General features: G+C 51.7%; 2 protein-coding genes across 3 annotated transcripts; both read left to right on the top strand.

Annotated features, from left to right (window-relative positions):
- Positions 1 to 22,982: 22,982 nt before the first annotated feature.
- Positions 22,983 to 94,649, top strand: LOC119108553 (potassium voltage-gated channel subfamily KQT member 1). Its single transcript, XM_037232142.1, has 12 exons — positions 22,983 to 23,274; positions 44,517 to 44,607; positions 44,927 to 45,053; positions 65,251 to 65,426; positions 67,249 to 67,392; positions 72,115 to 72,225; positions 72,650 to 72,856; positions 79,513 to 79,642; positions 81,670 to 81,793; positions 89,130 to 89,286; positions 92,068 to 92,190; positions 93,505 to 94,649. The coding sequence occupies exons 1-12, from the start codon at positions 23,054 to 23,056 to the stop codon at positions 93,604 to 93,606; spliced, it is 1,713 nt and encodes a 570-aa protein (XP_037088037.1). The 5' UTR covers positions 22,983 to 23,053; the 3' UTR covers positions 93,607 to 94,649.
- A 6,899-nt stretch (positions 94,650 to 101,548) lies between these two features.
- LOC119108671 (uncharacterized) lies at positions 101,549 to 120,498 on the top strand. 2 transcript variants are annotated; one of them, XM_037232296.1, is made up of 5 exons: positions 101,549 to 101,725; positions 112,906 to 113,043; positions 116,333 to 116,468; positions 119,276 to 119,362; positions 120,187 to 120,498. In XM_037232296.1, exons 1-5 carry the CDS (start codon positions 101,570 to 101,572, stop codon positions 120,345 to 120,347), a joined length of 678 nt encoding a protein of 225 aa, XP_037088191.1. In that variant the 5' UTR covers positions 101,549 to 101,569; the 3' UTR covers positions 120,348 to 120,498. The 2 variants fall into 2 exon arrangements, with proteins under 2 accessions (XP_037088191.1, XP_037088192.1); XM_037232297.1 differs by having other exon boundaries at positions 112,906 to 112,998.
- The last annotated feature ends 11,490 nt before the right edge of the window (positions 120,499 to 131,988 follow it).

The following is a 131,988-nucleotide window of genomic DNA, read 5'->3' on the forward strand; positions in this document are numbered from 1 at the left end:
GGTCTTGCGGTGGTGGAAGCGGTTGACATGTCTGGCGATGGATATGGTGGAGCTGGAAATCGAATGTTTTAATGGGTTCGGGTCACTTATAAGGGGTGGAAGTGCAAAAAATTAATGCGAGGCGAAAGCGAGTGATGCACATCAAGATTAGCACAGTTCATCGGAAGCGGTCAATTGAAATGCTTATTTAAATTGGTAGTCATCACAAACTGGTGGGGAGGAATCGAAACATAGCGTCCTATTTAAAGGAATGTTCCACATTTCTACGGGGTTTTGAGCTGCAATGGCCATCTTGAAGATTATTCAGTGCAGTTCACAACCCTGCCATTAACACCTAAACACGGCCGCGTAAATGTGCAGACTATTTCGGGGGGACTATTTCAAGGCCACCCAGGCATCCATCCAGCCACACTCACGCCATTTGAATTCTATCATTTCATAAGCCATGCAACGATCAAGGCCAAGACAAATATAACTGTCGGGCCATTCATATCTGACGTCCGTGAGCACAATTTCCAGCCTTAACGGTCGCCCATTGGCTCTCAGTCAAGGATGTGCGAGGTACGATAACGTAACGACACAATGACGTATTGTAAAGCATGTTTACCAAATAGGGAAACCATGTGGTCTAGAGCTGTCTTTTCCACTTAAAAGTATATCAATAGTTATAAGTAAACATATTTCATGTTATCTGACCTTGCTTTAATGTCTTAAACTCAGATCATTCCCTTTTAAGGGTCTTTTATGCATTTGCCAGCTACTCAAACCAGTTGTTTAATTAGGTCGGGGCCGACTTCCTCCGACTGGTAACGAATGTCGAGGTGATCTTGCGCCACGCCGCGTTGGCATCTTAAATTCGACAGTGGGTGATTTTTTACGCGCATGGGATCTTGATGTTACACGATATTATCAAGTTAATGTAACATGAATGGCAGCCTTACCTTATTAAGGATCCAAAAATGAGTATCGTATCACGTAAGCTTAACAGCGTCATAGCAAACCATCGTATCACGTAACCTTAACAGTGCCATAGCAAACCATCGCATCACATAACCTTAACAGTGCCATAGCAAACCATCGCATCACGTAACCTTAACAGTGTCATAACATACTATCGCATCACGTAACCTTAACAGTGTCATAGCAAACCATCACAAGTCGTAACCTTAACAGCGCCATGGCAAACCATCACACGGCGGCCAATTTCAAACGCCGCCATGCTAAGATGCGCCATATGAGCACATAACACTAAGCATGAGAGGAAGCAGCGATCTGATTTATTCAACTCAAATGACCTTTGATTCAAAGTTTATAGCAAACTTGACCTCAAAGTCGTGGCCAGTTTGGAAGTAAACTGCATAAACTCTCTCGTTCTGTGGATTCAAGGGTTTTCTTAAATGTCAAATGGTACAACAAATATGTATCAGCTATATACTCTAGCATTTGTTGGCATGTGACATAACTAGCAAAGCCACAGTCAGCATCATGTATTCGATCATCACTACAAATGCCAGCATGTGGTTAAGAAGATAGAAGTGGATCAAAAATATTGGATCCGCTCTTCCTCTCCGCTAGAGATTTTCGTGATGGGGAGCGGGATAGGGTCCCAATGTAACCAATGCACCGCTGCGGCCTATGGATTGCCATTTCCTGAAACGCAGCACCCTTGAGCGTTCTTCAATTCATGATAGCGAAGGCAATATTGTTCAGCTTGCGCTGAGTGGACTCATTTTTCATAAATCTGCATGTTATGCTGACATTGCTAGTCAGGTGGGTACGCCACAGAGAGTGCCGCGACCACTTCACGGCAATTTGACGTCGTAGCTTTCTATGGCGGTTACATAAGATGGGCACCGCTTATGTAAATCTCATCTGAAACGGCTTAACCCCATCTTTAGTGGCAATGTTTTCCGGAATTACGTGAGGACTTTCCTTGAAGGGATGTTGATCCATAAGGGGCCGAATAAAACTGGCCCAACAGAGCGGGCTATCGAAAAGCTGAACATTCCTGCATTTCATGTCATACAGGGGCAGAAGTTTCCATATGGAATACAACCCGCACGCAAATATCCGTGGTAAACATTTTGTGTAAGCTGAATGGCATGTACCAACATGCATACGGTAGATGCACAGCCAAGCGCACATGTAACTACTGAGCGCTGATGACGCTCATTATTGGGGCACGGTCCTAAGTCTGCGGGTGCTCGTCCGAGAGACCGTTGTCGGACCAGCACGGTCTTCAGCCGGCCTGTGTCGGTGCCCGTCTGACAGACCGTTGTCGGACCAGCACGGTCTTCAGCCGGCCTGTGTCGGTGCCCGTCTGACAGACCGTTGTCGGACCAGCACGGTCTTCAGCCGGCCTGTGTCGGTACCCGTCTGACAGACCGCTGTCGGACCAGCACGGTCTTCAGCCGGTCTCTGTCGGTGCCCGTCTGACAGACCGCTGTCAGACCAGCCCTGTTCTCAGCCGGCCTCTGTCGGTGCCCATCCGACAGCCTGCTGTCGGACGAGCGCCATTGCCGCAGAAACGCCAATCGAGCCGCCGAATGGCCGATATTCGAACGCCTCTAATGGGGGGATCGGCTTCTCCAGCGTCCATCCGGGCCCGGCTTCCGGGAGCCATCACATGCCGATCGCGGCCGCAGCTGAGTAGGCTCCGGCCGGCCGCCGTAAAACGCGCCGAAGCACCCAGGTGCCCGAAGTCATCCCGGAGATGGACGGCGTATGGCGGATCCGAACCGCCTCGTGCCGGCACCGCGCCGCACTGGCGGTGATCCCGCTGCGCCGAAGCGTGCCAGCGGATGACCCGATCTCGGACGAGACTCAGCACTGTCCCATGCTCGGCGCCTCAGGGGACGCGCTCGAACCCATCCGCCCGCGGCGGTGCGTACCAGGCAGGATACAGCTAGAGCGAGGCCACGCCGCCCGCGACCGCACCCAGTTCAGCGACGCGATTAGCCGGGGGGAGCCGCCGTGACCGGTGACCGGTGACCGGCCGCGCCCCTCCGGCATCACTATCGGGCGGAGCCGCGTCCGTGATCCGATCGACCGGCCCGGCCAGGTTGGAGCGCGGCTGCCCCGAGGCCCGCCGCCGCGCTGGGGCTTATTGGGCCAGTGCTGGTGCTTATTGGGGCTGGCCAGATTGAATGGCTCGATTCAACCCTGCGACCCTTTCAGGCCCTAGACGTCCGCGGCACCGTAGAGACCGCCTCAAAGGAGGTCAGGTGGGGTGTGGGGGGGGGGATGTTTTAGTGGCTGACTTTGCTAAGACCTGGTGCGACGTGGGGCATGAGCTCAGTCCAGCTGGGATAATTCCGTAGTCACCTTCAGCGGTCTCGGCGGCCGGCCTGCGCACGAGGTGACCTTTCAGGGACCATCAATGCGACCCATAAAGGAGCAGCGGGGTCACATTACCCCCGCGGTCGAGCGGGTGTGATACAGCATAGAGCACCGTGGCGATTGCCCGTCGGCCTCTGCACCCCGTATGAGGCTAGGGCTAACAATGACACACGGTCATGACCACAGTCATGCCACAGTGAACACACACACAGTCACGACCAGCGAGTAATCGCAAAGGTAGCAAATGTCTGTCGGACTGCGCACTGTTAGTAGGTGTGAACTTTTTGAAGGATGCGTGCTGGCGGCCGTTGGTGGCCGGTAGTCCGCAGGCGCTGATTACCTTCGTGGTTATTGTCACTGGCGTCAAATTGCTTAACTTTGTGCTGAACAATGCAAACATAATGCATAAAGGTCTATAAAGAAAAAAGAACGCAAGAATAAGCAGTTTGAATGAATTTCCTACCCGACGGCCGGGAAAGTGAGCAACATTTTATTGAGTCCGAGTGCAAAATCGACCCCATTCATTTTTAGACCGGGAGTGAGTGTGAAGAGGAGTGGGTGTGAACTCGACTCTAACTTGTAAAGGTAAGCTAGAGTCAGTCATCACTAAATCTGCGTGCAGTGAGTAGTCTGTGTCGGAGTTGTCCATATTCAGCTGGAGTCGGGCGCAAGTCTACTTCAACAGCACCGCGTCATTGGTGAGTGAACGTCGTACCAGGTGAGCGGTGGCGCCCGGTCCCGTGGTACCTACGGCACAGTATGTCGTGTTCGTAATGCAAGTACACCACCCTCTTCGCTGGTACAGGAAGTGCTTGCTACGGACATGTAGCAAATGATTGACAAGGCATGTACCGGATGATCACAATATGTTCTCTCTATAGAGGTAATTCTGTCGCGTGACGCTACATTTTTATTATGTTCTAGAGAGCACACTTATTCCGACAAAGTGTGCCGTCTATCCACCCCACCCACGTTGGCTCGGGCTGCAGGAACCGCCGTATTATATCGCGAATCGTGTGCTCAGATGCTAAGCCGCAAAACATCACCACTGTTGAGTTTAACTGGCTTTCTCTGATAGGAGGTTTACATGACAGCACTCCTTTAAACACACGAAATATGCGTGATCGTTTCCTGACGCGCTGTGTTTACATCTCGTTCGTGGGACTTGACAAGTACCGGCCACGTTTGTCGGGACCCAGCTTGCGGCACCGTGCTCATCGATTCAAAACGCTGTCTGGCACCCAGCTGAAAAGCTTGGTTATGTACTCTTTAGTTGCCATGTGCATGGCGCTGAATGCGGCCAGCGGCCGGCAGGTTAGCGGGCCTGGCGTCCTGAAGCGTGCCGCGCTCTGTACTCGGTGCGCTGTCCGTCATACCTCGTGGCCTCGCGGTCACGCTTGTCCTATGCACCGCACTTTCCTGCCACACTGGCCGTATTACTTGGTGCGCTGTCCGTCATACCTCGGGCCTCGCGGTCACGCTTGTCCTATGCACCGCACTTTCCTGCCACACTGGCCATATTACTTGGTGCGCTGTCCGTCAGACCTCGGGCCTCGCGGTCACGCTTGTCCTATGCACCGCACTTTCCTGCCACACTGGCCATATTACTTGGTGCGCTGTCCGTCATACCTCGTGGCCTCGCGGTCACGCTTGTCCTATGCACCGCACTTTCCTGCCACACTGGCCATATTACTTGGTGCGCTGTCCGTCAGACCTCGGGCCTCGCGGTCACGCTTGTCCTATGCACCGCACTTTCCTGCCACACTGGCCATATTACTTGGTGCGCTGTCCGTCAGACCTCGGGCCTCGCGGTCACGCTTGTCCTATGCACCGCACTTTCCTGCCACACCGGCCATATTACGCCACGTGTTTGTTCGTCATTCGGGGGCGGAGGTGCGTCACTGCTGACTTCACGCCTGTGCAGGAAAGAGGACTCATGTTTACGTCGTTCGGAAATGTTTGCCATCCAGTATTTGTTGCACTGGCGGCCCGACGTCGCAAACGCCTGAATGCTCCTTTGTGCTCCCAGATCCTTCAGCCTTCGGCGGCACTTTGGCTTCTCTCTGAAGGTCCTGTTTTGACGTATGCCACATGGCACGACATCGTTGTGTAACGATCCGGCTGCGCTTTGCTCCATCAGTGGCACTATCTCTGGGGCTAAAGAATTGATAGAGAGGGGGAAAAATCAATTGAAGTTTGTCTTTGCCATGCAAAACTATATGGTTAGAGCCAAAGGTATTCATTAAAATTTGAGACAAATGCCAGGTTTTATCAGAGTTGGTGGGGGTGCCTTTCCCCTCCTCCCGGTTTGCACGGATTCACGAAACGGGTGTTGCAGATGCCGCTCATTAGGGAGCCTCTCTTCGACACCTGAGTGTTACAAAAATAGGGATTCCGCAACTAACCCCACTGCTGTCTGACAGCAAGGCAGTACATCTTGACACAGGCAGAGAGGCGCTGAAGCATCCGTTGTAGATCAGGGCGGTTGACAGCTGTGGACTTCGGAAGACTGTAGCCAGCAAAGCGTAAAATGTCGTTTAATGAAGCTGTTCAGAGCTGCAAAAAGTGAATAATCTTGTGCTCAAAGTGCAGCGTTACTTCCAGTGCGGACGGCACATATTCGTTAGCTTTGGTGCCTCGACGGCATCAACCTTTACTAAAACCAAAGGATTCAACAGTCATATATCAAAATGACGAAAAGCCATCAATGATTGCTCCAAAGTGACACAGTATTAATAAGTTCTTTACCTCTTTGAAGCTGTCATCAATGAAAAACCGAGTCCAAAAGATGCATTATTTTCTTTCTTGTCTAAAATTGCTTAAATAAGCATCAGGCGAATTTTACGTTCTATTCGACTGACTTTTACCAGGCTCAAAATGTATTTCAAACCATGCATCCTAGAGTAACCGAAGTGTGAGGTGAAGTCTGTTTTAGTTAAGTTGTTTTTAAAAGTACGTAATTTCAAATTGGAACCCAGTTTTATTTTATGCTGAAGTGGCCTGCACACCTCAGTTTGCATCCATGAAAGCTTCAAGTGTATGTATACGTATACTGATAAAGACTTAAGATTAAGGGAAGTGTTCAATGTATGGGCAATTGTGCATGATTTTGCACAAAGTACTTTGGTGTCAGACCAATTTGTCCTGTCTATTTTTAAAGCAGATTTTGAATGCTTGATATGCCTGTACCTTGTGTTGTTGGCCAGCTGGCAGCGTAACGATGCTTTGGCAATTACCACTTAATTAACACTAGACGACAGGTATGTCAGCAGGCCGTAGTCTACGTGGTCCAATGCGGGTTTCCCACGCAAGTTTTCGGTTTCCTTCTCGGCCTTGACTACTCTGCCTCATTAATCCTCACCACGTATCTTAATATTGAATGCCGCGTCCGTCAGTAGCATTTGGAAGAAACCCCACACCATCCCCAACACTACATTTACGTCACCATCAGAGAGTGCGTCACTGGTGTTTCCTTGCACCTCACCACATGTTCAGCGGCGTGGTCAGACTTGGACACAAATGTCAACGAAGACAGACTTCCCCCCCTATTTGTTCGACTTCCGCAATATATCGTTACTTCCAGGCGGCATTGTTCACCGGCGACACCCGCGTGGTCTTCTGCGCCGTCTTCGTTCCGTGACGCTCTGCGCCACCATCACTCACGCCAGACGAGCAGAGGAGCGACGTAGCTGTCTGACCGACTGTCTGCTGTGTCTGCTGTTCCAGACAAGACGTCTGCGACCCGCCTGAGCGAGTCGCACCTGTACAATTGTGTCAAAGACAGGAAGCACGTCAAGACGACCTGCCAGGGCCGCGTCTACAATTTCCTGGAGCGGCCTACCGGCTGGAAATGTTTCATATACCACTTCTCCGTGTGAGTAGCCACTTCGTAGCGAAAGCTACACCAGCTGCCGATAATGCAGGGAAAAGTGCATGAGCATACGTCCGGTAAACTTGTGATTTCGACTGCTACTTTGTCAGCAGATACTTAGTGCCAGCAGATACAAAGGGCTGCAAGAAGAATGCCCCTCCCCTTGTCTTCTTCTCTTCTCGCCCCTTTTCCCCTCCCTCCCTCCCTCCCCCCCCCCTCCCTCTCTCTCTCTCTCTCTCTCTCTCTCTCTCTCTCTCTCTCTCTCTCTCTCTCTCTCTCTCTCTCTCTCTCTCTCTCTCTCTCTCCCTTGTTCCCTCTCTCTTGCTCTCTTCCCTCCCTCTTTCTCTCTCTCTCACCAATATTTCATCCTGAATTTTTCAAATACGGCCACCGTCATCCGCAATGGATCCTTGTGATGAACTGTAGCATTCATGTCGATATGAATAACCGTTACCGACGAAGACAAGTAATCGATATATGTATGTTAATATACAAACAACAGCAATCTAGCGTTATCTGGACTTTTCATTAGGAAGGTAGCTGGGCAACATTCGTCGACTGATAATCTGGTAATGGTAGCAGCCGTTCTCTGACGTCGCTTCATTCGTGTTGATGCGTCCGGTTTGTATTCCCTGGATTCTGACCATCCATAGTGCAACTTTCATCATTTCACATTTCATCATTTTACATTTCATCGTTTCACATTTCATCACTTCACATTTCAGCATTTCACATTTCATCATTTCATCACCTCATTGCCCGGCTCTAAAGGTTCACAAAGAGCGATTGCGGTAGCTGACGCCCACCGCGGAAGACAACGTTAAACGAATTGATTGCAAGTGTTGTACGCCAGAACTCAAAGTCTTTTGAAAAAGTCTTTCAATTCGCAACGTTTGAGAATCTTATCGCCACGCGTCACTAATGAGAAGAGCTCTAATGCTTGGAGCTGCAGTTGTGCGGTGCACAACATGCCTGTTGTTAGAAATATGTTTACAAAAAGCGTGTAAGTTAAGGAGCCTACAGCACGCAACCAATGGTGATGGTATTTATGACTAGCATGTTGTACTGTATTATTTTCCCTATCCTGTCTCGCATTCTTACATAGTTGTCTTACACACTTATACACCCACACCACACCTTATACTCCATACCTTACCTCCGAAAGCCATACTCGCAGATTCATGACGATGGTGATAACATTAACATGTTAACACAAGCTTCAAAAGTTATGGTGCAAGGCAAGGCAAGACAATATTAATAACCGAATATGAATAATGCTATAAAAATGCATTCAGTACCCATTACTGTACTTACTCAATGTTTACCTGTACGATAGTGTTACATGCTAACCTGCTTAGACCCCCGTTCATTTCCCCACCGTATGAAGAACGGTGTATCCACTATTCGAGTTGAACCACGATGTTATGAGTGAGCATCGCCCAGTTCTGTTCATGAATCAGGACAAGCTTGTAGAATGGGAGAGGTAGTTCCACGAAATGGCTGACCAGTGCGTACCACCGAACCGGATCCGACTCGAGTCTTCTTCCCGGGACATCCGTGTCTTTGCCCTTCGAGGACACATCTTTTACGCGAAGCGCTGGTGACGACCTTACGACCCGCTTGAGCTTCTCGGTTCGTCCGATCTGAGGCGCCTGGAGCCGCCGCTGCCCGCCGACCTAAGGCGCCTGGAACCGCCGCTTCCGCGCGGCCCGCCGGCAGAATCCAGTCTGTTGCCGGGCCGACGCGGCGGCGTGGGCGTATCGGCGGCGGGCAGCACGCGGCCCACCGATGGGCTCCGTCGGCTTATCCCCGACTGAGAGCTGACCATGCCGGCGCCGGCGGCGCTGGCCGCTCAGCGACGCTCTCAGCACCGCCAACAGGCCAGGTGAAGCCGCCAACGTCGCAGATGAGGCCCGTGCGACCGATGTGGCCGGTGTGGCCGCTGTGGCCGGTGTGACGGTGTGTCCGGGGTGGCCAATGTGACCGATGTGGCCGATGTGACAGGTGTGGCCAGTGTTGCCGATATGTAGCCGATGTTGCCGGTGTGGCCGCTGTGGCCGGTGTGACGGGTGTGCCCGGGGTGGCCAATGTGATCGGTGGGGCCGATGTGGCCGATGTGGCCGGTGTGGCTGATATGACCGGTGTCGCCGGTGTGACGGGTGTTTCCAAGATGGCCGATGTGATCAATGTGGCCAATGTGACAGGTGTGGCCAGTGTTGCTGATGTGGCCGATGTGGCCGGTGGGGGCCGAGGTGACCGGTGTGGCCGGTGTGTCTGATGTGGCTGATGTGGCTGAGGTGGCCGATGTGGCCGGTGGGGGCCGATGTGGCCGATGTAGCCGGTGGGGGCCGATGTGGCCGGTGTGGCCGGTGGGGGCCGATGTGGCCGGTGTGGCTGATATGGCCGGTGTGGCCGGTGTGACGGGTGTTTCCGAGATGGCCAATGTGATCGATGTGGCCGATGTAACATGTGTGGCCAGTGTTGCCGATGTGGCCGATGTGGCCGGTGGGGGCCGAGGTAGCCGGTGTGACCGGTGTGGCTGATGTGGCTGAGGTGGTCGGCGTGACCAATCTGACCGGGTTGGCCCATGGTCCGGCGGTCTTGCAGACGATATCTGCCGTGGCACTGGTGTAGCTCGCACGCCTCGCTAGACGCGCTGGAGCCGTCGGCCTAACCTAACCTAGCCTAACGGCCGTGCTACTTGCAAGCCATCCTTGACCATTAGCCGGACGTAGCGCGTGATCCGCAAGTGTATTCTACACCCCGGCGGGATACTGAGTCCTCATTCACCTCTTATTCTCACGCTGCCGGTTTGCGTGGAACCTGCACGAGCAATGGTTACCTAGGAGGTGAATATTATAAGTGGCTGGAAACAAAAATAACTGCCCAGCAGACCAGAGGACATCACATGGTAGACATTCTGCATGGGTCTTTATTAATGGGTCCGGGGTATAGGTGCCGGGTAGAATGTGCTAGCCTAGAGCTGAGACTTAAATCAACTGGTTGGTAACAGGCTACAGGAAATGTATTGTTTGCTACACCGCACTTGCTAGGCTCAAGATATAAACTTACTTCTAGGCTTTTTGTACCTATTTCCGCACCACGATATATATGCATATATATATATATATATATATATATATATATATATATATATATATATATACACACAAATGAGTAATGTGGCTCACGGAGCCAGTAAGGCAAGGAGCCAGAACTGAATCGGATGTTTGATTTTTTAAGCGGCATGAGTCATGAGCGGGATGATTTAACGCAAGCAATGAGACTGAGCCAACTGACATAAAAAAAAAATGGAACGGCTGTGAGTCGTGATCTGAATCTGATCCGAAAAGTTGCGAGCCGGTCCTGAACCAGCTAAAAAAAGTTGCATCAAACACAAGTTTGCCGCCGAGAGTGATAAGATACACGGGACACCTCGGTGTACATTATTGAACACGGCATTGGTGGTACCCGTAAATAACTTTGCATGAGCGTTTCTACTCTCTTTACTCTGTCCTTTCCCATATACTACAGCACTGAGCTGCTAATGTGCACTTGGTTTGCACACGTCGGAAAATCACTCACTTGAGCTGGTATACATGCATAGCCCAATTCATTATTCTTTGCAAAGGGTGATTGGCTGCGGTACTCATAAATGATTAAGATCACGTCAGGTACGTCCAACGTGGCCATATGCTTGTTGGTGTGACGGCTGTCAGTAAATGGCGGACCTGAGATAGAATCTTGACGAGGGGATGAGGGAAAGTTACGATCCGCCGAATCACATGGAAACAAGCATGCAAAGAGGAAAGCATCGTTAACCTCTAGAGGGGATGACACATCATCGTTCCCGCGTGAACCTGGGAGCGCGTCCGTTTTTGGTTTGCTTTCGTACTGTGCACCTATCGGGGAAGGTCAAACATATAGCAACCGTTTGGAATTCACTAATTTGTGTCATCACAAGTTTTTCATGCATCATTCCGAGAGCTAAATTTGTTTTGTATCACCCTTGGCATTCTGAACGTTGTCTCAAGCCATGCGCCGCCCACTCACCCTGATATTCGCGATAAGTGAACCTGATAACACACTTCGAATGTCGGACACATCTTGGATTTGAACGTAACCCGGCTATTTTCGTAACGCGGGCCCGCAAAGTCGTTTTGCACGCTGAACTACAAGCCGTCCTTAAAAAAAAAAAACATTCAGAGACGCAATTTACCCCATGAATTGCTGGCGTGGGCCAGACCACGGCTATCAGACAGATGGCATGCACCTGTCTAGTAATGCAGGCAGCAGCTTATTGTACATGCCCACATCGACATGGCTGAAAAGAGCTCGTTTATTCCCCCACCGTCTTTGCCACTGACGGCGTCCACTTCCGTTGCATCAAATAGATACCTGCAAACACGGAGCGTCATGCGGCTGTCGGTCACGCGCCGGCCGAAGATGGGCGTAATAGCTTCTGTGAAAGCTGCTAAGACCTCCACTCATTGATTGGGACGGCATGTCTGCCTTTATAAGGAGTCTGCAAAACGACGATGCCACATGCAACGGTCCAGTACTGACGTGCGTTTATTGATAGTATGCTTGTAAGATAGTGTGGGACGGATGCCAGGCACTACGTAATCAATTTAATCAGTAGATCACATTAGAGACGCAGCTTTGTCCAAAATTTCAGCCGTAACCCGGCCCGTTCCGGCCATCCAGGAATTCAGGCCGCCAAAGCCAATGTGCTTCAATGTGGAGCTGGCATTAAACCTCAGGGACCAAATTAATTGCAATTCGTAGTTTGTTATTTCCCCTTATTCCTAGACCTTCCAAAGTGTGCATAAAATGCCGTGTCAGCGTCATCGAATGCACAACATTGTTTGGCTAACACCACTGATGTTGGTTAGGCAACAGTGATCAAAGTACCTGGACTAAGGAATTCCTATTGTACCAAAGTCCATCTGGAACATTGTGATACAACTGCTTCTAATATACTTTCTGACAACAAATGGGAAGGAAGGATGTCGAATTCAAAATGCCTTATCGCCAAAATGTACCAGGTATTTCACCTTTGTACCTCATTCAGTAAACTACCGCTTGGGTCTTCTACAATTGCGCGCACCCACTGCTGGCTTTGCGCTTACAGAGTGCAGAAATGCTAAATATTTCAAATCATGGGAAGTGTCCTCATCACGCTGCACACGGGCACAAACACCATTCGAACGTGCCACAATAGCCTCAATGTTATAATTATATTCAAGAACCGGACGCAGAGTGTCCTAAAGCACATACATCATGCACAGCACCGAATAAGGGCCACATGACAGCTTTGAAGTTATACACATTTCCCTCTCACCACTATCTATATTTCATTGCATGACGGCTGTCACCGCGCCGTTAGTGATGCTGTGTACAAGTAAGGACAACAATAGCGTCTTGTCTGCGAATCTTTGCTGTTCATGTGACATCATTCACAAGTAACAGTGTCACAAAAGTTGTAAAAATTATTCAACTTTGAAACGAGTTTCAAGGAAGGAAAAATACATCATCCACACCCCATTATCACCCCATGCGTAACTAAGCATACAAACAGAAACCTTTATCGCATGATCAAGTCACACATCTTGGTAATGAGATCATCAAGGCGAGCGTGCAAATGAGATAAAATAAAAACGATAGAGTCGTCGCTACTGGCACTGTGCTGCCCCTTACATCTACAAGGTATAAGAGAGGTGCCCCGATTGACGCTAGGTGCATGAACATACTCCTAAGGCTAAAATGTATGCACTTATCACCAGCTTTTGTCGCCACAGTTTTAATGTTGGATGAAAGTTATCTTGCATTTTATTCCCAGGATCCAGCTCAAAGCAATGAAAAATTGCATTGCATTTTTACCCAGCATTACCCGTCTGTCTCCGTTCACACAAAACTTAAATCCCATCCCATCTTATTCTATCCTGAGACGCAGAAGGTCCTCATAACATTCTATATTAATCCGTCCTATAACAGCCCAGTTTCAACTAAAATGCTATATAAAGCGTAAATGGCCAATAAGCCTTACTGTCTAAAACGACACGGACGCTGTGACTGAAATAGCAAATAAAGCATGCATGAGGACCACGCGTTCCTAAATTGGCATTTCTTGATAGTCTTCCGTCTGCTCCAATTCGCTTTGGCCGGTCAGCTTTTAACCGCTTCCTAGCGCTTCTTGATTTTTACTTCCATGGGGTCCTGACTTATGAACGGCGAGTGCCCTGATTAGTGCATTCGTGCGTGTGCGCTGGCGTCTATAGTGGCCGGCCATCGCGCCCATTTCAGGCTGTCGTGTCCGGTCCGTTAGCAAAGGTGCCATTGTCTCTAAATTGTTCCCTTCGAAGCAGAAATGTCCGATAATCGATGACCTTTACTCTGTCGGCACATGCCATCATTTTGAGACGACTCTCTACTAAGGTTCAAGGAGCACTTGTGCTTGGGTTTGGGGCTTCCGTCTACCTCTAGGTCTACCTCTTATTCCTCTTGGGGCATCCCCCTGGCGGGGATATTGGGGCGCTCCACTACCGAGGCTTGGGACGCCACTTGTATTGGAGCCCGGCCCCACCTGTGCTGGGGGTTTCTCCGCATAACCCAGGGATTCTGCAAATCAAAAGTATATATATATATATATATATATATATATATATATATATAATGCACACACACACACACACACACACACACACACACACACACACACACACACACATATATATATATATATATATATATATATATATATATATATATATATATATATATATGTATGGCAGGTGTCACCAGAAGCGGACCGAAGCTTTGGTCAAAGGAGCGGCCACGCTTTAATGTGGTGCCCCGCAACTTTTTCGGCCACTTTATTTTAGATCCTTATTTTCTGATTGAAAAAACTATCGTCCTCTGCAAATTTGGAGGGCCAGACATAGGCAGATGTGTATGCACATGGCGCACATTCATCTTTTTCCAGAGATTAATGGGTCCTTCCATAAGAAATTCGGAGAAGACATGGGAAAACAAGTTAAAGTCGGTTGCTTAACACTATCACAGTCGGACACAGCACAACTCGACTGACTACCCAGCGATGACTTCGGTACAACGAAACCAGCAGAAAGATGCATCTTGAAACTGGCTAACCTTACAGTGAATAGTTGTCTGTCATTGGGGTTTTACAACGCCGCTGGGGCTATGTGGTGAAGCTTGTCGCTCCCCAGGCAGAAAGGTGGGTACCGCGAGGAATCAAACCCCAGAGCAAACGGCTAAACGCCGAAGTAATAGGTCCACACGATGTTTGCAGCATAATACTAATCGAGAGAGTGGCGTTTCATGTTGCGAATATTGGTATGTAGCTGGCGGTAGCCCTGGGCGGAGACTATTGAAAGCCGTAGACTTTGGAGACAGCATACTTTCTTGCAGTAGACCGTACGGTCAATCCCCTGGAAGTCAAAAAATGTTATGCGTCGTTAGAACGAAAATTATCGAATCTTGTGCAGACGCTCTGAATATTTTGAAGGAGTACAAAAATGGTTTAAATCCTAAGTGAGGGATGTGGCTCGAGCGAGCGAAAAATATGCGTTCCACGAACTCTAACACCGGGATGTATTGGATATACCGCGCTGTTGAATTCATCGGAAGACGCGGCTTCTGTTATCTTCAATGGAACTGCCAAAAAAGGAAATGCGACGCACATAAGCGCGCACCTTTTTATGAGACATCTGGGACTGTAGAAGCCATATCAGCGCTCACGGGTCATTGCGCGGTCGACGTTCGAACACGAACTTCCCACGTGGAAGCCAAAGGCTCTCACGGTCACCTCGGCCATCACGCCCTCAGCACGAGAAGATCGTGATCTCGCATTTGCATTCGTATTTGTTTGGTCACGCCACTATCAAGCCATTTTTGTAAAGGGGCACGTGCCCTTTTTAGTTTTGTTGTGGTGAAGATGCATGTCTCATGCATAATGTTTCGCGCATTTACAAAGTAGCCGAATCGGACTGTTAACAACGAGTTGCATAACTGGGCGACTTGTTCATATTTCAATCCTTTGATCATTTAATTGTAAAACAGAATGATCGGTTCGACGAATAGCAGATTTTCTCGTAGCGTCACAGCGCAGCGACGTAATTGGTTGTCAGGCTCTTGTATGCATATCTTCGGCGGCATATGTCCGTATTGCTGGGACACACTGTCAGTTCTGCCTAGATCGTTTGTTGTTGTTTTTACAACCACATTGAACTGCTGGTGTTGTTGCTGTACATATACATAGGTTCTCGACAGTGATGGACCTTACCGTAGCGTCATCCAATGACGAGTGCGTATTGGTCTTCACCCCGAAAATAAGCTTTCGTATTTAGCAGATAACTTTTCTTGTATGCTATGCGGAATACTTTTCGCTGAAAGAGAAATGTCGAAGATACCAGTACAAACAATTTTCCATTCATTTAGAAGTAAATGAAATGAAATCAGCTAGGAATTAAACGAGTGCAATCTGTACCGAATAAACCGCTGATCCAGCCCCTTTGCTGAAAGATTAATGTCCAGGAGAGTGTTCTTGAACTTGTATGCGCCGCAAGCATGTTCTCTCTTTAGTACATATGCTCCTCCATGCGTCATTCTTTGATCTCGTCACCGTACCTTGCACAACGTTGATTAAGAGCCAATTGACGGCCGTCAATATCTGGAATAGAGTGCTCACTTGCTCAGATGTTCAAACGCCACGTTGTGCCGACGAACGCCAGGCATGAACGACTCGACAGTTATGCTGTGAACTGCACCGCATGCTCTTTAACATGTATATTTCGGTTCAAAACCCTACACAAATGTAAAACAATCCCTTTAAGTGCGCTGGCTTGTTTCCTTGCGTTTGTTTTTCTGCGCGTGTTTTTGATGGCTGCATATCAAAGTTTACGTCGATTCCCTTCGTGCGGATGCCGTTTTGCCTTCTAAGTTTTGATGGATCACTGTTCAATTGTGATCACCAAATGCCGTGCTACGCATGGAAACGTGATATTGTTTGCACCGCACACCCGAACAAATCAATGAAACCTGTTTGAGCCAAAATTAGCTTCGCTGGCACGCTACATCGTCCGCGACGGACAAACAACCCCTGGCGGATGCGCCTCGCTACGATATCACCCTATTTCACCACAAGGTGGCACTGTAAACAGTACCCTATGGGAGCTTCACCAGCTTACTTCGTTGACTACCGAGCATAACGTTTTTTTTCATTTATGTTTTCAGAACGCTATTCATTCGGTTTCAAGCTTCTGTGGGAAGGAGTTGTGACCGACATGGTATCTACGAAACAGTCTGAATGACGATCGATGAACTTTCCTCCAATTTTACGGGCGTTCGCGAGTGCTGGACATCCGCCTTGCCATCTGCTCATCACCTGTTATCAAATATCCCATATAATCTTGCATCTGCGCTTAGTTTGCTGCCACATGGGGACTTAACTGCGCTCATTCCCGGGGATGGGCCCGGCGGCTGGTGCGGTTACCAGATCTGCTTGAGTACCGGCACACACTCGTCTCCTACAACGTGCGGTGGGCAAAGCTTTTGAGCTTCGGTTAACGTAGGGTGCAAATACTTTTTTGACACACTTTTCCCGTTCCGTGGGCCCTAAATGCTGCATGCATGGGGAAGGGGAACCGAACCGAACCAAAAAAGTAAGGCAGTTGCTCATTTGGAGTCTCTGCCTCGGCAGGCATGGACTGAGATGATAACATCGGGGGGGGGGGGGGGGGAGGATGGAGCCAACGGGTCATGCCTCCGCCCGCCCCAAGCTGGCCCGCATTGAGGTAACATGACACATCTCTGGACATCTTGGAAAATCTAAGCACCTTTGACTTAGAGATCTTTGTTTTAGAACACTCCTTGAGGTAAACCGAGGAGAACTTCGATCAGTTTGTTTTTAAGCAGAACAACTTTTAACTTTTTATCCCAAACCGGGTCCCCTCCCCTCCATCAAGGCAGCGTTCTAGATCTGACGTTGCCGTCACTTACATACATGTTCAAACAGCCTGAACAAAGCGCGGAAAGGGTGCGGTCAGACCGGCTCCAAGCACCGCTCGGCCGTTCTAGTCGGCCGACCGCCAGCGTAGCTCACTGTGTTCTAGCACTGAAAGTCATCGTAAGACCACGCAATCGCCTGAGTGCCCCGTGCAATTCAGAGAGGCCGCAGTGCTGTCACGCGGACTTGGTCGCCGAAGATGGATGACTGTTGTTCAGGCCGGCCCATCTCGCACCGGAAGCATGTGCCGAACACTCCACTATGCGCGCGGCGGGAGTGGCCCCAATGGCGCGGTTGGTCGAATGCATTCCGCTTTTTGCTGCACATCTGTCGGTTTTATGTCGCCATTTCGAGGTTAATGTTTCGGGATAATGACTCGCGCCTGAGAATGCTCTGCTGCAGCCTGGCAGCGCGCTGGTGTTGACCCAGTTGGTGTACTCGTAAGCCCTCCGGCCCTTACTCCATCATCCGTCGGCTCCCTGTCGACGGGAGGAGATTGGGAGGAAACCAACAACTCCCGCTTGTCATGGTGCGGCCAGAAAACGGGACATCCGTTTTGCATGCTTTACATTGCGATTTTGCTGGGGTAAAGAATTATAACACGTGGCCTCCAGCGCGAGATCTGTGGCACGTTTAGTTCTTCATAGTTTTACGATTATTAATAGTGAGGATGTTATGGTTTCAAAGAGAAAGGGAAGCACTTAGTACTTATTAGTTGGCATGAATACATGAAAAAGTCTGTAAGGGAAGACGGTACGGTAAAGAGCTGTGATACCAAAGGTTTTGTCCTAGCTTCCAAATCTGTCATGACGGTACCGAGTTTCACAGCACATATTTCGGCTCTGAGAGACGCCGAAATAAACTGCCTTTAAGGCGGCTTTCATGCCCCACCGGTGCGAACAAAACGAGCCGATGCGAAACCTCGGTCATAAGGTCAGCAGCGCATTAGTGTTAATGACGTCCCCCTAGTGGAATAAGGTCATCTTCTATCCGATGAGTCAGTGCCGGTCTATTTCAGGATCACATCCAGTCACGCTCCAGAAAAGCTGCTTTCATCACCATAAATAAAGAGTTCACATTTGTTGCGTGATGACGCTTTTTCGACGGCGGTGGCGTGGGACTGCGGAAACGCCAGGCCAACACGAAAACGGCATTTGCTTTTCCCATTCCGATTTCAAAAGTGCTCTTCATTCACAGAATGATAAAAGGGCGTGTCGTTTCTAGAGAGCCGAGCCTAACTGAATTATAGGCATATCAGTAGCATGGTAATTCCGCCGGTGGCATCTTCATTGTGGGATGTTAATTCAACGACCGTCACACTCAATGCGCCACATTCGTCGCCTGGCGTCTAGTCCGGCATCAATACCCTGCGTCCTGCCGCTACTCATTATTCCGCACTATCTGGCCACTGTTGGCGCGTTGTTGCGATCCCAATGACCACCGGCACGCCGCGGCGATCCTGCCGGCCGCCAGTGCGCCATATTGACGTGACTGTCGCCGGCACCTGGGGGCGATGCCGGTGACGTCAGCTGTGTAAGCTGTCGTGCGCCTGCCGACGCGGCCGAGTGATGGTGACAAGCGCTGGTGCGTCGGGCCGATGTCAGTCTTGCCAGGTGAGGGGCACGGCGAATTGATCGCGCCGCGTTCGGCGCGCGCGCGAACAAACACCGAACACATCGCCATTAGCGCCGTTGTTAATATTGATAATCCATGGCCGGCGCCGATGGTCGCGTCACGGCTGACGCCCGGCCGCCGCCCGGCCGCCGTTCATTCGACGAAATCGATAGTTCGGGAGACGGGGGCGCGAGTGAAGCACGGATAATGTCGGCTTACAGCGCTCGTAAAGCACCAATCAGGGGCGGTCCTTGTTACGGCGACGGGCAGCGCGCGCGCGCCCGGTCGCGCCCCGTTCGGGCCGGTCGGGCCGGCCGAGGCGGACGCCACGTTCCGCGGAGACGGTAGTGGGGGCGCGTACGGGAAGTCGGCTGCCCCGATCTCGCGGCTGATACAGATGGACGGGCGTGGCGCGCCTGCCCCTGTTCAGTCTCGATGCTGCGTGACGCGGCCGTTGCTACGCAGCGGAGAGGAAATAACCCCGACGTCATGAATGACGGGCCCGAGGCAGGTCAATGTGCGGAAGTGTGTGGCATTGAGCCGATCTACAGGTAACCACAATACCACAGAATAACTTGCTCGAAACTAATTACCTTGATCAATTAATTGATTGTTGCGAGCGCCAAAATGAGCGTGAGCAACAGTAAATTGTTAGCGCCAATTGACCGAATGCCAATGACGTAACTGGCGTGACTTCAATGCAAATAATATCGCTTTGTTGAGTGTTGTTTGCCTGTATGCCGTATTTAGTAGAAGGCAGCTGTTATGAGAGCTCAGGGTGACAAGCAGACGTTCCGGAAAATCCTCTTTAATGCTGCGATGACTGGTGCCAATCACTGGTGTCTTGAAGTGATGTTCAAGAATGTCGGAAACCATTAAGCAGTGGGCGCCCAAGAACTCAATCAAATAGTATCACGTCATATCAGTTCAGTCAGCGAAATTCAGTTTATCATAATCGAGAACGCTCAAATTTCCTTTCGCACCAACCGCCGGTCCAGCTTTCATTTCGTCGTCCAGATTCATAGCAATATTGAATTCAATAGAAAGAAATTGATTCGGAAACCAAATGACACCCTTTCAGAACTACTCAATTTGATTGCTGCGCATACCAAATGGAGAAGTTTTGCTTCAACATTTCCTCATAATCTGGGATAAAAATGAAGTTGAGAAATAGGACAGAGTAGAGTAAAAGACGAGTCTGCTGTTATGTGGTTATGAAGTCTATGCCGCGGAAGGTGCTTATAAATTCAGTGAAATAAAAACGGGGCATTTTGTTCCAAAATGCCAAACAAATTCGCAACAAGCCGTTTTAAGATCTTTGATTTACGAGGCGTTCGCAATGTGCAAGCTTTAGACTGCTAAATTTTTCGCTGGCATGTTGCTAAAACTGCTTCCGATTCAACGGCATGCATTATTCATGTATTACGAGTAAATAATCCAACCTTATGTCCAGGGACGTAGTTTCTTATTTAGCTAGGGTGGGGTGGGGGGGGGGGTAGATTTCACCCCCCCCCCCCTAGACTTAGTCCCCAGCCCTCCAAACTTTAAGAAGAGAGTGGGCCAAATCCCGACTGAAACACGTTTGTTGGCGTATTTTAGGGGTAAGTTAGTTATTTTTCATTGCTCCCCCCGCCCCCTCTACTCATTGTTCGTCTATGCTGTGTTTGCCCATCGAGCTGCATATTTTTGTCAATAACGGCCTGAAATTTCAGTCGCAACAAGGACGCTGCCTAAAACAATCAGTAAAAGGACTGCGCCATTGATAAACCATCAAGCTCTCCAAAACCAACCAATGGCCCGATGAGCTTTCGCAAATGAGGCATTGCGACATTTGTTGGGTGTTGCATAGATACTGGTGGTCGGTCTGACTATGGAATGCCACGGTATGGTAAGTATATGTTGTCACAAGGTCTGCGGCTAGGCAAGCTAACCCGATCTTGTGGGTATGTTTGAACGATGAAATACGAGCTTGTGAGGAATATATCTCAGACTCCGCAACGTTTGATGTTTTGCACCTTTTTTTTGCCATTTCGTGCCTGAGGTTGACATCGCTTAAGTGAAAACCTGCAGAAGCGCGGTCAAAACCGTTTTGTTTGTTCTAGTGCTCATCACGAAAGCTATCCACGGTCTACCGAGGACCGGGCTCTTCAAAACATGCATAATTCAACGGCCTCGTCCGTAATCTTTTGCGCCGTGGCGTGCATTAACCGACCTACCGTAATCACCAGGACTTGTTCGGTTATGAAAATCCAATCAGCGCTGCAGAAGCACCTTGCGTGCGAACCGTTCTGATGAAGTGCCCAGAACAACGCGATCTAGCGTTCCAGCGGGCCGCCGCCGCCGCTTGGGCCTGATGGTATCGATGCACGCCTGTGCGGTTTCGAAGCTTAAGCCAGGCCGCGGACGCGCACCCAACATCGACCGCTGCCCTGGCCGGCCAGGGGTCAGGGTCCCTGGACGTGACGGCCCGTGACGGCCCACGCGGCGCTGGAGAACGCCAACAGGTGGCGACCCGACCGTGGCCGGCCAGGGGTCAGGGCGGTCGTGACGACCCACGCGGCGCTGGGGAACGCCAACAGGTGGCGCCCCGACCGTGGCCGGCCGGTGCAGGGAGGCCATAGGTAAACAGTGGGAGCACCTGGCAGTGCCGCCTGCCAGAGAAGGGCCGCCACGCTATCGGGTATTATGTACTGAGGCTTTTCGCAAAACGTCGGTCTGCTTCGCCAGGCACTAGATGTCAGTGGCTGTGAGGTTATCCGAAGCGAAGGAGAGATATGCGTTGTAATGCTTTCAGATGCTGCAATTTTCCATTTGCTCGAAATTGCCCTTTGCTTGTTGTCATACCCTTCTTACTCCTATACAGATTGAAAGAGATTAAGAATGAAAGAGCGAAGGAGGATTAAGGATGAAAGAGCAAAACATGAAAGAGATGACAGTGATTTCAATTTCTTTGCGTCTCATGGACCTGTTTTACTTTTAGATGCAGAGTTGTTGCCTTGTTCTATACAACTAAAACCTTCTTAACGGGCAGAGTCCCCTCAATGTACATTTTACACTGCAAATGAAATGCAGTCGCCGTTAGAGAGTTCAACTGCGTTAGAGAGTTCAAGGAGGCGCTCGGCGAGGAGGTGACCGGCGGCGAGGAGCCAAGGAGGCGCCCCCGCCGGGGCGCCCGGCGAGGCCACCTCAGCTCTGTGGAGCAGTCGCAGTGCATGGACGCCGGCAGCCGAGGAGGCCAGCGTCTCAGCCCCCACCCGTCCGAATGCACAACATCATTATCTATGACTGACCAGCTTAACTGCGACCAGAGGGCCAATTTGGAATAAAGCCTTTGGACAGCCCGAAGTGTGCGCTCCAGTTTAAATTTCGGGACAGACCTTCGCTATGCTGTCACTGGAGGGCAGCGTCTGCTTAGGTGTACAATAACATGCTTTCTGCATCGGAATGAGATGGGCACACACGATTCTGTCGGCTAGGCAGGCACATTTTCCCAGTGAACGTTTCACTAGTGTATTCTAGAAGGTATTTCAATGCATCATTCATGATGTCTTATTTGCTCCGATGCAGCCAAACAACTAGTTTCCAGCTGCTTCCCGTATGACACCTGAGCAAACAGCAAATTAGATTTAGGTCACGTCTTCGAAGTTGAAGCGATGTCTAATTAAAAGTTCCATCCATAAGTGTGGTTACATATACTTCCGCATAACACGCGTCAGCCGGGACGCGACAAAGCAATACTGTTCGCGCGAAACAAAACTCCCGCCGAGGCAGTGCACACCTGCAGACTCGGGCATCGGCAGTGAAGCCTTTGGTGTCAAACAGCTAACGGTAGCGTCCCGGGTGTGCGCCGCCGACCGCCTCGCGTGGAGCAGGCTCAGCGCGGCCCGTCCTGCGACGTCACGCGCCGGCGGTGTTTGTGATGACGTCACCCGGCGAAGGTGTGGCCTGCCGTCGGCGCCGGCGGCGTCGGCGGCGGCGGCCGGCAGTCACGGTGACCCTGCGGCCGTAGAGGCCTGATGAGCGGCGGCCATGGGTGTCCCGACGCAGTGGAGGCCGCCGTTGCCGTCGACGTCGGCACCGGCGTCGACGAAGTGCTGCTGACGCCGCCGCCGCAGCTGCCGTCGGCCGGTGCCGGTCCGCGATCGCCCAGTCCGCTGCGGGGCTCGCAGCCGCCCGACCAGCTCCTCTTCCTGGAAGGCGTCATGAACGAGGACGACGATCTGGTGGTGACGCAGATCGACCATGGGAGCGGTCCGAATGGGCTCAGCAACTACTTGTACCCCATCTACCTGCCCATGGACCAGGAGTTCAAGACCAAGTATGTGTTCTCCACCAAGCGCAAGCCCAAGAGCCTGCAGGAGAACGTGTACTTGTTCCTTGAGCACCCCGGCGGCTGGATGTGCTTCATCTACCACTTCAGCGTGTGAGTACGGTGCGAGGTGGCTGCTGCGTCCGCCTGACCATCGGCTGCCGTACGATAAGCGCCCAGCCGCGGACCGGGCACGCTGCGGCTGATCTGGTGAAAATGAATCATGTTTAACAAGGTAACGTTGATACGCGGCGTGCAGTGAAAGTGGTATGCTCTGTGTCCTGCATGTTTCTACAGCCCTACCCTCAGAAGGGGTATGTATGGCCAGTGGTACACATGGCCAGTGGCATACGTGACTAATGGCATACATCGCTAGTGGTACACGTGGCAAGTGGTATATATGGCTACTGGCGTATATGGTTAGTGCCATTCTTTGAAAAGTTCTATTTTTCAGCCATGTTGTTCATGTCCTAGCGTCCTTTGAAAAACGCAGTCCAAAGCGGTATACGGTATTTGCTAGACGGATAACAAGCGCAAACTTATTCATGCGCGGCTTCCAGGCCTGTGGAATCAAATCGATAATGATAAGATATTCAACAACTTGAAGCATGCAAGCAGAGGTAGGGCCAGGGGCCGCAGGAGCACGCGCTATGCTTTTTGTCCTGAGGTCCCCTTCGGGCCCTCGGGCCCGGCGATAAAGAGCCCGTTTGAAGGGCCGAATATCGCATTGAGGGACCCCGGCCCTGCGGACCGGGGGTTCGAGTGCCAGAAGGCCCACTGTGCCGGTCAGTAGCCCCTGAGACAATGAAGGCCCTTGTGTCTGCCAGGGACCCCGATTACCAAGCAGTCCGCACCGTTCCGGCCTGAGGATCTATGTCCCAAGCAGAGACGAGGTAAATGTCAGTCAGAGGATCTACTCCTGCCTTGGTCGCCCCTCCCCTCCCCCCCCCACCCCAAGACACCCTCGCAATTGATGTGCCCCACCCATGGTCAGGGGGTCCGCAGTGTCTGACAGAGGATCCTGCGTCGGCAGGGGCCCGAGCCGGCCAATGACCAATTTGCTGAACATGGACAGAAACGGGATCCTGATTGTCAGAAGGCTTCTTGCATAAGCGGGGCCCTCTGACAATGACGGGAGATGTGATAAAAGACAATAACAGTGCACAGTGAGACATCACACTGGAGAGGCCTGTGTCACCCAGGGGTCCCAGTAAGTAGGAATAGGGTCCTCCGCCCCGCTTCAGCCAGGGACCCGATAAGCCGAACTGAGGTCCATGTGCCAATTATTGAACGCCCTGTGCGGACAAGGAATCCTACTGTGTCAGTTACGACTCTTGCGTTGATTCGAGACCGACTGCTCGGGTCAGAGGGTGTCCTGCGTCAGGGAGGGAGCCAATACATGATGTACCCATTTGAAAGCCTCCGGATCGACAAAGGACCGCTGTGTCCCCAGAATGGTAGCCAGTATGCCTCCTGGGCTGACACGGGGTGGCCCTTCAGCCCATGACCAGGACAGCATATAGGCTCCAAGTGTTCTACTCACGTTTGCCCCTTGTCCAGGAACGGTGCGGGGGGTCGCCTTATTGTTCAATTCACGCACGCCTCGCTGAGCGAACGAGTCGATATAACTGGATAACCACAAAATGGGGCTAATCAGTTGAGTCAAATTCAGAGAAACCTGAACTGCCTTCACCAAGGAAGCACTGGAAGGGCTAGGGGGATATCGCCCCCCTGAGCCTAGAGGTTCACATTAAATACTGGGCGATTTCGCAGAAATTAGCCAAGGCGAACATTTGACATTCCCTGATAAAACTTCGGCTACGTGCCAGGCATTCATCAAGTTGTCTGCCTTCTCCTCTCCTTGCCAAAACTCTAGCTGGATGCCTGCGTAAAAACCACAAAATTTACAACCATGAACGAAAGTTTATTTCTGATATTCATGCAAGCACCTGTCGCTGTAAACCTGTGGCATGGAAGTATAGCTTGTCGGACGAATTTGCATGCACCATTGCTATAACACATCGCTAGATATGGCATACGTCATTCTTTTATGAAACGAAATGCGGTCCAGATTACCGGGCTCGAATTGCTTCGAAGTGAAGACAGTAGCTGCGGCCGCACCTCTGGTCCGCCGTCGGGGATGGGCGGCCGGCGGTGCTGGGGCCGCGCCGGGATCGCTTAACGATCGGCCCATTCTAATCTTGACGCCCTCCCTGAGGCACGGCCTACAGCGAAACGGCGCTCGGCAATTTGATCGTTTCAATGCATCGCAGCACTAAATACGGCATTGCTAAGTGGGCCATCCAGTCACGTGGGACCACTGCCATTTCAGCGAACCAGCTCCTAGCCGAACGGCCGTCATCAAACGGAGGGCGTGGGGTGACCGTGATCGGTCGCTGTCTGTCGGGCCAGGTCAGAGACAGGCCGCGGACTAAAGACATCGCGCTGGAATCGCAGTCAGTTGCGAAGGAATCGCTCTCAATCGTGCAGGAGTCACAATTAGTCGCACTCTCCGCCCTCAACTTGTCAAGATTGGGGTGCACCCACTGTACTTTTATTCAAATCAACTTTTTTGTCATTCACAGCATATGACTGATTTGATAAGGGGCGAACGTGGGTAGAACACTTGGAGCCTGTTTGCTTTGACGTCCATGGGCTGAAGGGCCACCCCGTCCCAGCCCAGGATGCACACTGGCTACCATTCTGGGCACACAGCGGTTCTTGGTCGATCCGGAGACCTTCAGATGGGTACATCATGAATTGCCCCCTTCCCTGACGCAGGGGACCCTCTGACCCGAGCAGTCGGTGATGTTCGTACGTGCTTTCTAAAGCTCAGGCACTGCGCAGCTCCGTCGACGAGCGTTCGCCCACGGCCATGCTCCAAAGCCGTGGGCTTGCACCCGATGAACTTAGCGGTGAACGCCGTCCCCGGCCAAATCGACGTTAGGGAATATGATCAAAGAATATTCACGCGTCATTAAATGATCCCAAACTGCCATCTACAAGTCGGATCACTCCGGTGGGTGTTCATCACAGTCGCACGCGTTATGCAGCGTACGTGCATTGACAATGCACGTGATTAATACATCCGCAGGTGTATACACCTATGAGCGAGTGTATTGAGTGTATATACCACCAACAATCTGCAGGCATTCGAGCGGACGCGTCGCTTTTCGTCGCCGTTCCCTGTCACGTCTCTCCGTCGCCGCTCTCGGTCGCACCGTCCCGACGCGGCGCTCCCAGTCTCAGTCGCGGCCCTCCCAGTCGCCACTCTCCTTCGCGGCGCTCCCAGTCTCAGTCGCAGCGCTCCCAGCCACCCCTCTCCTTCCAGGCGCTCCCAGTCGCCACGCTCCTTTGCGGCGCTACCAGTCTCCGTCGCGACGCTCCCAGTCGCCACTCTCCGTCGCGGCGCTCCCAGTCTCAGTCGCAGCGCTCCCAGCCACCCCTCTCCTTCTAGGCGCTTCCAGTCGCCACGCTCCTTTGCGGCGCTACCAGTCTCCGTCGCCGCGCTCCCAGTCGCCACTCTCCTTTGCGGCGCTACCAGTCTCCGTCGCGGCGCTCTCAGTCTCAGTCGCGGCTCTCCCAGTCGCCACTCTCCTTCGCGGCGCTCTCAGTCTCCGTCGCGGTGCTCCCAGTCGCCACTCTCCTTCGCGGCTCTCCCAGTCTCAGTCGCGGCTCTCCCAGTCGCCACTCTCCGTCGCGGCGCTCCCAGTCTCAGTCGCGGTGCTCCCAGCGACCACTCTCCATCGCGGCTCTCCCAGTCTCAGTCGCCGCGCTCCCATTCGCCACTCTCCGTCGCGGCGCTCCCAGCCGCCACTCTCCGCCGCCGCGCTCCCAGTCGCCACTCTCCTTTGCGGCGCTACCAGTCTCCGTCGCGGCTCTCCCAGTCACCACTCTCCGTCGCGGCGCTCCCAGTCGGGCACTGCTCCCGCGCCACGCCCAATCGCGTCACTTCACACCGCTGTCAGCGGACGACACCGGCGCCGAAGTGGCGGCGTTTTTGCCGTAACACGGCGGCGTGAAGCTAGCGCGTCAGGTGACGTGGGCGTCAGCGCGCCGGGCAGCCGTCACCGGGCCGGACAGTCGCCGCGACCGACATCGACCGGCCGCCGCCCGTGTTTTCGGAGCGTCGCGCTCGACCGCGGCTGTGACACGTGGGGGGGGGGGGGGGCGGGTCAGGCCGCCGCGCGGCTGTCGTGCGTGGGGTCGCTGCTGCAGGCCGGCGCAGCAATCTTGTTGTCGGAGCTGCAGTCCAGTGTTCACGGAAAAGTCGGTTTAGCTGTCGATCTATCCAACACAAAAAACTCGTCTGGTGGGAGGTTCTTTGGAGACTATCGCAAAAACCTCCTGTAGGGAATACGTGGACTGATTCTTACTGTGTATGACGGTAGAGTCTGACTGGACTATCTAAATCTCAAAATAAGTTAAAAAAGGTAACATTTAAGGTTGCCTGCTCTTAAGATGCCTTTAAACTGCTACTCTTGAAGATTAATTTGCCACTCCTAAGTGGCCTTTAAGGATGCCTTGCCCCCTCCTCACCTAATGTTGAGTTGGACCACCAATCACACCAGACATGCTATCTGTCGGCATCCTTTGGTAACAATAACTACTAACTTGCTGTGATGAAGGTCTACTTAATAAATGGCACAAATTTGATAGCTGAAAATTTCCTTTCGACAAAATAAACCGGGTTATGCCGACATGCACATTACATTACTTTGCGGCAAACGTATTTCATGGGAGTTAGATTGTTGGGCGTGTGACTTGCCCCTCCCCCCCCCCCCCCCCCACCACCACCATCAATAATCTACGCAAATCTGCGTTCGTGCCGTCCATTTCGCCAACATGATTCTTAGATATTCACTTTAACTCCTCACTCTGACGCAAGTTAATGTAGAAAACGAAGCTTAAGAATTGCACTCAGTTTCACATGGTTATTGTATTCCATAAGCACAGTTCATCTAAATTTCAGAAACAAGCTCCTGGCGTCGGCCTTCGACTAACCGCTGGGACTTAGATGGATTTATAATGTATGATTTATGGGGATTTATGCATGCCTGTGGTACATAGGTACGTACCTTGTCTTGTAATTGAATATCTGTCTTACTTTGGTCTACCCTGGCTGGACCACAAATTGCTGAACAGGCCTTGTAATGGCCTGCTTTGGGTGTTGCCTAAGCCAGAGCAGCACATGCAGCACAACAACATTACAATGGTTAGTGTAAAACCAAGGAGTTGTTTTCCATATCGATGATCATGCGAGGGGGATCACATCGTAAACCAAGAGTGCTTATGGATTGAGACCATTACACGTCTGTTTGTGGGCTACCTTCGCTGTTCTAAATATAAATATATGCGACTTAAACCATGATAGAGCAGCATAACACATTTCTTCACAACCAAAAGCTAAATGCAAAAGTTTTACTGCGTGCTCAAAATAAGGATATATTTCGGTAAGGGCGACTGGTAGCTGCTCGAAACAAGAACATGAGCAGTTCGGGCAGTCATTTTTTACATCAGATTTTTGTGACATTTTATGTTGTTTTATTAAGGTGTCGTGATATCTTTCTGAGCATATGTTCATGCTTGCTGCATATCAGTGTCAGCTTGCGAGTCATCCAACTCATCCAATGTTAAATCAGACTATCAAATTTTGGCATTCTTCCGATTATTCGTCTTTGTGCCATGTTCATTTCCAAGCTACTTTTGAGCTAAATGCGCAATGACTTTACTACTGTCACGTCATTCATACCACTTTGTACAAGTGTTAATGTATTCACACTATACGCTTTAACGCTAAATCGTTTTATGACTTTATGCACTGACTTTTCAGCGTTGTTAGATTCCGATTCGCTCTTTCAATAACCCGGTGAAATCAATGTGCTCGATCATTCAAATGCATCAGAGCCTACACTGACAAATGAGGGATGTGTAGCTTATACAACACAGAAGTAATAGCCTCATTCTTCGGAGAAAGACCAGGAGAATGCAGATATGGATGCGATGATATTTCGGCAACATGCCCTTATCGAAACAATAGCAGAAGCGAATTCAAAATTGCCTGCCGGTGACCCTGCTCAATTTTTCATTTTTTTTAGACAACGTGCTACATATTTTACGGGACACCAACATTCAGGGGATTAAGCAAGGAGCAATGACCAGCCTCTTCTACGATACAGCACATATCTAGCTAAGATTTGTTATGTACGAAAATACGTTAGCATGCAAATAAATTCAAGTCAACAGCCATCACGCATCACGCCTCACTCAAACATGTAAAAGAGTTGAAGTAAACAGGCATCGCACATCACGCATCAATTATAAATGCAAGCGATTTCAATCAAACAGGCATTGCGCGTCACGCGTCAGGCATCACTTACACATACCAACGATTTTAAGCTAGCACACATCACACGTAGAGGCACATATCACGTTCGCATAACTGGCCATGGTTGAACCCTGTACGTTGGGATTCGGTCACCGACTTTTTAGAAGACCGGATTTACTTATTTCCCCGTCTGGGTAATCCTAGGCAATGTAGATGACTGAGCTCTAAAAGGGGCGTGGGGCCCTTACCTCCCTGGATTCAGCCTGAGCGTGTTTTGCCAAAAGAAAGTCGCCGAAAGGGGTATTTACTGTTTTGGTTGTAGCGTCTTGCAGGTGTTCATTATATCTCAAAATCATAGGACGCAAGGAGTCCTCGACATAGACTATGCCCCTCCCGTGTTAAAAAACGTAGCTCTTTATCAAGCCCACCTATTCTGGTATAATTCTGCATTGCAAATCTGCGCATCCAACTTCCACTAAGCGCAACATAATTCGTAACATGTTCCAATGGGCTCTAACTACTCATTAAATAGTGAAAAGGAAGACAGAGCATGAGCAAAATATAGAATTAGCTGTTGGGCGATAGATTTTCCCCGCGACTTTTAGGTAGAATTTTGGAAGAATAAAAAGTGTAGAGCGTAATGGGATGGGTTGTAGGAAGCGGAGACACGTCCTATCCGACCACGGGTTCGTAACGTTACCTTACACAGATAATCAGTTGCTTTGGAAAATCAGACACATCGTTAGAAAATTTAGAAAACCAAAACTGTGCGTACGTATAGTTTGGAGAGTGACAATACGGTAAAAAGTCTTTGTGTGGCGAAATCTTCTATCTCAAAGCCTAAGTGCCTGAGAAGCAATATATGTCATTTATGCAAGTTCGAGTTTCAAGGGGTTTGCACGCAAAAAACGGGTTTAAGAAAATAAGTGCAAGCTGTGTGAAAAACATGGGAGGGATATAGTCAATGTCGGGGAGTCCACGCCCCCATTCGTTTTAGTGGACACCTGCGAGACGCTAAAACCAAAACAGGAAGTAGGCGACCGCTTTTGGCAGAACACGCTCAGGCTGAAATCCAGGGCAGTGTGGACCCTATGGCCCTTTTGGAGCTCAAAGACATCTACAGAGCACAGGATCACCCGTACCGGAAATTAATGAATCTATTCTTATAAAAAGTCGGCTACCAAACCTCAACGAACAGGGCTCATCATGGCCGATTCTCGTGGCCGATTATGCGAACGTGATGTGTGTCTTGATGTGTGATGTGCTAGCTTAAAAGCGTTTGCATGTGTAAGTGATATCTGATGCGTGATGCACGATGCCTGTTTGATTGAAATCGCTTGCATGTCTATACAATTTATATCTATAATTGACGCGTAATGTGTGATGCCTGTTTACCTCAACTCGCTTGTATGTTTGAATGAAGCGTCATTCGTGATGCCCGTTGACTTGAATTCGTTTGCATGTACACATATTTTCGCGTGTTCTAATTCTTAGCAATGCACTGTATCGTAGAAGTGGCTGGCTATTGCTCCTTGTTTAATCCTCTGAGTGTTGGTGTTCTGTAAAAACTGTGGCACGGTGCTTAAAAAAGAAACCTGAAAAATTGGATAGGATTATCGGTAGACTATTTCTATACTCACTTCTGCCATCGTTTCGATGGGGACATGTTGCCGGAATATTAATGTATCTATATCTCCATTTTCCTGGTTTTACCCAAGGAATTAGGCTGTCAATACTGTCTTATGTGTTTTAATAATGTTCCTCGCGAATGCATTTAACAGCTCACGTAGATTTCTATCTTATTTCATCACATGTTCTCACAACGATCAAATACGCATGTTAGCCTATTCGGTCTTCGGCAGTGTAGGAGCAGTTTAGACATAAATGTGACATCCTATCGTTAGAATGCAGGCGATGTGCAGCCATTCGGCCCTAAATTCCTTAATAACCATGCAATCCATTGTACGTAAATGACTAAGACTGAAAGGAAAGAAACACAGTTGCTGATTTTTTAACTTTTTAGTTGAGTTGCTATGTTTTACCTCTGTGAGGCAACACATAGGGAGCGTTTGAATCAGAGTCCCAGAGGCGCCAGTGCTAACAAAATGCCTGGATGAATGGTTTTTCTCTGCTCGCTACAGATTGGCGTTAAGATAAGGCATGAATGAGTCTAAATAGTCCCATACTGAACCCGTAAACTTTGCATATCTTGCTGTTTTACATTTTGAGGTTTCATCCCTGGGGTCAAAATTACCCTCCCCACCCCCAGCTGAACGTCAGCATTCAAGCCTGCCACACGGGTGCTTCTCATTTTGTCCTTAAGTCCTCATTTTGACTATTGCAATTCAGCCCCATTCAGAGTTTCCTGTTTAATCCACGCCCGGTCGGGAGTCTGAAGCAACCGCGCTCAGCCGGAGGGGGGAGGGGGGCTGACTCCCACTCCTGGGAGCTGCAAATTTTGGACGCCGTAGGAGAAAAACAAAGACACCGTTATGGAGGTTTCGTCACATCGTGAAGATGCACCCCCAAATTGTTGACCTTAGGTCAAGTGTGGGGTCAATGAAGGTCCCGAAATTTTAAAAACGGCCTTTCCGATTGATTCAGTTAACGCCCTTGTTAACACTGCATGGCGAATATTGAGAGCACGGAATAAGCGGTAAGACTGCGCGGAGTCCATTCCAATCATTTCCGTTGCACCACATCGGTCAGCTTAGACAAGGTCGCCGTTCAAAATTGGCCTTCTAGGAGACTACAAGAACGATACTTTTCTTCACAGTGTGCTTCTGACTTAGTTTATTTTATTAGGTGCAGCTTTGAGACAAAGGTATTCCAGACACAAACAAAACATTTTAGAGTGATCTAGAAGTCATCCGAGACAGCTTAAGTCAAATTTATAAACCATTCAAACGACAAAAGTTGAGGTGTTTACCGGGTCAGTGTAACCAGAACGATCATTTTATGTGATCAAAAATAGCGTACTGGACATTTGCAGGTACTTGAGCTTGCATACCTGTTGTCTGCATTATGGATAGTCGCTTTGACGCTTGGCAATGTATTTACAACAAACTAAGAACAGGTACGTTGGTACATGAAATGAGATGTCATCAGCTTCGCAAATACGAAAAGGTGATGGTTTCATGCGCTGCACACGTTCACCTAGCCTCTCCGCTACTGGCAACATAGGTCATTGACCTTACATGATATCATATGACCCAGCGTGTCCTTTCATGACCTACGTTGACCTCATTATTCATTATGATTATATCGCAACATGCTTTCAGTGGAGCATTTGAATCCTGCGCCCGAAATTACCGAAAAAAACTGCCTATTTTGAGCTTAGCATGTGTTTTGAAGAAGATGCCCACAGAGATAGGCCATGACCTGGGCCAAGGTCATTTGTTCTGGGTTCATATGATGGTTGTACATGTAAGTTAGTAATCTTTTCCTCATAGAGAACACCAAAGCTACACACAAATGCATACAAACTTGCATTAATTGCCAAAAATAGCAAAAATTGACCGGTCAGTGGCCTTGCAGTGGCCTCGCAAAACTGAGTGTACAAATTGTAGGTGGTATCATGTTTTAACACTCTATGAAGTATGAACAATGGCAAATGACCCATGAAAAGGCATGTGTAGTCGAAGTTTTTTGTTAAAAATTGACGTCTTTGACCTGACCTAGGTCCCTGATCGTAGAAGATCAAAACTGTCAATTTATACGAAGGGCGCCAAATTGATAGATGAGCAGGTTCTGCAAAATTTTGTGTCGCTACAAGCGTTCGTTTTTAACCTGTGCTCGAATAGCCGTATGGGATAAGTCAGCTTCCACCTCCCCCCCTCCCCTCCCCTCCGCCGGCCGGGTGCGGGTTAAGGTAGAGTCATCTGTCTAATCGCCCCGCACCGCTGTGTTAGTAGGGATGCCTGTCACAAAAGCTCACCATGCATGAGGGCCTCACACAACACGGATATTGGTATAGCAACGCGCATGACACCGTGCACTGCTGCCAAACAGGACGACCGATTGCAAAGATTGGGCACAACTGGGTTTACTGCACAGAAGTTAGCATGAAAGAATGGCGATGGGATGCTTTACAAAGTGGCATTAAGTAGCGGTGGCAGACTTTATTATATTAAACTAAATGAAACGTCGCATAAGGTAGCACAACATTCAACAACTATTAAACACGTCGTATCCCAGCCACGTAAAACCGTGTGCTGCATCTCGACCAGGCGAAACAAATAAGAATTGACTTGTCAAGTATTCAATGTTCCAAGGGATTCGAACCGAGGAACCGTTGTTTCCGTTTCGCTATTTTCCGGCCGCCCCATAATCCAATCTGTCGCCATCGTGCCGGAGTGGTGGCAGCGTCTGCCGGCGCCGCGTCGCGAAGAGCCCGGAATGGCGTCAGCACTTGGGAAGCCGTATGTCTAATCTGTGTCGCCGGGAAAGTCCGACGCCCTGGAGGCTCAGGGTCTCGGCAAGAAACTTCTCTGATCATTTACATGCAAAGATCGCACCGCACCAAGCAGCGCAGCTCTCCAGGCGGCCGTGTGTGCCGCTGATAGATCGACAGTCACTGGCTCTTACGCAGGCCGGGCAGGATTTATGTCGTAAGGCCAACGATGGGACGCCGGCTACGGCACATAGCTGGATTGCTGGAAGCGAGAGGTCATTGTATCAAAGTGTAAGCCTTTGAGGTGCTGTATGAAAGCGCATGTATGCCCTTCCTTGTTTGATTTCATGTGGAGCCGAATCACTACAACACAGTGCAATGCATTAAAACAAATGACGGGGATAAAACAGCTTTGCAACGCACGAGCTTTTCGAAACCGTTATTAGTTTTACAAGTGCCTTCGTCACTCCGGGTCTCTTTCTTCATTACCTGACAGGAAGGTGCTGTATTAAATTGCTCCGCATGGGATACAACGTCGTTTATAACTTCGGTAAACCATATCCAAGTAACTTGGGTGGCTTAAAACTTCTTAATGGGCCTGCTCCGGTGAACAAATTTTGCTCCAGCGTGGCCAGAAATGAAACTTCTTATTAACTGCTTCGCCCCAGCCTTGGAAACACGCGACTCTTGACATGTCACACTTGTACTCTACTAGGCCTATCTTGCTGTTAGATTGGACCATGAGTTTCTTATTCACCATGCGAAGCTCCGTCAAAGCTCTTTGGACGCTGAGCCACATTTGTACATCACGTATCGGTGACCTTTTTAAGCCCAACCCCTGATCAGTTGCCGCGACAGGACCATGGACATTGCACAGACCATACCTCGGTCACTTCTGTATATACCTGCGGCCCTCAAGAAAGTGAGAATGCACCGCCTGTGAGTTTCTGAAATAACTTGCGAACAGTTCTTCTGAACTTGCAAGGGGACCGCCCACTTTGCATTAATGTCAAGTGATCAATTTGACTTAATTTGGGGGACGACGACCCGTGTCAGGTCAGTTCACGTGGCTCGGCGTCATTAGCGGAAGAGTTGGTGACTATTTGACTCCTGCGGGTAGTAACTCACACTTTCGGTGGAGTTTTAGATTGTTTTGATGCAACTCAGTGGCTGTTTTGGCTGCACGCCGCCTCGAGTCAGTCATATCTTACCAGCTCTCACCAAATCGCCAACGGACGCGATATAAAGGCGAGTTATGACGTCGAGCCGACAGGAAGTTGATCTTTATTGACGCGCTCCGGCCCGGGCCATTCACAATGCGCCAACCACGTTAAACTGCATGCACTGGCCTGCCAGCAGAAATTTGGCGGGACTTTCGGTATCTATTTCTGTGCAGAAATTCATAAGACGGTTTTAGATTCGGTGCAAAGATAGGCAGGGATATAATCTATGTTGATGGTGATGTATATCAATGCATCGTCGGTAATTGCACCATTCATACCCATTAATTAAATCATTAATGTTATGTTAGCCACATACATCCAACCGCAACAATGCAGTGTCTCCATTTTCTCACTTTTGCCACTGTTCTTCCATGCTCCTCTGCTTTATATTTTTTCGCTTAACGCTAAATGCCCGATATATCTCCATTTCCATATTATTTGGGTGTTGTGGTAAACGTCCGGGTTGCAGAAGACCTTTGCGGTATTGGACTTAAAACAGAGTGCGTCCGTTCGCAAACCAGCCATGTAAACCTACGCATGCATTAACACCCGCCGTGATGACCGACGGGGTGCGACCGCGGCCGTACTGTTCTGCACCACAAGGGTTCTGCAGCTCATGAATCAAGCCTTTCAGCAAATCACCATTGTGAAAGGCTTTTTCAGAATAAATTGGTTGATGGAGAAGTGCGTTGAGTTGTACACTTACCCTTGAGAACGAACTAAGTCTGCGTGACGAAGCTAAGAAGACTGGTGAGATGTAACAGATGATGTCCTCGTAAATGACCTACAGTCAATATTTATTCAGCCCACCCACTCACTCAACTTTTCCAGCAGAAACTGAACCACCAACAATGTTTTCCGGACAATCAACGCTGGCAACTCTTCAGCGGATACCGGTCTATCCCTACCTTTATGTAAAATACGAATGAAAGCGTCGGTGCATAGTCATTTGAAGACTTTCTGACAGCAATACCATGGAACAAATGTTCGGTAGGACACTGATCTGACACGCACCACCCACGTCTGAAACTGTTTTAGACAATCCTACGGGTGTTATCTTACATTAGCGTCATTGTCATGCCGAAAGACGTAACGGATGTACTAATGATCAGTTTACCTAAGCAACGGCGCAGTAGCCATTTATTATCCGACATGGTGGCTGCATTGGTTTGACCTAATGGTTGAACACCCTAAAAAATCCGCCTGGACGCTCCGCACGACCTGCCCGAAGCGTGTCGCCGCGAATATGGAAATTGGTGCCAGTAGTGTGCCCCACCGGACAACGCGCAGTTATGCGTGCCGGACTCGTATGTGGATTAAACGGAAATGTCACATAAGTGACCGATGTTTGTGACATTGACTGACTGCGGACACGTCCACGCAGAGGGATCATCGGGGATGGATGACTGGAGTCAGTCAGCTGCCACTGTATACGAAGTGGCACACGGTAGTAAGACATCAGGTTAAATGAACGAACAGCAGTGGCTGAGATACAAAAAATCCTTGCCTCTCTTAAATCGTCGGATGTAAAACGATGGTCGACCTATTTACTCTTTGTTGCTTGTCCAAACCGAACCCAGAACACCGATTTGGCTGGAGCAGGTATTTCGAACCGAGGGAATTCCCGAACAGAAAATGGGAGGACCTCAGGAGGGAGGGGGAGGGGAGGCATTGTAACCAGACCAGACTTTATTCAAGCCGAATGCAGACGCTGACTGGCAGGTGATGTTCCCACGTGCATTTTTACGAACAACAAGCACCAAGCCAAAAATGTTGCTATATTAGCCATGGCCGAGGGCAGTGCCTTCACTGAAATGGGAGTGTTCAGGCACCAGCGAGATACGGGGAGTTCAGTCCTTTGCATTTCCTGAATACATCCGCCGTGCAGGGCTCTCTTTGTTAGAGCCTTGACCCGATTGTTCGGTTCAGTTCACAGTGAGAAATAAAAAATGTGTGGCTTACGTAAATCAGGTTTTGCTGTTTGGTTCGGAGAGAACCAAAATGCAATCCATCATCAGAGAAAAAGGGATCTTGTAAAAGCGGGGAAACACCGGGCTAGAGAGTGTATGTCAATTGGTTGTAAAGCGGCGCCGTGTCTGGTTGGACGGTTGGCGCCGTGTCTGATCGGCCAGTGAGTGCCGTATCTGGTCGGCAAGTGAGTGCCGTATCTGGTCTGCCGGTGAGCGCCGTGTCTGGTCGGCCGGTGAGCGCCGTGTCTGGTCGGCCGGTGAGCGCCGTATCTGATTTGCCGGTTGGCGCCGTGTCTGGTCGGCCGATGAGCCCCGTGTCTGGTCGGCCGGTGAGTGCTGTTCGGCCGGTGAGTGCCGTGTCTGGTCGGCAAGTGAGTGCCGTATTTGGTCTGCCGGTGAGTGCCGTGTCTGGTCGGCCGCTGAGCGCCGTGTCTGGTTTGCCAGTTGGCGCCGTGTCTGTTCGGCCGGTGAGCGCCGTGTCTGGTCGGCCGCTGAGCGCCGTGTCTGGTTTGCCGGTTGGCGCCGTGTCTGTTCGGCCGGTGAGTGCTGTGTCTGGTCGGCAAGTGAGTGCCATATCTGGTCGGCCAGTGAGCGCCGTGTCCAGTCGGCCGGTGAGTGTCGCAGTGCGGCTCCATCATTGCAGCGCCCAGCGGCCGAACACCAGCCGTCGTGCGCGAATACTCCATGCATCTGATGCTGGGCGCCGGCACGCACAGACCCGCCGGCCCAGCGCCACGAGTAAATATAGACAGGACAATGTGCCGGCTGGGATGGGGTATAAAATGTTGGCCAATAGCTTCCAGCCGGCCGCTTTAATCTGGCGGACCTTTAAACCTGCGGCGTGGATGAGGTCGCAAAGTGGAACGCTCCGAGCAGGACGGCCGGCAGCGATAATCAGCTCGAGGAGCTGGGGTGCGCTGGAGGGGGGAGGGGCGGGTGCTTGCGATCACACCGGACCGGAACCAATCAGAGCCGAGCTGATCAGTGCGTGGCGAACGAGGTGACTCAGTGCCCTGAGCGAGCCGTTTACGGCTGATGAGGTGACGTCTCCACTCCGGAGCAGGCGCCGTGACTGCTGCCGACTCGCGGACCCCCATTTCCCGTGTCAGGAGCCGCATGACTCAAGGTGCGCGGGAACAGGAGACCTCCGCGGGCTCCAGGGCCCGACGGAAAGCGATCGGGCTTATGACATCAGGAGTCACATACGTAGAGTAAGCCAACAAGGGCTTGCCGCACACGGCTGGCGGTGCACACCGTCGAGCAATGGAGCAGGGGCCTCAGGTAGAGCAGGGGCATCTGGTGGAGCAGGTGTCTCTGGTAGATCAGGGGTCTCTAGTGGAGCAGGGCTCTGGTGGAACAGGGGCCTCTGGTGGAGCAAGGGCCTTTGGTGAAGCAAGGGTCTCTGGTGGAGCAGGGGCATCTGGTGGAGCAGGTGTCTGGTGGAGCAGAGGCCTCCGGTGGAACAGGGGCCTCTGGTGGAGCAGGGGTCTTTGGTGGAGCAAAGGTCTCTGGTGGAGCAGGGGCATCTGGTAGAGCAGGGCCTCTGATAGTGCAGGGGCTCTGATTGAATAGGTGTTTCTGATACGTACCGGGGTGATCAGGAGGCGCAGGAAGTGCAACGAACAGATGTCATTCCAAGCTTGGAGGGTGGTTGAAGGCATGATTATAAGATCAGCTATATGAGCCTGCCACGTTTGATTGTTGTTTTCGCAACATTGGCCAAGACAAAGGCAAAAGAGACAATGCCTGTCGTTTGACCATGCCATTCCTTGTCTTTTGTGGTTAATTTTGTTACCAAATATAACCATGTGGAAAGTCGGTGGTTAATGTTCTATTTGAGCAGGTTCCGCAGAACGTTGAGATGGGTGAAATGACGAAATGTGGACAACGTGGTTGATGCGGGAGAAAAAAAAAACATCGAAGATCGAAGTAATCCATCTAATAGAAGGTGTGCTGTGCAATTTCTGCATGTCGTTACCCAGGCCGGGCCAGTGAGTGATTGGGGACATTATGTTCACCACATTCGTCAGTGCCCGTGCATAAGACATGGCATTGCCTATCACATGCGGCCATGAGCCAAGCCGAAGTCGCGTGCCGAACAGTGACGTTTAGGGCCCGTCGTAACCCATGACGTGCAGCTTCGGCACAATGGAGTGGTCATCGGGGTCTGTACGTAAATGACCAAGACACAAAGGTAAGAGCGGGATCCTCGCCATCGATGAGATCGATACAAACGGTGAGGCCGCGCACCTGAGCGAGTCCGGCGCTGACCACGTGGAGTCGCGCCGCCGCGGACGCCGTGCATCTCGCGGAACTTGCAGCAGCGGAGGTCAAGCGACACTGTTCAGGTGGTTTCCGATCAGCTGCCGCGGTGCAGCGGAACGTCGCTTGTCGGATCCGGCCGCGAGTCTTTGAGTTTCCTGAGCCCTCTGCATTCACTCCCTTTGTCTGCTCCGCAATCCCCGTGTTTTTTTTTGTGTTGTGACACGCGCGTTTCCCGTGTTGTGCTCTCTTTCATGTGTTGTGTTTCACGCGTTCCCTACATTGTATTCCACGCGTCCCATGTTTTCTGTGTTCACTGTGATCTATTGCTGTGGGACGAATTGTGGTCATGCTACCTAGAGCGCCAGCGCGGACCCAGCTGTGTGCACTGGGTGACAGTCCGCATCTCAGACGGGAACAGCTGGTGGCAGCTTGCATTTCCGAGGTGGCAAAACGAGCTGGTGGCAGCCGCTGGGGAGCTGATCGCTTTGGCTAATCACCTCTACCAATCAGTGGTCTCATATACATAATTGTGATCTCGGGAGCCCTTTGTTTTCGGATGGTGTTATTCAACTTGAATTCGGGAGCAGAAAATTTGTTGTGGTGACTGAGCCAGCGGGCGGGGGTGAATGATTGCAGGATTGAATGGACAAATCATTTTACCCAACCCATTTCTGTTAGCCTGGAGTCCTCACATCTTGGAACATTCTCAAACATCAGGATCAGGTGTAACAGATAACAAAAAAGTCCCATGTATTTTCTAGAGCTCCTAAAAAGTTGGATATCAATAAGATGCCCCGTAGCAGCGATAAAGATTAATTGTAATTGACCCCTGCCATTTGAGAACTTAAATTAAGCGCATCGATATTTCTCGCGTATCAAAAAACAAATGCTCTAGGGACGCATGAAGACGTCTTTAAGGATCAAGGAGAACGCTGGTCTGAAAAACACATTTAAGTTACTGGGAACGCTCTCGGGAAAAGAGGAAAACCTCAGCAGCGTTTCTGACAAACAGCCGAGACGCTGCGAAGCTCATATGACGACTGGTCCAAAAAGAGAATCTTCCAAAACGGAACTTTGTAGGTGCGGTGTTTCGGGTGATTTGATTCATAACGTATTTGGGTAGGCCCGGATTGCATTAAGGGGTGCATGTCGGACTTTTACAAGTATCATTGGCACCATTTCCCTTTGAAATCTTTAGCAAATATCCTCGTCCGCCATTGGTCCTCAGAGTGAGGTAAAGACCAGGATAAGGAGCTTTGCACCCGGCTCGAAGGCATTCGGGGTTCCCTGAATGGAACAGCGTTCGTATCCAAGTATTCCGTAGTCGGAAATGCGATGCTTCAAATTTTACAGGTGATAATCTTGGTTTTGAAAAAAAAAATCATACTTTAGAAACTAGTTGGTACTTAACAGAAGCATACTGATTCAACCACTTCACTGGTCAGATCAGGTCACGCAGGAGGCCTCCGACAGTCCGTGCCGATCATGATGTGGTCGCATAGCAGCGTGATGGCTTCTCACTAATGGTGGTGATCGGTCCAAGCAATGCGTGTGCCATGCCGTGACCGCCGGTCCAAGCCAACATTGGCGACGTGTTATTTCAGTGTCATTAAGAGCTACTTGAAGCTAGGATAATGTAGATATTCAGAAGGAGTTTATGAATAATTGGAGTCGTCGTCTCGTGCTGGTCGCCATGTCAGTTCTTGTTAATGCCTTGTGGACAGCATAACCTGCTCCTGTGCACATAGCGACAATGGTATCCTGGGTGAGCATTCATGAAGCGTTTCCTCCCGTGTGAATCCTGCATAGATGACGATTACTGAATGGTTATCAACTGAAGAAGAGCGGTCAATAGGCATGGGCTGCACATGTTCTGTTCTTTTCGGTTCATGACGCCCGAGACCGGTTTCTTTTACATCAGCCCTACTAACACGCTGTGGGCGGCCTTGTCCCCCCTCCGTCTCTAGTTTCACTTGTGCACTCCAAGCCATTTTAAGCAATCGTTCTGAAACTTCGTGACTTGTTCTAAAAACGTAATTGGCAGAAGTACTCAAAATTTTAGGTTTCTACGTCACCCATTGGCGACTGCAGAAAGGTTTCTGGGAGACATGCCAGGACGACTCTCACAATTTTCAAAGCTTACGTGCCATCCACGGCTCTTCGATGTCGTCGGCCCGATGGATGACAGAGGTGAGTTTTAACACGCTGTCTTGCATCTAAGCTGACCACATTCAGGTGATGAGTGATGCATGTGAGATGTCAGTGACGAATCCGGGAAAGGAATGGACGAGGTTTGGGTGCTCAACCGCCCAGGTGAGCCATGCTCAACGGCTTGTGAAAATATTGCAATCCTGCTGGAAGAAACTGTGAAAAGCGTTCAGTAACAAATCGCACTTCGACAGCACATATCACATGCCCAACTGTCACGATAACATGCAATATAGGCGACCCTAGATAGCGGCATTTTTTGGAGGTACGAGTGACATTTATGTTGAGAATAGATGTCGACAAATATGGTTAAAGTCTTCCTCTCTGACGCGCAAGTTATCACGTTTTCTAAGATGGTCTGTCCATTGTCTTGCTACGATGGTCTGTCCATTGTCTTGCTACGATGGTCTGTCCATTATCCTGCTTCTTCGGCTCTGTGCTTCTGACGAAACCTTTTAATGGCGGAGTCAGGCAACCTAAAAAGGAGTGGGCTGTTTCTGTACTGAATGGCTTTTGCACGCCAGCGTATAATTTTTTATTAGCGGCCTCCTCCGACAGTCAAATACCTGCTACCTTTTTCCGCTACATAACGGTTTCAATTATCCGTCACAGTAGCTCAGTTGGCTAGAGTGTCTGCTTCCTAACAAAGTCGTGGCGGGGCCCCTGTGGTTCTGCTCGCTGTGATGCTCACTATTTCCCGTTGGCTGGGATGACTTCTGGCCAATGGCAGTGATCGCTCGAGGTCAGATGAGGCTAGAGGGAAGTGTCAAGCATTATGGTGCGTTAACCTTCCGCCCCGAATTCTGCCGTTTAACTGAGTTTTATGGTTGCATGGTGGGGTCACGGCTCAGTCAACGACCTCTGCCCCACGTGGGTTCATCCCAGAAATGCGCGTCATCAAAATGCTGGACCATCTTTTTTAGCACTGTTACACCGCCACTGGAAAAATAGCTTTCTGATGTGTTCTCACCAGCTTTCCTGCGTTCTAAACCATATTAGGCATCGTAGCGTTGTTAGCGCTGAAATACTGCAACTTAAATACATGTGCTTATGCTCCCCCTCTTTGCAGATATCCGAGTCCGTATACTAACATTTTGAAGCCGTTTGTTTTTGTTATCTCTTTATTTCTGTTACGATAAGCATTTGTAGACATCTCTACGCAAGCGACAACGTAAGCATAGACATTTGAGAAGCATCAATCATAAATGAAATCTGCGCCTGCCCCAACTGCATGTTCTTGCACACGCTCCAGAGACAATAACGGCTAAGGTGTATCGTGTATTGCTCGAGATAGATAAAGTTAAGATAAGTCGCAGCTGTGCCCAAAGAGCCTGCAAACCACCTTGAACATAAATGATTCAAGAGTGAAAAGATAGTCTGCAAAAGGGTTGCAAAAGTCATAAAGCCAGAGACAAACCATGTCGTCACTTGAGTAGCAAAAGATCGAGTGACACAGCGACAAGAACAAAGTACAGGCCAAATCGAGCAAGCGCTGTATCGTCGAGACTAAGCGGGGCCGAAAAGCTCAGCAGTTATATGCAAAATTAGCATGACAAACGCTCCATTGATGTGTTATTCGTGTAGCAACTAAAATAGATGTCTGGAATGTGAATGATTTAAAACTGTCCGCTTTTCCTAGAGCGCCCTGCATAATTCGAAACAGAAACCCAGACAGCCAGGTAGTCGCCGATGTCCAGAGCAGAATATTTATTGTTTGGGCGCAAACTGAATGGAATTAAAGTAAACACATATGGAATGTTTTTCATATATGAATACCAACAACGAACGGTTTTTCGTGATTTTATGGCACAAGACAAATTTAACCTATTCGACCAAAATCGCGTTACGTTCACACTTGAACTGCAGTATGTTAGAAAGGTGTCCTGAGTTGGGTTCAAGCTGAATCGAATATCGAGCCAAGTGCCAAACGTTTCAATGTGAGTCGTGAGCTGTGTCGATTCAGCTGTAAAAATTCGTTTCTGACATGAACTGAATCGATATTTTTGCGACAAGAATACAAGCGATGTCACCATAGCAACGCTAAGCCATAGCAAGTCGACCATAGCAGATCGACCATAGCAACGCTAAGCCGGTAATAAATCACATGCCTCGTTAAAAATGGCAAATGTTCGTCTGTCGACAGCGTAACCGATGTTCCGTTCCGTATGCAACTAAAATTCCGGTGCTCATTAATTATAACGTCATCTCTTAGACACCCTGCCTCGTGCCTAGTCAAGGACCAATGCAACAGACAGACATCATTTGCGGCCTATACACCCTAAAGCTCCTCGTGAATACACATCCCGCCACACATTATAGAACAATAGCACTGTTTTATATAAACTGCGTTGAGCATTGGATACGATTTGTCCTTCCTCTCACCTCGCTCTCAAAACTGCGTTGAGCATGGGATACGATTTGCCCTTCTCTCTCGTCTCCTCTCTTCTCTCCTCTCTCTCTGCTCCTCCTCGCTCTCTCGCTCTCCTCTCTCACATCTCGTCTCTCTCTCTCTCCTCTCTCTCTCTCTCATCTCCCTTCTCTCACTCTCTCTCTCTCTCTCTCTCTCTCGTCTCTCTCTCTCTCTCTCTCTCTATCTCTCTCTCTCCTCTCCTCTCTCTCTCTCTCTCTCTCTCTCTCTCTCACTCGCTGTCCCACTTCTTATTCATTTGTTGCCATCGCACGAAGAACCGAGTCTGTCATGAAGTGTTTTTTTCCCGTGCTGTTACAAGTGTAGTGCACAGTCAAGATATTTTGCGAGGCTGCTATTTGATGTGGTGGAAGTCCATTCCATTAATCTTTAGATCGAGCAAAACCATTTTACTTTGACCCAGACAGCAGTTGTTTCGGAGCACGAACCATATCAGGCAGCAAAACATAGTAAACATAACGGCAGAGAACTACGCATTCGCATGTGCTTTCCAGAAAACTCACCATAGTCGCGTGCCCTTACCGTCTGTGTCTTTTTCCAGCTTTATGGCCGTCGTCATCTGCCTCATCTTTAGTGTGTTGTCCACCATCGATCAGTATCAAGCGTTCGCCATTGAAACCCTCTTTTGGATGGTGAGTAGAACCGGGGACGATGTTGCAGAGAAAGTATGGCATAATCGTTGAAAAAATCAATCCGCTGCTCCGCTGAACCTATTTTTGGTGCGTTCCTAACTCTTGATGCCTAGTCCACAAGCTACATAAAAGCTTGTGGACCATTTTCACTTTGTCTTGAATAGCTCCATTATTGGCCCTCGCGTTCGCACTGTCAGCGGAAGCAGTCGGTACAATATGGCTACGAGCTTGTGAATTCCGGTTCTACGCAAATGTGCTTACGTGCATCCACGTCCCAGGCCGAATGAGAGTCCTCTAATTTCACTTTATTTCATTGCAGGAGCTAGTGTTGGTCACGTTTTTTGGTGTGGAGTACTTTGTCCGACTCTGGTCTGCTGGGTGTCGCAGCAAGTATCGCGGCATCTTCGGCAGAATTCGGTTCGCAAGAAAACCGATATCCATCATCGGTAAGTGCTTGCTCAGTGTGATGCTACGAGCCGCTGCTAACGAAAACTGACACACTCCAACTGAGTGAACACGATTTGGGATTGTTTTATTGGATTCCGGATTAGAAACATTTGCGCTTTGAGAGCCAGTACCAGCTCTTCTCAGAGCGAGAATAGTCCCATAGCGCCAGAGGCGTCTGGGAGCGTACTGGAATTACGACAGCCGACGCTGGGTGTTCTGCACTGGGCGCCCCAAAGTCCGGGTGGAGTGAAATACGACCGAGGCCTTTTTCGCCGTTCGGCCGAAACCTCTCCAATTTAAACTGGACGCAACATAAAAGGGAAGAGGAACTGCAGTCATTTGAACCAGAAATGCGCAGTTCGTGATCTTCACGTTTCTCGTAAAACGTGTTGTGGTGTAGCTAGGTTGATGAAACCACGAGATGTAGCAGGAGGTTGCGCCGGCTCGAGTGTTCTGTACGTTGTTTCAGAAAGAAAGGCGGGGAAAGGTGCAGGGTCAGAGAGGTGAGATCTGGGGAAGAATAAAATGGAGTAATTGAAGGATAGATGGACAGATGGACAAATATAAGAGACAAAGGCAGAGGGAGGGAGAGAGAGGGAGAGAGAGAGAGAAAGAGAAAGAGAGAGAGGGGGAGGGAGAGAGAGCGAGAGAGAGAGAGAGAGAGAGGGGAGAGACTGATGAGAAGAGACAGAAAAGAAGAGAGGGAGTTTTCAGCTGTTTATTTGGAGCACATTCAACCTGGATGTCAGCACTTCAGCCACATTTCGTTGCTTTTGAGAGGCGGAGAGTTTTTCCAGATATTGGAACAGGGACACAGTGTGAGCACTATGTATGTAGATGAAGCCATTCGCATAATCCCTGGGGTAAAATGGCTTTGCCTAATGCTGGTCGAGCGCCGGCTCTTAATCCTTCATTTAAGTTTTGTCCGAGAACGCATCATATTAAAAATATCTCTCCAGTAGTATCCACTAAGCATTAAAGCACGTATTGTGCCGCTGAATTACTGTGTCCGTTTTTCAGAAATATGCGACCAAATACCCCCATAAACCTTGCATAGTTTGAAAGCATGCTAAAGTTACCTTTATCGTCACTCCATTCGTCAACAACAAGGAGCAACAATTACCTGCAGCGGTGAAAAGGCTTTGGACCGCCAGCACCCTTTGCCAGCACCACGTATGCGAAACCTCAATCCAAAAACCATACATGCCCGCCTCATCCTTCTCATTGGAACTGGTACTAATCGACGGCAAATCAACCCTTTACTTTAAACTACGCTTAGTGGGGATTACAACCGAAAATAACGTTAGCAAATCATCCGATCAGACTTATAAAACAAAGGCACCTGTACGTCCGCACAGTGTGTAACATGTTGGTGCACCGCGCCTGCCAGACTTACCGTCGGGTATGCGGGCATGGAGCGACAGCGAACATAGCCACTCGCCTGTGCCGGGGTCCATGGCCGTGTGCTCTGATTGAGCGGACGGTGCGGGGACTCCTGTGCGGAAGTGTCGTTTGACGCCTGTAGTTGGTCCGGTTATTAAACCCGTGTCGAAAGCTGAGCCCGATCAATGACACTGTTCGATCAGTCGCCAGCGATCGGCCAGGACGCGTCACGTCACGCCGTAACGCGCGGATGCGGCGCGTCACGTGTCACGGCCGGCGGCGAGCGTGTTGTGTCACCAATCAGTGCCCCGGAACTCTGGGTCACGAAAGGGCTGTGTCATGCCGCGACGAGAGGTGACGTCGCCACACGCAGGATGTGGCAGCGGCGAGCCACATCCAGACAGTGGCCTGGTGCATTCGGCGCTAGTTCCGTACACCAGGAACACTGGCATGGCTCGACATGATGCGACGGCGGAACGACGGAGCAGGGGTCGTTTCGCACGTGTTCACGCGGTGTGCGCGCTCTCCGCTTCCGATCTCCGCCCTCACCACGACCAGTGGTAGTCCACGTCGATGAGCGGCGGGCTTCCTCTACACGTGCGGCCTTAAAGTGATGTCTCGGCGTCACAAAAGCTATTGGAGCTCGACGCTCGATAGAGACGCCACCGAACGAGCCGGTTTAGCTATAGATTTTCGCACTACGAGCTCATCCGTCTGGGGAGCCATTCTCACGAAGACTTACTGTCCAAAATTGCTAACCGTTTTAGAATGGTGCCGGGCATCCCATATGCATGTTCACGATCCTGAGTCAGGTATGGAGTCCAGATTTCCGACACGTAGCAGTCGCCCGCGAGGAGCAAGAGAGCCCTTCGGCGCCGGCACAGACGACTGTTCAGAGGTGAGGCACCAGAGACAGACTTTCCAGCGGATGATCCGGCAGCTAGAAGGATGGCGGCGCTCCGCTGTGAAGTGCTGTTTGTCGGGCGGAAATGGTTTGCGCTATCGGTGATGTCGCTGCCATAAGTCCGACAGCCCAGCAAATCGGGCTGCTCCTCCGATTGCCAATTGCAGTAGGTCTGAGTGGGCCCAATGGCAAAGGCCACGCGACCATCCCCGAGACGGAGCGCTCCACTGCCGAAACACGGCAGCTTCATCCGCCGTCGGCGCCGGAGGCCGACGTCAGGGCGGGCCGGGATGGGAGCGACCGGCGGTGAGTTCAGACGGACGGCGTACCGACCCAGAGGGAGCCGGTAATCCACGGACACGGGAAAGCTCCCGGACGAGACTGAGCTGAGGCAGCGCGGACACTGCGGTAGCGGCGCTGCTCTCGCTAGAGCAGCGGCGAGCACACCAAGCGAGCCCAAGCAGGCCAAAGAAAAACAGCCATAAAAGGGACAGAGGCAAACAATCTTTTGGGTTGGAAATCCAGCCTAAACTGACCCGTGAGGTTCATCAGTTTACATCACCCAGTTTGCGCTTTGAAATCTTCTTCAACACGCGCCCGGGGAAGGGGGGTCAAATTGTCCCCCTCCCCGAGAGTTTTTCCGCAGTGATGTCCGAATGGCGTCGCGCAGCGGCGCCAAATTTTGATAGCGGTAGACAGCTGAATAGTGAATCGTGCGGTATTAGGAAGTTGGCCGTACCTTGTAAGGTCAATGACCAACGGCAGGTCAAAGTCAGGTCATGGATTCAGCGAAGTCAATTTCAAAGGAATCGTTCAATCTGATGGAGCAGCAGAGTGTTGGACGAAGCCTTACATCTCTGAGATACTTTCTTAAGCCACATAACAATTGAATGACAGAATTCCATTGACCTAGGGTCAGATGTGAAGGCCAAACTAAGGTCATAACCAACTTATTTTATCACTCTGGGGCTTCCTGTTTGGGGTAGTTTCTGGTGCTCATTTTGAATTTATTGATTACAAGAACCACATTAGATATCTTTCATGGAATTCTTACAGGACAGAATAGGCCACTGACCTAAAATGACCCAGGTCAACATGTCACTTTTAGAAACATACTGCCTAGCTTAATCTTTGTCGCGTACTCAAATGCAAACTCTGAGCAGCATTCCATGATTTTGGTTACCACAAGGTTGTAAGGGTCAAACAAGGTCACTGACCTTGAATGAGCATGGGCCCTTTTCCTTAGAACGGGTATCTGGGTTCTGGGGACACTTTGGAGGCCAAATTGTAGTTTGACCTTGTTTGACCTTATTTTGCCCAAATGTCATGCCCTAAGACGCTTAAACTTCGACGTAAGTGAGTTCACGTGCAGATCAAGACACTCCGTGAATTTGGTGTCTCTATCCCTCTTAATGTCTGAGATCTCAGGGGGTCAAAGAGACCCTCCCCACCCGAGCGAACGATATCCAACCGGCCACCCGTGCGCGTGTTAAGAGCGATTGAGGAAAAGTTTGTTCCTTTGGTATTCGAAACGTGGGCTGAAATGAATTGGATTGAAACAAACGGCTGATCTCTTAAAATCCGGACCAGTTTTAAGGTTTCGTGTTATCAATATGTTCTGTGATGGAATAATAGCTATGCAACCAATCTGTAGCAAAATTAGCAAACATGTCGTGAATAGAAACTATTGCATGCGAAGCAAAACAGAAGGAGGCGCCATAAATGTTACGGAGATCAGGGCTCAAGATGGCGCAGATGATCAGACAGCAAGCTCTGGAGCTGAACGTTGGGCGTATGGAAAACGTAACGATAAATCAACTAGGTTTGCAAGTAATCTCATTTTGGCAATTTAGGTTTTTAAAGCACTGTTCATGTGTTCAGTCCTCGAGCTCGATATGTTCAGTCCTCGGGCTCGATATGTTCAGTCCTCAGGCTCGATGATGAGGACTAAGCCATGAAACACAGTGGAATGGCAAAATGTCGCGTGCAATGACGGAGTGAATGAAGAAAAGGGTAGCGAGAGCCGAAAACGTCAGTGACTTTTCCAGAGTAGTCGCACGAGAAGAGTTTGGCGATGCCACTCATTCATCGACGAAACCTCCTGGAGGCTGTACCAGAGATAAGACACAGAAGCCTCAGCTAACTAACGAGCAAGAAAAGTCTCGGAAAACTCAGACTGCCCGTCTCTACAGAAATGCGTTATCTGTCATCGGTATGACAGACGTTACCCCAAGGATGACAAGGCACGCTTATCATATTGCGGAAGTGATATGCCCTGCACTAATGGTTTTATGGCTAGCCTTAGGGGGATACCCCGAACTATGTTTAGTTCAAACACGCCTGAAAATTATCGAGAAAGATAATATCCTGGATAGTTCTCGGCGGGGGTCTAAATTCCTTTTCAGGTGGGGCTACTTCAGACCCCACCCGCGGTAACTTGAAAGTTTGGCTGAGTCATTTTCAGTGTTAAGCCTCCCCCAACTCATTTCGCAAAACCACGCTCCTGATCATCAGCACTAGTGATATCGCGAATCCAACTTTCTGCAGGAGTATGGTGACCAAGCTCAATGGAGTGTTCTGCCAAGAAAAGTGCACCAAGGGAAAAGAATACCGTTTTTATGCGGACCATCCTGAAAACTATTATGTGGTCCGGTCAGGTTTGGTAACGATACACTATGCGAGTGCGGCACCTGTCCCCCTCAATGAGCTGGTCATACTGCACACCAAAAAGCAGCACCTGTCACTCCTCAAGGAGCTGGCCATACTGAACACCAAGAGCAGCACCTGCCACTCCTCAAGAGGCTGGTCATACCGCACACCAAGAGCAGCACCTACCTTCCTCAAGAGGCTGGCCATAATTTACATCAAGAGCAGCATCTGCCACTCTTCAAGGAGCTGGCCATACTGCACGCTAAGAAGTTTGAGAATTGCCCTGCTCCGCCACAAATGCGTTAGACAGGAAGTACTTGGGGCCCGTCGGAAATCCTGAAGCGTCAAGCCAGAGATGAACAGAAGAGGTACCAAACGGATCACAAGCTGATCACCCGCCTCCGACAGCTTATCATGCTCATGGACCAGGAAGTGCCGCGCAAACGGATCCAGCACCTCGCTGTGCGGTTGCGCCATGCTCATTGGCATGCAATTCTGTCTGCCACTCCCTGAACACAAGATAATCGATGATTCCGGCTTTTAAACTGTGTTCATAATATGTCTTTCCTCAACCAATTTTAATTCTGTCCAGATTTAAAGTATCAACCGTTATGTGTGTGAGATGATCCGCAATGGTTCATCGCGTATCCGGCAAATATTCAGGTTATTTTCTCAACAGCTGTGATAAAGACTACTAGAAACTCAAGAACTGCACGCAGTCACTAGGCAGGCACGAGTCACTAGGCACGTAGAGAACACTTGGCAGGTCAGAATTGACCCACACTGCCTGAATTGCAGGTCAAAATTAGCCCACGCAGTCTTGGAGAATAACTACCGAGCGGTTTTAAGTACAGCACTGAAATTTTGGTAGCTGAGTTTGCACGAATTTCATTCATCTTATACGAATTTTAAGTTTCTGAAGTTGCCGGTTGTCATGACCTATTACCTCTTTTTTGAAGTCTTGTCTGCGATATTTTGCTCAAATGCGACCAATTGAATAGTTATGAACGGTGAACTAAATTTAAATCTTTGAATGGTTGAACACCGAATGTTATCATTATGTTTGAGTTTAATAATCTTTAATCTGTAAATAAGACAGAATTAGTGGCCTTACTCCTCGCAGAAAAACCAGGAGAATGAATTAACACATGCGTTGATATTTCGACAACATGCCTGTATCGAAACGAAGAGCAGTAGTAAATTCATAATTCTGGGGTGTTACACGCGGAATAAAGTCATTACGACTGTCTTATGTGCATAATGTTCCTCGCAAATACAGTAACCAACCTACGTAATTTTACAAGTTTGAACCTTTGTGATTAGATTTGGACATTTAAGCGTGACGTAATTTAAACATTAATGGCCCATATTTCACAGCTTCGGAGTGCCTATGTAACAGTTTTTCCACTTGGATGTATTGAGCTCTTGCTATAGTCGGACTGGCCAATGCAGGAATTGCCTTCACCTATTGGACCTGACTTGACGCATCACAGTTCACATGTGTTGATGTCCACTAGATCTATGTGATAAAGTATCTTAAGAGGTACTCAACGCCGTTTTCCGTATAATCTTGGCATGCTTTCTTTTTGAAATAACATGAGGGGTATGTAAAATACTAATGCACCCATTTCACCTGGCTCGACATACCATTTAGGCCACTCTCACTGTTGATCAAAGACACATGTCTGATGCCGTTTGACGAAAGGTTTTCAATACCGTTTTCCACGTATATCTAGCCTGCTTACTTTTTCAGATCTTAGGGGAGGGGGGCTCTGAGACCCTCTTCGTAGGGCAAAGGTTAAAGCTTGAATGGGCGTATTGTATAACAAACGTATCACAGTCCATAACATGTCACGGTAAAGTAGTTCCGGGAAAGGCTTAGTGTTTTAGGGTGCCTATTTCCCCACTGTCCACATATGGCTTTTGGGAGAGAACTTCGCTGCGACGTCAGTCCAGGCACCGGCAAACATTTTCCGGGTGAATTCGAAGGAATGCGTTATGGTCTACGAATCAAATATTTATTTTTTGTTCGGTTTTGAGAGGACTATATGAAATCGGGCAGTTTCCCCCGTCGTGATCTTTTGAATTTAATGCGTTTAATCATCAAGCTATAACCATTTCAAAAACAGACGGTAGGAGAGACAGTTTCACACCGATACTAAGCCTGTCTGTTTTGTCTATCTCATTGTTTTGATCAGCTTGTTGGCCGGGACCATAAAAAGCTGTCTGTAACACGAGGGCTGAGCGGCAGCCAACGACTGTCATCAGATTGCGCCCTGCCGGTCAATACACGGGTAACTGTGTAACCATCACGCGAAAACGACCGCAGCACGACTGCGACCATACGTTGGGGTCGCCCAACGATGCTTCCACCCCTATGTTTAGCACAGGTGATGCCTGTGCTAAGAGGAAGATCCGCCGCAAGCCGCGAGAAATCCACGCGCCGGTCATGCAGTCGTCCTTTTGTTTCTCTTCCGAAACCAAACTAGAATATTGTGACGGTACCGGAGCATTCACCTAGCGTAGACCACCGTGTACTCGGAATTATTACAGCCAGCTGGTGGCTCTGCTGATTATGCCGAGCGAAAACTAGCTCACCGCTCCAGCACGCTTTTAAAACAGCCAGTCCGCGTGCGGCTTAGTTATTATATCGGTACAAAATCCGGCCTGGAAAACGCCAACTTGTTTTTCCAAAAAGCCGCAAAACGCGATGGTAGAGTCTTTATGGCATGCTATAGAAACCATCGGGGTAGTCGCACGTTTTATGCAGAGCTGAGGTACCAGCGGAGTCAGGTGGAACACAAAGGATTTTTATACTATTCGGCTGTTCGTATGCGGCGAGCGCATACAAGCAGCACAACACGTGCTGTGTCAACACGGTGGCGAACGACTCACATTAATTCCAGGAGAATTCAGCAGCGAAAACGTGATCGCATTGCTGCACCATTAATAGTACCTCGGCTGTATCGTTAGCACCATACATTAATCACTTCGGCACGCGTCGGATTTTCCAGACCCATTTAGCAAGATTGTCACCACGTCGGGAAGCTATTTTGAAAACGAATGGAAGGTCGCAGTTAACGAGCTGCTGGCTATCGACAAGGCTCGCAGGGCGTGCAGAGCGGCCGCCGGCGCGCCGGTGAGTCCGGGAGTGAGCAAGCGACCCCGTTCGATTGCGAGGACACCGACTGCACGCGCCGGCTGCAGTCCGTCACACCCCGTCTCGTCCGTCCCCATCGCGTCGGTCAGGTGCGGAAGACACGGAAACCACGGCCCACCCGAGCGTGGGGCAATCAGGCTGTAATAATCACTGACGCTCCGCTCAAAGCTCCAGGCTTCGAAAACAAGACAGTAAACTAATTCAGTGCTCATGGTACGTACGATTGCGTATGGTAAATGATCCGTGCGCCAGGATGCCCCGCGGGTGTTTGCCCTGGTTCGCGGGGACCGTGAGACCACGCCCACATCACTGCCAGGTGTGGCGATGGTTCGGCCCTTTGGACGCTACCCCATTGTCCACCAGGCGCGCTAGGGTTAGACAGCTAGCAGCCCGAATAGCGATCACAGCATGGGCTCGTGATTAGCAGCCATCGTCCACGGCCATTCGTAATACGTACGCAGTTTGTGGATGGCACTTGCGATAGACGTGAGTTTGCTAGCCTATGTCGAGGGATGATGATGCCAGGCTGCTGCAGCGTGGCAGGTAGCGGATGGCATGCTCGTGTTACGGCCAGAGATGTCCGCTAGAAAAGGGTCCCATCTTCACAAATTATAATTCTTCACGTGCTTCAATGTAGTTACGTTGAGTTATTTCCATAACGCTGACACCAAACGGCAACTAGCGGCAGTAACAATTCAGAGAGATAGGTAGCCGGAAGCCTACGTGGAGGTGTCTCGAAATAGTAGTTAAGTCATGTTCTGTGGCTAAAATGAGCACCTCTCGGGTAATTAGTTCGCTCACCTATAAATCGTGCCTCTGATCTAAATCGTGTCAGAATCTCGTCTCAGGCTTCACCTCTGAATCTCGATGACGACGCGATGGGACGCTGGGAACACCCGAGATAAAACAGGGGGAGGCAACAAGAGCAGTCTAGTAATAAATGGACGACTTTTTACGGGCCCTCTTGCGTCCGTCACAGCGCGTTTCATTTGAAGTGATGCCAGCGTGATGATTCATCCAGAATTGAGCCACCGCACACCAGTATCACAAGATCGTGAGTGGCAGTGCGTCGCAGTACGGCGCACCACGGTTCGGCGTCATTTGAAGATTTCCTCAGCCCAAGTTGCCTGCCACCGCGCCAGATCATTCCGCGATATCGCTGCTCCTCCAGTTGACTGTCTGTACCTAGGCTGTAGGCTGTGCCGCGCGACAGGGACGTGCGGCGGCACAGCGCCGTCCCACCGCGCGCGGAGATTGCGCCGGGCTGCTCCTGCGCATTGCCGGGGCGACGGTCTAATTTCCTGAGGTTCTGCCGCTCGCTCGACAGGGATGTTTCACATTTGCAGATATTGAAACGGGCGTCAGATATGATGAAGTGAACTCACTTGGAATTTTTTGTACACGCTAAGGTGAAACAGACTGCTCTTGACAACATAATTTTTCTGTTTAGTAAATGTGCTCATTAACGTATCATTGTTTGATTACATCATCGTGTCCTGCACAACATTAATTGTGTCAAGTGTTGTCATTGAGCCGATTGATGGCCGTTTTATCTGGAAATCGGGCTCAAGAACGCCAGATGTGAACGACTGGACAATTACATTTTTCTTGCTCCTGATCGCTGCATGGCTAATGTTATGATGCCATGGATGCCAAAACTTGCAAAAGTTGAATGGAGGTCCTCTGCAGTTGAGCCCCGCTTCCCCACAGTGGCGGACCCCACGCACATCTCCGGCGTCATATGGGCGGGTCCCGCCGGACAGGAAGCGCGAGCGGCAGGACGAGGCGGCCTTATTACTACCAGAGGCCGCTCGCCGCGTCACGTGTCGGCACACGAAGACTCATTAACGTAATAAGCGGGCCCGCTTCGGAAGTGCCACAGGATGACGCTGAGCGAGGTATGCGTCAGAAACGGGCGGGCGGAAGGAGGTGCGAAACGGAGGGGAGACGCGCTGCCGCAGACGGGTGGAACGGACGCGGAAATATGCCGGAATGTGGATTTAAATTACGTTTGGCTTTGATGGATAGGCTGTCACACGACCTTATGAATGATTTGCGATTGGTGCGCGATTCCCAAGGCCTACGTCCTTTGATTTGGTCCTGTCTTGCCACCTTGGGCACAGTCTCTAATCTGAAACAAGAATGATTGTGTCTCACCAGATCTTAGGGACCTTCTAAATTTTGCATTTTTAAATATTCTTATCGTGAAGTAGTTTTTTTAGCAAAATCTGCTAATAATTGCAATTCTGCTTGGAAAATTATGTGTTGCGCAATTCAAAGCTAGCGATCGGTAAGCTCAATATTGCTACAACTATGAGATAGAGATATCTTCCGACATTATGTGAGGATACAACGGCCCGTGGTTTGTGAGATAAAACAAAGCTCAAGAAGCGTTCGTCTTATCCTGATTCCGTTTTAAACCATTATTAAATGAACCCGGCATTGACCGGGCTGCTCAGCGGCACACCACTGGCCGAAGGGGCAGGTCTGAACCCCTGCTTACCTCAGGAACGGAAGCGGCCGAATTCAGAAATTCGAATCGCAATCGACATTGGCGTGGCGTGCACCACGCAGCAAGCCTAGGTTTAAACGTGCGTGAAGGCCACAGGTCAAGGTCCCCTTTCTGGGTCCCAATGCCTAAGCAGTGATGAGACGGGCCCGCGATTGACATTGGTCGGGCTCCCACGTCAATGAAGAGCCCCTTGCGTTGCCGGCCGGAGGCAAACAGTGCCTAGCAGGGGTCCTGTGTTGGCAAGGGACCCCGAGTTGGCCAGGGCCAATGTCTCAGGGGGCCCAAAATGGGGCTCAAGTGGCTCCGAGATCGACAAACAAGGGCCCGATTGGAAGGGTAAAGGGCCCGAATGAACCGGCTGTAAATCACATAAAAACTCCAGGCAGTAGGGCAGTGACCTTAAATGTCAGTCAGAGGGTCTCTTGCACCTAGTAAAAACCTTTACGCTGATAAGGGCCTCTATTTCGGCCAGAGGCCAGCGACACTTAACAGTTGGCTCCTTTCGGTGTTAGCCTTTGAGCCCATTTCCAAAGTAGGAAAAGGGACGGGGTCTGCGATTTGCATTGGCCGGGGTCCCTGAATCAATCATGTGCCGTTATGTTGGTCAGGGGCCCATAGTGCCTAACAGGGTACACTTTATTGGCAAGTGGTCCCAAGTTGGCTAGAGTCTTGTTCGAAGGGACCAAAAGGGCGTCAAAGGGCTTCTGAAGGGCGCCTCGGGATTAAGGATCAAGGGCATAAAGGACTGGCCGTAGGTCACATAAGTATCTCCACCAGTAGCGGCCCATGTGTCGGTCAGGGTCTCACAGTGCCTAACAGGGGGCCCTGTATCGGCCACTGTCCCTGGGTCGGCTATTGGCCGTGTTTAAGAGGGTACGAAAGGCCCTCGAACACGGTTAAATGCTGGCGGAGTCTTAATTAGTGCCGATGTCCGGCGGCGGGTCGTGGGTTCAGGTGTGTCGCTGACCCGTCCAGGACCGGGTCAGATGTCAGTGACCGGCGGGGGTCGCGGTCAGCGCCGATGTCCGGCGGCGGGTCGTGGGGTCAGGCACGTCACTGACCCGTCCAGGACTGGGTCAGATGTCCAGTGACCGGCGGAGGTCGCGGCCAGTTCCGCTGTCCTGCGGTGGGCCGCCGTGTCCAGCCCAGGTGTCCGTTATTGATCGGGGCGGACGCCGTGCGGGCCGCGGGCCGCGGCGCGGGGTTGAGAGTGACCGTGAGGTGGCACGCCAGGTCTCCAGACGGGCCTCTCTCCTGGAGGTCAGGCTGGGACTCCACTCGGGGTGGCTGTCGGCCTTTGATGCTGATGACTGTCGACGCAGCTGAAAGTATCCGCCTTCAAAGGCAATAAGACCGCATTCACGGGCGTCGCATAAGTGAGGATGAAGGTTTTGTGATCATCTTAGTCCAAAAACTATAAATAGGTACTAAATGTCGCTTAATTAGTTTGTAAATCCGATTTGTCGAACTCAGCCTGGAGTGAGCACATAAACACCGCAACTTGGGGGTTGAGTGAAGGCTTATTTGATCGTAGTAACTCTGTCTCGTTCAGTTACTACGGGAGGATAACCTTATATCAAAGAATCTACATGCAAAAACCTTTCCTTTGACACAGTGATAGAGTAAATATAAAGCCACCTCATCAAGAAGGTGTGCACGAAAATGGCACAGAAGATAACAAACGAAATGTCATTGCAATAAGCTACTCCCACCTGGTCTTTCATTTTACTTTAGAATGAACTGCCTTGTGTAATTTTCATTCAAACCATCGTTCACTACATAGATAAGACGGTTGTAATAGCTCCATTCCTCGGAGAAGAGGCAGGAAAATGGAGGCATAGATGCGTTGATATTTCGGCAACATGTCTTTATTGAGGCAACAGCAATGACTTCTGTTATTGTTACGATAATGGCATATTGCCGAAATATCAATGCATCTATATCTCCATTCTCCTAGTTTTCTGCAAGGAATGGGGCTATTACTACTGTCTTAACTATGTGAATAATGTACCTCGCAAATGCACTTAGCTTACGTTCACTATTCACTACGTTTGAGAACTTAAAGGCTGTGGAAATCGTGGAAGACCTTTCGTTGTCCAAAAATGATGGAATCAATACAGAAATATTACCACCGTAAGCATGCTCAGTAGATATTTATGCTCGATCCAATGAATATGTCGCAACGTTCGCTGTTCACAGTAACATATTAACATAATGATCATGGTTGTCATAGTTCTAATTGTATTCTTTAAAAGTAGCATTTTACAAAACTGGTTACTATAAATAGCCAATCGATAACCCTTTTCGCTTGAGAACTCGTCGTTCTAGGATTAACTCATCCTTCAGCACTTCTGCTTATATCTACCCCTGATACAAATCAGCGATATCATTCAGCGTCTGCAAATGACGCCGCGAACCCCATTCGAGAGGCTGTGAGTCGTCTGGTCTCCGAATGACGCGAGCACGACGGGGTCCGGTGTTGGTGAAGACCTCCACCCGCCTTTGTTCGCCTCGGCCCCCGGTGCTCGACGCCGCGAGCGTCAGACCCTGCATCAATAGACCTGGCACACGCCGCGTCCCAGAGCGCTCCCGAGTCCCCAAGTCGGAAAATATTGACCCCGCTACGGGGCGGCGGGCGCTCTCACGCGTCACTCTCGCCCCCGTCTGCTGGCGGCGCGGGCGCCCCACCGCACCGCGCCGCGTGGGACATGCCGTCCTGGGAGAGAGCGGGCGCGCGATTTTGCACGAAGCTGAGATGGCGCATCACTGGAGCCACCAGCGCTCGGACCTGTAACGCTGCCCGGGGCAGTGTGTCCGATGGGGGCATTGTGAGGTCATTTTACAACGCGTGTTACATGTATACACCAAGGTTACAACCTCACTCGGCTCTCGCTGCCGGGCTGGCGAGGCGCCAAGTAGGCAGCCAGGTTCGAGCCGACCTTAAATCGCACGGACATTGGCATGCGTTTGAACCCTCTGGGCAACGGCACCACTGCAACGCATCTGGCCATCCAGGCGGCGTTGCTAGGGCGCTGTTGCCGGGCATAATTGGTACACTGAGAATGATCTCAAAGATCTTCTCTGAGCAATATCTTCAGGGTGTGAAGTGCTGAGCCCGGCTGGCGAGGGAGCAGCGAGTCTGAACCTCGCGCCCAGCAGTCTGCAGAGGCCGGCAGTTTCCCGCCGGTCGGAGGTCACCGCCGCCGGCGGCTCCCCGCCGGTCGTCGGGCCCCGCAGCCAGCCGGGCCGGCGGCGCGCCCCGCCACCAGGCCTGCCCGTTCCGTGCCAGACTGATTTGACGTCGCCTGCCGCGGCGCTCGGCATGCGTCAGCGGAAGCCGCCACTGAATCAGGCGGTCCGACCCGACCTGCGGCCGAGCGCCGCCGGGGTCAGGTACCCAACCCGGGCCATTTGCAGTATTTGATTTCCTCGGACGCGCCGTGGTCGGACGGGTGTCCGGTGTGCGAGGGCGTTGTTCAGGCAGGCCAGGGAGCGACTAGGGAGATAGCGGTGGAGCAATAGGGGAGCGACTACGGAGGTGGTGGTGGAGCGATAGGACAGCGACTAGAGAGGCGTTGGTGGAGCGACAGGAGAGCGACTGGGGAGGTGGTGGTGGAGCGACAGGATAGCGACCAGCCGGGTAGGTGACATCATACCGGTGAAATATAGCTGACAGCTGTGGTGATGCATAGGCGCGTCATCCGGATGCTGTGCAAGTACCTGTCGGTTCCGGGAAAAGTTACGCTGTTTTTACAGATTTGGTCCGAGTCTTTTGATTGGACGGCTTTCCGTGATCAGCTACCCCGCCAATCAGCGTGGTTGCGTGAACCCTGACACCGCCATCCGATCATAAACTTCCAGGCCAACGGCAGGCTGTCGTAGTGAAACGTGTCATAATGCTCGACACGGACCGTCCTGCCCTTTGATGCCATTTGACATGAAGCGCGGTTGCTGCCACCGGCTACAGGCCAAACAAAGCAGAGGGAAATAGATAGCACCCAAAGCGATTCGAACCCACCCCGCCACAGGTTGGTGAACCGAAAGGCCGGCGTCGTCGGGCCATAGTTGGTGTGATCAAAGGTTCGTTGGAGAGAAGCTCGTCTAGAGTAGAAGTTCGCATTGCAGAAATTCGCCGCATAAAACTCGTCCAGGGTGAAAGTTTGCCAAGGGAAAAATTTCGCATGGCAGAAGTTGTTCTAGGGTGAAAATTCGCATGCAATAGAAGTTCAATCATGGTAGAACTTCGCATGAATTAAATTCCCATTTAAACAATGGTCCGCCCGGGGAAAAAGTTTGTATCGGAGAAGATCGTAACTGAAAAGGTTCGTATCGCAGAAGTTCGTCTCGGACGCCGACTTTTGCTTGATTTCAATCTGGCGGCATCACATATGGTTCCAACACAAAACACTACGCAATTTACTCTTACCGGGGATCTAGCCCGATTCTCATTCCAGACATCCCGCCTAAACCGTAACAAGTCTTTTTAACCATTTCAGACTTCTTAAAATAGACTGCTAATGAATTCAACGAATCATCATTTCTGCAGTCAGAATCAGATCTGTTCAAGTCATCATTGGGCGTATTGTCATTGCAGTGTGACAGCCTTTGTGTTACAACCTTTATGAGAGATCAATGGTATGGATGTTGCTCAAAGCTTGCCAATACTGGTGCATGCAAAAGGAGACGATGTACATATGACAAACGACTGGTGGTAAGCTGCCTTAAGGGGCATGTGCACTCCAGCTGTTTGCAATGTGTTTTGATTAGTCTCCGCACCGATAGACCAGCCTAGGTTATTAATGCAGGCATGCTTGAGACAATTTTAACAAATGCCAGATTTCCCAACTATTTTGCTACTGCTTGGTTACGTACATCAGCATGTTATCTGTGGAGTGATGTACCAAGTAGGCGGTACCTACCAAATCATACACATTTTATGTCGTTATGTCAAAACATTGGCCGTGCTGGTTAAGGTAACAGTATGCACAGCTCTGCGCAGCACTGCGCAATCTCGGAAGGGTTTATTACGGGGAGTGGTGTCCATGATCGGGTTTTTTAAAGGAAGCATGTCACCTTTTTAGTACTTTTCACTTCTTGTGAGATCAGATGGGTAATGGGTAATTGATGGGTAATACCAATTTTCTAGAAATCTCTCTGAAAAGCTGAGAATTTGAAGTTCAAGTGGCCGCTCTGACTGGAGAACTTCATTTGGACTACCTGCTCATCACTATGGTAGCAATACTTTTCATATGCTTTACTTCTTCCAACGTCAGCATTCTTCAATGTTCGCAATGCGCGCATTGGTCAAAATGCTTGTGCAGTACAAAACGAAAGCTCGGGACACTTTATTTTAACATCTTCCACGATACATATTATATATATATATATATATATATATATATATATATAACTTGGGACACTTTAGTTCGTAAAATATGTGCAAATATAGGGTCGTTATCACGCGAATTCAACGCCATGCCATACTATGGCTTTAATGTCTTCCCTGTTGCGTTTTTCACAGCGGCCTTGTCGAAGCACACTTTGGCTTTGGGAAACAGACACGTTGCATCGTTTCTCTGTAAAACTCTTCCGCCGCCTGCTGCGCCAATCACAAACGGACTTTTGTACTGACGTCATTCATAAAAGTAGAGGTGCCACTTTAAGGCCCGCATGTCCGCGGAGTGCAGATCAACACATCTCAAAAGTGGTACCTCCAGTCCGTAATAGCTGACGATAGCTTTCAGCCGATTCTGCCGCCGTCAGCTGTCGTGGTCAAGTGCTATATTTGTGCTACCTGTGCTACTGTCAAGTGCTACCAAAATTTTACGAGCCTTCTTTGGGCCAAAATATGTAACATGGCTGGCGTGTATCTAGCACCTGGGATGCCTGGTACGTTCCACAAAAAATCCCATTTCCTGGAAGAAGAAAAACTCTTATCGCCTACCTGAGAATACGTTAGTCCAAAACCGAGGCCTTAGAAATCAAGGAGAAGGCCTTTTTACCTAAATCCCCCGATGCTTTAAGTCATGAAGGATCATATTTTATGAACTGGCTTTAAAGGAAATGCACCACCTTTGGAGCATGTTCCAAAAGGATATTCTAGCGAAACCCTGGAACTAGTTACTCTAAGGATAGCACCGGGTAGTGCTACTGCAGCACCAACAGAATACAATGAGGAAATAAATGTTAATTGTTTTCGAGTCCAAACTGTCCCATCAACCGTTTGTTGCAATACTACGCTTTTTTGTAACGCCAGGCGCGCGTTCTTGTTTTGATTTAAGCGTCTGCCGCGTTTTGAAGAGTGCCCAGGCATGTCTCTGTAAGTTTCAACCCAATCATGTCACGTGCAACCTACGCGAAACATTTGTCCCCGACGAAATTTTGTCCCTAAAGAACTTTTGTGATCGACTCATGTTTGCCATATACGAACGCAGCACGGCAAGCTTTTTTCCTCCGCAAAACTTTGGCATTGTCGAGTTTTTGTCCCATAAAAAATTAGCATTATCTCTGTATCTGTGGACAAAATGTTACCCTATGTTAAACCTCCATTTCCACACGAACTTTTGCCGTATACAAACTTTTCCCCAATTTGATCCTTGCAACTTGAAAACTTGAGGAAATTCTATTTTCTACGAACATCTACATGATGCATTTGCGCGACGATTTTTCCGAGGAACGTAAGTCCTACGAACTTTTATCCTATGACAGCGTCGCAGCCAAGGGTTGCCTGGCTACAACATGCGTTATCGAAATGACACCATTACGCCAAACAAGCTTCTCCACACAGGGCGGAGCGCAACAGCCCTAGCCAAACCCACGGAGACCACAGCTCTGGTCGCCGGCAGTGCCACTTCCCACCGCCGCTTGGTCGGACGACCATCTACCACGCCGCCTCCGAGCAGCGGCCCACCTCCAGCGCTACCGACCGGCAAGTGGCGACGGCGGCGGCGCGGCAGGCGGCCACTACATATTTCAGTACCCAATCTGTCACGGTGCGCCGCGGTGACAGCCAACTGGCGCCGCCCGCGCTGCAGGTGACGCCCGGCGTACCGCTCCCAGGCCGCCGCCGTCGCCGCTGCCGCCGCCGCCGCCGCTGCCGGAAGCGCCGTATTTCCGGTGGCGTCCGACCGTCGGTCTCGTCGTTATCTGAACGGGGCTTGGCGTCTGGCAGGTTGGCCGAAGTGTTTTGTGGTTTTGTTTGCGACAGAAAAGATTGGAGTCGAGGTCGAATCCCCGTCAGACCGTTTTTGTGACTGTGATTTGACGGGCGCGGTCTGACGCCGCCGGAGTTTTCACTGGTTGTTGCGTTTGCTAGGCCGTGTTTTGCTGCGGTTTAACAAGGCGCGCTCGACTTCCGTCCGCTCTGTCGAACCGGTGGACGAACATTACGCTTTTACCATAAAGTATGGCGTGAATGTCCCAGGTCTTCGTGGGAATACAAGACGGGCTCGAAGCTGAATGATATTTCAGTGCCGCTGGCCGCGTGGGCAGTTGCACGCATAGCGTGGATAATTTAAACACTCGTACCCAAACGGATGACACGGTCTGGGCTAGTTTCATTATAGATTCTTTACAGTTCGCGCTAGAACGAACCTGACTGTTGATGAAATTTGAATAAGACAAACAGTTCGAAACATGTTCTATTACGCATAGACGGGAATATTAATACTGAGTGCAACCGGCGAAAGGCGTCATATACGCCAAAGTCATAGGACGTTCCAAATTTCAGCGCCTTAGTTGGAACGGTTGGTGATGGAATTAGAAAAACGAGAGGTGGGCGGTCGGCTCTGCATGAAAGCAGACTCAAACTGCATGAATGCAGAATTTCGCTGAAAGTTATGGAAGCTCCTGGATGTTCTGATATCTGCATAATTACAGGATGCGTTAACACTAATTGTGAGTGTGTGTATACGCGTTAGCATATCTATCCAGGCACACTGCACGACTGTGGCTCTACAACGCGCCGACTCAAGCCTAATAGCTACATGATACATATAAAACGCACGGGTCATTTCGGACATCCTGCTGGTAGAATGTCATTAGCCATGGCAGGCGTAGATACAAGGGACTTGGGGTCATAACGCCGCACTTTTGGGGAATATTCAACTTTTTGGGAATACTCGACTTCATCCCAATTGCCATAAATGGAAAGTAACGTCTCCAAAACTGGCTCCGCCTCCCATCCCCTAGACAGACTTCCTGAGACGCTCCACGCGCTACGGCTTTGGCGGCTAGGAGCGGTCGATATGATTGTGATGTTAAGTCATCCTGGACACCAGCGCACCTCCATCCCAGGGTCGGCATGACAGACAGTCGCGCGCAGCCGCCACCCCCTAATCCGTACGCCGACCGATGGTGTCGTGACGCCGACGCCTGAGGGTGATGGCCGTCAGCCCTCTCGCGGGATGCGCATTGATGGGAACTATACGACCGGGGGCACCCAGGGTGACGGAGCACTGGCATCAGTGCGATGTACCAGCGCAATTAAAAATGAAAACGGTGGAAACGCATCACCGCTGCTTGCAGAGGCGCAGGCAAAAGAGCCATCCCCCTCCCCCCCCCCCCCCCATCACCTCTCTGTTAGGCCCGTTGCATTCACCATAGATGGCTTCCAACAGAAATTTAGAAACTGATGTGATTCGTACTCACCGAGTTTCGGTCTTCCCTCTCTGCCACCCGTTAAGAAAATTCAGGCTGCGTCCCTGGCTTCCAGCGATGACTGTGTTGGTGCTAGCCATTTATTGGGCCTGCTGTGGCGAGTGTCATGCAGTTTAAGGCGTCTTTCAAAATGCAGCAAGAGCTTTCGCCATGTAAGCTGCATCAGCATTTTATTCTACTGTGCCAGATTGGAGTAGGAAAGCATGTGCAGCTAGAAATAGTCGCAGAGAACTTTCTTCAAGCATACAGATGCTTGCACAATTTCATGACACATTCCCAAATGTTCTAGAAGGCGTTAAACCCCCGGAAAAGCGTTCTTTACACTCAGATTCTGTTGAGTGCTGCTGGTGATGGCGGCATATGGCGTTTAACACCGATTTCCGTCCTTTCACGGACGTTCCGAAGATCACTGACCAGGCGACTGACGATCGCGAATTGCTCCATTTCCCTCGTCCTCTAACGTCTCCCACAAGGGACGACCAGAGGGTCTTATGTGCTGCGCCAACTCCGGCAGAGGAGACACCAGTCGGGCTTATGCAGCCCAAGACCGTAGGCGGTGACTTCGACGGTGATGGCTTCACTCGTCCTTTTCTCAACATGTCACGTTGACAGGCGTGATTGCGGTCGTCTGTGAGCGTCCGGGGAACTGGACTGCGGCGGTGACCTGAATCGTGGTGCTCTCGGGCGGCTGCGACCCTGTTATCTCTGCCCTGGTTAGGACACTGACCCCGTGCGTCCTGGCTCAGTCAGGACACTGACCCCGTGCGTCCTGGCTCAGTCAGGACACTGCCCCCGTGCGTCCTGGCTCAGCCAGGACACTCCGACTCTGCGTGCCCCGCCTCAGGAGGCCCCGACCCTGCGTGTCCTGACTCAGGAGGCCCGACCCTGCGTTCCCCACCTGAGGAGGCCCCGACCCCGTGTGCCCGGCAGATCTGATTGTGGTGGTCGCCTCCATTGTGGTGCTGTCGGCGGGCTCCAATGGCCAGGTGTTCGCCACGTCGGCCATCCGCGGCATCCGCTTCCTGCAGATCCTACGCATGCTGCACGTGGACCGGCAGGGCGGCACCTGGCGACTGCTCGGCTCCGTCGTGTTCATCCACCGGCAGGTCAGTCTACTGGGGACGGAGACAGCGGAAGGGAAGGCGGGAGGACGGAACGACGGAGGGGGGAGAAGGAGGGAAGGAGGGTAAGAGGTAAGGAGGGAGGAAGAAAATGGAAGGAGTAGGAGGGGAGGGGAGAGGGGAAAGTGAGGGGGAGATGGAGAGGGAGAACAGGATGAGAAGAGAGGGACGGATATGGGAGAGGGGAGGGAAGGATGGCGGTTGGGTAGACAGAAGGTGTTGAGTAAGGAAGGAGTGATAGCTGATCAATCTTTAGTGTATGCTTTTGCATGTTTTAATACATATTTTCAGCCCTGATGATGGGGTGTTTGTTAAAGAAAGCCTATTACAGTCGTGTTAAGAGCTCACAGGCAGCCTTGAGACTGTCACACATAGATACTGAGATGTGTTGCCATTGTCAGGACCGGTGGTTGACATCAGTTGCGTTACATGAGTATATGCATCCGTAAACTATATTCACGCCCGATCATGCGTTAGAGGACAATGGTGAACACATTGTAGCCGTCTGTTAGTTCATGAATTGGCTGGTTTCAGTCGTGACTGGGACAGGTTTCGCATAACCCCTGAGGCATCGTAATACTCCGCAGTCGAATTCAGCCACGGGCTTGAAAACAAATGGCTGCAATCGATAACACGAGATTGTCGCCGCTATTACTCGACTTGATTAACGCCAGCTACTTGCCAACCAGAAATGACGCCAGAGCTGGATGGAAGCACCAGACGGCACTTTGGGTCGAAATCGCAGGCCGGTATTTGACGAACAACTTGTCTTACAATGCCCCTATTCCAGAGGGCACAGCTACGGCTCCTTGCGTGCTGATGTTGTTTTCAGTGAAGCTGCTGGATTGCTTTTTGAACATATGACAACGGCAAAGCATATGAAAGAAACCTCCTGGCGCTTTGCGTACTCTACCTTTCTGGTGCACTTTGTATGCATTCATTAGCACCTTTATCGGTCGGGAAAAGCCGGAACAATTCTGGCCTTGCTGGGGAGTGCCCCGCCAGGACATGGGTCACATGCAAAGGTCGATTTAAGGTCAGGCTAAAGCGGGCGAACTAATACCTGCCATGTCATTGGAGCTGCCTCGGAAATGAAACTATGCACTCGTGTTCGTGGTAAGGCATTCAGGTTCGCCCAACAACGATGCATGTATAACCATCCACACGAAACGCTCTGAACCCCGAAGCCTCTTTGCAGCACGCTCCCCCATTGGGTGTGGATGACGGAATTAGCATGCGGCACTTTCTTCGCGTTAACGGCAGATATAAATGACGCTGAATTTCTGATCTGTTTTGGATGTGTGCGTTTTGTCATGACGAGGATGTTTTGCCAGTGACCGAATACCTGCCGTAAATGTGAGTCTTACGGACCGCCGTCGTTCCCAAGAACTGTGAATGTAGCCGGATGCCGTCGTCCCAGGAACTGTGAATGTCGCCGGATGCTGTCGTCCCCAGGAACTGTGAATGTAGCTGGATGCTGTTGTACCCAGGAACTGTGGTGAATGTAGCCGGATGCCGTCGTCCCCAGGACCTGTGAGTCTAACCGGCTACTGTTGTCCTCAGGAACTGTGAGTCTAACCGGCCACTGCCGTCCTCAGGAACTGTAAGTCTAACCGACCACTGTCGTGCTCAGGAACTGTGAGTCTAACCGGCCACCGTTGTCCTCAGGAACTGTGAGTCTAACCGGCCGCCGTTGTCCTCAGGAGGTGTGAATCTAGCTGGATGCTGTTGTACCCAGGAACTGTGAATCTAACCGGCCACCATTGTCCTCAGGAACTGAGAGTCTAACCGGCCGCCGCATCCTCAGGAGCTGATTACTACACTATACATCGGCTTCCTAGGCCTCATCTTCTCTTCTTACTTCATGTTCCTGGCTGAGAAGGACGCCGTGGACAAGGACGGCAAGCCGTCCGACTTCCACAGCTACGCCGACGCGCTGTGGTGGGGTGTGGTAAGTAGGCGCCGAGGACGGCCGGGAGAACATTCTCTGTGGTGGGGTGTGGTGAGAGGGTGCCGAGTACGGCCGTGAGAACGCTCCCTGTGGCGGGGTATGGCGAGTGGCGCCGAGGACGGCCGGGAGAACATTCTCTGTGGTGGGGTGTGGTGAGAGGGTGCCGAGTACGGCCGTGAGAACGCTCCCTGTGGCGGGGTATGGCGAGTGGCGCCGAGGACGGCCGGGAGAACATTCTCTGTGGTGGGGTGTGGTGAGAGGGTGCCGAGTGCGGCCGTGAGAACGCTCCCTGTGGCGGGGTGTAGCGAGTGGCGCCGAGGACGGCCGGGAGAACATTCTCTGTGGTGGGGTGTGGTGAGAGAGTGCCGAGTGCGGCCGTGAGAACGCTCCCTGTGGCGGGGTGTGGCGAGTGGCGCCGAGGACGGCCGGGAGAACATTCTCTGTGGTGGGGTGTGGTGAGAGGGTGCCGAGTGCGGCCGTGAGAACGCTCCCTGTGGCGGGGTGTCGTGAGAAGACGCCGGCGACGGCGCTGAGAACACTCGCTGGCTCCCGTGGCGACCAGTGCTGTACCCTGCTTCACACACACGTGGGAACGGTCCTAAGGACAGCTCCTGAGTCGACCCCCGAAGCTGTTTGGAGGCCCCTTAAGGTTGGAGGATTTTAACAAGGGGATTTGTTAGAGATTAAATACCTTATCGCCTGGGAAAATATCGATTGTCATCACGAATGGCAGCACAGTTCTGACCATCGTCCTCATCTGGTGTACCAGCACGCACACAACGTTTCGGTTGGCTTCCGTCTATGTCTCGACCCCGGCGGTCTTCAGGTTTTATGGAGTCCTGGGAAGGACTAGATGATGTTTGTCTTTCAGCCACGCGCACGAAACAACCCAAATTATCTCCTCGAAACTGCTGGTTTTCGGAACAGGGTTTCTGTTTACGAGTGCGGCGCTCCCGTAACTAAGCAACAGGAAAGAACAGTTAGGAAAAGACAGTGCTAGTTAAGTTGGTAGAGCGCTGGACGCGCAATCAGAAGACCCTGGTTCGGTTCTCAGCAACTACAAGAGGAGAATTCGTGATGTAGCGCGTACGTGGCTCAAGGTCAAACATCGTCCAGTTCTTCTCAGGGCCTCATGACACCCGATGACGGCCAAAAAGTTAACTGGCCGAAACACTGTGTACATACTAACGCACTAGGCGAGGGCGATGGTCCGAGCAGTTCTTTCATCTGTGATTCTTGTACCCCGTCTTAATCGTTACACCAAGCTATCGATAGCCTCATTAATGCACAAGGCTCCAGACGATGCGCACCATGGGTCCCTGGATTGCGGTCTGAAGGGAGAACAGTAAGGCGTTTATAAGAGGAGAGATTCACAATTATACACATGGGAATCACATATCCAGATCTCGCACCAGTTGAAGTAATTTGCTTGGCTCTTGGGTACCCAATTCACCTTATTTTTGATGTAAGGGAGATACATGGTGTGTAGAGATGACGACTAGCAATAATGTTGATTCTATGGTGGTTCCATACTGATTCTTAATAAATAAGACGTGCCAATAGCACACAGTTTTCTTACCAGAAAGTAAGAAGCGATTTCAAGACGTGAGTAGCATATACGTATTTTAGGATTGCGCAGACAAACGAGATAAGGGATAAGGGATAAGGACGAGATAAGGCTGTATTTTAGAAAGTTCGTTGTGATCAACTGATCGCTGCATCAAACATTGAGCTGAAGGTCTTTTTTTCTCCTCTCAACGACACTAGGTTTTGTATAAACCTTCTACGCTACCCGCAATGTTTGGTTGGAGATTTTATAAAAGTTAATCGACTATCTCACGCACCGCTGGACCCATCAGTCACCAAGTTTTCAGGACAAAACGCCAAAACGTAAACAAAAGCCCATTCACATGCAAATAACCCGCGATCTTGGCCTTGGCATGAAAAGTGTTTCACCAAGTCAAGACGTTACTCGATCAAGTCTTCCCGAGTCTCCTTTCAATCCACATCTCAGCGAGCCAAATCGCATGGTTCCGTCCGCCCCCCCCCCCCCCCCTCCCGCCTTGTGACGCATCTTCGCCCATCCGCAGTCCGGTGCGGACCTTCCTTCCACCTCCGCCGTGGGGACCTATCTTATTCGTTGAGGAAGGGAGGAGGGGGAGGGGGGGGGGCTGATCCTCGGTGATGGAGAGGCGGCGCACTGTCCACGGCCCGGATCAGGCCCTGATCCCCTGCGGCGCTACGCAGTCGGCCGCAGTCAGCCGCAGCCGCCGCTTGATGACCGCGCCTTCCGCCGGTCCGGGCGGGCAGCGCGAGTCAGGGCGCCGCTCTGGGGGAAGGGATGCACCAGACGGGGGACGCCAGGCCGGTGGGCGCCAGGTTGGGGGGGGGGGGGCGCCATGCCGGGCGGGTCACAGCAAGGCCTGGGGGCGGAGCCGCCGACGAGAGTGGCGATTGTTTTCGGGAGATAAGGTGCTTAGTGGGGAACTTACCGGCAGTGATACGCCAGCGGCTTCTCGAGAAGCTTCTGCTGGTTCATCCTCTCACGAAAACTTTGGTAATCGGTCACTAAATGACTTTCCAGCAGACAGGGACAGCTTTAGAAAGCAAGCATTTTGACACTGAACCTGTCTTTCTAGACGGATTTTAGACGTGCCATGCTTCACAAAGTGAGATAATGCCTGTGCGTGCAGACCGGGTGGAACTTCATCATCTTGCCACCGAGGCCGCTACCCTGCGGTTTTCTCGAGCTTGCTCTCCCGCGATCCGTCTCAGCAGCTCCGCCAGTCACGCACCGCAATCCATGTCCCCTGGGCGCCGGACGACGGCACGGAATCTCGCGCAGCACAGCACGCCGACGACGTGTGACCTCGCCGCGTGGCGATAGCGCCGCACGAACCCCACGTGTCGTCCCGGAGCGCGGAGGGGTGACGCGCGGCCGCGCCGGGCCACGCCGCTGCCGTCACAGCGGGTCGTATACAGCGGTGAAGGGACGTCCACGACCCGGCGATGGCCCGTATCTCCCGACCTCGGTCTGAGCGAACCCGATAGCCTGGCACGACGCCCCACTTAATTAAGTGCGGCCAACAGGGCACGCCGCAGAGGCAGACTCCCACGACAGGGCACGCCGCAGGGGCAGACTCCCACGACAGGGCACGCCTCCGCGGTAGACTCCCACGACAGGGCACGCCGCAGAGGCAGACTCCCACGACAGGGCACGCCGCAGAGGCAGACTCCCACGACAGGGCACGCCGCAGGGGCAGACTCCCACGACAGGGCACGCCGCAGGGGCAGACTCCCACGACAGGGCACGCCTCCGCGGCAGACTCCCACGACAGGGCACGCCGCAGAGGCAGACTCCCACGACAGGGCACGCCGCAGAGGCAGACTCCCACGACAGGGCACGCCGCAGGGGCAGACTCCCACGACAGGGCACGCCGCAGGGGCAGACTCCCACGACAGGGCACGCCTCCGCGGTAGACTCCCACGACAGGGCACGCCGCAGAGGCAGACTCCCACGACAGGGCACGCCGCAGCGGCAGACTCCCACGACAGGGCACGCCGCAGGGGCAGACTCCCACGACAGGGCACGCCGCAGGGGCAGACTCCCACGACAGGGCACGCCTCCGCGGTAGACTCCCACGACAGGGCACGCCGCAGAGGCAGACTCCCACGACAGGGCACGCCGCCGCGGCAGACTCCCACGACAGGGCGCGCCGCCACGGTAGACTCCCACGACAGGGCGCGCCGCCACGGTAGACTCCCATGACAGGGCGCTCCGCCATGGTAGATTCCCATGACAGGGCGCGCCGCCACGGTAGACTCCCATGACAGGGCGCTCCGCCATGGTAGATTCCCAGGACAGAGCGCGCCGCCACGGTAGATTCCCAGGACAGGGCACGCCGCCGCGGTAGACTCCCCGGACAGGGCACGCCGCCGTGGTAGACTCCCAGGACAGGGCGGCTGTCTGACACACTGGACAGGGTGAGTGTCTGACTCAACAGACAGGGTCGCTGTGTACTCGCCAGAAAAGGTCGCTGTCTAACTCACCAGACAGGGTCACTGTCTGCCCCGCCAGAAAGGGTTGCTGTCTAATTCACCACACAGGGTCGCTGTCTTACTCGCCAGACAGGGGCGCTGTCTGACTCGTCAGACAGGTCACCGTCTTAATCACCAGACAGGGGCACTGTCTGACTCGCCAGATAAGGTCGCTGTCTGACTCGCCGGACGGAGGTCACTTATCCACACACATATCCAGTGATAGCTCTACTCGAGAAGCTCGTCGTCACATTTCATATATAGCTAGAGTTCTGTGCGGAAACGTTGTAAGCCATCGCGCTATTTGTTCCGCGTATGTGAGCATTTATATGGCATCGATGTTGAAATGATCGATGATGTTCAGAGATCGGCCTCCACGTAGCAGTGAGCAGTTCTTACAACACAAATACCATGGGAGATACGATGATGCGTACGATGCCGGGTTAACCCACATGGAAGTTCGGCACAACATTCAAAACAGTTATCCCGGTTCGACATCAATTCTCTACGGTGGCGTACAAGATTACAGCAATCAAGCACAAAACGGTGGGCACAGCTAACGCCGTCGCGCGCACAACGTCACCGTCGCACGCACAGCGTCGCCGTCGCCGTCGCTGTCGCACAGCTATCTGTGGTCCGAGCGTTGGCGGTAAAGGTGTGTCTGTACCACATCCGCCTTTACAGATCACCGTGACGACGATAGGCTACGGCGACACGGTACCCAAGACTTGGCTGGGCAAGATGGTGGCCTCCTGCTTTTCCGTATTCGCAATCAGCTTCTTCGCACTGCCAGCGGTAAGGAAGGTCACTGCAGGAGCAGGGCACTTGACCTCTCTCTGACGCGTAATGATCGAATTCCGGAGACGTCATTACACCTGGATACATCTTTGCTGTACTGAAGACGGTCTTGTGATATCACGGACTGCGATGAGGCTTCCTTGACAGCTCCGACTCAAACAGCTGATGCGCTTAGCAATTCTGACTCCCCGGGCTACAAAAAAAAACAGCTTTCGCCCGCGTGTTCATGCGTGCTTGCATGTGGCGACGTCCCCAATGCTCAAAATATGCTTGTATCGTGCCTAGCCATATCCGTTGTACTAATTTTTGCGCTTGGCCTCACATCGGACGGACGCCTGACCTCCACCACAAAGTCCAGGAAAACATCACGCGAAGTTGACCAAGCCTCCGGATCTCCGTGACCACTCGGCGCTGCCGGCAGGGTATCCTGGGCTCCGGCTTTGCGCTGAAGGTGCAGCAGAAGCAGCGGCAGAAGCACTTCAACCGCCAGATTCCTGCGGCCGCGCAGCTGATCCAGTGCCTGTGGCGCTGCTACGCCGCCGAGCGCGAATTCTTCGCCACCTGGCGGATCCACCTGAAGGAGAACCCGGCCGGCACCGTGTCCGCCCTGGGAAAAGTCAACGCCCTGGTCAGTGCAGGTCAACGCCCCGATCCAAACCTGTCAACGCCGTGGTCAGTACAGATCAACGACCCGATCCGACCCTGTCGACGTCTTGGTCAGCGCAGGTCAACGCCCCGATCCGAACCTGTCAACGTCCTGGCCAGTACAGGTCAACGCCCCGATCCAAACCCGTATATGCTCTTGTCAGTGCAGGTCAATGCCCCGATCCGAACCTGTATATGCCCTGATCAGTACAGGTCAATGCCCCGATCCGAATCTGTATATGCCCTGGTCAGTACAGGCCAATGCCCCGATCCGAACCTGTAAATGCCCTGATCAGTACAGGTCAATGCTCCGATCCGAGATGGCCAATGCTCTGGTCAGTACGGGTCAATGCCCCGATCCAAACCCGTATACGCCGTGGTCAGTACAGGTCAATGCCCCGATCCGAGCTGGTCAGTGCTCTGGTCAGTAGAGGTCAATGCCCCCATCCGAACCTGTATATGCCCTGGTCAGTACCTTGACCGGCGTGGTGCAGTTTGATCAGTATAGCTCAACGCATTAGGTATCACATAACTGTCGACATCAAATGTCTTGCCCGGTTGGCTTTGGGAATAGTCGCCGGGTTATTACTCAATTGCATTTAGTTCATAAGTTCAACACAAGAGAACCCAGCTTGCTTTTTTGTAAAGGTCCCGTCCAAATAGAATAGTAAGGGAAGGCTCTGTCCAAGCGCTGTGATGCGTTTTTACTCGTGACCTGGATGGAAGACACTGCCGGGTCGGGCTCTCTCCCTCCCCACTGCCAAACTCGGTGCGGCTTAGAGTCAGGTCGATCAGATCATCCTTCAGGCTTATGGTCAATAGGAAGGAGCCCTGCTGGGACGGCAGCCTTTGTATCAGCATGGTTCCTATCCCGCCCGGCGAAAAATGCCAATGTGGCCTGCGGAGAAAGTCTGCATTCGGCGGTCGATTTTGCCGGACATTTGTCTAAAACCGCGGCGGGCTTCGTTGCTGGGAACTTCCCAGATTAAATGCAATTGGACCAAAACCTAAGCGAGCGCGTCACAAACAAACGGACGAGGGTAAGTCACCGACCCTGGTCCGTTAGGTCCGGCCTTGACCTGCAGCGCCCGCGATCGCCGCAGGTCAGCAGCCCGGTCAGTGCCCCGTTAGGCATCGTCCATGCCTTGGGAACAGTTCAGCTGCCTTATCGGCCGCTGTGAAGATAAAACGAGAGCTAAAGATAGCTGGCTCGACGAATGGCGTCACTGCACGCCCTAACGGTGCCTCTGGGACGGTTGGCTGCTGTTCCGAGGCATTTGCGGCGCTCCCAACTAGCATTGGGAAATCCAAATACGCAGAGCTGGGACCGTGCTTACTTTCCAGTGGTCTTTCACACCAGAATGGTGTCAACGGACGGGAAACATGATTGGGCTATCTAAGAAGCGAGCACACGATATTGGTACGTTCAACTGTAACTGCTTTATTAATAGCTGCGTGGCGGCCCAAGACAAAGACCAGAAGTGACTTTTGTAGCTTCTCTGGACTTGTTGAGGTTAAAATCTTGTTATCAAGTGTGGTAACTGCATGTTTGTGCTACGGAAAAGCGGAATAACAAACTTTTTACGCGTGTTATCTCTTTAAGCTCAATGTTTCCATTATTCATCATCAAAGACCCACAATCAACGGGCTACAATACAATCCTATCAGGGTTGAGCCCAAAAACCAAGAACATTTAGCGCCTCACTGAGGTTATTACGTTTATGGCGACCGTGACATTGCTTACGAGCAGCGTCACACACACTTGGAGGGCACACACGGCAGCTAGTTAGACATGCTTCTTTGGTATTTGTGCCGTAACAATCGGCAACTCGGTGCAGTAGCAATGGGCAACTCAGCGCGGTAACAACCGATGACTCAGTGCGGTAAGCCAGCTTACGCGTCAGCGGGACGTGAGCGTGAAGCGCAGGCTGCATCGGATGCCTACCGCCTGCCACTCCAGTCGGGCGAGCGGTCGAGTGGCGTGGTCCGTGAGCTTGGCGCCCACGCTTCTGTTTGTATTTCGCGGCACACGCGTGACGCTTAAATCCCCCTTTTAGCTCTGGCGCTGGTCGATAAACAGTGGAGGTGGTGGAGCATTAATGATGTGCGTTCGTGGGCGGCGGCGGGCCTCGCTGCCCTGTCACCCTCACCTGAAGCTGTGCTGAGGACGGCGGCGTGCCTGGCTGCCTCGTCACCCTCACCTGAAGCTGTGCTGAGGGCGGGCCTCGCTGCCTCACCTGAAGCCGTGCTGAGGACGGCGGCGGCTCTCACTGCCTCACCTGAAGCTGTGCTGAGGACAGAGGCGTGCCTGGCTGCCTCACTGCCTCACCTGAAGCTGTGCTGAGGACAGAGGCGTGCCTGGCTGCCTCACTGCCTCACCTGAAGCTGTGCTGAGGGTGGCGGCGTGCCTGGCTGCCTCACTGTCTCACCTGAAGCTGTGCTGAGGGTGGCGGCGTGCCTGGCTGCCTCACTGCCTCACCTGAAGCTGTGCTGAGGACGGCGGCGTGCCTGGCTGCCTCACTGCCTCACCTGAAGCTGTGCTAAGGGTGGCGGCGTGCCTGGCTGCCTCACTGCCTCACCTGAAGCTGCGCTGAGTGCTGCGGCGACTCTCACTGCCCTACCTGAAGCTGTGCTGAGGGCGGCGGCGTGCCTGGCTGCCTCACTGCCTCACCTGAAGCCGTGCTGAGGACGGCGGCGGCTCTCACTGCCTCACCTGAAGCTGTGCTGAAAACGGCGGCGTGCCTGGCTGCCTCACTGCCTCACCTGAAGCTGCGCTGAGTGCTGCGGCGACTCTCGGGCAGCCGTAGCCGCCAGCCGCCAGTCGCCAGCAGCGTGACGTGATAAGTCGCTCTGCCGCCCGGTTGGCGTCCGCTAATGATGCAGGACTAGACTCTGATGGGCTGCTGCCAGCAGGGCACCTGCCCCGCTCGGCTTCACCTGCGGCTCGAAAATCCGTGGTTCATAGAAGAAAAAAGGAATGGATCATGTCACGTTTATATGAGCCGAGCAGACTCGTCATCGCGGTATTATTGGCATGTCATGCACGAATACCTACTACACACCGAGCGGTCAGGACAAAGAATCATCCACATGTTTGGCAGGCTTCTTCCATTTTTCAGGAGCTAATTTATGCAAGTTATCGAGTTACGTTATGGGGGAGCGAAGATGTTTTGAAAGAGGAATGAGGTTTGGACACAGGACAGATGAATGCTCTTTGGGCTTATTCCATTAGTACGCTACGCTTTTGGCGGAAACTGGAAAGCAGTGGATGTGAATAAACACTATGCGTATTTCACGGATTATAAAATCTGATGCTATATTTTAATCAAATAATGATTATTTCTAAACTTGTTTTGAACTATTTTTTCAATTTTACGTGACCTGCTTAGTATTTCTTTCTCGTCGCAGATGATGCGTTGTTATTGACAGTAATAATGATGCTTTCGGTACATATGGTTTACACACCCTTGGGTGTTCCCCGTGGTCCAGAATGGTTCGAATCTCGGGAGTTTCCACACACAGCTAGCTATTCGTTTTCCGCGTCATGGGCAACACCGTAGACATACACGGTGGCCGAAATAGCGTAGCACCTGTCCGAGCTGCTGCATAAATGGGTAATTGACATATGCCATGAGCGCTTTACATGTTGCCTGAAGGCCCGTCGGCCCGCATTATTTGATCGAGAGGGCTGCGCCTTGCCGCAGCGCTGCTTTCCTCCCCACCAGACCACCATGGCGTCCAGTCCTGACCGATTGGCTTGTATGCAGGTCACGATCAATTTTCTCAAATGTCCACTGAAAGACCCCGAATAATTCAGCATGTAAATATCGTGAGCGGCTGGTATTGACGGCGCACTGGGGAGACCGCACGGCCCGGGACACCTGCTTAAAACACGACGTACTCGTCCAAGTAACGGTGCCGTGGCGCTCCTTACCGGTGTAAGTTGCGAAGTAAGGTCATGTGGGGAATACTGATGCGTTTGGAGAGCAGGCCGGATATGACGATGTTTCATATCCGTTATGAAAGCAGCGTGTGCATATCTGCCGCTGGCATCGTTTTTTGCCGGGTGATAATAATCGACTGCCTCTTTGATATGTGCCGCGGCCGAAAACCTGGCCTCACCTGCCTAGGGAGACTTTGCGTACCATGTACCCCACATTTTCATGTCTAGGTTGTACCACGACGTACGTAGGACGTACGACGTGGCGCCTCCGTCGTCGGCAGCACAGCGAACGACTCGCCTCGCTGGCACCTCCGTCGTCGGCAACACAGCATTGCGGTCTGCGGACCAGCACAGCGACCGCGTACGTGCGGTGACCTCAGAGTGCACCGAGAACCCGGGCCACGATAAATCACCACGAACGGAGAGGTTGCGGCGAACAGTGCAAGACGCAGCTGGATGCCAAGACATCGTAGAGCCTCATGAAAATTGCTGTTCTGTGCAACTCCGTCGTAAAAATAGAATGTTTCATGGCTCTAACAATTTTCCTAGCCGATCAGGATTTGCGGCCGACTCGTCCCACGATCGTTGCTCTTTGCAAAAGAAGGGGGCATTTGTCATGCGACGCGTCTATACACCAATTCTGGTAGCCGTGTACAAGAAGGAGGCTGGTGTAACAGCCATGGACCGTCTGGAAATGTTTGAATAACAGCTCGGTCTCCACCAGGGCATAAATCATGCCAATAAGAAGCGCACGTCAGCCCTGCAGGAGACAGCTCGCCATGAGGTGTCAGGCAGCGCTGGCACCTGGGCTCGCTTCTCACCTGCGCTTCGCAGCAACTGTCCGGCCCCCCCCCCCCCCCCCTGCCGACCGGCCTCTGAACCTGTAGAGGTCGGGTAGTGCTGCCCGGTGTCCCGTGCCCACCCGCTATGCCCGCCGAGATGCGGACACGTAGGCTGTACGTTCTGGATAGATCAGAGCATTTGGAAAGGACTCGAGATCCGAATAGATCGCTTCAGGAAATCTACAGAAAGTACTGCTTGGGTATGGGTTGGTTCCAAAATTTAGCCAAAGAAAATTAATTGGGACTAATTGAAAAGCCTTAAGTCGGTGATGCCAGAAGCAAACGTGTTCGTATGTGCTACAATAACGTTACGTCAATCGGAGAATAAATATAACCCACTTCATGGATGTGTGGGCAAATAGCTGAATTAGCTCTGATAGACTGTACCGGATTAGCCCCAACACTTTTGGAACATGTAGATTGGTATTCGGATTAGATTCAAAACTGGTATGTAGCTAGACTGCACTATATCCTGAACATTAAACACATGCACAGCTCTAGCAGAAATGCCGTGCGTTTGCTCGTGGTTTTTGTCCGGAGGTTGGTGTGGGCCCACCGACGCAGTCGCCCCGGTGACAGCTCCGCCGTTCTAAGGGAGCTGCCACCGAGTAAACGTCTGCCGCGCCGGCGACCTCCCGCCCACGCTGTGCCTTTGAGATATTGTCCACAGCGGCAGCTCGCGTCCCGCTGAGTTCTCCAAGCCGCTCTGTGCCCCCGCTCTGCCCTCCGAGCCGCTCTGTGCTTCCACTCAGCCCTCCGAGCCGCTCTGTGCTTCCACCCAGCTCTCCGAGACGCTCTGTGTTCCTGCTCAGTTCTCCGAGCCGTTCCGTGTGACAGCGTCGGGGCGGCCCGTCCTTCCCTTTGCTGCGCGCCTGACGTCTGCTTCGAGTCGGGCACAATGGGGCCCTCAGCTTCGTATTGTCGGCCGGAGTAGACGTCTCCGCGTAAACAGCACTGCTCCGTATATTTGCGTACGGTCTCAATACGGTTGTGGGGGGAGCGTTCGTCCTGGGGCCGTTACGGAACGGCAGCGGCCTACCGGGCAAGCTCGCCCTGGGGCCGTTACGGAGCGGCAGCGGCCTACCGGGCGAGCTCGCCCTGGGGCCGTTACGGAGCGGCAGCGGCCTACCGGGCGAGCTCGCCCTGGGGCCGTTACGGAGCGGCAGCGGCCTATCGGGCGAGCTCGCCCTGGGGCCGTTACGGAGCGGCAGCGGCCTACCGGGCAAGCTCGCCCTGGGGCCGTTACGGAACGGCAGCGGCCTACCGGGCGAGCTCGCCCTGGGGCCGTTACGGAGCGGCAGCGGCCTACCGGGCGAGCTCGCCCTGGGGCCGTTACGGAGCGGCAGCGGCCTACCGGGCGAGCTCGCCCTGGGGCCGTTACGGAACGGCAGCGGCCTACCGGGCGAGCTCGCCCTGGGGCCGTTACGGAGCGGCAGCGGCCTACCCGGGCGGCCGCCCCGGGACGAGCTCTTGAGACGCTCGGCGCAATTCGGTCTTGCATTGAACGCGTCTTGGTAGCATTGTCTGTGCTGCGTTGTGCTCCGGACGGTGCAGATGAGCGCCGCCGCGGGCTGTTCGCGGGACAGCCGGAGTACATTCAGGTCAGAACTGGCATCCCAATGTAATCATCATGTTTGCCGGGTTCTGCTCGCTCAAACAGCCGATGAATGGCCGCCCCGTTTCGGTGGTGAATGCTATTGTTTATCAGACGTCGGACGCAGGTTGGGAGGGTCGGACCGGGCCGAGCGTTCGGCCCGGTCCGGCCGACCCGAGAGAGCGGGTCTCGAGATCGAGAGAGTGGGTCTCGAGATCGAGAGAGCGGCCCGCGAAGCTTACCGGTTCCGCCGCCGGCAGGTGGCTAAGAAAGCCAGCGTGCTGAAGCGGAGGAAGTCGCGCACCAACATCGAGAAGGGCTGCCTGGAGACGGGGCGCCGCGACAGCGACAACGACGTCGTTTTCTACGACGAGGAGGCGCGGCAAGCGGGTGAGGCTCATCGACAGGCATGGATGACCGACCCGCTCCGGCGGTCATGATGGGTGAAGCGTTGAATCAACATCGCACACTTTACACCGCATAACCTGCCTCGCAGCTTTGTGGACCCCAGTGTGGCACTGGTTAGTTCCCTCCCTTTGAGTGATTTTTATGTGGAACAACTCCGTGGGCAAACATTTCTTCTGCGCGTGGCGGACAAAAAAAATGTCTTTTCGAGCCAATTGCATGTGCCGGGCTGGTGAGGAATTCTCCCCATTTGGCTGTGCGGTGATTTTCAGTCGTGGCGCGAGCTGCTTGCGCGGCGCTTTCGCTGTTCTCTAGCTTTGTCTGCGATAACGGCTGTGTAAACACGTCCTCCACGTCCTCTTTTGTCCACGTCCGGATGAAGAGCCAACGATGATCAAACAAAGGCAGCGACGACCAATTTGTTTGTCGTGAACGGCTGGCGGAGCTTCTGTTTGGAGCGGAGGAGCTGAAGGCGCCCGTTGCCGTCAACTTCAGCTGGTGTTGTTCCACCATGCGTTGGTCGGCCGTGTGATGAGCAGTGATTAGGCGCGGTCAGATTTCCCGCGCCGCTGTCCCTGGAAAAATGCCGATGGAATAGTCAGGCATAGATCTGAGCAGTGGCACGCTCGGACTCAAGTCCTGACGTATGACTTTTTGAGACTAAGACTTAGGTGAATCAAATCGTTTTTAAAATGAATGGGAAATTTGTGACTCTGGCTGGATCTCCAAAGACTCGGGCTCATATTCAGGCCCAAGTTTTCTAGAACTCTGGGCTCGGCGCAAGGCATTTGGTGTCGGCATTTGCATTCAGTTCTCAACCGTGATTGAAGAGCACATTTTAGCAGCAAAACGTCTGTGTAAAGGATGGTTTCAACGTGGTATAGACAGCTTGAGTGGGCTTTGCTGTCCCTCTTGGGTTGTTTTGGGTTTGGGCTGGTCAGGCTCGTCTCGGACGATTTCTTGTTTGGTCTCTCGCCGGTGTCTTGGTTGTTGTTAGATTGAACTAGTGCGGGCAAAGTTATGGTATGAATTTTATGGTCCAAGACGGTAATATTGGTCGCTTAAACTGCGTAGAGGCTATCAGTATTGTATTTTTAAGCCAATGCTATCAGTTTCTTATTCAAAAGCTATTACGCTGCTGCGTCGCCATGCAGCCAGGCAAGACAGGTTACATTAGGCAAAACAGGTTAGCTCAGGCCGAGTTAGACGCAGGCTTGCACCATATTGCACCATACTGCACCGCTATTTTATTCTTGGTGATCTGTTTTAGCAATGCGAGAGCAACTCTACTTTGTTCTGTGTAGTTGCTTTGCCGTGGCGTATTTAGACACCTGATGGACTCGTCCTCAATGCTTTGTACTCTGACACGGACTTATTCTCCACGGACTCATACACACACCCCTGCTCATGAGACGATTAAAGCATTTAAACACTGGTGTAATACATCATTGGTGGGCTCGAAACGCGAACTCAGACTTGGACTCAGACTGGGCTCCTTAGACTCAGATCCACCTGGGAGGAGAGATGAAGTGTTAAGTTGGTCTGCGCCGTCTTGCGCGAAGACGAGGCGAAAATGTGACATTCCCGCAGTAGATTAATTTGGGTCTTCGACGTTAAACCCTCAACTAGACCATTGGCTTACAGCACTGGCTGTCTTCGAACCTGAAAGCGGCTTACGAAGGAGGGCATAATGGATAATTAGATCACTACACAACTACGCGTAACGGTCGCTGGGGTCGGAAGCTGGTTCTGGTTCGTAACTGTGTCCCAAAAAGGAGTGGTCATAAGTTGCGACCCTTCGGACAGCCTCTGTCACGCAATTCGGAGCGCAGGCGCGGGCCGTGCAGAGAACGCCACCGCACGCGTCAGCGAAGCTTCGGCCGAAGCAGCTCTCATCCTCATGACGGCCGGGACAGTGCGAGACTCTCCCACTTAGCGTCACTGGCCGTGCTGCCGGCGGCCTGGGCCGGTGCCGGTGAGCGGTGTGGTGACGGCGCGACACCCGTCGGCAGGCACGCCCAGCAAGTGTCGGCGCGAGGGTCGCAGTCCCGTGCTGCAAAGTCAGACCAGCTCCAACACCGAGGTCGCCTCCGACGAGGTCGACATCGACATCGAGGAGCCGCCCGGTCTCACCAGGTCAGTCGCGAGCGCAGCAGCGCAGCTGGGCGTGACGTCATACGGGGGCGTTTGTCCGGGCCGTGACGTCACGGGAGGGCCCAAGGCGTGCCGTTACCTGAGAGTGGTACCGGAGTCAGCAGGCGTCCCGGACGTCGCAGTGCGTGGTGTCAATGGATCAGGAACTGTTCATCATCGACTTGGCACTGGTCACGAATGTGCAGAGTTGGTCGTGGTGTAGATGGCGAGTCCATCATGTGTCAGGTTTACACCCTGGGGAGTGTTCTCAGACTATTCGGGCCATTTTTACGGCACCCCGACCGACCTGAAGAATCTTCGTTCCTCATCAACAGCACAAACACCCAAACAAAACCGCGTCATCTCTGTGAAAGCAGCTGCTGGCAGGCTTCAGAATCAACTTATTTTGCTAGCCTGTGTATGGGATCAAGTACGCTCTTAGATGGCATGTATTGTATCGATCCAACTTATTTGAAAACAATTAATTGCAGCGCATGATGTAAATGATTGGTGCTAGTGTATGTCTGACCCCTCCCCTACTTCGCCCGTCTGGAGCTCCATGCGCTTCGACCTGAGCATCACCAGGTCACAAAGTGCCGATCTAGCGGGCTCGGCCGTCCGCGCCCAGCTGGGATGATCCCTCCGTCCCCTCTCACCCCGACGCGCACATATTTACTGTGGTCTGTTTGCCGGGCCGGACGGCTTTGTTGACCTTCGTCGGAGGGCGGGAGGGGGGCGACGGCCACGAGCGGGCCGGGAGGTGCAGCGGCGTCCTCGGTCGGCCCGCCACGCCGCCTCATCTGGCGCCATGTCAGGCCCGGTGGCTCGAGTGGCACTGTCACTGACAGGTGGTGCCGGAGGTCAGAATGCCCCCCCCCCCCCCCGCCGACTGCCTCGCTGGTGAACCCGGGGCGATCGGTACGGTCGCGGTATTTGGGACGCAGAATGCTGCGTTGGCACTGCAAGAGCGGAGGGAGACCCGGTTATTCTTACGCACAGATGGTGTTGAAATTACGATGGTTCTGGTGCTTGTCAATTCAGCACGACTACACCAAAATTAAAACCATGTGATCTCAGCAGACGGGCGCTCGCCACAGCAATGTAAATTAGTTCGTCTTTGGTTTGACGACCTGAGCCGTCTACTCAGCTGACTGGCTGCCAGAATGAGCTGTCTTCCGCTGGGCTAGTCATCTCTCTAGTGCCCGTCTTCGTGTCTTTTTCAGCCGCATCCCGGTTTGGGTCTGTAGGTCAGAGTTAGCCATCTGCTTGTCTGTGTCATCCGTTTACCAACCTAACTTCCTGACTGGGTCAGGTGTCTCACGGGCTGGGTCGGCTGTCCCCTGTCTGGGTCGGCTGTCCCTGGTTTTGGGTCGGCTGTCCCCCGGTCTGGGTTGGCTGTCCCCTGGTCTGGGTCGCTGTCCCTCTGCGCGGTCAGGTATCCCCTGGTCTGGGTCGGCTGTCCCCCGGTCTGGGTCGCCTGTCCCCCGGCCAGGGTCGCCTGTCCCTGGTCTTGAACAGCTGTCCGCCGGTCTGGGTCGGCTGTCCCCCGGTCTGGGTCGCCTGTCCCCCGGTCTGGGTCGGCTGTCCCCCGGTCTGGGTCACCTGTCCCTGGTCTTGAACAGCTGTCCGCCGGTCTAGGTCGGCTGTCCCCCAGTCAGGGCTGCCTGTCCCTGGTCTTAAACGGCTCTCCGCCGGTCTGGGTCGCCCGCCCCTGGTCTGGATCGACTGCGTGTCACCCTGAGTGACCTGTCTGCCTGCGTGAGTCGGCGCAGCCCTGTCGACCTGGCGGCCACCACAGCGCGCTGCTGGTACCATTATCTGACAGTCGAGCGGAAAATTACATGGGCCGTGGTATGACTATTAATGGGCCAACTTTATTGGCCGATAATTAGAACCATAAATGGGCGCGAGTGAAGAATGACTGACAGACGGCAGGTCCGGGCACGTGCCGATGTGTTCCGCAGGGAAATCTCTGAGCGGCAATTGGTTCAGGCACTCCGTGAATATTGAATAAAAAAGCAGCCACCATGAATATTTGACCTGTCTGCACTGTATCTGAATCTGCAAGGTGCTGAGCTATACTGTGCACATGTGCTGCAGCCTTTCCAGTCATTCGATGGTGGTTTCATAGATATGATGTTCTTGTTTTGCGGGCCACACAACGCAAGCCAATTAACTGATCGGGCCGCCGTCGTCCTTATATATTTCATTCCCTCGGGAGGGTGACGTTGCGCGCAGTGGACGCACTGTCTGCATATATCCCAAACATGAAGTACATATTCAGGAACAGAGGAGGCAAAAAAGACACTCCGTGCACCCAAGAATAACCAAATGAGCCTATGCATCAATACGCCCACGTGTCAATGTAAACGTAGGTAAATACGCGCGTACGCATGTATGTGCGTGTGCACCATGCGTGCATGCGTGCGTATCACATATATTACATAATTGCAACATGCACTTTTCAAAAGACTATTTGTGTGTTCATTTGCGCTGCCGCCACAGGTCTCCGATAAGCCTGTATTCTGTGGTGCTAGGGCTTTGATTCTATCCTAGGAGGCCCACACTCTGGCGACCACGGAACGACCATGGTTGCACGACTGTTGTTGGAATTCGAGTAGAACTGAAATTTGCCCCTATGATTAATCATATTCTATCAGGTTTTATCGAACGGCAAGGCGTTAAAATTTTGTCTAACCCAGGATTGCAAGGTGGTCACTTATGTCAGTCATAATTATTACTGCCTTCACTGTGCATTCCACAGCGGTTTATACAACAGCTAATGTTCTTGGTATGGCAGCCAACATGGCCAGGAAGGCGCGTCGCATTTACACCTCTGTCGATTTCCGATTCCATGGAGATGTTCTTATGCGCATTTCCCAAAACCCTGCAGGTGTTATGGCTTAAAGTGCACTTCTGCTCAGAGTGTTAGTAGAATAGATGAGAGATACGTATTTCCATCGCTGCGATACATGCTACACTATTGACGTCGGCATTACCGCTGCCAATGACACTAACAAAAGCAGATGTAAACTGACCTGTGTTTCGAAAGACCATTGTTCCCATTCAGTACATGCCCAGTAGCAAGGCGAGCTCGTGAGTGTCGCACGTATGCCAAAAGTTAGTGTACCACATTCGCATGGGGTTTTGAACTGAAAAAGCCATTTTCAAAACAATTCGGTGCGTTCTCAGGTCTGCCGTTCTTAACATCAAAAAAAATCCTGTAGTTTCTGGACTTCTCGCCCGCAAAGATGTGCAGACTATTTGGTGCAGGCCATTTCAAGGTTACCCTGGCCTCAATGGCGCCATCATAGCGTCATTCAAATCCTGTCATTATACATGCAGCGATCAAGGTCAATAAGAATACACTTATCGAGTCATTCACATCTGGCGTTCGTTCGCACGATTTCCAGACAGAGCGGCAGTCAACTGGCTCTCAATCAATGTTGTGCAAGGTACGTTGTTGCAATCAAAGAATGACGTATAGACAAACATATTTACTAAAAAGAGAAACTGTGTTTTCTAGAGCAGTCTCGTCCACTTAAAGCTATACCACTAGTTATAAACGACCTTATTTGATGATATCTGATGCTTGTTCCAATCTCTTTCAATATGTATCTTCAAATGTGGAGCATGCCCTTTAAGGCTCCCGCGCTTTCAGGCAACTTTGAGGCTCTGTTTGCTATGGACTACCGTGAGCGCAGCGAGGTGCTCTCGCACACTGTGGCTGCGCCCAGCCTTCTCCTCGATAGCTTTCGACGCTGCCTTGGTGGCGAGCAGCGCCACCATGTCTATCCCTTGCATGGCAATGGGTAGCTTCTGTAGAGGTGTACCAGAGCTGTACCAGCCAACCTCTCCATTTCGTTTCAGAGTTTTATCGTCATTTGTGGTTTATTTACCACCTCACAAATCCAGTCTGTGAGTTCCACGTGGCTGGTATCCTGTGTGTTCATTGTTAGAAGGGAGGAAGGACGAACCTCGCACTGTTGTCACTATGACGGCCTGGTGCTACTGATGTTCGTGATATTCCGCGATGTAATGGGCAGCATTGCTTCGCTTTTGGAAGTCTTTGTATGCCAGCATCGCCAAAAGTGCGACGACGTCAACACCTGTTTCGCTGCATCACCTGCACCACCATCATCGGCAACTCGGGGCGCAAACGCTTCAGCAGTTGAATGCTTCCTCGATATTGACTGAGTCAGACAGACATTTCGATTGTTGTTTGGTGCAGAACCATAGAGGTGCTTAGTGCTTGACAAGGAGTTTAACTGGCTTTATCAGGTCATCTGGCCCTGGTCAGAGGATGCACAGAGGCGCGATGACCCGCACCAGCGTCAGCCATTTGGCACGGTACAGCTGGCTGATCTTCGTGCCACTGATTTGCGGAGACTGTGCCTGTCTGTGGAGATATTTCTGGTCCTTGCTCAGGCCGGTGTAGACCCCAGAGGGAAATCCGGCTAACGTTCCCTAAAACTGTATGAAAGTTGACAGCCGGCAGAAGCTCGACCGATTCGGACACAGACTTCTCGGTTATGCGCGAGAGCCACTTAGGGTCCGTAGCTACGCCGTCCGACTGCACGAATAACTCTCGGAGATTGAGGTCGTTGGCATGCAACTGACTCGGACCAGTGGACCAGTCGCCTCTGTCACAGCTCGAAGAGATGAGATATGGTCTTCGTTACCTCTGTTCACTCTTGCTCCATCGCATCCGAGCACGGAAATATCCGCGCAAAACACACAAGCAGCTGGGTGCAACTCTAGATCCAGATGTAAGTACGGGTTTGTCTTTTCCTGACCGGGGCGTAAAACGAGCAGCGCATGCGCACTTAGTCCCAGAAAGAACGACGATACGCTTCCCACTTGTCTTGGCCCAAGTGCTTTCGTTTTATTGCATCTAGATGAGCGCTTGCGGTCCGTTCCGAACGTCGTCCCGAGCAATCCATGCTCGACATCATCTTCCATCATCTTGGAACTGGAATGACTCATGAGCTTAGTGTAAATTCTAAGAGTAATTATCGCTGCTGCGCGTACCCCGTGGGATAAGCCACACCTATCCACTGGCAGAAGCACGCGAAGCACGTATACGAAGGCCAGATATTCCACGTTAACATCGGACGACGGGGCTTCACTCGTCATCAGCACATCCGCTGAGGTGATGGATGACTCGAAGGAAGACTCCTGAGATCCATACGTATCAGGCCACTCTGAAGACGATTCGGACGTATCAGAAGCTGCAGGCGTCGCTGAATGCGGCACATTTTAGGCAGTTGCGCACAAGCGCCTCACCTCACCTTTCGTACGTCTGTCACTCCCCCCGCCCCCCTCCGTTTGTCGCGATGTACTTGGCCCAGGAACCCCGTGCGATGCCGGCGCCGACCTGACAGAAATTCCACGTCAGTGATTGGAACTCGGCTCCCTTGGGGACAGCGGCGATGCGAGATGTGTAACATGTGCGTCGGACAATGTTAAAAAGCTTTTCAAACCATGCTGTCAGTGTCATGTGATCAAAATCAACTATGATATGCTCGCAGACCTTCAATTGGCAGCTGCAGATCTTTTGCTTCCTATTTTGTTTGCACTGTTCTTGATTTCGGAGTTGTTACGTGCGTTTCTTGATGTGTTTCCTGGGAATTTACCAACCAATACAATTGAGCATGCCGCTCGGACACGGTTGAAATGTGCACCAGCGACCACGAATGAAAAGTTGCAGTTGAAACTGGCTCCACGGCTGGCATAGCTGGCGAAATTTTCAGTTCGTTCCTCCCATTTCGCCGAACATTTTTCAGTGGTGTTCAGAGGGTGATTTCTCTTCGGCTACACTTTGCTCATTCTCGCTGGCTGGATTCACTGGCTGCAGACGGAACTCATCTGGAGGGATTATCCCACCCCAGGTGTCGATGGCGAAGCCATAATGTTTCTGAAATCCCTTGTCCCAGGACCACTGACGTAGGCATACGGCCAGTCAGCGCTCTCCAGCTCACTCAGACACGAGTGTGATTGCCTCGCTCGCTTGGCGTGTTTGTAGAGCCACGCTCGAACAAAAGCTGCGGGCGGCCATGCCCCACCAGGGCGCCGGGGCCTGGTGACGCTGCGGCCTCAGGACGATTACGCCCCACCAGGGCGCCGCGGCCCGGTGACGCTGCGGCCTTAGGACGTCATAGGCTCAGACCCAATGACACTGTCTCGCCGAAAACGAAGACGAATGCCTGTAGTAGCCCTGTACGACGTGAAACTGAGTGCTAGCCTGATTTACGAGAACTGAGGGAGGATGTCGAGGCTAGTCAGATTAAGTCTGCGAGTCCAGTGGAGTAGTGAGCAGACAGTGAAATGATGTGACGAAAGAGACAGTGTAGTGATGTGATAGCAGGGGCATTGTAATGACACGGCGAAAGAGACAATGTAATGGTGCGACGTCCTCGATAAGCTCACCTCAGACTTCTGTTCCGAGATTACGTGACGCATTGTCCCCAATGGCTAAATATACAACGAGAATATTGAGCTGATTTAATGGCTACCTCATGATAATGAAATGCATGCCTTTATATACTATACAACTACGCAAAAGACGGCATGTGTTTTTGCCAGTGACGCGTCTCTTTTTGAGCCTCAACGTTCGGAACAACGGAAACTCTATGGACACAAAAACGTGCCTGGGTCACAGTTTGGATGTAGTCTTGGATAAGTATGACACCTTTGTATGTTGCGTTGCTTATTTACAATATACCTATAAATGTCCATTTGCATCGGTCATTTTGGGGAACACCAGGTTCCGTGATAGATGACATTGTTGGGTGGTCGATGGAAGCAGTCGGAACTGCGACATAACACCAGAGCCCGACGATACTGACATTGATGTTTGCGAACATTCCTTTTGATTGAGTACATTCCTGCATATATCAGGGGCCTCATCCTCACTGGAAACTATAGCTGACCCCGTAGGTGCCGTTGTTTGACACATAGCTGGCCCTTCAAACGGCAGGCGCCTTGCGTTTTCATAGTGTCTTGCTAGTATTTCGAGAATAATCGTATTTTTGGAATCATCCGCGCTGGGATTTTTGTATCAGAAACTAAAACATTTCGTCGACACACCTTAATGGCATGTAAATTGAGCGGCAGACACTGGCCCGCTTATCGAAATGCAGGGTGCGGACCGCTAACCTGAAGTGTCTGCCCTGTTCCTCCTTAACCCTGCAACGTTATAAATTGCCAACATGTGTACATAATCTACTGAGCTTGACACAATACTTCAGCCGGATCTTGCAAGCACCGAGTCAGCCCATGCCTATGGTCGGAGAAGTCAGACCAGCGTCGTCGAGCCTGACTCCAGCGTCCGTTGCAGCCTCACAGACGCGCACAAGAACGCAATCAGGGCCATCAGGAAGATCAAGTACTTCGTGGCGCGCCGCAAGTTTCAGCAGGCGCGAAAGCCGTACGATGTGCGGGACGTCATCGAGCAATACAGTCAGGGCCACCTCAACATGATGGTGCGGATCAAGGTACGGCCTGCGATGTGGCGTGCCTCGCATCGGATGGGTGGGAATGGATCAGGACTAACCAGCAGGTGTAGTAAGAAGGGAGTGTTCTCCATCGATCATCGTTGTGCCTGCTGTGGTATGCGAGGTGTGGTTCATGGAAGCAAGGAAGATCTTCGGTTTCTTGTTTGCAATCGGCACCGTTAGTTCGTATCCTGAAAAATACGGCGCTTCAGTATGCCAGGATGTATTGGTTAAATGAAGATATCAAGCAATCGTTTGTTTGCATTATGTATTTACTTGTCATTTCTAGCTATGCTCATGGTCGCGTTCATCGAGCTATAAATCAGCAGCACCAACTAATATTGAAGGTCAACTTTTTCAGCATAAGAACTCAAAATGCACAAGGTGCATACAACAGTTTTCTAAATGTTCATTGTTGCGAAATTAGCTGCGAATGGCCGGCCCGGCTCTGATCCAGCCGGATAGCCAATTTTGTGAGCGGGCCTGCTTTTGTAAAGCTGAACTCCTCACTTGCGCGCTCTTATATGCGCTGCGTGCACTCATGGGCTAAAAACAGCCCCATCAGACCGGCACATCCTATTTTGGCATGCCGTAGCAGCGAAAAGGTCAGGCAAAGCCGTCTCGTTTCCGGCTTTTATGCCGATGCATCGCAATTCAAAGGTGCTTATGTCTCAAGATTTTCTAAGGTCTGGCAGTGCAGTAGAAAGGAGCTTATTTAGCTGTTGCGGTTCGGCATTACACAAAGCTCTTCCAGAATCCGGCTTTAGCTGCAGTCCGATAACGGGCTTACTGTCAACTGACTGATTCTATATTCTGTAAGATGGGCTGATTGCTTAAGTCTAATTAATATGTGCTAGAATGTACGAATAAACCAGCAAGAAGCTAACACGATCGTTTCAGGCGTCAGATGTGTCTAATTTAGGTGGTGATGTTTGATCCAGAATATGGAAATCTTAGCTTCACTTAATTGCATGTAAAATCTCTAAACGTGGCGACCGGTTAGCAAAGAAAATCTGCACGTTCCAAATCGAAGGTGCGAATCACTGAGCACGCGTTTTAGAGGAGGCCATCGCCGTTGCGTGTCCACTAGCCGGATCGGCTAGCTGTCCTGTACAGCTGCCCGATCGGTTGGCAACCGGCCGGCTAGCCGCAAGCCAGCATTAATTTTTTACGTTGTCGTCACGTCGCGTCGACAAGCAGGTCCATACTTTATGACATGTTGTAAGACATTGCTGTATTGTGCAATTGTTTGTGAAAGCGGCTTGTGCTGACATCGCGTGCTGCTTTTGTTTCGACTTTCCGGTGGACTGCCATCCCAAAACACTGCGGCGTGGGTCCACTGTACTGGGGCCGGGTTGCATTGGAGACCATTGGAGACTTTAGCAATAGCGTGTTAGCATTTTAGCATTGACGTGGTCCGAATGGATGTCGCAAACTGCAAAATGTGGTAACCAAGAAAAACAATGTCCCGTCAAAACCCTCTTGTTCAGTCAAGGCAGTAAAGATGACACAGAAGGAACATGTGTGTAATTCTCCATTTCAAAGACTTACGAGAACCCATTTAAAATTCCTAAACGTCTGTTCCATATAATATGCGTGACAATCCACGTCAAATCAAGTTTCGGGTGAATATTTGGTGCACCAGCTGCGATAATATTTCAGTGTGGACACCCCACTTGGTGCATTCACGGGGAACCTCCAATTTTCCCACTTCCTCTGGCTCTGTGCACCGTCTTCATCGCCGTCTCTGGCTCTGTGCGCCATCTCGACCGCCGTCTCTGGCTCTGTGCGCCATCTCGACCGCCGTCTCTGGCTCTGTGCGCCATCTCGACCGCCGTCTCTAGCTCTGTGCGCCGTCTCCAGCGCCGTATTTGGCCCTGCGCATTGTCTCCACCACCGTTTCTGGCTCTGTGCACCGTCTCCAACACCGTCTCTGGCTCTGTGCACCGTCTCCACCACCGTCTCCGACTCTGTGCACCGTCTCGATCTCCGTCTCTGGCTCTGTGCGCCATCCCTGCCGTCTCCGCTAGCTTCGTGCGTCGCCTCTGCCGCATCGGCTGGCTCTGCGCACCGTCTCGATCGCCACTCGTAGTTCTGGGTACTGTTTTCACCGCCTTCCCTGGCTCTATGCGCCGCCTCCGTCACCTCCGCTGGCTCTGCGCACCGTCTCGATCGCCACTCGTGGTTCTGTATACTATTTCCACCGCCTTCCCTGGCTCTATGCGCCGCCTCCGTCACCTCCGCTCGCTCTGCGCACCGTCTCAACCGCCACTCGTGGTTCTGTGTACTGTTTTCACCGCCTTCCCTGGCTCTATGCGCCGCCTCCGTCACCTCCGCTGGCTCTGCGCACCGTCTCGATCGCCACTCGTGGTTCTGTGTACTGTTTTCACCGCCTTCCCTGACTCTGTGCGTCGCCTCTGCCGCATCGGCTGGCTCTGCGCACCGTCTCGATCGCCACTCGTAGTTCTGTGTACTGTTTCCACCGCCTTCCCTGGCTCTAGGCGCCGCCTCTGTCACCTCCACTGGCTCTGCGTCCTGTCTCCGCTGGCCGCCGTCTCCAGCTCTGTGCACCATGTACGCCGCCTCCGTCACCTCCGCTGGCTCTGCGTCCTGTCTCCGTCGGCCGCCGTCTCCAGCGCTGTGCACCATGTACGCCGCCTCTGTCACCTCCGCTGGCTCTGCGTCCTGTCTCCGTCGGCCGCCGTCTCCAGCTCTGTGCACCATGTACGCCGCCTCCCCGGCGCACCGGCCAGCTTGTGCACAGCTCCGCTCCACTTCCAGGAGCTGCAGCGGCGGCTGGACCAGACCCTGGGCAAGCCCGGCAGCTACATCTCCAGCCTGGACCGCAACGGCGGCCTCAAACCCATGACCATCGGCGCCCGGATATACCGAGTCGAACAGCAGGTGAGCAGGCCTGCTCCTGCCCCGCTCGCCGCTGAGGTCGGGTCACGCGCCCCGCGGCGCCACACCGGCACAGTGCCGTTGTGGTATTGACCAAGTAATGGCAGTCCCTGCGGGGTGCGGTGTTTTGATGTAGGTCAACCCCGCGTGTGTGGCCCGCTGTTTCCCTACAGGACGATGTCACTGTAGATTGTTATGGCCCGAAGGTCTGCCGTTTACTGAAAATGACTCACTTTGGTCACGGGCATCTGCGAAATTCTTGTCATGCGAAACTGGCAAGTAAATGTGGCATCAGCACCTCTGTGTAAATGGCGTGCCATTTTTACTGGATGTGCACAACCACGCGTCGCAACAGTAGGCCTTCGGAGAACGGCAGAAAGCTTAGCTCCCTCAAAAAACAAATCAAAGCACGGATACTGGCCATGTCGCCTTCCGGACCTCACTGTACAGCCTTCTGGCCGGGCCGTTATGCGTTGCAAAGCAGCGGTGGCTGGGTTCTGGCTGTCACTTCGGTGCAAAATCGTGGACTCTCTCACTGACTTGCGCAGTCATTTTGCCTCCGACCTGAGTAACCCAACGCAAATGGCATCTCCGATCCCAACCGCGATATTAACGTGGCTGGCGCTCAACACTCGTTCGGGTTTCATCGGTGGTTTATTTACACTAGCGTTTTAAAATGCAGTGGTACAATGACACGACAAGTGCAACATTACAAACCGGACAGCCCGCACAATATCCGGTCAAAGCCCCGATTTTGACGCATTTGATGCCCACAACTTTATAGTCTATGCCCTCACTGATATGGCCACTGCATATCTACGGCAAACATTGACGCAAACACTGGGGAAAGGACAGTGATTTGAGGACCACACTGATATAGAATGGACACAGCTCTTCAGGTCCATGCGATATTGCAGCAGCCCGAAGGAAACCTTGTCGCTCCGTAACAACTGGCGTTGCGTAGCAAGGTTGTGCATCGGACGCAGCCGTGAAGCTTTCCTTTACTGACCCAGCGGTCGTTTTCATGAGCTTGTGCTGCTTTCCGGCGACCAGTATGTGACGCGTTGCGCAAAAGTTTGCTTGCTTCTTTACGCGGTGTCTTGCATATATTCGTGCGGCACGGGCGCGAGCTCCAATGTTTTTGAATGCTGAAATGGGTCCACAATGTCATAGATGAGTGACTAGAAGTGTTGCGTATAGAAATAACGTAACTGGAACCTGTTGTTCTTTGGCCAATGCTCACAGCGAATCTACCTCTGCTGAATGGGATGACACAAGATCATAAGGGTAAGCTTATACTTGCTCTCCTCGCTGCAGTTGCTGATGATGGACAAGAAGCTGGATCACCTGGTCACGACGCTGACGGTGATCGCTCAAAGGCAGAACGTGCCGCCACGTGCCATCGAGGAGAGCGTCTGATGTCCACGTGGCCCACGCATCGCCACATGGCCTGCTCGTGGGCAGACGCCGGCGCTTGACGCCGCTTCGACCATACTTTCCTTTCCTTTACTGACCGTGCGTTGCTGAAGGACTTCTGGTTCCTCGAGCCACACATGAGATGCAGTCTACTGGGCGGCCTGAGCTATCGCTTGATAGTCTTGACGTCACTTGATAATAATATTGTCTGTGTAGGTCCCGAAGTGGTCATTTGTGGATTTCCAAGGATCACATGCAACTCATTTGCATCAATGCATATTCCTAGGTCAACAATAGGTCAACAAAAAATCGGGACCTTTTAGAGGCGACTGACGAGATGCCGTCTATAGGAGGTCCAGGTAGTATAGCAACGGTGGGTGGCACCATGATCTCACTTTTCGTGTCACTGAGACATCACATTGTCTTTGGGAACTGGGGATCTTTGGGGCCGTGACCTACCGAATGCTAGTTCGGCAGTTACCACGCGTAGCAGCTGTCCTAGGCATCTCACAACGCTGTCTTATGCACAACGTTTTGAACCCGTACATGGGACAACGGTATGGATCAGACATTCATTTGATGCTTCTGGGAATGATTGATGACGTGTGAGGAAGCACGATGTAAAACGCCGTAATATCACGCAGTTCAAAGTAATTTCTTAGATTTGTCAAGTTGCAGACACACCGCGCCATAACGGGAGAGCGCAGCGGTGAGGTTATGGCGTATCACAGATTCAGACTCGTTGTCATGATCAAAACGGGGTTAAAATAGAGATCTCACAGCAATTGAGGCCGTAGTTGTGAAGTGAAACGGGTAAAGATGGCGTGCAAGGAGATGTCACGAGGACTTCAGCGCGTCAATCACAATGACGCTGCTGCCTTGAATACCAACCGCGCTCACTCATCGGAAATTGACAGAGATGTGGGTCATGCCCACGCCCCATCGACCCATCCCCAGACCACTCGGCTCATCAGCGTTCACAATGGACCCCTGTAGTTGGTAACTAGCGTCCAAGAAACCCAGCAGACTGCTGGCAGCGCAGCCCGTGCCAGTGTGTGTGAGGGGGGGGGGGGGGATTCGGGGGCGCGGCTGGAGTGCTGGGATGTTGTGTGTGCGCCTCGGCCCCATCTCGGCGGCGCGCGCTAGGTATGGGGGACGGGGCGTGAGGCGCCCCCGCGGACGACGCTGCTGGCTGATCGCACCGTCGGCCGGCGCTGTCCTAAGCTGAAGTACAAAGCTGGCTGGGCGGGGGCCGGGGTGACGCAGCGTTGACGCGTGATGGACAGGTGCTTGGGTTGTGCGTCTCCGGTAGAGGGCGGCACGCGGACGGCCGACAGGACAGAGGGCGCGGCGAGCGCGGCCCCGCCACCTATCGGCTCTCACTGTATCAATATATTACACCTTGATATTATACCTAGTCTTACGATTGCTGATTGTGATACCTTGTTTATGTGTATTTTGCACCCAGGCCTTACTGCGTGTTTCCGCCGGTTCCCGTGTGCGTGATGGCGATCGGGTAAACACCGGCGCTGCAGCCTTCGAAGCGTTGGGCGACTTCTGCGCTCGGTGGACGCGCCGTGTGGTGGTGGTTGTGTTCAATGCTCGCTGTGCGTACTATTTCACTTTGGTTATCGTGCAAAACGTGTTTATCACTACAAAGATGTTATCTGCAGTCAGTTTTGAGGTTTTTAAGACGGTCTCGCGTCACAGAGCAGAGCATTCGAAGATTGACGATTGGTGTACGGAAATGGAGAATTATCGGACGTCGAAACCGAATTGAAAAAGAGTCCTAACGTAACCTTATTTACCGACGGAAAAAATTTTTGACGCGTTCATCGAAGCACACCATTTCCCCATTCCATGCATGCGTTTTCCCTGCAGTCTGTGCCGTGTTTTGGAACAGGCATATGCCACACACGCCTTACCGTCGTACCATATGATGCATAAAGGTTCAGGATTTTATTGATTGTCTCTGCAACCATTGCCCGTAATGGGTGATGCCAGTCAGGTTTATTTCCATGAGTGTTTGCGCAAGCTATCTCAATAGTTCAGCGAGGCACAGAGGCGTTGTAAGTTGGAGTGTCGAAGCGAAGGTCGGATACCTCACCTGCCCGCCCTCGGAGACCGTTGCTGTGTGAGTTCCGAGGGTTGTGAGCGCCGTTTTGTATGGTCCCACCTCAACCCGAGCCAGCCTTGGGAATGCAGGGAAGTGAGTTCGAGATCTAGCAATATGGTTAGCGGTAGTGTCCTTCACTAGAGCCTTCGCTGTATTTTTGCACCCTTGTTGTCTGTTGAAAGGTGCCCGACCGAGAAGTTCGCGGGCCTCTTCATACCATGTGATGGCGAGCGCGAGGTAGCGCACTGACCGACCGCCTCGGCGGCACTCTCACCCGGGTGATTGGCGTAGTTGTGTCCTGAAGTATTCGTGTTGCATTACCTCTCCAGATCAGCGAGAAGTGGTCGTTCACATACTGCTAGTCATCAGCATCGCTTTGAAAGCATGGCATCCTTCTAAATACATTTTTCCTTCCAAAACTGTGTTTGGCGTTTAGCATCACCAGATGTGTTTGGTGCGGGAAGCATGAATACAGATGACTGCGATTTAAGCATCAAAACCTTCGATGAATCAAGCTTACAGAAAGTCAGAGCCCGTCCAATGATTGGTCAAAGCGGCATTCATTTCCTGCAAATGCTTCGCATTTTCCCGCAAGGTAAGATTGCTCACATTGGCTGCTTTTGGCTTAGATGAATTTGGCCCTCCCAAAATTTCAACTGTTCGCAATTACGCATGGAGGAGGGCAAGGGTGTTGATAGAGCGGCCAAAGCGTAGCGAATTGGACGGCATAATACTACGCCCAGAAAGCATTACAAACCATGCGAATATTCAGAAAAACTTCAAGACATACACTGTTGGCTTCCTCCCGTGGCAACCAGCATGCAATTTTTTGTACGCCCCCCCCCCCCTGATCACGTGGAAGGGGGCCATAGAGTAACAGACTTGTCACCAAGGAAGAAAAATTAGAAAATGGCCAAAAGCGCATACTGTAATTTGTCGGCGGTCCCATACATTTGACACCCGCCCTGTGTCAGGGGTGTGGCCAGTGGGGCCAAGGGGCTGCCCCACCCCCTCCTAAGCCAAGAGGATCATTACCCTGCCTGCCCTGGGTTCTATCTCGTTCGACTCTGTTGCCTGTTGTCTTTTTAATGAAACACTAGTTCTAATCATAGGTGGCGCTTGACACGGTCTGAGTGTTGAGTAGGTGGTGTTGATGCGTGATCGCTGGCGCCACCTGTGAGACGAAGCGAGACCACAGCGTGGCAGAGAGCAGAGAGAACAGCGAGGGGCGGAGGAAGCTTGGAGGTAATGAACGTACTGGTCATGAGCAGAATACAAGGAGAAAGGCGAGCGAGGTGTGTGACAAGCAACTAGTTAGTTGTGCGGCAATAATGCCTGGCCCGCTTACCGATTATTGACACTAGGGTGGCGGTGTGGTAGCTTCGATAGGTGGCGGTGTGGTAGCTTCGATAGACGTTGCCGTTTGCATGCTTGTGGTGTGGAGAATCATTTTTAGGTGCCTTGGCGACAGCCAGACGTCGTACATTGCTTTTAAAAGTCGGTGAAAACTACTTATTCCAAAAATTCCATTGGCCTTCCCAGGACAATTTAGAACCGCATAAGTATTGTCACGGTTATGTCTTCAGCAGCAACACTAGCGACTCGAAAGCTGCGATATGAAACTACCCCAACTTTAACTCACCTTCCATTGGCCCCGTGCTAAGCCCAAAATATGAGCAATTACTAGTGCAAAGGGTAAAACCCCAACCAAAATAAGGAGCATTGATATGGTATGGCACACTTTTGATGCCCTTAACTCAAAAGGGATGATTCGATGCGTCAAATTTCTTTGATCGATGATGGGCAAGACATGTGGTCGGACAGCAGCTGCCTCAGGTGGTCAGTGGTGCATATTTGTATATTATTGTTTAGGCTGCGACGGGCTTGAAGCGCCGAGGACCTGTATAAATTACACGAGCATATGTACACAAGTACCAATGTGTGTGGTACGCATTCATTTCAGATTTTTCCTTGCGGCATGTTTTTATGGGAATACACAAATCGTGGCATTGTTCCGGTGTTACCGGGGCAAAGATGGTAGCTGCAGATCTCACCTCTTCAAGAACACGCCTGCTCTGTCAGGCCCGCTAGGCCACATGCTAAACGGGGTGCTCCACATTTGTATGGGGCTTTTAACTGAAACAGCCATCCTGAAGATCATTCGGTGCAGTTCATAGCCCTGCCCTTCCAAGGCCTAAGCCGCTCTACCTCCTGAGTTACACGCTTGTGAAGATGTGCAGACTATTTCAGGGAGACTATTTTAAGATCACCGTGGTGTCCATGACGTCACAACAACGGCGCCATAACAATGCCATTCCAATCCTGTCACTCCATTAGCCGTGCAGCGATGATCAAAGCCAAAAATACAGTTGTCGAGTGGTTCATAGCTGGTGTTTGTGAGCGCGAATTCCAGACATAAGGGCTGTCAATCCGCTCAATTAATGTTATGTAACGTACGATGACACAATCAAACAATGTTTTATTGAGGGGTATGTTTACTAAAGAGGTAAACTGTATTGTCTAGAGCAGTCTTTCATTTGAAAGCATACCAATAATTATAAGTAAGCGTTTTCATTAAATATAATACTGACTTTAATATCTTCAAATGCGGAATATTCCCTTTAAAGGTCAAGACCCATGCTCACCCCCTCCGACGAACCAGAGATATTCTTCAATACATTCAGAATATTGCTGTTTGAACATCGGCTGGGAAGAGTTTGTGAAAATTACAGTAACGGTACCGTTGGATTAGGGACGCTGAAACTTTGTCAACCATTGCACTGTCTGTCATCTACATTGCAATCGCACACACATTTAGGAATTCTATACCCATTTAAGATAAGATAGGCCAAGCACTCAGCACGGTACGAAGCATAAGATAAGCCCCGGGGCGCGCGTCGCAACCCGGCAATGTCACCGCACCATGGGGCGGATAATCCGCCACAACAAGAGGCCGACAGTCCAGCAAAAACAACATCGGTAGCAATGATGGTGCCCGCTGGTCACCAGCCCACGGCGCGGGCATGCAGAGCCTGTCATTACGGCGCTGAACAGGGCGGTCTCCTAGCAACAGCAAGTTGTATACACGCACGGCGACTATCTGATCGCCCATCGATTGCCGGTGTTGTCGCCACGCTGACGTCGCTAGACCGAACGGAGGCGGGACTACATTGTAACACCCCAGCAGTTGTGTGCGCCCCTCACCTCGCTGCGATAGGGAGGGGGAGGGGCGTGCGGCGCAGCGGAAGGAACGCGGCCGGCGAGACGTTGACCCATTCAGACTCCGGTATAGATAGTTTGTGTAACGACAGTGTGTTATGCCACCATTTTGTCACATCTAAGTCATCAGGTCCTGCGCAAGGATCTTCTGGGCCTCTACGATGCGTGCCGATGCTAGTTGGCTTACATTCTGTCGTTTTTTCCTTTGTACAGGAGTTATGCAGAGGGAGGAAGAGAGAGAGAGAGAGAGAGAGAGAGAGAGAGAGAGAGAGAGAGAGAGAGAGAGAGAGAGAGAGAGAGAGAGGAGAGAGAGAGAGAGAGAGAGAGAGGAGAGAGAGAGAGAGAGAGAGAGAGAGAGAGAGAGAGAGAGAGAGAGAGAGAGAGAGAGAGAGAGAGAGAGAGAGAGAGAGAGAGAGAGAGAGAGAGAGAGAGAGAGAGAGAAAGAGAGAGAAAGAGGGAGAGTGAGAGGATCGAGTATAACCCGACATTAATTGACGAGCGTGAATTGCTTCGCAAGCCCCGAACTTCGCAACTGCCTGACCTTTATGTATTTGGCGAGCTGCGGTTCCAATCTATGCGTGGCCCCCTCGTACTGGCGAGGTTTCGGATCTATTGGGCAGATTATGGCGGGTAAGGTCAAGGTCTAGTCAATGGTTTGAGTTGGAAGGACCTTCCTCATGTGGACGGAAACATCGTAAAACGTTGCTTGTGCACTGATTGATTGCAAACCATGCGACACATTTAACATTTTGCTTCATCGACATCTGTGATTTGCACGTACTTAACGCTCCTACGCATTTCGATTTGGCAACGATGATAAGCCCAAAACTGAAAAACAGTACAAGCTATTTTTGAATTAGTAGGAACGAAGCACCCTGATAATGGGACAAATACGAAATTCAGGCATTCCCCAATGCATTACAAACACAAAATAGCGTTTGTCATCCCGTGGTACATTGAAATTTGTAACCGCGCCTGACAGAATCTTGGAGCGCCGGCAGATACAGGCGTCAATAATCCGGCGGAAAACACATGTCAGATCATAGGCGTAGGAGACTGAAGGGAGGATCAGATGCAGTGTTGCCCTACACTTTGTCCGAAGGTTTAATGTTATTAACATTAAGATGACCAATGGAAAGCCTCAACCAGACAAAAGATCTTCGGGCTGCAAATATAATTACACGAAGTCCCAGCGGTTGTTACAACAAATACATACTTCGATATTTGGTCCCGCCCACAGGCCTGATGTATCCGCCTCTGCATGTGTGCCCTCTGCTGGAGTGCCGTGGCCCTCTCATCACAAAAAAGCTTCAAAATGGCTGGGCTCTCAACCTGAGCCGCCCTGTCCAAAATGGTATTGTCGTTTTCTCGCCAGTCATTAGTCTTATCCACCAACAGCCTTTGTAAATGAAGCTTCCAAGCAGCAACGTAACAGACTAACATCTGTCAATGAAAACCCACGACTTCGCGACCGACGGAAACGTCGACTCATTAAAACATAAACTATTGTAATGCCCTAAAATATCCTCTACACCATCCTAGCTAACCCGATATCTTCCATGCATACGGTAAATGGCTATTTCAAAATTGATTGAAGATAAGACCTATGTGATTCACACGTGGCTCAATAATTTACCTAGCGTGAAGTAGCGTGCTAACGCCCGCTTACTAAACCGACCATTGTCCCAAGATTGGAATCGCTGCTGGAGATGTAGGCTATACCATGAGGTACCGATTAAACGACGCTGTAATGCTAAATAATTGATATATTGAGGAGCGTTAACTCAATATAAGAACTCCGAATGCCGGAAAACCATGAGCTGAACACCTTTTTTTCTTATAGCAAGATGGGGTATCCAACTATTGCCAGGATACTTAACATTGATAAGCAAAGCCACATAATTCCAGAGTTCCCGCTGAGCTGGGTTGGCACTGAGATGGCAAAACGAAACCAGGAGAGCGCCGAACCGACTCAGCCGCCTGAAAAATAGGGCTAAGCGTGACGAGTAACCAAAACTAAATCTTTGCGTGGCCTCCCACGCGTCAGATGTCGCGGGCTCGACAGTCGTTGCTCTGTTCTAGCATGCTGGCATCGCGTGTCACCCGCCTCCACACGCTGTCGTCGCAGATAGCGAACGTCACTCGGATTGGGGCCCGTCGGCTCGGCGCGGCGGACGCCGACGGAATCGATGGGTCACCACGTTACTTGGCCACCGGCGATCGATGGGCGACGGCGCGCGACGGCCAGCCGTCAGTACCGGCCGGAGCCCCGCCGGTCACCGCGCGACCCCGCCGGCGACCGGCGGCCCCGCCGACCACCGCGTGACCCCTGACCCGACGTGACCGCGCCGCTCACCGCGCGACCCTGCCGGCCACCGCGTGACCCTGCTCGGTAATAGCGTCACCCCGTCTGGCACAGTGTTACCCCCTCTGGCACGAGTGGTGTGAGCTGCGGAGCCGGCGCCAGCGCGAGCTCTTGTGCCGGTGCAGGGCGGCCGGCCGTGACCGGCCAGACCACGCGAGCCACCCCCAGCCGTCCTGGCAGAGTCCGACCTCCCAGTCAGTGCCGGTGACCGCGGGCACGCGAAGCGGAGCCGATGACAGCCAGAGTCGTGCATCTGCCGCGCTAGCATGCAGGACATATACGACTCAGCCCTGAAGCGCGAGCAGCGTCGCCGTGACTCGCGGCTCCACACAGGCGTCGACTCACTCTTCGACTTCGACGAGCTGAGGCCCGACTCCGAGGTCACGGCCAACGGCCACAAGCACTCGCCGCTCTTCGACAAGGTGAGCGGCGCGCCTCGGACGTCCCAGGCGCGTGGCTCGGATCGTGCCCACCTCCTGACGTGTACACTGCTTGCCGACGCCGGAGTGGCCGGTCGGCCGTCAGGCTGTGACATATAGTGGCGAGACTCCCTGTCGGTGCCGATACCCTGCCGACACCGAGTTGATGCCAGGACGGAGAACCCAGGCATTCTACGACTAGTTCGCTTGGATGTCAGCGATATTTACTGTTCATCGACTGGAATACTCTGGGCCACGTTTTGCACTGTAGCAGACGTCAACCTTACAAGCCTTATCAACACAAAAATGGCAATGTCTCAACGCTGCCAAAGCCTTTGATATCAAACATGGCGATCGTTCAACGAAGGGTCCGCTGTATGAGCAGTGTTCATAAAACGTGGCCATGCTCGTAAAAGAGTACATCGCAAAGAAATGACTTACGGCTGTTCTACGAGGTACGCAGACATCAGAGCGGGCAGTCTTATCTTAGGAGTATGTATGTTTTACCTATCTGCAGCATAGATACTTGCACCAACCGAGAAGGTTCTCCCGGTCTATTTAAAAAGAAGCCGATTGACATTACCTGACAGCAATGTATCCGCGAAATTCCTTGCGTCTGGTCATTGACGTTATCATGCTATCAAACCTTGATCTATCAAGATGGACAAACGTGTGCACCTCAATTAAAGTAGCTGCGTAAATCCCATTTGTTATTACCTCGATGAAAGAGCTATGTCAGCAAGATGTCTTTTTGCGCCCAGGACGAGCAAGATGGTAACAGAAGTGTTATCAACGTGCAGAGAAGACTACGGCAAAACCCAGGAGAATGGTGCCGGACGTCTTTGAGGAATGCAAATGGGTGTTGTGAAGGCGCTGGACCGCTCTTCCTTCCCGAGGGTTCAACAGGGTGAAAATCACTAACGTGACGTTCGACAGACAGCTGCAAATCACATCGTCTGAACAACCGTCTCGTTTTTTGTCCAATAATTTACCTAGCCTGGAAAGCCTGGAAAGATCAAGCTATTGGCAAAATTCGACCAAATGGATGAATTCGTGATGATCATGCTCTCGCTAACCGTGACCAAATGGTCACGGGAAACGCCTTCTGTTTTGGGTAGGTGCTGGTAACCCAACACTGCAGGAAATATTCCTGAACGTCCATCATGACTCGTCTCTGCTGCTTCAATTTTGGAGACCAGCCACCAAAAACGCGGCATTTGTCGCGCTCCCCTGTCGATTACTGGCGTACCTGACAGACGAGCAGTGCTATGATCCGTTAGTGATTTGTCGACGGTGCGTGCACTGCAGCACCATGCCGTCGCGTTCACGCGCTTAACTGTTTCGGTTACCAATATCTGACTTCAAGATGACAAGAACACGGGTAGTTCAATGGCTGACTCTCGGGCCCGCGTGACCGGCTAACACATCGGCACGCCCTTTTGTCGACACGACTGGCCGCTCTCTGTTCTCCGTTCTCCATGGCGCTACGCCGCTGTGACGTCAGACTGCCGAAATGCGGGCTCGGCTTTGACCCCTGCTGTTGCTTTTGTGCAGTTGGGAATTCTGTGTCTCCACCAGTGACAGAACAAATGAGACAATGTTTGGTTGAGACTGCAATGTTACGGTGCATTTACGGATGATACAAATACATTGTGGACCGCATAGCACACTAAACTTCCTGCTGTTGAGAATATTATGTAAATGCCACGAACGCTTGCAAGCAAATTGATTGTTAGACACCACGACAACAGGGCCAGGCCACTGCATGTGATATTTGTTCACTGTTCCATTAATACTCATTCAGCCTTCGGCCTCCCTCATTGCAACGCAGCTGCGTGGGCCGGAAATGACAACTGTATGCAGTGCTGCCGCTGCGGCTTTCTCTTTACTTTATTTTTTACTTCCGCCCACAGCCATTTTCCGAAAGGTATTGAGCTCCTTATTCTTTCGGCATTGTAAGTTGGGAGTTCTTACTCTGACAACAAAAAACCTTCAACATACCAGGCGGAACTGGTTAAACAACGCTATAAAAAGCATGTGTTACACTTATGACAAACGACGTTTCAGGTTGTGCCCATGGTCACCGATGACGTCAGTCGTGCTTTGATTTGCTAAAATTGATGATGAATCTTGCGAGGTACTAGGTTTTTTGTTGTTGCTGCCATTTTGATGAATATTCTTGAATTGTCAGGTGTATATTGAACATGGTATAAGGTTTTTAATGATGATGTCCTGGAAACCCCACAGAAAAAAATTTTCATCGTGAATTGGTAATTTCTTTTCGTCAGTCGAGATTTGGATTCACGTGGATTTTTATATTATCACTTGTTGCCTCGTCATATTCTTATCGCGTAAGTCAAGCAATTATCTCTAGGATAAAAACCCATGCCTCGTGGAAAGTGCGTGAGTGCAAAGCAAATGCTTATTATCTATTCTCACAGTACTCATAATTTATGACGTTACTTATCATTAAATTCATTTAGAAACCAGCTTAAATGCAAGAAAATGATCAAGTTTTTCAGCCTATTCTTTGAGAACGGTGAGAAGTTAAGACACATATTTGTTTGAATTTGTTGAGGGGCTTTTTATGAAAACGTGGGGCAATGTAAATGTGCGAAGAAATACATGTAGACATTATATGGAGCAAGGATGATGAACACTGGAGTTCATAGGCGCGATCCAACGAACTATACTTTCTGAAATGCACCTATGTGCTGCCCTTCCCAGCTAAAGCTCTGAGCTTATTGCGATATGTTGACGGTTAAACCTAAAAGCTCTGGAAATAGAAACACAACACAAGACAACACACAACAAACAGAAAAGGAGCTCAACTCCCTCTAAATGATATCACGAAGTTATGCCATGCTTTAAGACCAGCTCTGCATGCACACTGCATCCTTCAGAGCCGTAGTTTTGGCGGGAGCCTGAGTTGATCCATTCCTATCGTTAAGTGAACTATATACAAAAGCTTGCATTTGTTCAAATGTAAAAAAGCGCGTGTCGTGAGCAGCTTGGTCGTATTCTACGCCCTAAATCACCCTTTTATTGAGGTGGGAGGAGCCGTCGGACACAATCGGGCCAACGGTTGGCCAAGTCGGTTAATTTAGGCACGACTAGGATGTTGTTGAGCACCTGGCATCATTAAAACCGCTATTCAAAACCACCATTCATCCTATTTTTTGCATTTTTTTTTACAGAGCTTGCCTTTTTGTAGAGATTCAACGTAAATGTGACGGATGCGTCTTAATTGGGAAGTGGCGCAGGTTTGCTGGCACGTTTTGGCTTCAAAAGACGGCTGAAACATGGGGCGAGGCGTTAGGTGCAGCCAGGGATCAGCTGCATGCCTCCGACCAGAGTTTACGGCCGCTCGGTACATGCTCCCCATTTTTGACGACTGACCAGATGCACTCTTACCCTGCGCAGACGCACAAATACACAAACAGCTGACTGATGTGTCCGGAAGGCCAGCCTTCCGACTCCAGTGGCCCCAGGGCCCCGCAACAGGAGGAGACGGAGTCAACGAACGGTCTGAATATGTCCCTGTTCACGACCTTGCATCTAACGTGAAAATACTGGACACATCAAAGCATATATTCAGATGATGTGACCAGCGCAAACCCGCCGCTGCATTCCTTACGCGATTGGAAATCCATGGCTGCTGAGGCTTGTGCAGAATTTCGCTGTGAGAGGGGATTCAACTCAGCCTTTCCATGAAAATGGAGTTAAGAACGCCGCGGGCGCGCATACTTTGTTGCGCATGTTAAAACACCACCACCTATTTCAATCTCCTTAGTTACGGGGCTACCTGGATTTCCAACGGGACAATTGCCATTTGCACAGCAATGCGCTCCAAAAATTGAATAACATAAGGCACGCACCTCAGGTTACATTATGTACGTACGCCTGTGTGACGGTATACTAGCTGATCATAAATTCTTCTCGAAGCGTTTTTGACGAATTCGATTCGATTCGTGAGGAAATGGGTTCCCATTGAAATATCCACTACGGCTTGGAATATCATTCCAATAACACACGGCACTCGTGACCTTGATATGTCCTTGAGCCGACTGGCGGCACGAGCCCCGGCGCTGACCCCGGCATCCGGCTCACAGACCTCGGAGTCACACCGCGTGCCATTGGCGTTCGCTGCCCCCCCCCCCCCCCCCCCCCCGCTAGGTCTGTCATCGGGCATGCACGCGGGCGTCAACCGCGTGCCCTGGCGTCCGCTGCCCCCCCCCTCCCCCCCACCCCCCCCCCCCTCCCCCCCCCCCCCCCCCCCCCCCCCCCCCCCCCCCCCCCCCCCCCCCCCCCCCCCCCCCCACCCCCCCCCCCCCCCCCCCCCCCCCCCCCCCCACCGACCAGGTCTGCCACCGGGCACGCCACGCGGGCGTCACACCGCGCGCCATTAGTCAGCCGGCGGGCCGGGCCGGGCGTCACGGGGCGTGCGGGGCCGGCGGGCGCGCCTTGCGCTGCACTTGAGCTATCGACCGGCGGCTCAAGCGAGGCCGTAGCGTGGCAATCGCTCAACAACGGCGGAGAGGCGGAGCGCCGCCGCACCGCCGCCGCGGCGCGCTCGCCCCGAAACGACGGCTCGGAAGCAGGCGAGTGGTAATGACGGCACGTCCAAGCGTCCACTTCCAGCTGCCGGCTGACGCGCGACGAAAACAGGCGACTGAGGCGACTTGACACGAACTTACAGGTCCTGATGACCCAACTCAGTGCGGTGTCGTCTTACGCAGCTGCTCTCTACCATCCAGTTCAAAGCGAGTCACAGGTTCGCCACCAATCAGAATGTCTGGCAGGAATCGTCCCAGTGTGCCGTAGCGCAATCGTCAGCAAAATAAACACCGACCGCCAGCCGATGCCCCTGGCAACGTTCCACTAGAATTCAGGCGCCCACTCACCACTGCCGCGGGGACAGAGTCAACAAAGTCCGATCGATAACCCTCGCAGCCCCCGCGTGTTGACCTTGTTCGGCTGGTCATCCTCAGTGCCTCGCCCCCGAGACATTGCCATGTTCGTGATTGTCCGTCTAATTTTAGCCAGATGATGAGAAGCTTAGTACAGACCGACGTTCCTGAAAACGTCATAGGCCACTGCATTCGTCTCCGTGACTTTCCTGCGTGGTCGGCCGGTATCAGGGCCATGTTTTTGTGCTGTGGATAATCTGGCCGCATCTGGCCGTATAGGTACTAGGCTCGTATGCGCCGTGTGTGCTCGCAGCGTGTGTGTTTTTTATTATTCGACAGTTATCAATTAGGAGGGCATATCGTTCCTTTCCACAGAATGACACTGCTCAGCTTCTTGTTCTCACAACCCATGTCTGTCAAACGCCTTTTTACCTTCAAGTAAATGGCTTCACACTTATTTTGCCTAGCTTTACGTCACGTATTTCAAAATACAAACACAGTGAACCACGCTTTCCATGACATTTTACGCAGTTTGCGCGGTGTCTGTAAGAAACACGGTTGAGTGCATGTAACGCATATTATCGACAGAGATGTCCCTTTTCTGCTCAGGGATTTATTCATTTTACATGTAGTCAGAAATAGATGTTCTGTATCGTCAATAAAATCAAATAATTATATTTTGCAACGCGTTCTTGCTTTTTTGTCCATTCACCAATTGATATCTTTGAGGTACAATTCATAAACAATATGGAAATTGCAGTCACCTAAACATTTATTTCAGGTTCTTGTGTCATCATCTCTTATCTTGCACCGTCGTCACCTACCCGCAAAATGATACCCATCCTATCTCAACTGGGTGAAAAATGGTAATGACGTTGACACACCCAAACTGTCCTGCTGTCACCTCTTCGACTACTAATTTTCACCGGTATAACCCTTGTTTACGCATCAAAACTGCAGTCTAGGTTATTTTCAAATCTCAAGGTGGAAGTAAACAGAGCGTAAGCTACCCAGCTTCACCAATTTGTCCTAACAACTAAGGGCCTAGAAGTTGAAAGCGAAGCTATGTTGGTGCCATACTCTTACACAGCATCATTTTCAAACTAAACCTGTATTTATTTCCGTAGTTTTACTTTTGCCTTATAAAACTGATTAATATCGCCGGCTTGTAGCCAGGTGAGGCGGCGAAGGATCATCACGGAATGCCAAGCATGCATGCAGCCCGAACACAAATGTTACAACAAAACTAGACCAGTTGGGACCTGGTTAGAGATCAGTGATTCCCTTTAAAGCACGCATTGTGTGGCATCTGTGCGGCACATAGCACTCCGCCGCAGGAGAATACCATGTCATCCGAGCGATATCCGCCACGGGTGTCGACTTTTATTCTTTTCTAAGAGCCCTGCCCGTACGTTGAATTCCCCCCCCCCCTCCTCTAAATGTTGACTTGGCCCTCCTCCCCACAATGTTTTTGGCTGGAATGTTACCAAAGTGTAGGAAAAGTTTGCCATCACATAAAGACCATCTTCTTTGATACTTCGTCGTAGTGGTGTCACCATGGAGAGTGCACACTGGTAACTTGACCCGGCAGCCTAAAAATTATGTCCTCAAGTGAGGAGTAATTCTAGGCACCGACGGTCAGCCATTCTCTATTTGATTTTTTCCGTCAAACGTAAGACCCGAGGTTTTTTCCCGCAGCCTTAACATGATACTGACGCCAGTCATCCACTGGTCTCGAGGAGACTCTCTTATGCCGAACGACTTTTGTGTGCCATGCATAGTGAGCTGCGGTCCGGGCATGGGTTCTCTTGAAGTTGAGAACCAACTCATGAGAAAACAAAATCGGGCACGAGAGTGTTTTTTGAGGGAAGGGGAAGCATTCTTAGTTCAGATTGTAGGTCCAGTTCAGCAACAAAATGAAAAACAGCACAGATAAAAAACAAAACAAAAAATTGTCGGGACGAATGCTCAACCTGATAACGTGTTACACGAAATGTATTGCTGCCTCTCCGAGCTCACCATGCTACTATTGAAATGAATGTCCAAGTGATCCCGTTTGCATCGGGCACTTATGCAAATATAACGGAAGGGCTTTTCAACGTGCCATGCGACGACACTGCTGGCACATGCATGCCATGCGACGACATGCGACGGCACATTTGCCATGTGTCGTCGTGGGCACATTTGTCATGCCATGCGACGGCACTGTTGGCCGTTGACCGCCTCACAACCAAGCTGGCAAACCAAGCCAGCGGCCAAATGGCCCTCTTTGGCGAGCCGTATCCGAGCACTCATTCTGGAAGGCGAAGCCGCCACTACACATTGCGCCACATCACGAATGTGGTCAGCGTAACTTCAGCGCTCCACCAAAGCTGCGCTTCCACCACGTTGATAGGTGTGAGCGCGGCAATGCACATTTTTTTGCGAGCCTTTTACGCATTGCATACACTGCATGCGATGCATCATATTTACGCATTGCATGCAGCCTCATTGCATTGCATACATTGCAGGCTTGTAGGAAGACAATGTCTGCAAACTACCTCTTTACTTACTCTTCATGTCAAAAGATATAATTTGTGACCTTGACAGCGGTCACGCATAACTGAACTCGGAAAAATACATGACACCGTTAAGTGGAGCAGAGGTATTGTTTCAACCTCCCTTTCTTTTCGGGTCAATGCCGCGGGTAAACGTCGGGCTTCATCTGAAATTCTGTGGCTGATGTGTTTTAAAATATTTAGCTCCGTTCTTTTACCATCACAGGGAATTCAACTATTCCACATGAGTTCAAACTTTCAGACTGCAAGGGAGAAGTGCTTCGTCGTGTGGAGCAGAGAATTATATAATCGAATAATTCACAATCTTAAGCATTTAAGTCAAGCTTATTTTTTAGGCTAGCCATGTATCACTTTGCTATGCTGATGAGCAAATAACCCATATGATATTAAAATCACTTACATGATACGACATACATCCATAAAACGAAAATGCACGTGCACCTCTGGCGTACAGCAGTGTAATGGGAACAATGCATATGGCCAGGGGTTTGAGAAAATCGCGACCGGCCGGGGGAGGGGAGTTCACTTCCCACTGGGATACCCAAATTCCAGACGCCGCATGAAAAAAACAATGATACCGCTTGAAAGGTCTGGCAGATCATTCAGACTGCACACAAGTTTTTTACCTTAGGTGAAATCTGAGATCACAAGAGGTCACATGTCGAAACTGGTCCTTCCGATAGATGCAGCTAAATCACATGTCAAGACAGATGTTGAGGGCACGGAATACGCGTTAAGAGGTTGGGGAGCCTATTCCAAATATTTGTATTCCCCCACACGGGTTAGGTTAGACCAGGTGACCGTTCAAAATTAATTTACCAGTAGTATACAAGAACGAAACTTTTCCTCACGCTGTGCTCGTGACGAAGTTTATTCTATTAGGTGCAGTTTTGGAAGAAAGGATGCCAGCCCCAAACAAACCACTTTAGGCTGACCTAAAGGTCATCTGAGGTAACGATAGGACATATTTATACACCATTCAAATGAGAAAAAGCGGTACCCGTGTCTATGTGAGCAGTGCAATGCGTCTATGTCTTTAGGAATGGTGAACTGTACATGTACGGACACTCAAGATCGCATAGTTGTTGTTTACATTATTTGCAGTCCCTTCGACGCATGACAATGTAGTTGTACCAAAATGAAAACAGGTACGTTGGTACGTGAACTTGCGCGCCATCAGCTTCACAAACACGATATAGAGCTGGTTACACACGCCGCACCCCTTCATCTTCATCCAACCGTCTTATTTCCGCTGCTGGCAACATAGGTCATTGACCTTTGATGACTCCAAATGACTTTTCCATGTCCTTACGTGACATGATGTGGCGTAATTATGCATTAGAATGGTATCACAGCCTATTTTCAGTGGAGTACTAGAGTTTTGCGTCCAGATATTACATCATGTAACTGCCCATTGTGAGTTTTTCAACAATAACGTATTTTGCAGAAGGCACATTTATAGATAGGTTACGACCTGAACCAAGGTCATGTGGTCTGTGATTATATCATAGATGGCGTGTGAGTTAGTACTCTTTTCTTCACATGCAAACACCAAAACTATACACAAAGCCGTATAAATTCTCATCGCTAACAAAAAACGGTAAAAATTGACTCGACTTCAGGTCACAGACTTCTTCTTTCCAGAAAAATCTGAAAAATACAGAATATAGGTGCAATCATGTTCTATCAGTATTGCATGTTTGAGCAATAGGAAATGACCCACAAAATTTGTGTGTGGTCAGTTTTGTAAGTTTGACCTCTTTGACCTTACTTAGGCCACTGATCTTGGAGGATCAAAAGCTAAAATTTATACAAAAGATGTCAAATTGGTAGTTGAACAGCCAGTAAAAATTTCGTGTGGCTGCAAGCGTTTGTCTTTTGCTTGTGCTAAAAAACCGGAGGGGAAGTCAGTCCCCCGGTCAGACGTGTGTTGATAGCGCATGTATTTTCTACATGATGGTTACTGCAAACTCAGCTGCAAAGCCGTTTTTACAGCGTGTCTTTATATGTGTAAATGAAGCGTTTTGTTTTTACCCTCAATCGCACAAAAGTGTGATGTGAATTGTTTAATGAAGGAGTGAATGAGCGTGAATATGAATTGCCAAAGTGAATTATTAAACTGATGAGTTGTTGAGCATAATTGAGCTTTGTTGAGAATTTTTTATTATGATCACGCTGTTGATTACCATTGTTCATGCGATGATTTAGCTGGATTTTTTTGAAAATGTGGCACAACTTCAAACTCAGGCCAAAACGCACACGCCGCTCGCGTGTCACGCAAAAATCAGACCTTAAATAAATTGCTTTACACGGGGGCTATAACTTAAATCCCAGAAAAACAAGCTGGAGTTGGTCGCGTAATTTAGCCGAATCGCTTGGCACCCAACCCCTAATTGGATCCGCCTATGCGTATAGAGCAGTGCACCTACCAACATTAGCACATCATCCCCGGTCGTAACGAAATGTCGTGTTTGTCTTCAACGCCAAATAATAATCGTACCAGCTGAGCGGATAAACAAACCAAAAGCTTTATACGCGTTAGAGCCATAAGGCACGCAAAGTTTTGAGAGGTCAAACTGAAATGCTCCGAAGTGCGGCAATGACCTGAATCCTTAATAACTTATCCTGTTCCAGTCCTCCACGACCCAGATTACGTGCCGCCGTCCATGACCGACAAGGAAGGGTGCCTCGACGCCCTAAGACGGGCTCTTCAGGCCGCCTTTACTTTCCGATCAGAACGGGCACGTGCCTCCAGTGCTCTCCCCCCCCCCCCCCCTTCCCTCGATCCGCTCCTGCATGACCACTATGCTGTTTAAATTAGCACTGTTTTTTGAATTATGGAAAAATGTGTAATATGAATTTCCTGTCTTCGAAATAAAGTGGGTTAAATCCATTGCGAAAAAACTGGAGAAAGGTAAGCTGTCGGACCGTCTGCTCGGCCCCGCACTCCTCGGCTCCAATATTGGCACTCTTGTGACGTACGATGTACGACAGGTACTGGTATGGGCCGTGGGAACAGCGAATGCGCTGTCCCGCATTCTTGGCAACACGCCAAAGCGTGAGAAACCCGGGGTGGGCACTGGTCGCCATTTGCTGACTGGAAGGTCGGGCCACGCCGCTCATCTCCACGCTGCCCAATGGACACCCTCTGAAAGACACAAACGGTCGAGGCAAAAACAACGGCAAGCGGCAGAGCGACTCGAACAGAAACAAATGACATCAAGACAGCATGAGGGCGGACACTTGGGAGGAGAACCTGGCAAATCAGGTGTGACAGCGGCCCCCCTCCCCCGTGTTCCATCAAACTTGACATCTTTTAAGAGGACTAAAGCTGTTCGTGCTAGCAGCTTTGTGTCACTGATTTTTCAGCTCCTTCCGCAGTGCTGGGCGCGAGCTCGCTGCCCCTCTCTTCTGCCCCCTGTCCTACGCTGCGGCAATATGCATGGCCGGCTGGTCTAGGAATGGGTTTTGAGACATTTTTCCTTTATACTAATCATGCTCGTCATCAGCAGACGTATGAGCATTTGTACCGAAAACGATCAAGAATACTACCGTTGCGATATAGAAACGAACCGAGCATGTGCCCGGTGTCAACAAATCTGGTCAGGAGCATGGCGTCATGCCACGCGGACCCGAGGTACGCCTGTCATGGCTGGCAGCTGTCATGGCTGGCAGCTGCCATGGCTGGACACTAACAGGAAGCTGTCCCTTGCAGAAGCGGTACGAGCCGAAGGGGTTCATCGCCGAGCTGACGGCGGCCGAGAGCCGGCGCGAGCCCCGCATCTCAGTGCCGCTCTTCGACACCGAGGTCAGCCTGGCGCGCGGCTCCATACCGCCTATCGTGCTATGCCAGGTGAGACCGGACGACCAACGCTCAAGCACGGATCCCATGAGCCGGGTTCGATTCTCGCATCGGGAACTGTTGCCACTGTCAGAAGCACAAATTCATGCAGCAGTGTTCGCATCGATGTGTGGAAAACATGACCCTAATCGTCATCGTTGCGGCGTTGACGCGTTTAGCACATTGCGAGACCTGCGGACTCATTTATAAAAGATCAACGAGTTAGGGCTGCCACGTACGTGACATGTCTTCCACTGATGTAGTTATCGTGGCAGAATCTAAGCAACTGATTCAGTGTTGACACGGACACTCTTCCGCTCATTGCGCCAGGTGCATAAGTACCGAATGTGGTTAAGCAAAACATGTGTAGTTTTCACTTGACTGGCAACCCTCTGCATTTCATTGTCAATCAAAGGTCGATTAAGGATTGGCCTACATAATATACTACCCCGTTTCGTCCGCTGCACACTAAAAAGGCCGGGCGCGTGACACGCAAGACAGGTCTAAGTAAGGAAAGGAATAAAAGAGTACCGCAGTACACCAGCGCGGCAGGCAGCAATCTTATATGAACCCAAGCCTTCATCCTATGACAGCTGCTCTGAAGTCGTTCCAAAGTGGTTGACCCTGTTTTCGTTTGTATTCAACTTCAAAGTCTAAGAATGAAGACTATTTGGAGTGGTTAACAACTTGAAATGGCCTGTGGCATACCCTTCTCGTTGAAAAACGGGGAGGCTTAGAAGAGCCTTCCGTACATTGCATGCAGGATACCCTGGAGCTAAGCTGGGTTCACAACGGTGGACATCCAAATGACAAGTAAGCTTCCTTGAAAATTAAATGCCATTTTAAGCTAAACTTACTGGCTTAAAATATGGTCACGGTGGAAGTCAATTGCCGCTTTCGCCCAAAGGGGCCGTGTTCGTTGGGCCGAACGGGATTAGCGATACGCAAACCCAAAGCTTTTTAAGGATGGGAATCGGAAGGCTTGGCTCTACAGATTTGACAAAGTTTCTCGATATCACTTGCCGATGCTGTAACTCTATGCAAAGCCGGTCACTGCGGTTTCAGAAAACTCATAGGCTTTAACATACCGCCAAACTTTTCGCACAAGATGGACACGTAGTAGAATTACCAGCATGTACGTACTGTGGTGAAGTGATATATATGCACACAACAGCAAACCCGTGCGTGCCTTTTGGCCAGCCATCGCATACCGAGGCATTAGACCAATCTGGATGAGACTCCGTGTGAGCACTGTGGAATCTGGTGATCCGAACTTCCCATGCGCTGTAAGTCTTGTGGTATTGCTAGCTTAGACAGCTATCCACGTACCATGCAAAAAAGGTTTTCTTCATTCACGCCTTTCAAGTGCATACCGAACAATTATTTCCAGCTGAAAGAGCTGAAAGAGCTGATAAAGTGAGCGGGATCTTGATTCGATGGGTTTCCGACCTGGCCCTTGTTCGACATGTGGCCCGAGAAGAAGGAATTTTGATTAACAATCGTGAAAATGAATCTTTTTGTTCATGATGCCGTCTTTAAACGTTTTTATCGTCGCTTAGTACACAAGTGATTCATTTTTGTGATATAGAATTTAGGTAATACCGGTACAGCGCAATGAACCTTGATAGGACCAAGAAAGGCCCTGAGCTGCTGGTGCACTCGGCGTCCTTCATGACCGCCGCCAGATTCCCTTTGTCTGTTGCTAGTATGGCAATGGTGCTGTCGTTCATGAGTGGAGCGCATGCTTGGGTCTCCAACGTAATTCATCTCCTTGCACTCGGCCGCTTTGCACGACCATGGCGCTACGATGTTGAATGACTTTTGATTGGTGGGAAGTTCATTCACTTGTTCAGTACAGTCTGTTCGTGTGATTTAAGCTGTACATCTCTCCAGTGCACCACCGCTTTGATGAAGTTTGGTGTCATTCTGGTGGCTCCATGGTTCCAATGTGTCACCGGTTCCAGAACGCGGTCTTCTTTGCTTTTTTACCTTACGGTGCTTGTGATGAGACTGAGGTCCATGCCGCACTTCTTGTTGGATTCTGTTCTTCAACCTAGGCGTGATGAAGTGTCTTGTTTCGTTGTTGCAAGGCTAGTTTTTGCTTTCATACCAATGCATGGCTTAGCCTTTCCCTTATAAGACTGGCCGTCTTCATTTTGATTGATGTTATTATCGCTTTTCACTCGTCGTCATTTGGAGGCGTGTTGGGTCTGCATCAGCGTCAGGTGGAGGCGTGTTGGGTCCATACCGGCGTCAGTTGGAAGCATGCTGGGCCTGGATCGGTGTCAGTCGCAGACGTTTTGGGTCCGCACCGGTGTCAGGTGGAACCGTGTTGCGTCCGGACCGGCGTCAGTTGGAATAGTGCTGGGTCCTCATTGGCCAGTTATAGTGCTCTGGAATGTTTAAGAGCAGGTTTTGGCACAGATGGGGCTGTGATTTGGACTACCTACGTAAGCAGTCCTCATGCGATCGAAGTGATAATTCCGCACGGAACGCGATATCTGTCCGCATCATCCCAAAGGTGGAAGCAGTCCAAATGGTAAGTTTGCCCTGGAAGCTTTTATTATCAGTGCTATCACAGCGCTAGTGCTCTACTGTCGGTTCAAGTATCATATTTATCACGTTAACCACAAACGCAACCTCATTGTGTAAATAGTGAATCTTTGTGGGTGTTTCCAATCATATCAAACGCAGGCTGTGGCCCTAAAAGCAACTTTGCACCTAATTCTAACCCAGTTGCGTTTAAAATAGTTGGGGTCTGGTCATTATGCTTGAAAAAATGTTGGTTGTATTCCAAATGATAGTGGAAAAAGGTTTCGCATGTTGCGTTTTCAGAACTATTACGTGGTAGAACGGTCTAACGGACGCACGCGGTATCGCCAGTATGCTAAGACCAGAACTTGCCTAAACGCTGTTTGCGTTGGGCCCGAGATCAACAGCACTGCGTTCAATTCCCGTCATGGATAACTTTCACCATGCTGCTAAATGGAACTGGTGACGTTCATGACCGTAGCAGACTACCTGCATCGCTGAGTAGCTGAGACTGCTGAGACCAGCAGCGGCGCGGGTAACATCAGCGTCAGGCTGCTGAGTCAGCCGGGTCGCGGGTAACATCAGCGTCAGACTGCTGAGACCAGCAGCGGCGCGGGTAACATCAGCGTCAGGCTGCTGAGTCAGCCGGGTCGCGGGTAACATCAGCGTCAGGCTGCTGAGTCAGCCGGGTCGCGGGTAACATCAGCGTCAGACTGCTGAGGTCAGCTGCGGCGCGAATAACATCAGCGCGCGGTGCGTCTGTTCGCAGTGTAACGGGCGAAGGGCGTACGCGCTGCTCGACACCTCCAACGTCTACTCCACCATCTCCCGCGGCCTAGTCAGCGCCTTCAACATGTCCAGGGACGTCATTCAGGACCGAACGACGCCGCCATCACCAATATCAGGTCAGGGCTGGCCAAAACGGGACGGCCTGGTCTTCTTGAAAACGAGCCCGCGTTTCTTAATCCGCAACTCCAGAGCAGTCTGTACGGATCCGTAACTTAAGCACAGTCCGTAATGATCCGTAACTCCGTCGCAGCCTGTAATGATTCGTAACCCCACCGCAGTCTGCCATGATCCGTAACCCGTGTGTGGTCGTGACAGCTGTACCAGTTGCATGGCGTGATAGGTGAAAGAGCATGCACTCACATGTAGAGCATGCTAGGTGTCTACATCGCAGTCCGCATCTATACAGCCTGTTCGGTCGATATGCTTTACAGGGATGGTATTAGTGCTCATGACCCTTAGGCCATGTTTACAGAGGTGCTCGGCTGGGACGGAAATGGTCTTATCGTGTTGTGCCTTGGCATGCATGGTGTCTTGGCCACATGCAATGCACCACATCGATTGGCGTAGTGGTGTACAGCCAGAGCCTTGGCAAAGGGTAGGGCGACGGGAGGAGGGAGGGGGAGCAGGGGGTTGATAAAGGGCCTCCTGATAGTCAAAGGGCCTCACATGCCAAAAAACAACTATGGGGTATGGCCAACATGATTTCGAGGGGCCTGCTTTTTTGTCGTTATCTGTATTGTTAGGTTCATTAACTGGAAAACAAGCCAGAAGTTACTGGAAGATACAATTCTGTGTGCATTTTGAGGTCAATAAACTGACGCGAGCGGGCGTTAAATGGATGCTTGAAATAACCTACCAGCGCCTGTCATGTTACAACGGTTCAGTAATCTCATTCTAAATCGATAGATCTCGGAATCTTTACCAAAATTTGCTTTTGGTTCCGCACAGACATTGAAAGTACGTGAACGTAGATTGCAGATCAAAATGGGGGCACAAATTTGTATGAGCATAGCCAACCCTCTGGTAACATTTAAACTCATGTAAGAATCGAGTAATATGTACTGTAGATTTTGAAATGAGCGCTCACAGATCTTAAACCTCCGTGGCCTGACGTTGCAGTCTCCGTACGGCGCGCGGCGGTGATTACTTTCGGACAGTTAGGGCATCAGTTTCTACTTTTAGAAGTCAGTCGTGCCGTATGTTTCACCTGCGCGATTTTTGAATTGATAATGGGAGCGTGTAAGCATTTACAGCACGCGAACTGGTGCCGGAATATGGTGGTGAACTGCAAGGGTGAAGGTATTTCTCGCGTCACTCTGCCTGTTTATCGGTTCAGAGGATAACTTCAAAATTATGACGTTGATAAAGATGCCTCGTTACAGTCATTCTATGGCACGAATTGATTTTGGAAGATTTTCGGAAGCATTATTTCACGACGGGCGTGCTCGCGCGCTCGGCGAGCGCCGCCTGCCGTTATTTGCGGCGGCCGACGCCGTTTGGCCCTAAAGTAACTGCAACCTTGCCCACAGCTGTCATCGCTCGTGAGATTGGGAGCAGGCAGGATCAAAACTTATCATGCATTTTGTCTCACAAGTCCACTCTGCAAAAGATGGACGTTATCAGGCTAACATAGGCTGATTTTTGTCATGTTAGACCTTATTTGCATCCACTCTGTTCAACATTATAAGGTCCCATACCTTTTTCGGGGCAAGGTTCCCGTTCCCGCCCAAGGGCTGAAGGGCCATTTCGCTCCAGCGCGGAATGCCTACTACCTGTCAATCTGGCGACCCGGAAGCGGGGCTCCTGGTCGATCCGAAGGCTCTTGGAGAGATACATCATACATTGGTCTCTTCCCTTGCGCAGAAAGCTCTCTGACCCGGGCAGTTGGGCCCAGATCGATGCTCGACTGACGACTTGGCTGACGCGGGCTGTATGCCAACACCGGACCCCCTGTTAGGCACTGTGGGCTCCTGGGCGACACAAGGACCCTCATTGCTTCAGAGTCCCCGACCAATGCAAATCGCGGGCCCCAGCCTTGTTCTTGCTTGGGAAATGACCCCCCCCCCCCCTCCCCCTCCTTCACCCGCAGGGTTTAGATCAATATGGAGCCAGCTGTTTGGTGTTAGTGGTCTCTGGCCCAAATAGAATCCCGCATTGTCCATGCGGAGGCCATCCGGCGCAAGAGGCTCACTGACCGACATCTGAGGTCGCGACTGAAGGGTATGGGATCCTTAATGTAACCTACAGGCAGCCCCGCAGGATCCTTGCGCCCTTTGGGCCCTTCAGCATTCTAATGGGGGACTTCATCGTCTGTCCAGGGGACTGCGGGTCCCTCGTTGGGCCCACACGAACATTGCTCTCAGCCGATTCAGGGTCTCTTGTCCTCACGAGACCCCCCGTTGGGCACTGTGGGGCTCAGGGGCCGACCAACGTAAATCGTGGACCCCGCTCTTGTCCCGGCTTGGGAAATGGGGCCTCAGGCCCAGACCGAAACGGATCCGACTGTTTAGTACTTGTGGTGTCTGCCCGATATAGTGGTCCTCATCGACTCAGTTGCCCAGACTGGCGCAAAAGGTCGATCTGAATGGGGCTGGCTGGCTGGCACTTGCGACCTCCGGCCGCCCTTCGGGCTGTTCAGGGCCTTCAATCGGGCCTGAACAGACCAGTCCTCAGTCCCAGTCAGTCCCGAGGAGTCCGAGGTTACCTTGGCGAGGCGTAAGAATGGGCACGTGGTTCCCGTGTCCCTTGCGTGCGCCGCTGGACAGGCTTCAGAGTGCTGCGGCGACAGGCCTCCTGGCCCCAGCAGCGGACTCTCAAGCAACTGTGTGTGTTGCATCCACTGTCTCCAATCAGTGATGCTTGCGTAGACACTTGAAGAGCCGGCATAGGCCATTCGCATCATAATCGCATCTTGCCTTTTCAGGACTGGAGAGGCCTATCATTCATGGGAAGCTCAAATACATGGAGGTGTCATTGGGCAAAAGTCAGCTTAACATGCAGCTATTTGTAGGTAAGTTTCTGCTCGAATATGCATGAGAAATTTATGGTTCAAACTTGACAGTTTCGGCTCATCGTTAGGATAAAAACACTTATACTGGTGGGAGCAAGGACATCAAGACAAACAATGGGCCTGGTCGCAAGTAACGCGCCAAGCTTGTCGGCATTAACAAACAGTACCAAGGCAGTCCCTAGACGTTTGAGGCGGGGCGGAGTGGTATTGCTGGCACGAAATGCCTGGACATTCATCAAGAAGCACGTCAACTCAGCGGCACACAATATTGGACGGGCCATCAGTGAAACGTTACCGGCGGGCCTCTGAAGGGCCTCAGGCACAAACTGACGCTCAGTGTCAGCCCACATGTGGCCATAGGAAGTCATCATTCAACACAACAATGGGGGATACTTATAGCGTATTGCACGTGCTGCGCAGTTCCAAAGCTTTGAGCGGCAAAGAGAACTCCGGTTGTGTAGGACGCTGTTCTATCGTAATTCTAACAGTGGGACGTGTATACTGAAAACCGCGCTCCAAAGCCTTTCTGCGTTATATTCTCGATCGGATAATTCTCTCGATTTCTGTTATTTTTTTAAAAATTTTAACTTGCTGATCTCCTCAGTGCGTTGAACGCGTGTGGCCGCCGACTAAACACCCATCACCATCCAAATGTACTAACAATTTCGTGCGCGACAGCATCGCCAGACCTATCCCTGCTCTGGCCTCGCGCACAGCCGCAGCCTCAGAACCGACCCACGTCTGCCTCTCTGCCCCTCCCCTTCCAACTTTCAGTTACGACGCCCGCAGACCACCGTGCGCCGCCGCCTGACGCCCAGCCGCAGTTTCAGACACGACGCCAGAGCTGGTGCTCGGCGTCGACTTTCTGAAGAAAACCCAGACGGTCATCAACTTCTCCGAGTCGTGCGCGCTGGTGGGTGGCGAGAAGGTGCGCTTCGTCAGCGGCCAGGAGTTGGGCGGCCTGACGAAAGGGCGGCCGCTCTAACGCGCCGCCCATGTGATACGCTCATCAAAGTTTTATAATGAACGCGGCCGGCCGTCCGCCGCCGGCCACCGCTGCGGATGGGCGGGGAGCCGGCAACACGCGAGGGACGCAGCGTCGTGAGCCGCGCGATCGCGTGCACGCGGGTGACGTGGTGACGACCGTCCGATGACTTTAACAGAACTGGTGTCGGTTTTCAACAATACAAGTTGCACACACAATGCGTTTAAAGTTGACGAGCACCGGATGCAAGAACTTGCTGAGCTGCAGAACGCCGTGTGAGCTGCACCTGATCTGTACAGAAGACATGCTTCTCCCAGTTGGCGTCTGCCCATGATGAGCCAACAAACAGCTGATGTGTGTGTGTCGAGTGTTTCTCACATCATAATCTTGACAGTATACAAGTACCCTAGTTCTGTGTCCCTTTTTGGTGAGGTGTCATGCATTTATTATGAATCGTTCCATATTCATGGGCTAATGATTGATTCGAGTCAATGGGTTATAAGTAACACAATAAAAAAGCAGATTCAGCAAAGATGAAAACACGTCAAGAGCTTGGGACAGGCCCAGTAAGTTAAACAAAATTCTGTTTTTCATGTTGGTCCAGTTCAGATGTGAGCGCAGTACTGCTCCGGGAGGTCATAACGGCGGGCGGCAGGCGCTTCCAGGACGAGATGGTACGATACGAAAACGCTTTACACGATACAGACAGCCGGAGAGCGGGCAGCTGGAGTGCACCGACCGTCGCCGACTTCGTGGTGCGCTCACTTACAGCGGTCCGAGGGGTGAGGTCCGCCGTCGGGGCGTGGCGATCATTTATGACCCTGAACATGCCCTGGTCGCGGTGCGGAATAAGCTCACACATGCCGTGCCGCCCCAGTGACCTTACGATCCGTGAAATATGACCTCAATCCCGCGTCCCCTAAGAGATTCTGGTCGCGAAGTTCATGACTTTTTGTACCCGGACAAAACAGCAGGCGGCAGCCCCGTCCCAGACTGAGCGGCAGTACAGGATTTGGGGGAAAACACGGGCCTGGATAAGGAGTGTGCGGGCTTCGGGTGTGGGATGATAACGAATTGTATGCAGACAAAACAGGGTAGAGTTGCGCTTTTCGCTAATTTGGGTATGTGCTCCTCCCAGGACAGCGTACGGTCGATGGTCATTCCCAGCATCTTCACGTGCGGCGAGGGGTTGATATCATGTTGGAGATTTGGGATGAAAGAATGAGGTTTGGCAGTGCAGTGGGATTGGAGGATGAAGAGAGTTTCCTCCTGTCGGGATTTTACGATGCGCAAGGGGTTGGTGTGGTCGGAGTCGAGGAGTTGGGTATCGTTGACGTAACCAGACCAGACGCCCGCCAGGCAGATGGGATGGAAGGTCGTTCGTGACGATGCTGAAGAGGATTGGGTCATCAGGGAACCCTGAGAGACACCACGGGACAAGGGGAGGGATAGTGAGCCACCTCTCACCACTTGCCGCCGTCCATCAAGGTAACTTTGAAACAATCGCGGATGGATGCCGTGCCACTGCAGCTTGGTCAGTAGGACGCCGTGGTCAACGCTGTCGAAGGCTCGACCTAGGCCTGTGAATGTGACGGCGATGACGTGTCCGGAGTCGATCCGACGCACCATCCACTCCACAGCGTCGACCACGTCATCGTCCGTTGAGTGGCACGGAGTATACGCATATTGTGAAGGGGCAAAGAGACCCTGGACGTCGAGATGAGTTGACAACTGCCGACAGACAACCCTTTCGCAGATTTTCGACAGCACAGCACAGAAAAAGCATAGACCTGAAATTGTTAGCAGCCTCACCTGCACCGAACTTGTGAAGGGAATGAACTGAAACTATCTTTCATGCACAGGGGATAGCTTCAGTTCTAAACGCGCCCTAAAACCCCAATCATCATCATCATGTACAGGGAAAAACACAAGTGCCGATTGAAGTGCTGACTAGATGCCAAGCAAGTGCGGTTCTATGACAGCCAAACAGTTCTTAGCACAAGCAGCGGCCCATTATCAATTACAACAGTTCTAGATGACGAAAATCTCTCATAGCCTTCGAAAGCTCGGCTAAGGTTACATGGTGCAAAACTAGCCTGACTGTGGTTACGCACGGTAGGCTCAGAGGGAAGGACGGGACGCCTGGGCCTCCCCCGCCAGCTTGGCCGTGATCTTTGGACCTGCTGAGACAAAGTGACTGCTAAAATCGTCGGCCATGGCCTCGGCCTCCGCAACGCCACCTGTCCCTAGCAGGTGGAAGCCCAAACACGGATAGTCCGCCAGAAACTAGCCCGGTCACATAACATTCTGGTGCCTAGAAAGTCACGCTTTGCCTGGGCGCAGCAACCCTTAACCCGGTTTCGTGGACGCCGATGTCAAGTGGCCGGTAAGTATAGTCGCGCTCCCGTATCACACACGGCAGGTCGGGATTGTCCTCAAGCCAGGGCAGCGTGCACGGCGGGATGTCACTGCTTTCAAAGGAAAGAGCAGATCAATGGCATCTGGCCAGACGCACATCAGCTCACCCAGCTTCCACGCAACACCCACGGTCCGGTGAAACGGGTCTCAGTCTGCCTGCAGCAAATGTAGACTGAGCGCGTCCCAGCAGACTTTGCGCCAGGGGCGAATACGAAAAGAAACAGGACGCAAATGCCGCCGCCTGAACAGGACACCAACGATGGTGGTGAGATAGTCTGCAATCGGCGCCGGCGGCACCAGCTGGCACCAGAACGGTGCCTTCCAGATTCGGCATGTTGATAATTGGGTAGTCCAGAAGAGCCGCGGTCGGCTTAATGTGGGTCGGTATATCAATAAACTGCACAATACTGAGACCGTTTAAAATTGACATGTAGTGACGCGCAGTTGGGTTGTCGGGACGTATTAAGTCAGAGCTATAATGGCCAAGACAAAAAGCACGCCTCCCGATGGCAACAGCCGATCTTGGTTGATCATGTAGCTCGTCAGTGCCGCCTGATGTCGACTGAGACGGAGGAGGATGCACAGCGCCCACAGCGGTCAGGAGCTGCCCAGCGCCACTCAGCGACACCCACAACGACTCGCATGCTGCACTGGCGCTGGAGACCGGTAACACGCTGCAGTTTAAGTGCTCCCGGCACAAGGTTACGACACTACCAGCGCAGCTCGTGGCCGCAGGGCGACCCCGGCAGCGCCGAGCCGACCGGTCCTTGTCGCCAGCCTGTAGCTCGGAAACACTGAGATCCTGTCCGCGTCTGGGTCAGTCAGCCACGTCTCGGTAATGCACGTGACGTCCAGGTCATGGTCGCGCACGGTCCGAAGAGCAGTCCACCCTTGGGACAAACGGCCGGACGCTTGCGTGGTCGACGGTCAGCGTGTCGGCTGTCCTGGCAGAACTGGTGCGGGAGGTGCGTGCTGACTGCAGGCTCTGACCGATGATCAGGCGGGCCGGCACCGAGAGGGTCCGGGGCCGAGGTGTGACACGGCGCGGCGGCACCCGGAAAGCCAGTGATGCTCACGGGCGCCGGGTCACCGGCGACAGCCGATGTCCCTCTCCGTGCGCGAGCGCCGCAGCTGTTGCCGTCGTCCGGCCCGACAGTCCCTCTTCATCGCAAAAACTTCGTCGTGAGGGCATCAGTTGTGTATCTTTATCAGGACACAGAGGTTCATAGGTACAACGAAATAAAAGTGCATGCAACAGACACCACTAGACTAGGAAATGATCCTAGCTAAAACAATTGAACACGACTTTTTCGCACGAAAATTGGACATCTTGAAAAATACAAACATCAGTGGCGAGACTTCTTTTGTTCTCCGTATGAAGAAGGCCATCTTATAAGTTGCAGACCATATGCAGGCCCAGTGATACCGAATGGCGGCCTTTTTAGGTAAACACATCGTTCCTTTAGCATAAAACTGATAAAGCGATCATAAGATCGTGAGATCGAAAGACTTTCTGCAGCGCCCTTACGCGGAAAAATCAGTGTTGAGGTGAGTGCCAAACGTATATGCCATACATATACACACACGCATAGGTTGTAGGAAAATCATGCCTGGGCATTGGGCGATAATTCGCCTCAGTCAGCTGAGATGAAGGCTCTTATCAATTTGCTCTCCAGTCAGATGAAACTTGTTTCCTTCCCCTCGACATCAAATGTCACGTCTGGCAATCTGTCGCGCTATCTCAAATAGGCCGCGGCAGAGCTGTGCTCGGTAAGGAACGCAGCTTCAAAGAGAATGTCGATGTGCACTTCTTTGAGATTCATTTGGCAGCAGAAAGACAGCACATATCGGTAAAGGAAGCATTGGCAGCTGAAGTAGTAAAGCATTTTTTAGCCTTTACCAGTCACCATACCTATAACGCAAGGGCTTCACTCAAAACCTATTAACAATGGATGTAACGCCAGTCACGGCCCAGGCCTCGCCTACACCGCCCTCGCCCACACCTCCTGGGCCTTGCCCACACCGCCCTGACCTCGCCAACGCCGCCCGGGCCTCGTCCACGCCACCCGGGCCTCGCCCTCACCGCTCGCGTAAACCATGGATGGCGCCGAATCAGTGTTGATCACTGATGCTGCTTCATGCGCCGATTCTTACAGCCGTCTTGGCTCCCCCCAGCGCCCGAGTACAATGCTAGGGCCCGTCTCCGGTTGAATTCACTGCTGGGCGGGGACCAACAGCCGCGGGAAGATCGAAATAAAACAACGGCCATTTGAAGAGCGTAAATTTAGTGTTTCAATGCCGATGCCTTGTCGTCAATATACCCAAGCCTTTTACGCTATCGGATATACCCGATGTACTAGCACTAAATAAATGGGAGCTTTTGCGGTGACGGACCCTTTGGGCGATTGCGACCAAGCTGTGGTGAAACGCGTAAATATTTTGGATGGATATTGGTCGTCGTAAACTGCGTTTTCCATCTGTGTCGATCTCATGGCGCCGGCTCAGTTTAGACGCCAGCGTAATCTATTCTAGATTCCTTCCGAAAAACGGAACATTGTTCGCTTCCCGGTTGATTGTTGAAGTTGCAATGGGTCTAGAGGTGTGGAATGGACTGGGCGATGTGTGCATCCATAATGCACACGTGCATGCACCTGTGCTGTGCAGTTTGTTCGCTTACTCCATGGATGGATAATACATTAGAGGGAGACGTCACGCGATGTGTAATGTTTCACGACCCACACCAGCTCGTGATCGGGTTATCGGTGTTTAGCGGAAATGAAAACACGCGTGGACAATTGTCAACTGAATCCATTGTTCAGTGATGATCATACCCTCTCCATTCTTCGAGAGCAAGTAAGCCATTCCGTCTTTGACGTAGGTTGCTGACCTGGCTGTGGCGTGACGGTTGAAACCCACCCGACCTTCACCTAAGGGCAAACTAAGTGTGGCATGTCGTGGCTGTTATGTACATAGCAACGCTTGCCAATGGCCACCGTGTGTCGACGGTCTTGCCTGTGAGGGAAATGAGCAGTTCTCTGTCACGCGCTATGTGAATGGCGTGTAAATGACATCTGTGCAGGAGGTAGCGGGCCAGGCTTTCGCGGTGCGCTATTTGTTTAAAGATATCTTTTGAGTTTGTAGTATTTCACCACGCTAGCTTCTAGTGCTCTTGTGCATGACTTTTTAGGGAGCATTTACGTGAGCTTTATGGAGTTCACCTGCTAGCCTTTCACTAGGAGCTGACCGAGCCATATTCTATGCTAAGCCGACGTCTGCAAAATCTGAATATCCATCACACGTGCTACATTAGCCAATGAATGCAACGCGCTCGTCAGGACTCAGCTGCGCGCCAGAACGGACTTGTGTCAGAACAATCAATTGCTCTTGCTTTATTCTAATGGTTTGTTCCCGCAGCGCCACGGCCCCGGGCTGCCGAAGGTCCCTTCACACGTCTGAAGACTTGCCGGGCAGATAAGATTTTCACGCCATGGAGGAAGAGCACCAGTCGATCCACCTACTGCAATCGGCGGCACGTGGCCGTGGATGAGCACAGAGACGGATATGAGCGATAGTGCAGCTGCATGTCACTGTCTCAGTCGAGTCCTTTTTTATTCGTTTATCTACAAACCCGCGGCTGCTGAAAACTCACGGGGACCGACAGTACGAACTCGCAACTACAGCGCTAAGGCGTAGTCGGCGGTAAGCCGGCAAGTAAGCGAAGCATTTTGCGCCGGCGAAAACGGGATGTTTTAAGTGACGAACAACTCGGGTGATCGCGACTGCAGTATTGCACAAACAAACAACTATTTTGGGTGGAAAACTGGTCAACGTGAGCTGGACTTTACGCTTTGTCCATTTCATCCGCCCAATTAGCTCGGTTTAACCCGCTGCGTGCGTATTCTACACAATTGTTGTCGAATCGTCGCACTAGTGGTCTCTCGATCGATCGCAGGCGTCGCTATGGTTCTGACAGTGTTTGACCTGTTTGGCGATCTGTAGACCGCAAAGTTCGTTCACGTCTCTATTTGCTTGGGTCGCTGAGATCCTATTTCAATCGTGAAAAACGCTCCACACCAGTCGAATTTGTCATGTGCGCACGACCGCGCGTGGGTAGCCGTGCGTTTGCATTGTGACCTACATGACTGGCCTCTGTTTTCCGTGCCAAAATGCGTTCAGCCCGTTTTGCCGTGGCCCGCTCTTGCACCTACTGACGGCGCACCGCTGATCGTAAACGGTCCCAAATGTAATAAAGTGGAGCGACCCTGCTGGTTTAGCATTTCGCCGTCCTATTGTTCGTGGACATGCGGCACTGGCACCGGGCTGTGAATGCATATGCGCTTGAGAGCTGGGCGAATATTTCGAAAAATACAATATTGGAATGCGACCATTGTTACGACAGGCTGCCATCGTAACTTCTGCTTGTCCTATCTTGTCATATAGCTGATACCCGAACTTTGTGTGGCATTTTCGTTATAGTTATATCTTCAAGGCAAGCGATGCCATTGGCATCACCAACAATAGGGCATGCATGTAGTCGATACGACGACCAATTTGCGTTTCACACATCCATAACGCGCGGCACTGATGCCTGCAGCATATTTGTGACTCATAATGATATTTCTGCGCATATTTATGACGCGTACCGTACATGCTTGGATGCCGACAGAGCACGGAAAAGACTAGCACATGCGAATTGTAAAGGAAGCGCGTCAGACAACGCGACAAACGTGAAAACCGCAACCAATTCTCGCCTGTTATTTATGTATGCATGCAACGTTTTGGCAAATCAACTCTCTGGCCCTCGCCAGGTAGTATAGCCATGATACAAAATGGGTGAATGTTTGGTTCTGAGCCATGTGCGCGTCACAGCCCGAATTGTCTGCCTGGAATCTCTTGTGTTCGAACCAGGGCCTTCTGATTGCAAGAAGTGCTCTACCAACTGAGCTAACCGGGAAGGGCACAGGCTAGTTTTGGTTAGATTTGTTTAGGTTAGACTATGTTGGGTTAGGTCAGGTTGGGGAATGTTAGGTTAAGTTGGTTTGGGTTAGGTTGGGTAGGCCCTTCCCGGTTATCTCAGTTGCAAGAGCATCCAGCTCACAATTGGCTGTGAGGCTTACATGGCTGAAGGCCAAACACCATCCAGTCCTTCTAAGGACTCCTTAACACCTAGGACTCCTTCTAAGAACTCCTTAACACCTGACGATCGCCGGAGAGTTACCAAAACGTTGCCCACATACATTACGCCAAACTGGGGTGGTAGTCGGAACGCTTATTCCATCCGTGCACTGAAGATCCAAGACGATTTGATTTTTCTCGGGGCGGTTGTCGCGCAAGACGTGTTGGGTTACACAAACCACGGCGGCATGTGAAGAAACGGCAGGACTAGAATACAGGTAAGCTCTGCTATTACACACATTTGATTGGTGCTTTGAGCCTCATATGAACTGAACGTTAATGGCAAGTTGGTAAATAAGGCTTGAAGCGCATGCAAAAGCGTGACCGGTCCTCAAACCGCAGTCGTCATGGCTTGTCCCGGAAGCCCAGCAACAGTGGCACAGGTAACACAAAATGACTTGACACCACTCTCCTTTGAGGACGGCTCCCATGTGGAGGGTTCTCTGGGGTCGGCTCCCATGTGGGGAACTCTCCTCTGGGGACGGCTCCCATGTGGGGAGTTCTGTGGGGACGGATCCTGTTTGGGGAGTTCTCCTCTGGGGACGGATCCCGTTTGGGGGAGTTCTCCTCTGGGGATGGCTCCCGTGTGGGGAGTTTCCCTCTAGGGACGGCTCCCGTGTGGGGCGTTCTCCCCTGGGGACGACTCCCGTGTGTGTGGGGGGGGGGTTCTCCCCCGAGGACGACTCCCGTGTGGGGGGGGGGGGTTCTCCCCTGGGGACGACTCCCGTGTGGGGGGGGGGGGGTTCTCCCCTGGGGGACGGCTCCCCTGTGGGGAGTTCTCCCCTGGGGACGGCTCCCGTGTGGGAAGTTCTCCCCTGGGACGCTCCCATGTGGGTAGTTCTCCGGGGTCGGCTCCCGTGTGGGAAGTTCTCCTCTGGGGACGGCCCCCGTGTGGGGAGTTTTCTGGGGTCGGCTCCCGTGTGAGAAGTTCTCCCCTGGGGTCGGCTCCCGTGTGGGAAGTTCTGCCCTGGGGTCGGCTCCCGTGTGGGGAGTTCTCCCCTGGGGACGGCTCCGTATAGGGAGTTTTTCTCCGAAGGCGGCGGCTGTGCAGCCGGCCCATCGCGAGATGTCATGCCACCGTGATATCAACCAAAACACCAGTCGCAAGTCCGCTGGCCGGTGCAGCGCGTCCTCCTCCCAAGTCCATTGACCGGTGCAGTCCGTCTTCCACTCAAGTCCGCTGACTGGTGCAGTCCGTCCCCCACCCTGCCTCTCCGTTCTCCTTCGGTACTGCTCTGTAGCAGTTCATCACACGTCTGCCCGTCCTTCCGTTCGAAAATTATAATCCCTGCCTTGCACAGCTCGGGGCAGATCGAAGAGCACATATATGACCCAGCCAAATGAACCGTTCCTGCCTCGCACAGATCGGGGCAGATCGACGAGCACACCTAGCCAACTAGTCTCACGAAGTCGCTTGCCAGTCGGTCCAGCTGTCGAATGGTAATCACTGAGGAGTATCTGAACCTGTACAACTCTGAGCGCTGATCAAAGACGAAATGAAGTTCCTCCACCGTCAGAGATGATAGGCGTATTGATAGAAAACATGCAGCGACGAGCAGCTGTGACCATGGCCTGGCTATCACATTGTATGGGGATTACGGACCAGGCGGTGAGCGTCAGCACCGTACGCACTGACACAACACGCGCCAACAGGCGGTGAGCGTCAGCACCGTACACACTGACACAACACACGCCAACAGGCGGTGAGCGTCAGCACCGTACACGCCGACGCACAACACGCCATCAGGCAGTGCGCTTCAGTACCGTACGCACCGACACAATACGCGCCATCAGGCGGTCAGCCTCAGCAACGTACACGCTGACACGGCGCACGCCACCAGGCGGTGAGCGTCAGCACCGTACACACTGACATAATACACGCCACCAGGCGGCGAACGTCAACACCGTACACGTCGACACACAACACGCCTTTAGACGGTGCGCGCAAGCACCGTACACACTGACACAACACACGCCATCAGGCGATGAGCGTCAGCACCGTACACACTGGCACAACACACGCCATCAGGTGAGCGTCGGCACCGTACACGCCGGCACACAACACGCCATTAGACGGTGCACTTCAGCATAGTACACAACACAACCCACGCCATCGCGTGGTGCGCGGACTGCGCTGCGGGCTCGAGTGCGCGCTGCGGACGGATCAGCCTGGCGTGATATCAGCTTTATGCCAAAAACTCACTGAACGGGGCAACAGACCGGTAGGGTCACTCAAGACTTCATGGTCCACGCCAATCTGTGGGTTCAGTGTAGGGTTGTGAAAGTAGTCCCACAGCCAATGCTTTGCGGAAGATAAAATCAGCATCGTGAACACGGACCAACTGCTACACCGGGCTCAGGTGGATATGATGAAGCGTTGTATCTCACACAACAGTGAAAGCTTTTACGGAATCGCTTCGATGATGAAAACGGAGTGATAGTTTTCTCGGCGATTACAAAAGCTGCGATCTAAAAAACAAAGGTTGCATATTTCAGGCTTCGTAAGTTCATAGACCTTTATTCGACCACATGTTTTGCAAAGATGACTTTGTGCTCAGGACTATTGCTTAGCACAGCCTCTCGGAAGTCTGAATCACCGAACCAGTACAGCCAGCACCAGCGAGTACTTTGGCCGACACATCTCACACGGGCAATATGACCCCTTGACCCGGCCGTTCCAGACCAGACAGGCTCTCTCGGCCGGCTACCAGCCGACCATCCGACGGATAACACCGGAGCGATTTGTGGAACGCTAACCCACGAGCCTGCGACACAGTGCACAACTGCCCCGCACTCTCACAAGCAGGCTACCGCAGCGGCAATGGCATCGTTTAACGAGAACATTTCCAATCAGCGCCACCTCCAGCACAAGCCGTTATGAGGTGTTTTGTGCGCGATGGGGCCCTCCGATTTAAGTCTGCGTTCCATAACTGGCGTGCCCTAGATGGCGGGCGCGTATTTTCGGAACTGTGACTAGCTTCGGGTGCATGGAATGAGGACACAGTGGCGCTTTCTTACAACGGCGATCAAGTATGACGACAAAACCACGGCAAGCTCCGCCGCGCAGCCCTACTCAATCTCAGAGCGATCATCTGTTCTGTTCCACCTCCTCACTGGCCCCGTCACCTTGCCAGCAGTCACATCTTCACCATTCACATCCATCCCTACGGAGCCGTTCACACACCGGCCGTTCCGGTCAGTGCTCGCACGACGCTGTCGCCGCCGGCCGGGCTCGCCATCGCCCCGATCGACACCGCAGGGCTTGAAGTATCTCTCCTTGAAGAGCGCCGTGCTCGGGTGGACGGTGACAGCGCTGTGCTCGCCGGGCGCCTGCTCGCGCCACTTCTCCATGGTGAGCAGGCGGCGGCTCGAGTGGCGCGTCAGCGGCTTCGCTGTTGGCCACCAGCCGCAGGCACGGGTGGCGGGCAGCCGGTCGGCGCGTACTCGGCGCGCGTCACGGGCAGCCAGAAGACGAGCCGCCGCCCCCCAGCAGCAAGCGCCGCACGCCAGCTGCAGCAGGTCGCCGAACATGGGGCGCAGTAGTCGACCTTGGGCCGGCGCTCGGCGCCGCGCCGACGCCAGGCGCTGCGTCACCTCGCGGATGCCGTACGGCGGGTCGGTGACGATGGCGTCGAACACAGGCCGCGCCGCCAGAGCGACAGGCACCGCGGGTCCGCACGAGCACGTCCAGCAGCCGAGAATGCAGCCCGTACTGGCGCAGGTTGGCCGCGATGCTATCCTGGCGGCCACGCGGCCGGGCAGCGTCCTGAAACGCGCCGGCCGCGTTGGGCGCGCGTGCACGTCCGGTAGTCGTGTCGGCCGAGCACGTGGACCGGCCGCGAAGTGAGCGGCCGCCACCAGCAGCGAGCCGGTGCCGACGAACGGGTCGCCACGGTATCGCCCGAGCGCAACGCGCGCCTGTGGCCATCACCGCGCCAGCTCGGATCCATGGACGTGTTGCGATGTAGGCGCGGTTTAAGCGAGTGCGCCGGTGATGGCGGCGCCGCGCGCCAGTCAACGCAGCGGCCGAAAAGCTGAGCCCAGCGGC

The sequence above is a fragment of the Pollicipes pollicipes genome, unplaced genomic scaffold, assembly GCF_011947565.3.
Source record: "Pollicipes pollicipes isolate AB1234 unplaced genomic scaffold, Ppol_2.1 Scaffold_6686;HRSCAF=7923_pilon_pilon_pilon, whole genome shotgun sequence".
In the NCBI taxonomy this organism is placed as follows: domain Eukaryota; kingdom Metazoa; phylum Arthropoda; class Thecostraca; order Pollicipedomorpha; family Pollicipedidae; genus Pollicipes; species Pollicipes pollicipes.

Coding starts and splice junctions, on each gene's coding strand:
- LOC119108553 (XM_037232142.1), top strand. CDS start 23,054: ATGAACGAGGACGACGATCTGGTGGTGACGCAGATCGACCATGGGAGC. Junction 45,054..65,250: donor AAAACCGATATCCATCATCG/GTAAGTGCTTGC, acceptor TGTGCCCGGCAG/ATCTGATTGTGGTGGTCGCC. Junction 79,643..81,669: donor CGAGGAGGCGCGGCAAGCGG/GTGAGGCTCATC, acceptor ACCCGTCGGCAG/GCACGCCCAGCAAGTGTCGG.
- LOC119108671 (XM_037232296.1), top strand. CDS start 101,570: ATGCAGGACATATACGACTCAGCCCTGAAGCGCGAGCAGCGTCGCCGT. Junction 113,044..116,332: donor CGCCTATCGTGCTATGCCAG/GTGAGACCGGAC, acceptor GTCTGTTCGCAG/TGTAACGGGCGAAGGGCGTA. Junction 119,363..120,186: donor TAACATGCAGCTATTTGTAG/GTAAGTTTCTGC, acceptor GCCCAGCCGCAG/TTTCAGACACGACGCCAGAG.